This window comes from Dryas octopetala, chromosome 2, assembly GCF_963921425.1.
Source record: "Dryas octopetala chromosome 2, drDryOcto1.1, whole genome shotgun sequence".
In the NCBI taxonomy this organism is placed as follows: Eukaryota; Viridiplantae; Streptophyta; class Magnoliopsida; order Rosales; family Rosaceae; genus Dryas; species Dryas octopetala.
The window spans coordinates 18953219-19060071 of record NC_141367.1 but is presented as its reverse complement, the minus strand read 5'-3'; the positions used below and the strand labels follow the sequence as shown (position 1 = coordinate 19060071).

The 106853-nt window shown below is 35.8% G+C and overlaps 14 protein-coding genes across 19 annotated transcripts; 8 read left to right on the top strand and 6 right to left on the bottom strand.

The window, feature by feature from the left end:
• The first annotated feature begins 773 nt into the window (after positions 1–773).
• LOC147293759 (MADS-box transcription factor 14-like) lies at positions 774–2670 on the top strand. The gene is made up of 4 exons (XM_086231124.1): positions 774–835; positions 1471–1970; positions 2347–2441; positions 2552–2670. The coding sequence occupies exons 2-4, from the start codon at positions 1495–1497 to the stop codon at positions 2668–2670; spliced, it is 690 nt and encodes a 229-aa protein (XP_086087250.1). The 5' UTR covers positions 774–835; positions 1471–1494.
• Positions 2671–3856: 1186 nt separating this feature from the next.
• Positions 3857–6168, bottom strand: LOC147293758 (uncharacterized). The gene has a single exon (XM_086231712.1). The coding sequence runs from the start codon at positions 6166–6168 to the stop codon at positions 4105–4107; it is 2064 nt and encodes a 687-aa protein (XP_086087838.1). The 3' UTR covers positions 3857–4104.
• Positions 6169–7546: 1378 nt separating this feature from the next.
• LOC147293757 (uncharacterized) lies at positions 7547–8480 on the bottom strand. Its single transcript, XM_086231123.1, has 2 exons — positions 8331–8480; positions 7547–8198 (listed from the first exon to the last, which is right to left on the bottom strand). Exons 1-2 carry the CDS (start codon positions 8478–8480, stop codon positions 7683–7685), a joined length of 666 nt encoding a protein of 221 aa, XP_086087249.1. The 3' UTR covers positions 7547–7682.
• Positions 8481–11677: 3197 nt separating this feature from the next.
• Positions 11678–15350, top strand: LOC147293756 (RNA-binding (RRM/RBD/RNP motifs) family protein). Its single transcript, XM_086233696.1, has 4 exons — positions 11678–12316; positions 14285–14386; positions 14666–14938; positions 15187–15350. Exons 1-4 carry the CDS (start codon positions 11816–11818, stop codon positions 15238–15240), a joined length of 930 nt encoding a protein of 309 aa, XP_086089822.1. The 5' UTR covers positions 11678–11815; the 3' UTR covers positions 15241–15350.
• A 1740-nt stretch (positions 15351–17090) lies between these two features.
• LOC147293755 (nuclear transport factor 2-like) lies at positions 17091–22603 on the top strand. The gene is made up of 10 exons (XM_086232435.1): positions 17091–17208; positions 17348–17457; positions 17554–17688; positions 19268–19574; positions 20039–20301; positions 20415–20604; positions 20827–20951; positions 21064–21129; positions 21304–21385; positions 22095–22603. The coding sequence occupies exons 2-10, from the start codon at positions 17419–17421 to the stop codon at positions 22310–22312; spliced, it is 1425 nt and encodes a 474-aa protein (XP_086088561.1). The 5' UTR covers positions 17091–17208; positions 17348–17418; the 3' UTR covers positions 22313–22603.
• A 133-nt stretch (positions 22604–22736) lies between these two features.
• On the bottom strand, positions 22737–26564 carry TPR4 (Tetratricopeptide repeat (TPR)-like superfamily protein). The gene is given in 8 exon segments (XM_086232434.1): positions 22737–23271; positions 23274–23323; positions 23707–23879; positions 24525–24755; positions 24858–24942; positions 25180–25352; positions 25980–26149; positions 26225–26564. Coding segments are annotated over 8 exon segments (1155 nt in total). The 5' UTR covers positions 26436–26564; the 3' UTR covers positions 22737–23209.
• A 2062-nt stretch (positions 26565–28626) lies between these two features.
• On the bottom strand, positions 28627–29475 carry LOC147293753 (non-specific lipid-transfer protein-like). Its single transcript, XM_086232177.1, has 2 exons — positions 29057–29475; positions 28627–28822 (listed from the first exon to the last, which is right to left on the bottom strand). The coding sequence occupies exons 1-2, from the start codon at positions 29407–29409 to the stop codon at positions 28813–28815; spliced, it is 363 nt and encodes a 120-aa protein (XP_086088303.1). The 5' UTR covers positions 29410–29475; the 3' UTR covers positions 28627–28812.
• A 10534-nt stretch (positions 29476–40009) lies between these two features.
• LOC147293752 (uncharacterized) lies at positions 40010–41877 on the top strand. The gene has a single exon (XM_086234044.1). The coding sequence runs from the start codon at positions 40010–40012 to the stop codon at positions 41645–41647; it is 1638 nt and encodes a 545-aa protein (XP_086090170.1). The 3' UTR covers positions 41648–41877.
• Positions 41878–51924: 10047 nt separating this feature from the next.
• On the top strand, positions 51925–54686 carry LOC147293751 (auxin-responsive protein IAA13-like). Of its 2 annotated transcripts, none has more exons than XM_086231734.1 (5): positions 51925–52445; positions 53142–53449; positions 53729–53846; positions 54062–54123; positions 54248–54686. In XM_086231734.1, exons 1-5 carry the CDS (start codon positions 52024–52026, stop codon positions 54295–54297), a joined length of 960 nt encoding a protein of 319 aa, XP_086087860.1. In that variant the 5' UTR covers positions 51925–52023; the 3' UTR covers positions 54298–54686. The 2 variants fall into 2 exon arrangements, with proteins under 2 accessions (XP_086087860.1, XP_086087861.1); XM_086231735.1 differs by having other exon boundaries at positions 54062–54147.
• Positions 54687–58992: 4306 nt separating this feature from the next.
• On the bottom strand, positions 58993–63457 carry LOC147293750 (3-isopropylmalate dehydratase large subunit, chloroplastic-like). The gene is made up of 15 exons (XM_086233202.1): positions 63327–63457; positions 63071–63205; positions 62796–62966; positions 62167–62319; positions 62002–62070; positions 61779–61895; positions 61547–61621; positions 61344–61421; positions 61128–61223; positions 60952–61001; positions 60177–60231; positions 59921–60052; positions 59779–59826; positions 59470–59628; positions 58993–59325 (listed from the first exon to the last, which is right to left on the bottom strand). The coding sequence occupies exons 1-15, from the start codon at positions 63375–63377 to the stop codon at positions 59185–59187; spliced, it is 1530 nt and encodes a 509-aa protein (XP_086089328.1). The 5' UTR covers positions 63378–63457; the 3' UTR covers positions 58993–59184.
• A 2101-nt stretch (positions 63458–65558) lies between these two features.
• On the bottom strand, positions 65559–72341 carry IIL1 (isopropyl malate isomerase large subunit 1). Its single transcript, XM_086230635.1, has 15 exons — positions 72156–72341; positions 71923–72057; positions 71618–71788; positions 69965–70117; positions 69778–69846; positions 69581–69697; positions 69096–69170; positions 68852–68929; positions 68653–68748; positions 68115–68164; positions 67352–67406; positions 67145–67276; positions 66632–66679; positions 66346–66504; positions 65559–65950 (listed from the first exon to the last, which is right to left on the bottom strand). The coding sequence occupies exons 1-15, from the start codon at positions 72204–72206 to the stop codon at positions 65810–65812; spliced, it is 1530 nt and encodes a 509-aa protein (XP_086086761.1). The 5' UTR covers positions 72207–72341; the 3' UTR covers positions 65559–65809.
• A 39-nt stretch (positions 72342–72380) lies between these two features.
• Positions 72381–79358, top strand: MED8 (mediator subunit 8). 4 transcript variants are annotated; one of them, XR_015120185.1, is made up of 12 exons: positions 72381–72535; positions 73350–73826; positions 73908–74091; positions 74411–74518; positions 74618–74682; positions 75622–75903; positions 76088–76144; positions 76433–76639; positions 77872–77925; positions 78188–78258; positions 78585–78645; positions 78792–78842. XR_015120185.1 is itself a non-coding variant. In XM_086230632.1 (11 exons), the coding sequence occupies exons 2-11, from the start codon at positions 73362–73364 to the stop codon at positions 79004–79006; spliced, it is 1698 nt and encodes a 565-aa protein (XP_086086758.1). In that variant the 5' UTR covers positions 72386–72535; positions 73350–73361; the 3' UTR covers positions 79007–79358. The 4 variants fall into 4 exon arrangements, 3 of the variants coding, with proteins under 3 accessions (XP_086086758.1, XP_086086760.1, XP_086086759.1); XM_086230632.1 differs by lacking the exon at positions 78188–78258 and having other exon boundaries at positions 72386–72535; positions 78792–79358; XM_086230634.1 differs by lacking the exon at positions 78188–78258 and having other exon boundaries at positions 72389–72535; positions 75625–75903; positions 78792–79358.
• A 9546-nt stretch (positions 79359–88904) lies between these two features.
• LOC147293747 (uncharacterized) lies at positions 88905–91587 on the top strand. 2 transcript variants are annotated; one of them, XM_086233605.1, is made up of 4 exons: positions 88905–88920; positions 89121–89719; positions 90483–90566; positions 91308–91587. In XM_086233605.1, exons 2-4 carry the CDS (start codon positions 89225–89227, stop codon positions 91404–91406), a joined length of 678 nt encoding a protein of 225 aa, XP_086089731.1. In that variant the 5' UTR covers positions 88905–88920; positions 89121–89224; the 3' UTR covers positions 91407–91587. The 2 variants fall into 2 exon arrangements, with proteins under 2 accessions (XP_086089731.1, XP_086089730.1); XM_086233604.1 differs by lacking the exon at positions 88905–88920 and adding an exon at positions 88948–89021.
• Positions 91588–99023: 7436 nt separating this feature from the next.
• On the top strand, positions 99024–100953 carry LOC147293746 (uncharacterized). The gene is made up of 3 exons (XM_086233972.1): positions 99024–99552; positions 100288–100371; positions 100602–100953. Exons 1-3 carry the CDS (start codon positions 99058–99060, stop codon positions 100698–100700), a joined length of 678 nt encoding a protein of 225 aa, XP_086090098.1. The 5' UTR covers positions 99024–99057; the 3' UTR covers positions 100701–100953.
• The last annotated feature ends 5900 nt before the right edge of the window (positions 100954–106853 follow it).

Sequence of the window (106853 nt, the reverse complement as noted above, 5' to 3'; positions counted from 1 at the left end):
ATTCATTTTGGTACCTATTAGATACAAAATAAAAATTACTCAATTGGGACAAATAAAGTTTAAGTATTACATTAAGACAATGGTTAAAATTTAGGTACTAAATATGAAAAAAAAATCCTTAATAAATTTGGTACTAGTATCTATAAAAGAAATATGTATATATACAAGAATACTCTAAAACTAACTAATTAGTAAGTTAATATAAAACTAACCACCCTGTTGAGCCCACTGCACAATGTAATTTCAAAATCCAAACCGTTTATTTTTTAGGTTATGCTTCAAAGATCATTCATATAAAAAATCTTCAAAATCAGAAGTCATTTAGCCATTTGATTATAATAACAACTATTTCTATGCTTTTATCGAAAATACTGATCGTCTATTTATTTGATCTCAATTAGATAACTACATGATTTTCGATTTAGTTGATTTTTTGCAATGATGATCTTTGAAGTATGACCTAAATAATTGATGGTTCGGATTATGAGATTAGTGATGTGGTGGGCCCAAAAGCATAATTAGTTTCGTATTAACTTTCTAACTGGTTAGTTTTAGAGCACTCCTCTGTATATATATATATATATATATATATATATATATATATATATATGAAAAAGAAAACAAACGGTATAATTGTACTTTAAAAAAAAATTGGCGGTAAAATCAGCAAGTTAGGAGTTGAAAATGGGGGTCGTGTTGTTTTAAAAACTGAATAAAAGCCCAATTCTTGTCTCCCACGGCACCTCAGTAACTAACGGCCATAATCTCCATCTCTCCTGCAAGTGCAAGCTCTGTGCTTAGAAAGAGGTTCCAAGACTCCAAGGCTGTTCTTCAGGTCAGGTTCCCACTTCCCAACAAGCTCTAAGCCGTTTTGATTTTCTGGTTTTGAAATTGTATTCTGGGTACGATCATATCTTTGAATTCTTGGTTAAAGAATTGAATTCTTTGTTCATTGATTCTGGGTATGATCATATCATATTCTGTTGAAGAAGTGAGTTTTTTTTTTTAATTTCCATCTATAATTGAGTTCTTGATGAATACCCTAGTTCTCCTTTGCGATGCCATTGGCCTATTTTGATCTTTTCCTTAAGCTATGCGACCTTTGTCATGCTTCTGTCAAATGGGTTTTCTTGAGCCTATGGAACTGTTTGATTGCCCCAATTGATTTGGGCTTGGTTACAAGTTCATATTTTTCATGTCAGTGGTCTACAAATTTGGTAAATGAATCATCATGGTTTTAAAGTTCAATTTTCATGTTCAGAATTAGATACTTTTTCTTTTGGCAATAATTTCATGTCAGTGTTTTACAAATTTGGCAAACAAATAAGCAAGCTTTGATGGTTCAGCAAATTCATTTTCATGTTTCTATGTCCGGAATTCCGGATAACACTTAGATTTTCCTATTCTTGTCGTAATTGGTTTTCCCTGTATATAAATTCAAATACCATAAATGTTGCTCAATTTGTGCAGGAGTAACATCATTTAGTATAGATTATGAACAAAGAAAGTCACGGTCGTTCAGTGGCACCACCACCACCCCACATTGCACTCAGCAGAATGGGAAAGAGGAAGATTCCAATAGAGAAGATCCAGAACAAGCAGAATCGCATGGTGACCTTCTCAAAGAGAAGAAAGGACCTCTTCAAGAAATCTCAGGATCTAACAAACCTCTCTGGCTCATCCATTGCCATTCTCGTGCTCTCTCAGACCGGTCGACCTTACATCCATGGCTCTCCTTCCTTTGACTCTGTGGTTGGCCAGTTCCTCTCCACCACCACTGCTGGCTCTTCCACCATCACTGCTGGCTCTTCTACCATCACTGCTGGCTCTTCCCAAGACGCATTGAAGGCTTTGTTGGACTTTGACATTGAAGCTTGTGACAATGTGGAAGAGCTCATGGCTTTGATAAGGGACATGGAACAAGTCAGAAAGAGGGTGACTGATAGAAGAATGGCCATGATGGACTTGAAGTTAGTGCACCTCTCTTTTTTCTTGTTTTTTTTTTTTTTTTTTGTTAATTTCCAATTAACTTGTTTTATATAGTTGATGGGATTTTTAGGCTTTTTGTTTGAATCTGTTGGCATTGGTATATATGTTACAATAATATAGAATGCATCTTCCTTTTTTTATGAAACAGCATGTGCTTTGTTGTAGCCAAAGCTTTGTCAGAAGTTGAGTGCTTATTTTGTACTAACCTTTAGATCAGTGCTTGTACTTGAGTGAACTATATTGATATAGATAGGATGCTTTTTAATTCTTTGATAAAATATTTATGAATCTCAATATTTTTATTTTCTTGAGGATTAATTGGTCATCAGGTGATCTGACAATTCTATTCATCTACAGTGAAGGAACGCCGAGTTGTTGCTCCACCCTCTGTTGCAAGAAATCCAAAATCTCAGTACCGAATGTTGTTATGCCATCAATTTCTGTTGCTGAAGGTTTAGTTTTTAAAAAAGTCGTTTCCGTCTATCATACTTATTAAAAAGAAAAAAAATCTCTCAGTATGGTAAATTTAGCAATTTTGACATTTGAATCGTTTTACTGACAGGAGAAGAGAAGGACTATAAAATTGATGAGGAGAAGAAACAAAAGATTAGTGCCAGCTCAATCCCTAGGCCTCATGCTCTCTTATCCAGTCCTGTTAATTTATTTTCCTTCTTTGTATAGATCTAGCTATTTCATGCATTCAGGCTTCATGGTTTGCACTTATCTAGTAATTGAAGTCCTGATATAGATTCTCAGGAACTTAATATGGACCCTTTAAGAATTAGAGCATACTGACATTCCAACTGCAATGATATTCTCTAATACCAAGAATTTGTCAACCATTGAACAACCAAGATTCATTGGCTAACACAAAGGCTTGTCTTATTTTCAATGAACCCCTTAAAGTGATGGAGATGTATTATATTTGACTAAATCCCAAAATAATTAACATATTTCTTCTTGATAGATTGAAGAAATTACCATAAACGATTTGAGTTCGATTTTTGATACTTGAAACAGCAACATTGCCTAAGGTTGTATGCAAGTTTCAGTAAAGTAGCATTAGTCTATTTATATATATTACATATGATCCAACTTTTTGTACAAGCTATTTGCTTACCTTGAAGTCCTCTTAACTTCACATTTGCTCATTTTGTTTCCAGGAAAAGTTACCATGATGGGAAATAAAAACAGGATCAAAGCAGAACGGCCATCACCTCTGAAGAATCATAACTTGGTTCAGAAATAGACATACAATCTTTTACATGCCATAACTAAAATTCTATAGGAACAAAAAAGTCCAAGGGGGATCCGGATGAGAATTGTCTTAGGGAAGTCGAGCTCTGTTTGAAATTCAGTGTTTACTTTATAGTTGCCATTCGATTGGTGCTCATTGAGTGAACTACACTGATACAGAATGTATCTTCCTTTTTTGATGGAGCAGCATGTGCTTTTTTGTTACCAAGCTCTGTGAGAATTTGTGTTTATTTGTAATAACCATTAGACCAGTGATATGCTTGAGTGAAATATACCTATATAGATTGGATCTTCCATTTATGTTGCAACAGTATGTGCTTTGTTTGTAATTGTCTTTCACATAATAGAATTCACATAACGTTGAAAATTTTGTACAATTCATATAATTGTCCTTTTTCTATATTGTTACTTTAATTTTCTTTTATTCTGATATTAGCAACACATTAAACTCTCATTCTATTGTTATAAGTGCAGTTAGAGTGACCAAATTAGTATGGCAACAAGTAGTCACTCCTCTTTGGACTTCAGAAAGAATGTTGCATTATATATGCCAGTTTACAAAACCTTTTTTCTCTTTCCAGGAATAATACAGTATGGGTTTGATCATTTACATGCTGGCTGTCCATTTAAGACCACCTTCTTTGTTGCGCTTGTGAAAGGACCACTAAAGCTATATTACTGAACAGGGAACACCCAGTATGTAGATGGCTTTTGGTTATATTAACATATAGTCATATCAGACAATCCAGAAATCACCACCCAAATTTACCAGGTCCTCATTATCCTATGAAAAAAATACATTGACATCTTCCTTGGTTTTTGGTCAATCCACAGAGCATAAGCATGAGGAACAAAACCTCAGCCAGAATATATATCTTGTGGAACTTGCAAATTTTTTTTAAAAATTTTAGTCTCAATCTCTATATGCAGCAACTCTAATACATAATAGATCCTACTAAATTTGGGGTGAGATTTGTCCCCAGAAAGAAATACATACCCAATGTTGTTTACCTCAATCCAACTGCACCCCGGTTGCTTCTTGACTCCTTTCTCTTTCATTCTTGCCAAAATCCTTCCAGCATCTTCTCTTCTTCCCCTACTCAAATACATTTCTGCCAAAATCAAATATACACCAGAGTTATCAGGCTCTATCTCCAAAACCCTCTCGCCGGCTATCTCACCCACCTCAAAATTCTTGTGGATTCTACTGGCTCCAAGTAACGCCCCCCAAACACTTGTAGGAATTTCAAATCCATCCGCTCTCATTTGATCTAAAAAACTTGTCGCCTCATTTATAAGTCCAAATCTCCCCAACAAATCAACTATACATGTATAATGCTCAGTTGTAGGTTGAAGAAAATACTTGAATTTCATCATATCAAAGTAGCATCTACCTTGGTCCACCAACCCTGCATGACTACAAGCCGATAGAACACCGACAAAGGTTATATGATTGGGTTGAACATCTGTTGATCTCATCTGTTCAAACATTTCCAAAGCTACTACGCCATTCCCATGGTGAGCAAATCCACAGATTATAGAATTCCAAGAAATGACATTACGGCTTGGCATGGACAAGAATTCCAACAAAGCAGAATCCATGTTCCCACATCTTGCATACATGGTAACCATAGCATTGGAAACTGCAACGAAGTGATCAAATCCTGCTTTTACTATGTGTGCATGAGTTTGTCTACCAAGGTTTAAGGTTGGTAAGTCTGAACAGATTGTCAAAACACTTGTAAATGTAGATTTGTCTGGGGATGGTCCTGATTCTTTCATTCTAATAAAAAGCTTCAAACCTTCTTCACCATGATCATTTTCACTTAATCCAAATATTGTGGCATTCCATGCAGCTGTATCTCGTGTTGGCATTAACTCAAAAATTTCATTTGCACTGCCAACCTCTCCAATTCCAAAATATCCAACAATCATGTTTGTCCACGATATGACATCTTTGTAAGGGTATTTCTCAAGAAAAGCATGAGCTTCTCTAATGAGCCCATTTCTTATTAATTTCAAAATGATCGAGTTCCACGTTTTTGGACATTTCTCTGGCATCTCCATGAAAAGCTTCATGGCATCATTAACTCTATGAACCCTGACCAACCCATTTACCATTTCAGTCCAAGATTCAAAATCCCGCTCAGGCATCTTTTGAAACAATCCCTCTGCATTTTCAACATATCCGTTTTCTTTATACCCAACCATCATTGCATTCCAAGCCTGAACATCCCTCACAGGCATGTCATCAAAGAGCTCACGGGCTTCAACAACCCGTCCTGCACTAGCATACCCCGAAATCATTATAGTCCAAGAGGCCAAATCTCGAACACTCATTCGCTTAAAATACTTTTCAGCCAAATCAAACTCTCCACATTTCACAAGTCCCCCAACCACCAAGTTCCAAGAAACCACATCCTTCAAAGGCATCCCATCAAACACTTGTACCGCTTCAACCATCATCCCATTAAGAATATACCCGGAAACCATCGAATTCCAAGTAACAACATCTCTAAAACTCATCCCATCAAAAACTTGCCTTGCACCATCCACATCCCCACATTGCATCAACCCGGAAATCACCATGTTATACGAGAAAACATCACGCTCAGTCATTCGATTAAACAAATCCACTGCACTTTGGAACTGCCCATTTAGAAAGTAGCCACGAATCATGGCATTCCACGTGACGGTGTTTCTGTGAGGCATTTTGTCGAACAGCGTCTGGGCTTCTTCGAGAAAGCCATCCCGCATGTAGGATGAGATTTTGGAGTTGAGGGGCTTTAGGTTGGTGTAAGTTGTTGTGGTTTGGTGTTGTGTAAAGGAATTTGCGGTCGCGGTAGAGAGTGATCTGGTGAGATGTAGAGAGAGGATTCGACTGAGCTTCAGCTGAGGAGTGAGGCACCAGAAGTAGAGCATACTCCATATCAGTTTAACGGAATACGCGGGAACGGGAATAAGCAAATGCAATTGTAGCTTGGGCCGTTATCGGATGTGCTCCACTTAGGCCTGCTATATTGGCCGGGCCGGGCTGGACGAGCCCAGCCCTACAAAGATAGGCCCAGGCCTTATGCGGTCTTAGGCTTTTTCAGCTATAAGGGTTGGACAAGCCGGGTCGAGCCATTGGGACGGGCCCAATAGCGCTATCAAATGTATCGCTGGTTGTGCCATTTTGACCATTTAGGACTCGTTTGTTTCACAGGACTGTCTTGGCTTGGACTAGCTATAGGGACTGGCATGAACTGGCTTGACATGGATTAAGCTAGCTAAGAACTGCCTTTATGTTTGGTGCAGTGCAGGACTAACAACCTGGATAATGAAAATAGTCATGTCCTATGTTTGGTGCAGTGCAGGACTAACAAGTTGGAAAATTAATTTTTGAAACAAAATCATAAATCCCCATATTTATTTATTTAGAATAAAAATGACATTTTTGTAAGAATAGATAAGAGGCAATTATTATTCTTATTCAAATTTTGTATGATCATCAGCTTGCCCCGGCCAATTAATTTGAAATATCCAAGTCAATCACTTTGGTCTTTAGAAGTTAATAGAAGTTAGAAAATTAGGTCGATCTAGAAACTCAAAGAAAGTGAAAATTAATTATGCATGCCCCACTGCACTAACAGAGGGTGGCTAGCTAGCAAATGGGCAACACATTGTGTCACATTTTAGCCACATGTTTGATATATCGAAGTGGTAGGAACGTGATGTTTTCTATATAGCTGTTTTATCTTCATGTCTCCATATATATCAAAGCATATATTGCCATGTCCCCTTGTAAAATGGAGGTCATGACTCCCACATGATTTTATGGGCAAGATTGATCTAGATGGTTTTAGAACCCTCTGATCTGCAAGATTAATCTAATAAGTTTTTGATGAGCTAGATTAATCATATCAACCTAACTAATTAATCAAAGATAATACATAGCATAAAAGAACAAAACTTTCAAATTTTGTGTGGTCTACTGGCTACTCAGAAGCATCATAGAGTAGGTTCACTTGCTTTCTTCAAAGTATTTCTCACAAATAATTAACAATCAATCACAGAGGAAAAAGAAGCCTAACCCAATATTTTATGCAAAGCCTATATATGAATTAGTTGGCCATTTTTCATCCCTAAACCTCTTTTTCCCACATTATTAGTAGACAAATCTAATCAAAAAAAATTAAACAAGCAACAACAACAATTCCCAAAAGATACATATTTCATTCCTCATCAAAGTTTTCAACATATAACTTTCATAGAGGCACAATTCCTATATCATAGAGGCTATCCAATCCAAAAACAAAATCATAAATCCCCATATCATAGTGTCTATCCAATACAAAAACCAAATCAGAATTCTCATATCATCGAGTCTATCCAACACAAAAATAAAATTAGTTCTTAGTCCACAACACAATGGAAACCATATAAGCACATCATCCTCAAGCATTGTTGCCTAGCAAATCTTGGACAAACACTTCTTTGACACTATCATCTAATGACTTGAACACTGAGATAGTTTGAGGTTTTTCCAAAATGAGAGTTAATGCCTTTATTTGATCCCTAGGTGACAGCCCCATATTCTTGAGTTCTAAGGCAATGTCAGAACGATCTTCATTACCTCGAAGTATGACCTCAGTGACCCTTTCCATTCTTTTTCCAGATTCTTCAAATAATTTTTGCAATGCAACAACTAAGGTTTCTGATCCATCACCTGAGGTTCCAGCAGCTCTTTTTCTCTTTCTTTGACTAATTTCAGATTGGCTGCCATCTTTGGTCATAGGAGATGCAACATTCTCAGCTCCAATGTCATCAATCTCATTTTGGTCTTCCTCCTCCATCATGTCAATAGGAACTTCGGCTCCTTTTCCAGTAGCACGGTCTTTTCCAAATATATTAGCAAGTCTATCATACAATGGATAAGACTTGTTTCTCCATGGTTTCGCATCATCATGGTACTATAATAAAATAAGAAAAACATTTGTTTAATTTCAAGGTCAATAATAATAAACAAAATAAAATAGATATGGAAAACATATACCTGCACATAATAAACCAAATGTCCTTCTATCCATTCTAAGTTCGTTCACACATTCTATGTCACTATTCCCTATTATGCTATCTAGATAACGCAAACGAGTCTCATGTCGCACAAATGCACGATTATTCAATGATCGTCTTTCAATATGTCTCCGTTTTGAGTTTAGCATCATCAACACAAGAAGCGTGCAAGCACACATTATCTCTAAGTGCCAAAACTCCAACAATAAGATCAACAAAATCGATCTTCGATCCATATCTAAAAATTTACATACAAACAAAGATGATTTAGTTAAGATAAAAAAGAAAGAATTTTGTTAAGCGTAATGAAAGAACTATTGTGCATGATGATAATGGTAATGATAACTTAATATTAGATATAATTCATGAAAGAACTAAAAACTCACTGCCATAACATGCAACTCGCTCTAAACTAAAGCCACATGACTACTAAAAAAAAAGAAGCTATCTCACACTAAGCAATCTTGTCATATATAGGTAACCTTCAGCATTCCATTAATAACATTAACACCAGTAGCAGGAAAACTAGAAAATGAATGCATTAACAAGAAGGCACACTACAATAACCAGCAAATATTCCCAAACAGAACAGAGCATATCTAGCCTGAACAAGAAACCAATTCTATCATAATGTCCCAAGCCAAAATAGTCAGAAAACAGAGTCATTCAACCATGGTTAGAATAATGACTTCAACTTCAGAAAACAGAGTCATTCAACCATGGTTAGAATAATGACTTCAACTTCAGAAAACAGAGTCCCTCTGCCACCATTTCAGCCTCTATTACTTACCCAAACAAATTTATCTTTGAGTGCTCAATTTTCAGTCATTTCAGTGAAGTCCCATGTTCCAGAAAGAGAAGAAAAGGCCCTTGGTAGTGATACAAACAAGGAGGGATTTAAGCCTCAATACAATTCAGAAGCTGCCTGTTTCAAGTACACAATTTTTCACTATGGAAACTCTTTTATATTTTTTTTACCCAGCACAACCCTTCCATTGACAAATAAACACAGTTAGGAAGCCACTACATGCTTATCCAATCTCTGAAATGACCTAACCTCACATCATCAAATGCTTGGCCCAAGTGGTTTTCCACCTATCCCCCAATCGCCAAACCCAAAAATAAATAGATAATTAAAATGCTATAGCTTTCTCATAATGTTATAAATTTGATAGGCTAATCAGATTACCACCACATTTCAAAAATGAATTATATATTTTGTAAGCATCAAACTATTATCAGTAATGCAGTGTGCCAATAGATTGGGAAAAAGACATCAGCAGCAAACCAATTAAAGCTCAGCAAAGCAACAGTCCATACATACCAAAGTAACACTTGCTTATGAACATTTGTCAGCTGTAAAACTAGTAACGGATAAAGACAAAGCCCCTCATATGCGATCTCCCCTTACTCTAAGATGATTTCAACACAACTATTACATAACCATCTTTCCTTACCAAAATAAGAGGATTCAAATCTAAATAGAATTTCATTAGCTATAATCATGATTATACAGAATCTTAGTTCATTTCAATATTCATATTCATATTCTCACCCATATCCACAACTTCATTAGAGCTTTGTTTTAGACTTTAATCACTGATCCAGCATAGCAAAAGAATAAAAAAATAATAGGAAAAGAAAAGTTCAAACCAAAGTACCGGACCTTTCAGTGCTTTCACCATCAGGCATCAAGCAAACAAGAATCACTATTGACCATTCAATTCAATTCAACCAGTCAGCTAAGGTGAGCTTTCAATATGATAAAGAAAACAAAAACTTATAAAACTTAAATCATAAGTCTAGCAGAAACTTAAGTCCCTTTGTTTTCCACCTTATCTCAACAACCAAACACAGCAAAAACAAATCTTCAAAAACAAAAACATGAACATATAACATATTATTTCCTAAACTTTCTCATCACCAACCATAAGAATTAAGATCATGGGCTTACATAATTCAATATTTCAACAGGTTCCCATGAAAACCCAACTCCAGAATTCCACTAAAACCACCAAAAACAAAAAGAACAACAACAACAACCAAAATTAGAAAGGGAAGGGCCAGAGTGAGAGAGCCGACCTTGGAACCAAAAGCTCTAATGAAGTTTAAACCCAGACCACACCCATATTCAAATTCTCGGAAAAACAATCAGTCAAAAGAGAAATCAAGGTAGATAAGTAGATTTGACGAAAAAAAAAAAAAAAAAACCCTAGATCTAGAGAGGAATTTTGAAGAGAACTCACTCTCTGTTGTTGCTGCAGGTAGAAGAAATGGGTTGGGTTGCTGTAGAAGATGAAAGAGCCAAATTACCAGTCGCTTCTGCCCAGTTATTCTCGCTGGTCGCCGCTGCCCAGTTCTTCTCCTCGGTCGCCGCTGCCCAGTTCTTCTCGCCGGTCGCCGCTGCCTAGTTCTTCTCGTCGGTCGCCGCTGCCCACAGTGATGAAGTCGCCGCTGCCCACTTTCTCCTTCAATTTGTTCTCGATATGAAATTGATGAAGTGTGTTTTGGTCTTAGGTAGACCCAGCTAAGGAGGTTCTTAGCTAAGAAGGCTGATTTTCACGGGTTTCATTAAGCCCACCTAAGAAGGCTGATTTAAGTTGGGGAGGATTCACTAAGCCTCATTTTTTCTAATCCTAAGCTCACTAAACATGGGTTTAAAGTTTTAACTAAGCCAGTCCCTGTTTGGAAGGTGAAACAAACATGGCCTTAGAGCTCTTAGGTTCCCGTACCATACTTATGCCACTTTTTTTTTTTTTTTTTTTTTTTTTAGAGGAAGGGAGATTGAACTTACGTACATTATGAGTAATTTTACAATTCTTTCAACTGAGCTACTAAATAATTGCATACTTATGTCACTTAAAACAAAGACTTTTTTGGTTATAAAACAAACGAATTACCTAAAAATAAGGTAACTAGCACTTGATTTCAATAATGCGGGCCGAGCTTAAGCTAACTCATGGTCAAAATAATAAGATCCATGCTCATAACTTTGGGTCAAGTTGTCCATGACCCTAAAAATAGGTGAAGATTAGGAAAAAAATTTAGGTGGGACAACTCTACTCCGTTATTATGTTGACGTTGATTTCTAATATCTTATGTATATTAAAAATTAAAAATTATTAATTCGAGTGATTGATTTCATGAGCTCAGTATAATAAGATGGTATGACTGTCCCACCTAAGTTATTCAGAAATGTAAAAAGTAGATGAAGAGTCCTTCCACGCGCACACAATGCCACCCAGGGCCGAGAAAAGAGTAAACTAGAACTCTGGAAAAGTCTGATCCACATTGAACCTTATCCCCCCCAAATATCTATTCCACTCTCACTGGACACAATCTGCCCACATCAGATTAGATTACATTACACAATCTGCCCACATCAGCTTTTACTCACTCACATCACATCTACCTCATCGATCACACCCTCTTTCAACAACTGTAGAAACCACCACAATCAACCACCATCTCCTCTGCCTCACTCACAGCCAGAGCTAGCATTGCTCTGCCCACCATGGCTGCCACTGCAGCTGCAGCCATTAGCTCCTCTTTCTCACCCTCCATCTACACCCTGAAATGCATGAGCTCCACCCATTTGACCCCTGACCTCCACCTCAAAATGTCACCAACAAGCCGCATGCTATCATCACCCACATCACTATCACACTCTCATGGCATAGAACCAGTCCTCCCTCCCATCAATGCTGGCTCAAACAAGTGGAGGGTGGTGAGGATAGGCACCTCTGTTGCTCAAGAAGAGGTGGTGGCGGTGACTGAAGAGGTTGAGGAGGCGGCGGTGTTGGCGGAGGAGGAAGAGAAGGAAGAAGAAGAAGTAGTGTCCACTGGTGATGAATTAGGAGAGCCACAACAAGTAATTTCTCAAGTGATTTCAGGTGAAGGAGATGAGGCTGTTGCTGTGAACACAAAGCTTTACTTTGGGAACCTTCCTTACAGTGTGGACAGTGCACAGCTTGCTGGGATCATTCAGGACTATGGAAGTCCTGAGCTGATTGAGGTTAGTAGAAAGCTCTGTTTTCCTTGTAATTAATAAGTTTAATTAGGAGGGGCTATGGTGGGTGCTGCTAGTAATATTTATACTGAAACAACATTTTGCCACAGTCTATGAAACTAATATTTTGATCTAATTCGAACTTGGGACATCTCCCAATATTAGAGAGAAAAATCCCTCTAAATTAACAACTAATTAGTTTACTCACAATTAATATTAATTATTTAACTTATTTTCATATAGCATTCTACTCACCAAGTCCCAAGTCCAAAATCCTCAATGTTTCCTTTATTGTCATATATAAAAGACATTAACACATGATAGATCTCTATGCATAATCTTGAATACGGATATTTACTATAGACCATCCACAATTAATTTGATAGAAAATTCCAAGCATTTGTTCTATTCAAGTTTACCATCAATTTTTCTTCTAGAGAACTCTATATTCCACCAAAATCCACATGCGAATTCTTTGGAAAGTATGCTATAAAAAATTAGTTTATTCAACACTAACAATCATTTACAAATACATTAATCGAACTATTATGAAATAAAAATTTCTCTCTTTACACCTCTTATGGATCATCCAATTTCAGGCTTGGATTGAACCAACCCTGCTGGCATGAGTAAGATAAGCCAACTCCTCGTGCATTTAGCTTATCTCACTTATGTCAACAGGAGTTGGCTCAACCCTAACCTAAAATTTGCCACACATTAGATGCACAAATCAGTAATAACAATCAAAACAAATATGCATATAGCCAATTATTTTCAATTTAACTACTTAGAAAATATGAGAGCTAAATGAAACTATCGCAACAGTTAGAGCGCAATTTATATGTACAACAAACAAAATATTAATGAATATCCTCATACAAAATATTCACGTGCCCCTATCATACATTGACCAACACCAACACCAACTTCACAAACCATACATTTCTTAGGTTCCAACAAATTTAAATTTGAGGTATTTACTAATAGGTCTCGACCAAAATTTCCTTTATCTAAAAGCCTCTGATCATGTTTTGTTTTTACAATAGGTCCTGTTAATATTGTAACTTAGTGATATTTACACCAATGTAAACTCTTTGATAAGTAACGATTACACAAATGTGAATTGTTGTTGAAATATATAGTTAAGATTCATAGTCTGACAATAACGATTTAACAATATAACAATAGGCATCTCTATAGTTTAAGCTTTTAGAATTATCATTCGCATGTTGTATGAAAATGAGGAAATTCCTCTTCCCAAATCCTACTCCTAGCTCCATCTTGCCTTCATCCTCTTAGTACATTTGATGTTACAAGTATGAATTGGAATTGTGGAACATACTCCATATTTTCCAATTGATTTATAGTTAGTACACTAGGTAAAGATGAGGCTGATTTTAGTGCATTTGCATGGCAATGGGGTGTTATATATATACATTAAATTTGCTTCAATGAGTTGGAAGAACCCACTAGCTATTGGTTATATCTTGAACTAATTAGCTTTCTATATATCAAATCCTGCAATTCCATGCACTCACTAGTTTAATCAGGACCAAGCTCCAGTCTTGAACTTACTTTGGTCTCAAGCTTGTTTAATCCTGTTCATTAGCCTCATCAGGACCAAACTAAGTATGGAAAGGAATCTTGATTGCTTAACAAACAGCCATTTGAGCAAGCTATAATCACAAATAGAACAAGAGTATTCATGAGAATGTGAATTTCTTTCCAAGCCAGCGTTTATATTATATTTGAGTAGTTCAAAAAGTTGTTAGTGTAACCAGATGTCAAAATCTATTGGCGGTCCAAATTTTATTGTTGTTACTTATGTTTGTTTCTCAACATGTACTGTTTTTACCTTCTTTTGGTGAAAATTTCAATTCTGCTAGTGCTAGTTATCTGTTACTGATGCCTTTCATCATATTGACTGCACCTTTTTCTCTGTTTCTTATCAACACAATTGATGATCCTACATAGGTTCTGTATCATAAGGACACTGGAAGAAGCAGAGGATTTGCATTTGTGACAATGAGTAGTGTTGAAGATTGCAATGCTGTCATTGAAAACCTTGATGGACGTGTAAGACTCTCTCTTTGGAATTTCAAGAATCTATCTTTAGACAAAGAAAACTTCTTTCTTTTTTCCATGGAACATTCATGCTGACATAATGTCTTTTAATTGAAACTATTTGTATCCTATTTACGTACCACATTACTAATAACATCTCTCACAATAATACGTTTCATTTATATAAATGAGTCTCACTTGGATCCATCCATATGAGAAATATGATCCGAAATGTGGTATGTACAGCATTTCGCAAACCTTATTGCTAATAGCATTCCAATAATGTTTCAGGAGTTCATGGGTCGAACCTTGAGGGTGAACTTTTCGGACAAACCCAAACCGAAAGAGCCTCTATATCCTGAGACTGAGTACAAGCTTTTTGTTGGGAATCTATCATGGTCAGTCACATCTGAAAGCTTGACAAAAGCTTTTCAAGAATATGGAAGTGTGGTTGGTGCCAGGGTTCTATACGATGGGGAGACAGGAAGGTCCCGTGGCTATGGATTTGTGTGCTACTCAACAAAAGCAGAGATGGAAACTGCCTTACAATCTCTCAATGGAGCGGTACTCTTTAGTCCAATATATCTCCTCACATTCTTAGACCTATCAAATACTTTTTTCGCCAACAATTTGGCAGCGCAATAATGTTATGTTATCATATTGTGAATCTGGACCGCACATTTGGTCAGAAATCAACCGAATCAATAATTCAAATTCACAGTTTAGCGAGAGAACATTTCTGTCTATGTATGCATCCAAGTTTTGGGCAAGTACCTGACCATTGCTTGCTTTTGTTTTCTTGGCTTTCTCAGGAACTAGAAGGAAGAGCACTGCGTGTAAGCTTGGCTGAAGGAAAACGCTCATAAGTTTTAGTTTTGTAAATTTGGAAAAGGGTTAATTGGAACATGTTAGCTGAGATTATATGATCACATGCATGCAATCACATAAAAGTTACTTAATTGGGACTCCCCTTTCATTTGTTGTTGCAGTCTGTAACTCATTTTTCATTCAGCAGCTTCAGAGTGGGAATTAATACCTGGCGAAAATGATCGTCTTTCCCAGTGGTGATGGTGGTTTAATTTACTCCTCTCCCTAGTTGATTTGCTAATTAATACTAACAAGTTTTTTGTAGTCATCAAGTCAATGTCATGCTTTGCCTTTTATAAAAGAGTAAAGTATCCTATAAAAAAAAAAGAAAAGTAGAGTTATTTGTAGCATATTTAGTAATTGTATTACTCACCAAAATCACCAACTAGCTAATGATATTTATCTTCTCAATCTTGGGAGAGGTCAAGTTTGAATCTCTACTCACCACATCTTCATTATAGTGTTATAGATAAAATTGTCTTCATCTATTACATTTAGATAATTATATTCAATTTATTGATTTCTTTTTGCTGAGATTATTTTTAAAAGGGACCTAAAAATGCATAGTTTATATCAAGAGATCACTTGTAGGGCACACACATGCCTTTAATTTAAATTGATCCTTCAACTTAGGTCATTATTAGATTGTCACTAAATTTATATATATACAAGGTAACGTTCTCTAGTCAGATTATGAATATGAATGACACATCTAGTTAAGAATCAATCTAATCAATTATATAGATTTGTTCTAATGAGATTATAACATTATTAAGTCGGGTGTATTGTATATGGATTTTAAAAGACTTTTGTAGAGTTTAAAAGTAATATGATATTCAATTAAGACTTTTAAAGACTTTAAAAAAGTATGTAAAAGTTTATGTGTATTCAAGTAAGAAATTTAAGGAGTTTATAAAAGTCATGTGGTATTTAATTAAGACTTTTAAAGACTTTTAAAGACTTTTATGTGTATTTCAAAGTTATTATAAATTTGACTTCTTTCCTACAAATTTTTAAGAATTTCTATAAACTCTGTAGAACTTATTAGAACTCTGTGAAAATTTGTAAATTATGTAAAAATCAATCACTTAAAAAAAAGTCTACAAAAGTCTTTATAAATCTATATACATTACACCCCTCCTAAATTGTCATTCTATAAATCTTATAAGAGAAAATTTGGCGCGCACACTCACACTCACACACATTTCAAGTGTGCACAATTATGAGAAATTCAATTAATGGATCTTCCCAAAAATATTCATATAAACCATAAATGTCAAAATAATTTATCCTTTAAATTGTTAAATGATTCTTTCCTAGAGTTCCAAATTAATAAGCATTATATTATTGATCAAATTAATGTCATAGCTTCCTAATATTATTAGGGATATCAAATGTCTCATATCAATCATGTTCAACTTCACCATGTCTTTCGGGGGACGATATTATTATGCTATTCAAGGAATGAATACATGTATATCTAATCTCTTAGTTCGCAATAGTTTGTATGTTTGAGGTGTCAATTTTAATATTTTTATGAAAAAAATAAAAAAAGAATTTTTATTACAGACTCATTAAAGCATCATTTTTTAAAATTAAATCAACAATTCTAATTTACAACTTGCTAACAATTTAACCTAAACCCATACAATAAAAATCAACCTGTTCATTTTTGTAGCACTTTCCAAAGAATTTTCCTTTTTTAAAAAAAGGAAAATAATTTGTTTTTTCTTTTTCCTATTAAAAGGGCAAAGCAATACCATAAGCGCAAATTAGCAAGGAGCAGTGCAGGGGAAAAAAGGTCCTTTTGAATTTTGATGCAATTCCATATTAAAGTGCGCCGCGTGGAGTGAGTGTTACCCATTTCTGTGGTGACTGCTACGAACAAAAAGCCGCAAACAGCAGCAGCATAAACCAAAACAAAACCAAAACCAGTGGTCGATCCTCTCCCCCAAATCTATCTCAAGGTCTTCGTCTCTCTCTCTCTCTCTCTCTAACACTACAGCCTTCACCTTTTCTCAGATCCCTCTCTCTCTCTTTGTATGTATATATCTGTGTTTTAGTATACCATTTCTGTATAATCTTATCTTTTGGGTTTTGGAGCAGATTTGAGGGGGCGTTTGCAGATCTAGGGTTTTTGATTTAGTGTCATTTTTAGGGTTTTAGAGGTTTCGAATATGGCCTCGCCCTTTCCCATTCCCGTCACTGCTACTCAGGTTCTTACTCTCTCTCTCTCTCTCTCTCTCTCATTTTTCCCTCCCTTCTTTCTCTGTCGTTGTGACTGAAATCGCCGTTGTGTTTGTGTAATTTAGGTTGGCACTTACTTTGTGGGGCAGTACTACCAAGTGCTTCAGTCACGGCCAGACTATGTGCACCAGTTCTACTCCGACGCCAGCACTATGCTTCGTATTGACGGCAACACCAGAGAGACCGCGACTGCAATGCTGGTATTCTTTGTCTTCTCTTTCTTTCTTATAATTATGTTTGAGTTCTTGTTGAAGTGACCGGACCAAAAAAATGATTATTGTTAAAGTTTGAACTTTTTTTTTTTTTTTTTGTAGAAATGAAAATGAAAATATTTGATTTTATATGTGTTTTGAAGTTGATTTGGGTGAATGAAGCTTTATGCATGTGTATTTGAAGTAGGCTGTTAAATGGGTTCATGGGTTTTTTATTCTTTGTATGTTTGATTATTGTTATTTGTTTTCCTAAGATTCTTATATGTACTGGGTCGGTAGAATAATTTCCTGAATTTCTTTGAGTATATACAATTGTGTTCAGTGTATTTTAGCTGATTTTACTAGTTGCAGAGAGTGACCCTGTGTACCTAACTGTGCGAACTGTTCCGTTTTTCTTATATGGTTGGAATCTTTACCTCATTGTATTGCATCTTTTAGTTAGATCGTTGGAGTTCTCATTTTCTTTTCTTCTTTCTCCCCCTTTTTGGTTCATGACATTTAGTGAGGCAAAGGGTATCTGTAAGTGTGACTGGATTCCAGTCTCACCCTAAGCTGCACTGCAATTCTTATTGTTTCTCTTACCTTATAAACAATTTTCATATTACATGGTAAGATCATTTGTCAAGTCCATTTTTGCATAGCCTAATAAATCAGAATTGTCGGACTATATATGTGTTAATGTGTATATTTTCTGCCTTTTTCCCTTTTGGCTGCTAATATAGTAAGATGTAATCTATTTTAATAATTGCTTTTTCACATAACATATATGGTGTATTGGTGTTTGTTCCCAGTTTGTCTGTTTTCCTATAATACTACATTTTTACATGTATTTTGCAGTAAGATATTCTATGAGAGTTCCCTATTAAGTTTAATTTTTATTCATTTGTCAGTTTCTAATTGTATAAAAATTGTATTCGTTGGTTTTTGAGGATTTATCCCATCAAATATGATGGATATTTTAACGATACGTTCTACTACTCTCAAGTAATAAAAGTCATTTATAGAAGTTTAACTACTACGGCAGAATGGACGCAAACTCTTAAAACATTCTGACCAGTCAAAATATTGTTATCACTTTCTTTTCTTTTCTTCCATTCTTTTTTTGGGGTTGACCTAGGAGGCTGTAGGTCTTCATTGAACCACAAGCATAATAAAATTAAAATTTGTGTGGTTGTGTGGTGTCAAAGCACTTCGACCTTTGAGCCATCATATTATCTTCTTAGATTTTTTTACAGTATGAATTGTTTTAGATGATAAATGACCTTCCTTTTTAATCACGTTGATAAGTGGTCTGGGTTTTTATGTTTAAATTAAGGCATTGTTGTTCTATTAGGCTTAGTCACGTTCTCTTTCCACTAACACTCCCATTGACACGATTATTGTTTGAAAAATTCATTCATGGTTTCCTAGTTACAAGTAATTAATCTGATCCCACTTGTCAGCATAGTTTGTATATCCATTCTAGCTTATTTTTTTTCTGCATAAGGTATGTACTAGTGGCATTCATAGCTATTAGTTTGTTGTCTTCTTGGCACTCAATTTTATCCTTTCTGTGTGTATGCAACAGCAAATCCATGCACTTGTTATGTCACTCAATTATACTGGAGTTGAAATCAAGACAGCACATTCCTTGGAGTCTTGGAATGCAGGTGTTCTTGTGATGGTTTCAGGCTCTGTGCAAATGCAAAATTTCGCTATCAGGAGGAAATTTGTGCAAACTTTTTTCCTTGCACCACAAGAGAAAGGTTATTTTGTACTTAATGATATATTTCACTTCATTGATGAGGAACCATTTCATCACCATCCAACAGTCATATTAGCCCAGAGCAATCTTGACTCCAAACTAAGTGCTCCTACTACAATCCCTGAGCCAGGTATTGTAATTCATCATGATTTACGTTGATTTAGGAATTTCATTGTCAGTATTCTAAAGTCTTATTGTAGTGAGAGGTGGAGAAAGGATATGATTATTTGCTAACAAAGTTCCATGAATTTGTTTGATTATATATTCCTTTTCCATTTATTTACAAGAATTTGATCATTGAAAAGAAAGAATTTATGTATGATAACAAAAATCAATTCTGTAATCAGCAATGGCAGTCTTCTGTTTATTGATTTCTACTCTGTGTGTAGTAAAGTAATGATGGTAGGTTGGTAACTTTACTTGAAACCATGTTCATGCATGATTACGATCTGGTTTCTACTTTGGGGTAAAAATGTCTTTTGAAATTCTTAGTAACTTTTTTTGTTTTGATAATTAGATAAGTTATCATTTCAACATATGCCAAAAATAGTGTTTTTATTTAGTAATTTAAAAAATGAAACTGATGTTTTGCAGTGGCTAATTATTTGTTGGGTGGAGAAGTTCAGACAAGAGACTTCGTGGCTCCTGATGTCAAAGAAAACGGTCCAGTTGACCATTATGGTTTTTCAGAGCAACAGTTGCAGCAAGTTGTTGAGTCTGAGAATATCATGGAGGATAGTGCTGCAGAACATTCAAATGGCTCACTTCAAAGTACAGTGAACACTGTACAAGATCACCTGCCTGCATCTGTGGAGGAACCTATTGGAGAGCCACAAAAGCAGACCTATGCTTCCATAGTATGCACTGAACCTGTAACTAGCTAATTGTGTTCACGCTCACACATATGTATGTGTGAAATGTTATATCCATTATATGTGACTGATTTTGTCTGCTTGATTCTTTTTGGAAGTTACGCGTTGCTAAAGGACAACCTGCACCTTCTGTAGCTCCTCAGCATTCAGTTAACAAGAGTGCACCACAGACTTCAGATTGGAATCACTTTTCACATCCCTCTGCTCAGCAGCCCTTTGCATCGTCAAATATTATTGAAAGGCCTGTAGCAGAGACAGCAGATGAGGTTTCCGCCCTGGAAGACGATGGTGAGCTTTTTGGCTTCCTTCATTTGTTATCATTAAGCTCTAGGGGATGAGTTCTTTGAGATAGTATTATTCTTTTTTTAATTGTGTCAAAACATACATTTTGTTGTTTCTTTGTTTTGATTTCTCTTTTTTTATTTTCTAAGTAATCATCTCATTGGTTTAATGGCCTTCAACAGTTTTATTTAATGATCTTTTATTTGTTTTTTGTATGAATGATTTTAGGCGAAATCAAGTCTGTTTATGTAAGAAACTTGCCACCTACTGTGTCTCCCTCTGAAGTTGAGGAGGAATTCATGAATTTTGGAAAACTTAAGCAGCCTGAAGGAGTGGTCATTAGGAGTCGCAAGGTTCATGTTTTTAGCTTTTTTTTGTTCTTTTATTCCCTCAGATCCCTCTCGAAATGTTTCGCTGTATATCAGTCTGAATTTTGTAAGCTAAAATTATTCATGTTTTGTGCAGGATGTTGGTGTGTGCTATGCGTTTGTTGAATTTGAAGATATCACTGGTGTTCAGAATGCCGTCAAGGTCCAAATATGCTCTTGAAAACATTAATACAACGAGACCTGTTTGCAAAATTTGTATTTTGATATAAGATTCTACCATGACTTCCCTTACGATACCAATCTAATTGTAATACAAGACGATGTCTCCACTGAATCTTTTATTGTTTTGTTCTTGTTTTTCTGTTCTATTATGTAGGCTGGTAGTGTTCAGATTGCTGGACGACAAGTTTACATTGAAGAGCGGAGACCAAACAGCAACATCCCATCTCGAGTGGGAAGTATGTTTTCTTTGTTAATATTCTCTCTCATCATAAGATGTCTTCATTTAACTATTACCGTCTGAATGAGTACATTGAAAAATTTCAACATTTAACAATTTCCCTTCGTAAAAATTGCAACATTTAACGTTGCCGGGCTGTCTATTTTGTGTTAACCATGGTGGCCTCCCAGGTGAGCTCACTGTGATTGGTTGGACATCAAGCCTTCCCTAGTTATGTTTGGTTTGAGGGTTGGATCTGGTGATGTAATCAAGGATATTCTTATGTAGTACTGAACTACTGATATCATAAGAATTGGCCAAGCTATCTTCCGGCCAAGCTATCATAATAATTGTCCTTGGCCAAGCTATCTTCCAAAATATCATCATAAATGTCTAATTCTGTATTTTGATGGCCCTTGCATGAGATATTGTGCTGTTATTTTGAGTAGCAATTTTATGATTAGTTCATAGTGGTCTCATCCTACAATCTATGGCCTTTGTATTTAATATGCGAGTACTAGAATTCATCTGCTACCTTATTCTAGACATGTAGCGAAAGAAAATCTGGTGATTTCTCGTCGAACCCTGTCAGTATGACTCCTTAGTGTGATAGATATTTTATGATAAAATTGTTATGGTATAACCAGCTCATGCTATGTTAATCTCTGCCATTCTGGCTTTACATAAAGATATGTTGTAATTTATCTTGATTGGATTGTTGTGAACAGGAAGGGGTAGAGGAAGGGGCAGCTACCAATCGGAGGCACCAAGGGGTCGCTTTGGCTCTCGGGGTTTTGGGAGGGGAGGTGGTCATGATGGAGGGGACCAGGACTATAACAGACCAAGGGGAAATGGATTCTATCGTCCAAGTCCCCGGCAAGACAGAGTGAACCCAAGCTATCAAGCATCAAGAAGTGGACATAATTCATCAGAGTTCCCTAATTAAAATTATTTTACGAAGAGAGTAAGGAAATTTTTGGGTCAGCAGATATCCTTTATTGGTTTCAAGAACTATATATTGGCATTTCCTAGAGTCGATTTAGCTTAGATGTGTTGGGCATGCGAATCATATTTTTTTTAAGAGGTTGCTTCATTATGGACTTCATAATTTAATAGGTGATGTGTTTGCAATTTTGACCTCATTTGTTCTCAGCGAAAAATCTTGCATGGTCTCTCTTACTGATGAAGTTTATTGATAAAATTCATTTGTTTATTTAATTATATATAGTCTAAGAAATTCAAACTCGTGTAATCCCTTGGACTTCACACTCATCATCTTCATCTCTAGAAGATAATGTGGTCAGGCCTCTGACTATTTTCATACTTTTGGGTTGGTAAAATTTCTGCAATGTAGTCCAATGATCTTGCAATGTAGTTAGGGTTCTGGTATGCCCTTAGAGCCCAATCATGCAGAACATCTAGCTCATTTCTTGTGGTTAAATTGGTATAGCAGCTCTGCTCTGATACCATTTATCAGTCAAGAAGATTGTTATGAAGATTATACAAGTCCATTCTGAAGAAAATGAGCAAAAAACAAAAGTTCTTTTATTATAACGTAAAGCAAACTATCGGCCCAAGGTTCTCGTACAAGTCCTCTATACCCCATCAAACAAAAACCTGGTGGCATCTGTGTATGACAAATTAAAGGACAATAAACCTGGTGGCATCTATGTATGACAAATTAAAGGACAATAATTTTTCACTAGAAAAATGCTCATATGACTAACTTCTATGGCCACCAAATGTCCCAGTTTGAAACTTTTAGTATTATGTATCTACAACTTCTGGCCCTATGAAGCATTATGACCTGGTTTGGTATTTCAGCAATCTGTGTCAGGAGAGTTCAGGCAATTGCAATGGTCATGGCTCCTTGTACAAGAGGCACCTGAATGAGGTCTTGAGTTACTCCTCTTCTTCAGTTTCCCAGAGGAAACGAGCATATGCCCCAAGAACATGGCTGAACACAATGGAACAAAAAGTTCAACGGTCATTTTAATCATTAAAGCTATATTTATCTAGTTTATAATTAGAGCTTTACTACTAGTCAAACATTTTGAAACAACTCTCATCATGCAGACCAATAAATGGTGATCTGGAGACAGGAGTTACTCAAGGTAAGAAAGTTCAATCCCTACTTTCTGCATTTTCTACTTCCTTTGGTGATTAAGATGGCTTTATTTATCAAAATAATATTTACATGTACATTTATACATGTAGCTAGCATTCCTCATACACTATATATATACATGTGAAGGGCATCTTTCCAGATTAAAGAGAATATGGAAAAGCACTCATGAATATGTACAAGTAGGAATTCAGAGATCATGCAAAAATATGTACCTATCTTCAGGAGTAGTTTGAACAGCCCGCTCAAAGTAAGACAATGCCTTCTCACTGTCATGATGAAGTTCCCACACCAGTTTAGCATATTGTGCCATGATCTCACCATCCCTTGGATCAGCTAGTATGGCCCGCAAATAGTATTCCTCTGCTTGTTGAAGGTCTCCCTTGGACTGTAGGCAATCTCACAACAAGTGTGACAAGAAATTAATTCTTGTGGGAGTTCTTTTTTATTTCAAGTTTTACCAAACAGAAATTAATTCTGATCTCTCATATATGTAAAGAATAATGCAACTACAGGAGGTAAGTTCATTGTAAAGAATAAGAGATGTTCTTTACAGAACCAATTTTTTACAACAATCGCAGAAGTGCCAATAAGTTTCTACATTCAAGAAGCCAATGTGCATTCACACACAATTTTTTTATGGAAAGTACTTGAAAATACTACAGTGAAATTTAAAGTACATTAAACTAACTCTGAACACTGCTTTTCATGACAAGTATATTGGATTGTTGGGTCCAACTAAGAGGAAAATCTGGAAAATCACTCACAAAACTTATCGACTCTGGTCCACTGCAAAAGAATATCTTTAGTGTACCGTTAGATGTGTGGGATCAGATTGACTCTTCCTTAATGTTTTGTTATTAGTCCCATAAATAAAACAATGGCCAATTCATCAAGGAAAGGATGGATGACTGCCAGTAACAGTGATGCCATTTAATACAAATCTATTAATAGCTTCATTTTTTTTCATAAGTAGATGTTCAATAGGAAAAAGAAAAGCCGGATGTGAAGAGAAAAGGAGAGGATGTCTCACCTGACACAAGAACTGACCATAATTTTTTAGAAACAAAGCGTTGTTGGGATTTTCTTCAATCATCATCTTGTAATTCTCCTCAACATTTTCACCCCTTCCGAAGGCAGCTGCAGTAGTATCAGGAATGTCAATCCCATTCCCTGCTGCAATGTGCAAGGATGGGCTAACCCTTTTAGTCTCTTCTTGGGAGTCTGTGTTTTCAAGTTCATTCATACTTTCTCCCCTGTCTCCCTGCATTTATTATACAAGGCATTAGATCATTTACAATAACGTAAGCATTCTCATATGCCATCATATATCTTCAACAAGATAAGAAAACGAACAAGAAAGCACCTGAATCTGATCTTGACATGCTTCATCTTCTTCTTGGTCGTCCTCGATCTCCCAGAGGAAATTAGCATATGCTGCATGAACATGACTTAAACAAGAAAACAAATGATTGACTTTCAGATGTGTTTTGACCAAAAAAAGAAAAAAAAACTTTCAGATGTGTTAAATGCAATCTGATACATTGACTTTGCAGGCCTGTACTGGATCTTGTAAACAACTCAACTGGAACTTAACCCAACTCAACAAATATGAAAATCAAGATTTTCTGGTGTGAAATAAAATTATACTTTTCTTTAGAGATTGATTAAAACAAGAAAATAATCACCTATCTTGATCAGTAGCTTGAGCTGCACGTTCAAAGTAACTCGAGGCCTTGTCTCTGTCATGATGAAGCTGCCAAACCAATTTAGCATACTGCATTAAAATCTCACCATCTTCAGGATCCGCTAGTGTTGCACGAAAATAGTATTCTTCAGCTCCATGGAGATCTCCCTTGGACTGCCATTAAAAGATTGAAGAACATTGCACAAGAATTAGAAATTAAATTCTGTTCTGTATAGAAGTGAATAATGGATTTAAAAACTTCCCAATGAGTCCAACTCAAACATAGGTAATGTAAACAGGCAACATTTTTGTGCTCCCTGATAAAGAGGAGAAGGGTTTGTTCAATGCAAATAACCTTTATCATAATTAAGTCTAATAGTAGGACCTGAATTACCAGGCAGCAATAGCTACTAGTCTATAACAATGAAAAGAACAAAAGCAACAACTGCTCCAAGCACACTCATAGGCGGGTTATGTCTAGCCCAGTCAATGGTCAATAGAAAGATTGGGTTGCAAAAACAAAACAAAGGCTTAAACCTTGCCTGCCCCAACCACTATTGCAATGCGGATTTGAACTCACATATTTACCTATCGAACTACTTAAATTGGTAATCAGACCCAAAAATTGACTGTTGGGATTTGTATATTCAAGAAACAAGAATCGAAAATTGGATATTTGTATCAGTTCCAAAGCTCTCAGTTTGATGTGATGAGGACAAATTTAAGCTCACAACCAGAAGGGGAAAAATAATAATAATAATAATAATAAGAAAAACACTTCTTTCAAGAAAAAAAAATTACCAGTAAAACTTCAGCATAATTCCTAAGGAACCAAGGGTGGAAGGGGTATGCATCAATCATACTCTTATAGTACACTTCCAGGTTGCCTCTTGCATCAATAATGGCCATAGATAAATCATCACCACAAACATGATAACCAAAACCAGCAGCATCAGCCCCAAGCCCAAGCCCTGTTGCAAGATACAAGGGAGGATTAGCAGGTTACTTTTCTTCTTCAGGACACAAGGGCTTGATCACAAACAAACCTTCTTCTTCCTGTTCACCCTCTTCAATCAATTCCATACTCTTCTTTCCCGAACTGAAGTCACCATCTCCTCCTTCAGCTTCTATACAGTCTTCTATTGTAATAGTCCTCTTCAATACTCCTTGATCTGAATCTTGCTGCCTATTCTTATCATCCTCAAACTCATCACTGGCTGAGTTATATATTGAAAAAGATGGAGCTGTTTGCAACATTGTATTGCTTTGTTTATATGAAGACTTTGTTGGTGTAACTGAATTTCGAAACTCTTCTATGTCACAAAACTAACTAGTCCTTCTAAGTCTCCATCAGACTGGACACCGAAAGGCCTTAGAGGCCTAAACTCTGGGATTTTTGATTGAGTTCTACGAACCCAGGAGCAGAATGAGAGATTGGAGAAGAGTTGTATGGAAAAGATGTCAAGTTGAGATGGTGAACACCATGAGAAAAAGGATAGTTTGGTGCAATTATGGTAGTGCTCTACAGGTTCAAATTCTCTATTGGGACTGTCTGAGAAGGGCGAGAGGAGAGTTCCAAGAACTGGGGATGATGAACTTCTGAGGACTATCTGATAAAGCTCTATTAGTAGTCTTTTGCTTGCTTGAGATTGCAAAGCTCTGTGTCCCTGACCTGTGAATGGAAATAAAAACTGTGTGAAGTTCTTAAATTAAATTGAATCGAAGGTAAACATCCAACTTACCAAAGGAACATGTAGTCTAAGTATCACATAGTCTGTCCACTGGAATTTAGCTACAATCAATGCACATGGCTTTAGGTAGTAACCGATAACATGTCGGTTTGGATGCAATATCAAAAACCAAGCAACAAGGATGCACATGATTCCATAAATAAAGTATGAAGGTCTTCAAACAGTTTTGAGTGCAATATGGGTAGTTCCACATTCATAGAAAGCAGAGTAGGAAACACTACATTAAAATCACCAGAGAAATATGGGGAAGCTTGTCACCCAATTAAGCTGCTCTATTATTTTCTGGTAAATAATATGTGGGTCACAATCCTTAGATCTAATTAAGCCACAAAGGTATAGGTTGAGTTTTATGTAATTAGCAAGAACCAAGAAATAAATAATAGTTTTCAAGGACATACCTCTCTCTAGCTCCCTTCACTTTTACTTTCTTTCCTGTGTGAAAGGAAAGAAGGTTGTGTGCTAAGGGCCTTCAAGAAATGAGAAACAGAGAAAGAGACAGAGTGAAATGACTTACTTGATTTGGTTTAAGCATATCCATGGCAGAGTGGTATACAAGTTGAATTTTTCATTGGAAGATGTGACATGTGGCAGATATGTAAGCTTCCTTAAAGTACTATTTTATTTTGAACTTGTTTATTGGGTGGCTCGGAGACACAGCAAGGAGTGGCACGAGTACCTTCTACGGTTCTACCACGGAAAGGGGTCATGAATCATGATGCATGATTGAGTGCATCTTGAATTCTTTTATATTATTTTTTTGGTCAGGTGCAACTTGACTTCTTGAGCAACAACGGCTCCAAAATTGATTCAGAGTTCAAAGCAAGTGGCCATGGGCTTACACCAACTTTGCCCATTTCATACAACCTTCTCATGAGTGATGACTTAATGGGCTTGTAGGCCTGCACTGGGGATCAAATTTGGGCCAACTCTTCCCTTTTTATTGCTCTTTTTTGTTTGGCAAAATTAGGGTGTCAAGTATCATCATTTGGCAATTCATGGCTCTTATATATGCTTATGCATCTTATGGTCATAAGAGAAATTCTCAATTGAGGTTTTTTTAGAAGAAAAATATATAATCTATTGAATTTTATAGATTAGTAATTAAGTGTGTTGGTTTTTAGAGAAAGACTTTATTGTCAAGAGCAATCATAACAAAGAAAACATTAGCAATTTAGCACTAGACGGTGATCTCCTATACAAGAAAAACTTCAGTGGGATGCTGATACCACATCATTATATATGATGAGGTAGTGAGTCCAATTATTTATGGAAGCAGTGTATTAAGTTGCTGTTAAACATATATGCTTGTCACATATGTGCACATGTGTTTAACAGTTTTTAATTCAATACTAAACCCTATATGCTAAGGGGGCCAACCATTTATGGGAAGCATTTAAAAGCTTTTAATTTCATATGTACACATCGGATTTTTCTTTCATTTTCCACACGTGTGGTTGGAGGTTCTCCTTTGACAAAGACTAATTCTTTCTTTTCGATCTTTTGTATATGGGTGGGCCAAATTTCAAAACAAGACTTGTTCAACTAATGCCCCTTATATTTACACCGAAAAATTACTCCTTGCATAGGAAGGAAAACGTGATGATAATTGATAACTTCAAGTCTTCAATTTGTTCCCCTTTTTTTTTTCCTTTAATTTTAGGAGAGGAATGAGAATTCAAATAAAATAATCTAAGTAATTAAAAGAGAACACCGTTAATTATAAAGAGATGAATATTACATTGATGGCATAAAGCTACAATTATTTAACGTACTACTAGACTCCCTCATGGGGAATCCTTTGTGGACATAAACACCCACACTTTATTTTTCAAGCTCAGTACGTAGATCAAACTGCGGCCGATATAAATGATTTCCCATCAACCTCACTTCACGCTGCAAACACAGCAAAAACACACATGTCACAGTAATAAATTAGTTCATATATAGAAGTTCATCGCGATTATTAGCTTGCTAATTACTTAATTCCACTGGAAATTATGTTTTCTTTCCAGAAAATTTGACATGCATGCATGTTAGATTTCAAGACTTTCCAATAACATGACATCTCAGGCTGTCTGATAACAAAATATTAATATTCATGAGGGTTTGTGAGTTTTCGATACGTACGTGGCACAGTTGGTAGAGGCGGAGATCTTGTAAGAAATTTTGAGACCACACTTGCTAGGAATCCCTTCTGCAAGAGCTGGGTTAACTCCCTTGACGGCAGTAGCAAACTGCTTAAGGCAGTTGCAAGCGGCCCGGCGGTCGGCTGTGGTTTTGGTCAAGCCGTAGAGGGTCTTAATTCCATTGCAGCAAGCTGGAGGCACAGCTTTACCACCACTCTTCGCGTAGTTTAGGCATGATCCCAGGTTGGAGGACACTTGCCCACATGTTAAGGCATGGGCTATATGGGGTACACCCACCACCACCATGCACAACACCACCACCAAACTAAGCTTAGTCACGGCAGAGCTAGCCATGATGATCTCTATATATGAATAATATCTGTTCTGTAATCTAGTAACTTGATGATTTTTGAGTAGTGAAGGCATGGTGGGGGGGTGATTTATATAGAAAGGAAGTGAGAGTGTGAAAAGAAGAATAGAGGAACCCACAAAGTATGGGTGTAGCCGTGTAGGATTTGGGAGGTACGTAGTCAGTTGTAGTTGGGTTGATCAATTAATTAACTGCTAGGAATCCCAACTTTCTCTTTCTGAATGATATTGTACACTACAAAATAAAAAATAAAACCTAAAAATGACACTAGTAATGCTATACTTACTACATTTTTATACCACAATTTCATACCATGTTATATGGTATTCATATATTGGACACTACAAATTAAAAAATAAAACTTAAAAAAAAAAAATACTATTCCAGTAAAGTAATAACACATTAAGTGGGATATAAATGTAAAAAAAAAAAAGTGGGACAACTAGCATTATTGAAATGACACATATAGGTGGGAAAACAAATTGGGACTCTTAGCATTTTCCATTAAATTAATGCATATTTAATGCTTTAGTACCATAAAATTCTAGCTATTAAGCTATTAATCTAGCTATTGAGTTCCTTAAATGCTAGCTATTAAGCACAAATTAATTCAAACCTTTTAGGCCTAATATCCGCCAGCTTTCCACCTACATGATAAAGAAAATTCTAAGCTGGAGTTTCATGAACCTCCCTCCATAACAACTTATATAAACAAAATAATTAGAATTATAAATAATATAAAAATTAGCTTAGAATTTTAATAAATATAGTAACTTGCGTTATTAATTGTTATACTATCATCAAGAAAAAACACTGTATCAACCATTGTTTAGGAAATCTAAAGAATATCCTTAATAATTGTTGAAAGGCTCAATTACATAGCGAAAGAGATGCCTGGTGATCTCTATGTTGCAACACGTCCGGTCGTAAAGGATACAAAGATAGGTTTTTCTTTTTTGCTAAAAAAAAGGTTGAGAAGATGATCGTTCAAAAAATTTCTTTCGTCGAATTCTAAAAAATAAAAATATCATTCATACATAAGCGAACCCACCCTGATTTTTCAGTTGTTAATTAACCGAACTAAACCATTTCCACCGGAGTAGCCAGGAAAAGTCATTCTCCAGCCCCTCGAAAGATGCATAAATCTTGAGATTTTCTAAAACTAAGGCTGTTGTGGTAATTTTATGTAATACATTTTTTACAGGGCCGGCCTTGAGGGGAGGCCGAGTAGGCAGTTGCCTCGGCCCCCAATCTCAAGGGCCCTGAAATTTTAAACTCTTTATATAATATATATTATATGTTAGGCTAAAAAAATTTAATATGTGCCTCCAAGTAATATATATATTAAGTTCCAATTCAAAAGGAAAAATAGCCCAATTGAAATATGCCCATCAATTTGTTAAACCCACCAACTAAACAGATATCTATTTAATTTAACTAAGTAAATTAGTTATGGTGGAAAAACTTGATTATGTAAGCTTAATTAGTACTTTTAATTGCAGCTCAAAATGTGAGTAAGGTTTACATGATGCTTTGATGTAATTATAAAACTTTTGTTTGAGATATATGTAGTTTGCTATATATTTTGTTATGTTATAATTTTTATTTTGAATTATTATAATGAGGACTTATAAAAACAATAAATTACGTGAGTGTGTATGAAGGTCGAGACGACGAGGGCCTCATTTATATTGTTTGCCTCGGGCCCCCGAAATCTCATGGCCGACCCTACATTTTTATTTAGTTTACCCCACTTTCTCTCTAACTTCTACTCCACTTTCTAACTTTCATATATATAGTATGTGCAATAATTCTTCCGGCATAACCAATTAGTTATTGTCTAATGATTTTTCCTTTCTAATATCGAAGAGGATGTCTAAGTTTGAATCTCCCTTTCTAGATATAAAAAATCCAAAACTATTAGGGTGAGACCTGCTCATAGCCAAAAAAACTAGTACGTAGTTAGGCATCAAGTCCTTTCAATTGTAAATGAGAATATTAATTTTGACGGTAGAGGATGGGCTCAATGTTAACCCAAAACTATGAGGAAAGCTAAATGCAACTAGTTTTAATACCAAAGGATAGGGTGACAATCACAATAATGAGTCAAAATGGACACAAAATTAGGTAAAGAGTATGGAACATAATCAAAATTGTGTTACCTTTTTTCTTAGTCAGAAAATTGTGTTACCTCCATGGAAATAAATTGACACGTTTAAGATTTGTATTTAGCAATTTGAAAATGATACAAAGAAAGACCATTTTTAAGGAAGATATATGTCTCTATCCCAAAAAAAAAGTAATAAAAATAATTAGGCTTAGGTCTTATTTTTGTTTTTTTTTGGTAATCGAAAATGTTCTGGGCTAGCTTTTTTAACTACACAGGGTTTAAATTTCGATTTTTAGGGGTTTCGAAATTTTAACACCCATTCGACCAAATTTCGAAAAATTTCGGCGAAATATTTGAAATTTTGCCAAAAATTTCGAGCGAAATTTAGAATACCCTAAAAGCAAATTTTTTTGAATTTGAGAGAAATTTCATCGAAATTTTGCTCAAATACCCAGCTAACCGGAGGGAGGAAAAGGCTCGGGGAAACGAAGGCCAGAGGGAGAGAGGGGAGGAAGAGGCGAGCTGGCCTCGTCGCCGGCCGTCGCTGAAGGCAGCAGATCGAAGAGAGAGAAGAGATCGGGTAGGGAGATGAGGAAGAGAGAGAGACCAAGGAAGGAGGAAAAGAAGGAGAAAGGAGGAAGAGAATGAGGGAGGAGAAAGAGGGAGGAGAGAGAAGGTCTCTGGGCATGGGTCTGGTGGCTGGGCAGTGGGAAAAAAGAAAGAGAAGGGGAAAAGATGAAGTCAAGGGAAGAAAGAAGAAAAGAAGGAAAGGAAGGAAGGAAATTAAGAAAAGAAAAAGAAAAGAAAAGAAAAGAAAAGAAAGAAAAAAGAAAAGAAAAAGAAAAAGAAAAGAAAAGAAAGAAAAAAAAAAGAAAGAAAAAAAAAGAAAAAAAAAAAAAGAGGAAAAAAAAAGTTTAGGATTGGTTAAGGACCTTTTGAGTTATCAAACAGTTGTAAAAATCCAAGAGAAACTATTGTACGTTCATGCATGTTGTACATCATGTTTCATTCATTGTTCTTATGCACATGTATATAATTGCTGACGCAAATTAATGGCTGAAGTTAATTAGTTGTAGAGAATTTTCAAAATAAATTATATATTTCGTTTAGGGTCTTTGTGCAATTAGAAAAAAAAAAAAAAAAGTTTTGGGTTTCGTTTAGTTGTTTTTAAATCCTAAATTCTAATACATTTCTATATAAAAATAATTAAAAATATCTTAAAGAGCCTAAACCCTAATATCTTATACCATATCCTAAAAAATATAGAATACACATTATAAAGTATACAAAATTTAGTGTATATATTATAGAGTATATAGGATTTAGTATATAGAGTATATAGGATTTAGTGTATAAATTATAGAGTATAAAAAATATACTAATTTTATTTAATAGTATTTGCCTCTAGCGTGCATTATATTCATATTATATCACATGAAATTCACTATATAATTTAGTTTCTTCCATGTTTTTTATCAATGTAGTAGATAATATGTTAAATAAATATATAGTAAAGTTTTATTCAAAATTTCCGTATTTTGATAATAATTTCCGTCGTTTTCGTCTAATTTCTATCGAAATTTAAAAATCTTCGAATTTCCTCGAAACCCAAAATTTTATTCCTTGGACTACACTTTACAATATTAAAACTTTATATTTGTTTGGATCTTAACTGAACTCCTTTTTTTTAAGATTAAGGTCTAAAACTCATAACATGTCAGTAGAAAAAATTTTTTTTAATAAAAATCATAATTATGCAATACCTATATTGTTTTTTTTTTTTTAATATTAGTTGAAATATGATCTCTTAAGTTTAAGGAATTTAATTTGAGTTAATTGAAAATACTGTTAAAGGTAATTTTGGGAGATAATATTTCAGTTTGTACGTTTTCTTCTATTTCTTTACCACATCCAATCATCTACAACTTCCTCATCAAGGCTCTCTGTCCCTTTTCTACAAATCTGCAACTTCATCCTCAAAATAATTTGGTACGAAATTTGTTCTTTTCTCTCCATTTTCTCCAAATCTATTAATGGTTGCTCATTGATCGTTCCACTCGTTATTTTTGGTACGTAATTTGTTATTTTTTAATTAGTGTACCACTTTAGGATGTTGGGAAAGGGATTTGGGCTTATCTTTACCAATTTGGAATTGAGTTTTTGGATTCTCAGTTTGTTTGTATCAATTTCAGATTTGTAGTTGTTCTTTTTGTGAAATCGTTTTAAATTAATACCTCACTATTTGTCAGTTATAGTACCAATTTTTGTTTGGTTGTAATATAGTTGTTCTAAGGTTCGAATTTACTCAGAATTTTTTGTTGAAATTTGGGGGTTTCGAATTTGTTTGGAATTAATTTAGAATTTTTCTTTGTTGTGTCGTCAAATATATTAACCCACGTATTTGTACAATTGAAATGTATCAACCCATACTTTTAAGCAATAAACCTAACTTGTATATGTAAAGTTAAGGATATAAGTTTAGGGTTAGGGTATATGTACATTGAAATGTACCAACCCGGCCATACTTTTTTTTTTTTTCTAGTTCTCTGATTTTTTTTTTTTCTCATTTTGTGAATTGATGTATTGTTTTTATTTAAATTTTTGCAGGTGAATCAATGAGATTTTCAAAAGTTAAATCTCGTAAATTGTGGAGTGGTTCTTTTATTAAATTACTAAATAGGACAAAAAAAAAAGGATACATTTCAATAAATAAACTCAAGGTTTCCATAATAGGATTTTCTATGATAATTCATTTGTAGGGCACTGTACCCCATTAGGATATCCACCTTATCATAAAACAGATCTTGGACAAATTCATGGATTAAATAGATCTGGGTAATTATCTATATTAACATTGTTATGTATACTCGAATTAATCAACCTTATAATCGATTATTAGGCCCATGCTCGACGTACGCGTATATAGCTAGGCCAACTGTAAAGGAGGTGTTGTAATTGCAGCTAGCGTTAGGTGCTAGCCATGAAATTTATTTCTTCTTCCTATTTTAAGATTAGGATTAGGGTGGGGGAGAAGGGACCGGAATAGATAGGGGCAATTTATGAATAATGGGGATGGGGTTTAATTAGCTGATTAATATTTTTAAAAAAAATTTGGAAGGAGGTGGGAAATATTGTGGGTGAGGAAGTAAGAATATATTAAAGGTGGGAATAGTGCCACTTTAAATTGTGTGATCTAAATTTCACAATTTGTGGGATTTAAATCATATTAATAGTAGGAAATATTAAGAACAATTTTAGAACCAAAAATGTCAAAGCATTTAGGCAATATTTTTAGACTTGAATCAATTCTTATTAGTAAATATTAATCTATAGAGCTTGAAGGAAAATGTCTCAAAGAAAAATACAATCTGATAACTGCTTATAACACCTTAATTTGCAATTTATTTAATCAGATTTTCAATGTTAATATAATTTTAGTGGAAACAAGTATACAGGCATTGTGTTAAGTTGTTAACAAGTGTCTAAGATGAAATTTTCTAGGGGTGGGCACGAGATGGGGGGGGGGGGGGGGGGACGAGACTTACCTCATCTCGTTCCCATCTCATGATTTGAGTTTGGGATCGGTATGGGACGGAATGGGGGTTTTGGGATTATGATACCATCTCGTCCTGTACCAAACTGGTTCGGTACCATCCCGATCCCAGACTAAAAAATAATAAAAATTCAATTATTCAATTTTTATTCGAAATTCATACTTAAATAATAACATGTAAACATAACAAATGACCTTGTAAACTTAGTCCATGAAACTTACAAAACAAATACAAACTTACAAAGCAAACCAAGTAAAGTTTAAGATAATAAACAAAACATTACATGCTTCAACACTTTCATAAAATTTAAGTTCTTCAAGATAAAGTTCATCTTCTAAATCCAAGTTAAAAAATGAATTGGGCTTAGTGATATTTGGGCCTATTAAATTAAATAAATAAATTTTTAATTAAATTTTAATTAATCGGTACGGGATGAGACCATCTCGGTATTAAACCTTCAGGATCGATCTCATCTCGTTTAAGATCGGTACGGTACGGGATTGGAAAAAAAAAAAAAAAACGGGATGGGACCAAACGATACGGAATGGCACGGAACGGTATGGTTTCGGTATTTTCGGTCTTAATGCCCACCCCTAAAATTTTCATTAAGTGGGTCAATATTGGGTTACAAACTTCTTGCAAAGTTGATCGATGTAGTTAAGATGCGTATGACTTATATATTCTGAAGGCTTTCAACCAGACTAGAGTTATGGTGATTCCCAAAGTGCCTGCACCTGAAAATTTTACACAGTTTAGACCTATAAGCTGTTGCAATTTTTCTTACAAGATTTTGTCTAAACTCTTGGGCAATAGGTTGATCAGACTAATTCTCCCAAATATAATATCCCCATTTCAGAGTGCTTTTGTGTCTCAAAGGCAAATTCAAGACAATGTCTTCCTCTGAAGCATGGATACGCCATTTTGGTGCCGTATCCCGTATCGGATACGGATACGCTTCAGATATGGACAGATACGCATTGAATACGTATCCAGTCAACGGATACGTATTTGACTCATTGGATACGCGTATCATTTGCTCTCGACACGGGTATCCTTCAGTGTTCTTCAGCCACTTCATCTTCTTCATCTTGGAAACTCAAATCGGATGCGCAGAAATTCAGAAACCCACTTCACCCAAATTGAAAACCCAAATCGGATGCGCAGAAACCCACTCCAAAAGATCGACTTGCGCTGCACCGCCGACGAGTTCTGTTCCAGATCAGTTCGTAATCATCCATTTCTTGTGGGCTTGCTGCTTTTCTTGATATTTCTGTATTACAACATTCTGCTTTTCAGCTAGCTGTTTTCTCCAATTCGGTGGCATAATATTATATTATATTATTTCTTGACTCTCCAATTCGGTGGAAAACCCAATACCATCTATAATATTAGTTAATAATATAATATAATGATATATGTTAATAATATATATGTTACCCAGTAGCATGTGTAATATTAGTTAATATATATGTTACCAATACCATGTGTAATATTAATTAATAATATATGTGTTTCACTTGTAATATGTTTTCAGAAGAGCTATGCAATATATGTGTAAAATTTGGATGATCTTTTTAAGTCTTTAAAGTTTGAGTTAAATGAATTTGAATTTGAATGATGAATTTGAATTTGAATTTGAATTTTTATGATATTTAAAGTATGTTTTAAATAATTCATATTTTTATTATTATATATTAATATATATTTTTAATTACTGTATCCATGACGTATCGTATCTTAATTTTTAAAAATTTGTTGTATTGCCGTGTCGTATCGTATCGTATCGCCGTATCCGTATCCGTGCTTCATTGATGTCTTCATTACTGATCATGAAGCATTTCATCATATCAGGTTGAAAAGGCAAGGAGTTGATGGTAAATTGGGCCTCAAGGTTGATATGAATAAGGCCTATGACAGGGTAGAATGAGCTTAGAGGCTGTCATGTTGAAAATGGGATTTCATCCGAAATGGGTTCAGTCGGTGATGGAATGTGTATGCTCTGTCACTCTCTCAGATCATATTAATGGTAAGCCAGGTCCTTCTTTCACCCCTTCAAGAGGATTAAGGCCGCGGCAAGGCGATCCTCTTTCTCCTTAATTACTTGTTTCTCTTTGTGGGGGAGGTTCTTTCTCACATGATTGTGGATGCTTGTAAATGCAGATGGTCATCTTATGGGAATTAAGCTGAGTAGGTCAGGCCCCATGCAGACGACTCACGGTTCTTTTTGAAATTAAGCAACTAGAGCCACTGTCAAGTCATGAAGGAAATTCTTGATAACTATTGTTCCACTTCAGGCCAAAGGGAGCCTCTGATAATTTCAAGAAGGGTGTACGTATGATCTAATTGTTGCAGATTCTGTGTCTTGGGACCTAAGTAAAGTTCAATTTTATATTCCTGAACTTGTCCAGCAGCAGATCAGAGAAATTCCTATCATTTCTGGTTTGCAGATGGATAAATTGGTATGGCCTTTTGTGAAAAATGGCATCTATTCAGTAAAGTGTCTGGCTATATATCACTGGTGGCATTCTCAGAAAGCAATTCCTAACCTGGTACCTAATCACTCCTCTCATCAGATTAATCCCAAAGCCTGGAAGCTTATTTGGAATGCAAAGACTCTACGTACGTAAGGTTAATTTCTTTTTGTGGAAAGTGATCTCTGGTACGTGCAGCTTCCACCAATTATAATCTTTACAAGAAGCAGGTACTTGATCAACCTTAATTAAGGTTGGAAGTCACTCAACCTTTCTTGCAGACTCTTGTAAAACAGTCGCTCATACTAGCTAGCTATTCTGTTATTTGTTCTATTATAAATTCCTCCAAGAAGAAGAATAACAACTCATAAAAGGTTTTATCAACAAGACCTAACACATTAATTAAAACTAAAACTAAAACCCCGTCCAATTTAGTTTCTTATATATATTTCACCTTTGAGTGCAAGAAACTTATAAGATATTCAAATTTTATTGAATGGACTTCAACCAAACAGAAACATCGTCTTGGAGATAAGAATTGAGTCAAAGTGACCCTTTCTTCATATAATAATAGTTCAATGAGTTTATCATGTTACAATTGTGCTACACATGTTTGATATTGTAATAAATATTTATATCAATGCAGTAGTTTACATTCTGTAATGTAACAGTTGACATCTCATATGGCAATTACTTAAGCAATCGAATGTCAATTGGAAATCAAATGCCAATTGGAAATCAAACTCCAGTTCAGATTACTTACTGTGCGGAAGTGTCTTGAATTAGTGTAACCACCTCGATGTTACGGCCTCGACGTGCAGTAATCTACCCAGCTGCTGTGGAAACGCAAATCACAACTTCTGTGCACGTTCTTGTGTCTCCAAGGTAAGGGATTTGCTATGAAAGTCAGATCCCAAGATTTCCACGATCCCAAAGCTCCCAGACTCTTTTGGTGAATTGTCTAAGGTTGAGTTACTGAAGAGTATATGCACGAGAGTTTTTATATAAGTCTACCATCAGACTTTCTCTTTTTCTTGTGGTTTCGTAGAGAGAGTTATCAGAAGTGTGGTGAGATTGGGTCTCTGTTTGAATTCAAATTCAAAGACCACAATCCTCATCTGCCATCCTTATCTCTTAACTGAGATATGGGTTTTATCCAATCAGCTGAGATAGGATAGTATCCACCCCAAGTGGGCGGATAATTATTGAAATTACATGTCAATAATTTCAGATAATTGTAACAGATATTAATTTGATTTATTTATTATTCATGTTTAGCGGGTCGTGTTATTTTCTTGTTTATATCAAACAATAATAATCTAAACTCCTCTAACTTGGTAGCGAGTTCAAATTGTGAATTATCTTCCGTATCTTACGGACGACCCGCGTTGCAATCGCTGTGGTGAGAATGCAGAAACTGTCCTACATGCACTCTGGGGTTGTGTAAAAGCTCAAGAGGTTTGGAATCTCTCCGTGTTAAGTGAGCTGGTGGATCTCTCTTTCGAAGGAAAATTCTTTGTTTTTTATTTTCATGCCCAAACGATACTGATTATGTTGGGGGCTATGGAATTCACGGAATGAGTATGTTATACTTATTTATCAACCATCTTGAAGAAGAAGCTTCAGTTTTATAAAATACTGGTTAGATGCGGAGTCCGGGCCTCATGGGCTTGCTCTTTCTTTGTATCAGGATATTGCAATTGAATAAAATTTCCTCTTATATATTCCTCTCAAACAAAAAACAAAAAAAAACCAAATCCCTATTATCTAAACCGACATTTTTAAGTCCGTTACAAACTTGATGGAAAGTTGATTTCATGGCTTGAAACATCAGCTTTTGGCAATACAAATTTGGTCCGTATATACTGTTTGTATTACTTAAAATATTTCAGACATGAAATCAATTTATCGATTAATTAAATTGAAAACATAGTCTAACTAAACCCCTCTCTGGCTCACCAAAATCAAAATTAAAAATAAAAAACTGAATTAGCTAGCTGCCTATTTTAAGCCAGATTTAAGGACTGTACTTGTAAATAACCACGTCATTCTCTTCACATTCCAAAATTAAACCAAGCCTAACAAAAACCGTGGGTCAAACCTCAACCTCAATTGGCACTTGTCTTCTCAAATAACCAACTCCCATTGTTTCACGCTGTTTTAACACAAAATTCCACCTTGCAGATGCCCTCATTCTCTCTCCTCCCCCTTACATTTTCCAAGCTACCCTCCTTTAGTTTGATGCCAGCCCTTACCTCTCGTCGTCCGAAGTTCCCTTTCGGACGACGAGCGGAACCATCTTCACCACCACCTTCTTAATTCAATCATCGCTTACATTGTCATATTTTTTGAAATACAAAGCTCTAGCTAGATTCAGTTTGTATAAAAGAAAAAAAAAAGAATTAAGAAGGATTCCTCTTTAGAGGCTTTTCATTTCTCGTAATCAACGATGTCGCAAACTATCTTAGCTCCCTTTCAACTCCTAGAGCTCAATGTGATTTCTGCGCAAGACTTAGCACCCATGTCACGAGCTATGCGGACCTACGCTATTGCGTGGGTCCACCCAGATCGAAAGCTCTCGACCCGCGTGGACACCCAAGGCCACAACAACCCCACATGGAATGACAAATTCGTGTTCCGAGTCGACGAGGACTTCCTCCACGAGGACACGTCAGCCGTCATGATTGAGATCTACGCCCTCCATTGGTTCAAGGATGTCCACGTAGGCACTGTGCGTGTCCTCGTGGGTAACCTTATCCCAACCCCAACCCGGCCCCACCACCACCACCCCCAGCAGGGGATGCGGTTTGTGGCACTCCAGGTGCGCCGACCCTCCGGTCGACCGCAGGGGATTTTGAACATCGGGGTGGCACTACTTCATAGCTCCATGCGGAGCATGCCTCTATATTCCCAACTCAGCACCTCAGCCGTTGGATACAAAACGCTGATGGGCGAGGACGACCCACCCCGTAGTGCCCAACATCATGGCAGTCAAACGACGACATCGTATTCGAGGCCCGAGCTCCGACGTTCCAAGAGTGACTGCAGCTCCATGTTCGGGTCGGAGCTCCGGACCAAAGAATTCAAAAACAAGGGCAAAAAAGGAAAATCAAGCTCCTTGGTCAATGGCAACGAAGTCAGCACGAGAAAGCAAAAAAAGGGTCGATCCAAAGGCAGCTCCTTGATCAACTCAGAAATAATTGTAAAGAACAGAAAAGGAAAATCAAGCTCCGTGCTCAGCGCCTCAGATGTGAGCTGGTCCGACCCGATACCAAATAAGGGAAAGCCCAGCTCCATACTTAGCGCCTCAGATGTGAGCTCCATGGTCCAACTGAAGAAGGAAAAGGGCAAAAAAGGAAAACCAAGCTCTATACTCAGCGCCTCAGAAATGAGCGTCAGCGACCCATCAAAGAAGGGAAAACCAAGCTCTATAATCAGCGCCTCCGAACCCGAAGAACAACCCAAAAAGGTGGTCCATGAGAAACCCAGTTACAGACCCGGAATCGTGGCTGGGTCGCCCGCATCCAGACCCTCTCCGAAATTCAACTTGGTGGAAAATTACGGAAATACCCCTGCCCGGAGGTCGGCGCTTCGCGGAAAATCGCCCTTCAACAGGATGCCGGCGTACGAGCAGTACATGACCCCGCGCAAGTCGAACCACATGGCGGCGCCGTTCCTGACGGAGTCGGAGCTCGGCCCGTCGCCGTCGGAGGTGGCGGCAGCGATCGCGAAGGAGCGCGTGGACGACAATGAGAGCTCGGTAGTGGTGGGCGCGTGGAACGAGGACGACAGCGTGGAGGGGCTGCAGTCGAAGCTCGAGCGATGGCGGACGGAGCTCCCGCCGGTGTACGACCGCGGCGAGTATTCGAGCTTTGCTTCGAGTGAGACGCGTCACGCGCGGCGGCACACAGACGGCGGCGGCAGAGACAACGACAACAACAACGGACTTTTCTCGTGCTTTAGTAACATTTGTGGTATCGAGTGCTCCATTGTTTGCGGGTCGGATCAGCCCAGTAAGGAACGGAAGAAGAAAGGTAGTAGTCGGGTCCACCGGAGCCCCTCGGCAGAAAATCTAAGCTATTTGTGAACGACCCGGATGGACAACAGTGTACGGGTCGGGTTTTCTTATTTTTCATTATGTGGGCGGGCCACGGTGGTGAAGATGGTAGTTGAAATGAGAAAACTAACCGCTTTTGCTTATGCAGTTATGCTAATGTGCGCTAGGGTGCATTGTGTACGTGCTTGGTGTATGATTATTTCATATAATACTTTGACACATAAAAGTGAAATATAGCACTTAAAAAATCAAAAAGAAAGGAAAATTAAATAAAAGGGGATGGGCGCAGGATATGGACGTGCACACCAGGTTGATGTGGGTTAGGCCATTCTTCCCTCATTTCTAGTTTTGTCTTCCTCCATCAGAATTCAGAACGAAAAAACAAAACAAAAACCAAAAATATAGAAGAACAAGGGACGGATCAAATTCAAAATTATGTTTATTATATTGTTCATGTAGAGTATTAATAATCGTATACGAACATTTCATAAATCAAAATATCAATAATGTTGTATTGGTTATTTTGGATTTTGCTTTTATTTTTATTTTTATTTTTATTTAACCTGTTTTGTAAATTGCAGCTGATCTCTCTTTTTTCTTTATGAGTTTGTAATTAATCCCATATCAAATTGCGACCTTAATTGTATTAGGGAACTGCCATTTAATATATTTGTTCCTTGCTAGCTTTTTTTATGATCACCTTCAATGGTGCATTTTTCAACTGCAGATAATTACTAGCGAGAGAATTGATCCAAGATGAAGATCAAAATGGTATTTAATTTGAATATTCCAGCAAAAAAGAAAATATTAGTATCAATTATATATGTTGATCTTTTCGACCAAAAAAAATTATGTTGTTCTTGGTGACCTCAACTCTCGTACAAGTTAACTACATTGTACGCACGTACATGTATGCAGCCATGCATCTAGCTATAACTTAGGGTGCCTAGCTTACTAATTAGTGGTCGCTAATTTGCTGAGAAAAAGTTGGAGATCGATGGGGGTCTTATATAATTAATTAAACTGGTTTAATTTCTAGCAAGAACTACGCAATTTGTACTTAACTAAGTCAAATACTTCCCCAAAATGATCCCGATCATATTGGGATTTGAATGGCTTGTGTATGATTTCATATTTTTTGCCTTTTACCCGTATATTTTATTTTTGTTACAAGTTTACATTTTAGTAAAAAACACACTAGTCTTGAATGTGGGAATAAATATTAATGCTTCATAAACATGCATAAACGAAGTAAGTAATTGAACTCGAGAGAGATTTAGAAAAATGATTTGAATTAATACTAACTAAAATTATGGGAGTCAACTAAATCCCTTAAAATAAGGTACTATTTTATAAGGCATTTTTATTTAGGAGACTAATATGTATATATCAAAAATGCTCTAAAACTAACTAGTTAGTAAGTTAATACAAAGCTAACCATCCTGTTGGGCCAACTGCACAATGTAATCTGAAAATCGAACCATTTATTTTTTAGGCCCTACTTCAAAGATCATTCCTGTAAAAAATCTTCAAAATCAAAAGTCATTTAGCCATTTAATTATAATAACAATTATTTCTATGCTTTTATCGAAAATACTGATCATCTATTTATTTGATCTCAATTAGATGACTACATGATTTTCAATTTAGTTAATGTTTTGCAATGATGATCTTTGAAGTAGGGTCTAAATAATTGATGGTTCAGATTATGAAATTAGTGATCTAATTGTATATATATATATATACACACACAGATGAGTACTCTAAAACTAACCAGATAGCAAGATAATACGAAGGTAACCATGCTTTTGGGCCCACCACATACTAATTTCATAATCCGAACCGTCCATTGTTTAGGTCATATTTCAAAGATTATCATTGTAAAAAATCAACTACATTAGAAATTATTTAGTCATCTAATTGTGATCAAATAAATAGACGATCACTGTTTTCGATAAAAGTATATGAATAATTGTTATCATAATCAAATAACTAAATGACTTTCTATTTTGGAGCTTTTTTATAGAAATGATCTTGGAGATTTTATATATATATATCTACAAAATTGCTCTAAAACTAACTGGTTAGTAAGTTAATACAAAGCTAACCACCATGTTGGGCCCACTGCACAATGTAATCTCAAAATTCGAACCATCCATTTTTTAGTCTCTACTTCAAAGATCATTCATGTAAAAAATCTCTAAAATCAGAAGTCATTTAGCCATTTGATTATAATAACAACTATTTATATGCTTTTATCAAAAATACTGATCGTCTATTTATTTGATCTTAATTACATGACTACATGATTTTCGATTTAGTTGATTTTTTGCAATGATGATCTTTGAAATATGGCCTAAATAATTGATGGTTCGGATTATGAGATTAGTGATGTGGTGAACCCAAAAGTATGGTTAGTTTCATATTAACTTGCTAACTGGTTAGCTTTAGAGCACTCCTATATATATAGGGTTTAGGGTTTAGGGCATTCCTATATATATATAAAAGTGGTGTTATTTCTACCCACTTGTCTTATTTTCCCACCCCTATTTTTTTAAAAAAATTAATTATAATTTTCCTCTTTTATAAATTACTAAAAAGGGCATGCTAACAAAAAAAAATAAAAAAACTAAGACTGCCTGGTAGAACACAAATATAACACAATTGCTAAGAGTACTACTTGTTTCATCCAAGTGCTAATAGTACACGAATAGAATACAAGTGCTAAGAGTACACAAGTGCATGGTAGAACACAAATATATCACAAGTGCTAAGAGTTAGAAGTTCAATTGAAATCGAGTATTACTTGTTTCATCCAATTTGATTGGACAATTATTTTGAAGAAAAGATATTTTCTATTCTTCATAACAAGTGAATCATAGTATATAAAGGATAGGGAAAATGGAAGGAGAAGGTGAAGGTGAAGAAGGAGGAGGAAGGGATAAGGGCAGTTTAGGAATAATGTGGGGTGTGATGAATAGATTTGTTTTTTGTACAAAAATTTGTGGGGGTGTGAAAATAAGGTGGGTGGGCAAATAGGAATTGGCTGGGAGTGTCAATAGTGCCTCTCTATATATATATTACAATAGAATGACTTTTAGGTGTATTTTAATCTTAGATGGCTAATCATTTTAAATCTAGATATACTCTACAAATAATTATTATATGTGACCATAACACCATGTGACACAGTGATATGATATACCAAACTACTCAAATTATTATACATATCCAATTTTTAAGGGTATTGTTTATGTTTCGAGTTTTGAATATTAATCGTGTTATAATTTAATTATATTGGTAATATCATGTCAGCATGTCATATAATGTTACACTCACACACTATTATTTCTCTTAATCTACCAACTAATAGTCAATGGGTCAAAAGTTATAAAACAAAGCTGTGGGGGGTAAAATTTGATTTAACCCTAAAAAAAAAACATAAATGTCTACCACAGTCAAATATTGTACAGCATATATTTATTTTAACCCTTAAACATTGACCAATATACTTTCTATTACATAGATTTTTTTACCATTAAATACAGTTGCATACTTGTATGCCATACAATCACTATATTAAAGAGGAACTCATAAAAAATTTTAAAAAAATACGAAAATATTTGGCGGCCAAAAGGGTGGAGACACAAAATGATACCATTTGTATTATTATTATTTTTTTTTTTTTTGTAAATCCCACATTTTAGATTTTCAGCTGTCTAAAATCTAAACCTAATTATGGAAGAATATACACCTACCCCTTTTGTGGGCCACATCAAATGCACCTTCATACCATACTTGAGTGGAGAACCAAGAACAAGTTTTGACTCCACGCGCCTCTTAAATTTGAACTCTATTATGTTTTTTTTTTTTTCTAGAATTTTATGTTTTGTTTTGTTTATTTTTGTTTGTTTTAATTTTAACTATGTACTCTAATTTTTTTTATTAATCAACTATTGTTCATGAGATATGAACTCAGAATATGCTCCGAAAGAAAGAAATGAAGTGTCATCCACTAAATTGAATGATAGTTGACGTGTGATATAAATTCAATGATTGTGAATACATAGATGTAGAAGTGTTGTGAATCCATTTAATGTTTTGTTCCCTTCTCTTGGATAATAAATATACAATTAAAATTAAAAGTTAAGCAAAATCAAGCATAGAAAAAAAAAAGTAAGAAATTCGATTAATTCCTTGAGTTATTGAATTATGAATTGTGAGTAGTAAAGACAATTAAAGCATCAAACCCGAAATTAATTGACAATAAAAAAAGAGACTCACACCTTGTAAACCATTATACAAGGTTTTATTCCACATGTGACAACTATATATCAAGCTAAACATATGAACATTTCATATTAAGTGACGTTGGAGCTGGTGTGACAATTGAGCTTCATAAATATACGTCCTACTATAATATCATAAAAGAAATGAAAGCATCTAACTTAAAATTAATTAAAAATAAATAAAAGGGAAACTTCATTTAAATGTACATTTTAAATACAACTCCTACTTTTTTAACCCTTCCTTCTTCCCATCTCTTACTTTTTTGACTCTTTATCCCTAAATCAGACAAAATACTTCTCTCTCTTCCTCTCCCACCCTCACGACTCTCTACAACTCTCTCCTCTTTTTTTTTTTCTATTACTTTTTCATTTCATGATTAGTTTCATGCACAACTCGGATTTGGATTTGTTGGCGCTGATCCAATTTTAGTTATTAAAAATGAATAAGTTATGTTAGAAGTTTTTTGTCAATTTTTTCATTTTTAGATCTGACTTGAGTTTTTTGTTTCAGATCTGAAATTTAATGGTCAACAAATAATAGTCGACATGAATATAATAAACTGACTACAACACCGTCTAAAGTGACTATAACACCATTTGTCGATTATGTGCAGGGGCGGATCTACAATGGGGTCAATGGGGTCAATTGACCCCATGAACCCAGAATTGCTGGGCTTGAGAGAAATTTTTGACCCCATGAACTTACTGGCAGCAGTGGCAGGCAGAGGGGCAAGAGCAGCAAGTGTTTGTGAAAATGGCTAAGAGAGAAATGAAGAACAGACTGGTGAGGAAGATGAAGGTGTAAACTGTCACGTGAGATGCGTATGTTGTTTTTTTGAATTCTAAACTTGCCAAAACGACGTCGTTTTGGCAAGTTAAATAAACCAACTCTGAGTACCAGCCAGCCACACACATGATAGAACGACAAAAAATTCAGAAATTGAAAGTCTGAATTCTGAAACCAAAGTAGTGTCGCACTGTCGCCCCTGCTCCTCTACCCGCGCCGCGCCGACGCCTGCTGGCCTTGCTCTGCTCAGCTGCTCGGCTACTTCTCCCTCGCGACGCGACGCCCCTGCTCCTCTACCCGCGCCGACGCCTGCTGGCCCTGCTCTGCGCCTCTGCTTGGCTGCTCAGCAGCCTCGGCTGCGCAACAGCCTCGGCTACTTCTCCCTCGCGACGCGACGCGACGCCCCTGCTCCTCTACCCGCACCGACGCCTGCTGGCCCTGCTCTGCTTGGCTACTTCTCCCTCGTGACGCGACGCCCCTTGCTGGCCTGCTCGCTGCCTCACTTCGTCGTTCAACGGCCTGCTCACTTGCTCAACCTGCTCCCTCGCCGAGTCGCGACGCCCCTGGGTTCAGTAGATTTGCCCTTGCCTGGGTTAGATTGGTTAGTTATTTTACTTAGTTTTATGTTAATTGTTAATCGGGTATTTTAGTATTTGGGTTAGTTTTGTTATTGGGTATTTGGGTTAATTTGGGTTAATTTGTTTAATTGTTTAGTTTGTTAATTGTTAATTGGGTATTTGGATTAATTGGGTTAATTGAGTTAATTGGTTAATTTCTAATTATTAATTGTTAATTGGGTATTTGAGTTAATTGAGTTAATTGGTTAATTGTTAATTGTTAATTGGGTATTTGGGTTAATTAGATTAATTGGTTAATTGTTAATTGTTAATTGTTAATTGTTAATTGTTAATTGTTAATTGAGTATTTGGATTAATTGGGTTAATTAGTGTACTTGCTTTTGACATTGGCTTTGATTTTACCAGTTGCGACTGCTTCAGTGGAGAGAGCATTCTCAGCTATGAAGATTGTGAAGAATCCACTTCGTAACAGAATGGGAGATCATTGGATGAATGATAGTTTGATTGTGTACATTGAAAAAGATGTATTTGATAGTATTGATAATGAGGCTATAATGTTGTGTTTTCAAAGTATGAAAACGCGTCATGGATAATTATGATTTGTAATATTGTGCTATTTTCTATGAATGAAGTTTTTGTTCATTAATATTGAAGAATTTTTTCCTACCGAAGATAAATATTCTTGAGCTTCTTAATCTTGCCCCCATAGTAGAATGTTTATGGATCCGCCACTGATTATGTGTCGATTATTTGTCGACCATTAAATTTCAAATCTGAAAGAACAAACCAATCAAATGAAAGATTAAACCCAGCAAATCAAACCAGAAAATGAAAGATTAAATGAAATTCTCTTTTTCTCATACTGTGTTAGAGACTTAAAGAGGCCAGTTTGGTCTTGTGTTAGAGTTTTGAGTGAGAAAGGTGTAGATTAAATTAGAACTACTTATTAAGAAGTGGTGGGGTGTGGCAGCAGATCTAAGAAGCAGCCGGTTGCTTAGTTAACCAAGTCAAATAGAAATGAAAACCATCATCTCCTTAAAATATGTTTGGCCGACATTAGCTAGAAATGAGAGAAACAGAGATCGAGAGAGATGAAGAAATAGAGGACAGATGGGTGGGAAGATGTTGCCGTAGGGAAGAAACATAGATGATGATGATGATGGGTGGGTGGGAGATCATCAGAAGATGTTGCTGGAGTTTGAAGGAGGGCATTTTTGTCTAAAAAGTGGCTTTTACATTAAAAAAAGTAAAAATTGGAAGAGAATGGTTAAAAAAGTAAGAGTGTTATTAAAAGAAGTTATTTAATGAAGTTTCCTAAATCGAAAGACCAAAAACTTTATAAACGGCTTCACTCATCCTATAAGGAAACTCTCAAGTCTCAACATGTAGCCATGTAGGAAGGGATTTTATTTAATTTACTTTCATGGAAAGTGTGGAGCTGTCTCGGACTAAATTGCAAATTTTTTATTTTTTTTTGGCCACTCAAAATTGCAAACTTAATTAACAGGAAGAGTGGGGTTATTGTTCGGTGGTCCCCAACCCCAAGGCTCCCCCGGTCAGCCGCGTACTCTGTCGGCTTACGTGGCGTGGAGGGAATGCTTAGAGGCACGTGACTTGGCTCCCGTGTCGACTTGTCCCTTGAAGCCACAACCTTTTACCTTCCCGTCCGACTTCGTCAAAACTCAACTTATCATTATCTCTTCCCGCGATATATCGCGTACAATCCAACACTACTACATTTGTTTACTCCAAGTTTTTTTCGTTTTTTTTTTTTTCTACTGCTATGTATAATGTATGTCTTTGTGTACGTTTTTAAAGAAAAACAATTTGTAAGAGATATAATGATACACTACAGCTTTCGGCATGGGAATGAAAAAAGGTGAACATTAAAGCTTTTGGATTAGGCTTAGAACATAACTCTATAAACGAACTAAATCGAATTGGAACCTTATTTGATTGAATTAGCTAGTCATATTAGTTTTTGAATTTAAAAATCTAAGTCAACATATTAATATCATTGAAAGCTATCATTTTCGATATCCGTTCTACTGGTAGCTTAATCAATATTCATGGTCATTATAACCTTAATAGAATTAGTGATTATGTATTTATGTGATGTTTTGGAATAAGTCGTCTACATGACAATTTTTCTCATGCATAAAAAACCTTGAGCATGATCTGTATGCTTTGGAATAAATAATGCCTCTTTTTCTTTTTATGGAGAGCTTCAACTTTTATTGATTGGGTTAGCAATACATCTTCCAAGAGGATATACACAGTCTGAAAGCTACAATGGTCCTTCCTCTATCTAAATTTCCAAGATCAGAAGATCAGAAGCTAGTGAGTGAGGTTTTGGAGTGAGCAACCTTATTGATTTCATACATCAGTGTTGGAGTTTTAAAACCCAGCCCAGGAAGGTTGGCTGATGGTAAAAAGACTTGGTTTTTAACTTTTTACATAAGAAATAACAAGAAAACCCCAGCAAACAATTAACAGAAGGGGAAAAAAAATTACATAGGGGTAAACTATAATATTGTGTAACATTGACTTATTTCACTGCACCATTCTTTCCCAAACAATCAATTGATTAGACTATCTCTGCCTGCCCCAACAAATTGTTGAGATGTGGTCCCTAATTCCACAATATTTAATGATAAAACATGTTGTTGTTGTTGTTGTATTATAATCAATCTTTATTAATTTTCTCACCTTTAACTAGAAGGCCCACCATCCACTGTCAGTGCATCTCTCTCTTTAGGTCTCAACTTTCTAAAACAAGGTTTTGTGCCCTTTGTCTTCCAAATAGTAGACAGCACATAAGGAGAAAATAAAGGGTGCATAGAGAGACAACAACAGAATAATGCTTTTGCTTGTAAAAAGACTCAACCTTTAGACTTTAACCCTATGCTTTAATACTTTAACCCAAGCTTTAAGAGACACCTAAGCTCAAATTAATAGTGATGGTACTCCTTGGTTGAGTAGTATAGTAGTATAATTGTTGTCATTTAGGCCTAGGATTATGTAGCAACTTCTATTAAATCTAAACTGCTCTCTAGCCCCTATGCTTTAATATATAAAGTATATAATTATGGGGTGCAATGGTAACCACTTTGAATCTCTATCCATTGCATAAACAGAGACACTCTGAAGGTGTTTTGGGTTGTGCTGATTCTTTTAGCTAAAGAATATTTTCTCTCACCACTCACTATAACTATGGTTGGATTTCATCAATCTACTCAAAGTTCTTTTTAAGAATTTCCTCTGGATTTGTAAGAAATGTGTCAATTAACAGTTTATTTTATTTTATTTTCTCAGGAGGCCAAAGAGGAGAGGAGAGGAAAGTGGAGAACTTTGGATATAATCTCTACCACTAGAGTTATAAATTTTCAAAATTTCTTTTTATTTCTTCAATTATGCAATCCAAAATGAATTTTTTCATTGAACAATAAAAAAATTAGTTCCAATTTGTGTGCCCTATGTTGCTGATAATAATTTAGATAAGCTATTTACCAAAAACCAATATGACATCCCAAGAAGTAGTACTATTAAATGCATGATCTTGCAGTGTATACAACTATAATGTCATTTTCCTCATTGTCCAAATTAAAAGGTCCGACAAGCCAAAGTTTAATATTATCACTAACCATCATAACAAGACCAAAAAGTTAAAAATATCATCATAGTAGCTAGGAACTTGTATCATTTCAGACCTTTCATCATACCATTACCACCACACTTATTTTAATGGTTTTCATTCATTAAATTTTCTTCTAAACCTTATCATGCCACACAAATGACCACAAAAGCAAAAGATAATCTTTGTAATTAGAGAGAATGAAACACAAGATCAACCCAACAGCATTTGTGTATGCTCTTCAATATACAATTTTATATGGTTCTTTATTATCTCTATTGTTGAGTGATAAAGCTATTTAAACGAGGGACAAAGCAATCGTGAGAGACATTATATAATTAGTTGAATTAAATTTGTAACTACTAAACTTAGTAACTCATTGATTTATTATTTTAAATCTAACAATTAAATGCAAAAAATATTTGATGATCACCAAAATTTGTTCTTTAAGTGAATAGTTATAGTTGTCTTAAAGCATCTCTAAGAGACTCTTCAAATTTTATTTTTTAAATTCTACTTTGCTGACTTATGTGGTAATTTGAAGAGTGAAAATTATTCACTTTAATTGACTCTTCAAATTTAAACAACATTTGATTTATATTATGATTATATTAAATTTTAAGTGTTAAATAACTTTTAAATTAAAAATAAATTTGATTTGAAAAAGCTTAATTTACTTTTCAAATTTGAGTAGTTGATGTAGTAGTCCCAAGTCCCAACAGTGTATAATTTATTTCTTTCTAAAATTAGTAAAATAAATCAATTTGTTTTCTTTTTCTATTACTACACCAACAGAGAGAGAGATTCTTGAAAGATATGAATCATATATGTCAAGAAAAATTGAGGGTGGGTACCGTGGGTGTGGTGAGAGTGGCAGAGTGCTGGGCGCACTAGCAGACATATGGGCCCCATCATCATCACTCTCTCCACCACCTCTTCAACCTACCTCTACTTCCTTCTCTTGTGGTCTATTCCTTAGTGTACTCAAACTCTCAAAACCCCTTCAATTCCATTCTCTCTCGCTCTCTCTCAACTACAACTCCTTACAAGTTACAACCTCTCTTTGACCCCTTCAAACTCTCTGTCTCTCTCTGTCTCTCTGTCTCTCTCTAGAATTCATGGAAGGCACTCTGGGTTTACTTGGTGGTGGTGGTGGTGGGTCTTCTGGGGGCTCATCAACAATTGAGTCCACAATGTCAAAGGTGGAGGTGGTGGAGCAAGACCACTATGTGGGCATGTCCTCTGAGGCAACCTCATACCCAGCTGAGGCTGAGCTCGAGCTGGGCCTGGGCCTGGGCCTCAGCCTAGGTGGTGGTGGTGCAGGGAAGCCCAACAAACCATGTGCATGGGGTGAGCGTGGCCGAATCTTGACTGCCAAAGACTTCCCTTCTGTGGTCTCTCATGGCTCCTCCACAGCTCCTCCTTCTCGGTTCTCACACAGACCCAATGCTTCTTCTTCTGTTGCTGCTGCTGCTGTTTCTGGGATTAAGAGAGCTGCAGACTCTGTTTCCCAAGAGGGTGGATCTCCCACTAGTGTAAGGTGAGGTTCTTCATACCAAGTAAGCTCCTTTTTTATTTTTCTTAATATATTTCTTTTACTCTATCTCGTTCTGTTTGGTTCCTGAGAAAACTGAGAGAAAATGGCAAATTGAATTCTTGCATGCTCTCGTGTTGTTTTGTTTCAGTGGACTGCTCTTTCCTTTTTTGTCCTAATCTGAACAAAAAAGATAAAAAAATTGTTTAAAAATTTTGTTGTTGTTCCTTTTCATTTACCAGTTGATAGTTGATAGGTTCTGCCGATCTTTGCATTTGCTGTCTAGTGTATTTTATATTTAGTTTTTTCTTGTTTAATCGTCTATTATTTATCAATATTATGTTATGCTATAGAGCTATACCTCTTATTTGTTTTGAGTCTTAATATTTCCTGTATAAGCTCTGTGTTTTTTTTTAATTTCATATGGTTTTAAATCTGTTTACGACTATTCAATTATAGGCTTTCACTTTTTATCCATTCCTAAATATTTTGTTTAAAATTTACTATTTTTTTATATATGCCATTAAATTGTAGTATTATAATCTGTTGAATGTATTTATCAAAAAAGTTCCAAAAAGGAAAAAAGAAAGATAAATTATTCTGAGGATTAAGGCTGTGAATACTCTGTTTTTGGAAGTACCCTATGATGTACTGGATCATTAATTCATTGTTGACTTGTTGTGTATTGTATTATGAAAGCAGTCAGGTTGTGGGATGGCCACCTATAAGTGCTTCAAGGCTGAACAGCTTGGTTAACCAAGCAAAGACTGCAAGGGCTGAAGATGATAAGGCAGTTGGGGACAAATCCAAGGACACTTCTAAGAAGAAAATTAACATGGGTAATAAGACAACTACTAAAGAGAAAGGGCATCTTGGATTTGTGAAGGTGAATATGGATGGAATTCCTATAGGGAGGAAAGTGGATTTGAATGCTCACTCTTGCTATGAGACTTTAGCTCACTCACTGGAGGACATGTTTTTCAGTATCACTACAACTGTCAACTCAATTGGTTAGTTCTCTTTCTTTGCCTTTGGCACAATAAGGATGTGAATGGATAGAGGACCTTATTTGTGGCTCCGTTAATTACTTTATAAGCTTATGAGTTCCAATTGGGATGAGTAATCTACCTTAATTGGTACTTAATGGTGGCCATCTTGACTTGGCTGATACCTTAATGTTTTTTGGTCACGTTTGAATAGTATATGATCACTACTGGGTCAGTTACGGATGCATTTTTCATGTCATGTTACTCTTCTTGTTGATATTGATGACTTTGTGCTCTTGTCAGGTGGAGACAAGGAACAAGCAACAAAACCGTCTAAGCTTCTGGATGGATCCTCTGAATTTGTGCTTACTTATGAAGATAAAGAGGAAGATTGGATGCTTGTAGGAGATGTTCCTTGGAGGTATGCTGCATGCTACCACTAATTATTAGTTTTGTTGTAAAAAAGAAGTAATGCAAACCCGAAAAAGAAGTTGTTATACTCATAAAGAACCTCCATCACCCTTTGCTTTCTACAAGAGAATAAAAACATATTTCCCAAGTATTTTTTTCTTTTTCTTTCTCTTTTTTAATAATAAATGATGCTAACAGTATGTTTTCTATTTTTATGGCATTTAGGATGTTCCTCTGTTCAGTGAAAAGGCTTCGTATCATGAGGACCTCCGAGGCTAATGGACTTGGTATGTACATTTAAAATCATCAAGGTTGCATTTTGCTCTCTTGAGTTTCATTTTGTCAGTTTTTTCGCGTTCCTATAAGATTGTGAAGATTTCTCTCTAATGTTGATTAATCATTTACTTGCAGCTCCAAGATTTCAAGAAAGGAATGAGAGACAAAGAAACAAGCCTATCTAGAAAAGGTGCTGCCCCAATTTCTTTTTTCAAGTCTGGTAAGATGAAGGAAAACCTACAGTTTGACAACAGAAGGAAGTAGAAGACAGGGTGCTAAGATTGGCTTCCACTTGGCTTTGCTTGCTTTTCTTTCAAAACCATTCTCTGGTTCTTGATGGTTTCTCTTTTATTATTTTTGGGCAGGCCATATTGTTTTTAGTTTTTACAACCTCTTACATAGTGCTAGCATACAGGCCTGCATACTCGGCTAAATGCTGCTTTCTCATACTGTAAATATGGGAGCACTTCATATCTAGAGTGTTGAGTTTGCTGCAATCTAGTGGACTCGTTTTTCTTGATGATAGAAGAAAAGCTTGTGTGTTTTTCTATTTATTAATTAATTTGGTTGTTTTGGTCAGCGTTGTCGCTGTTTGTTATACTTCAGCCTGTAGCTTTAACTTTTAACTTGATTTTGAATCATGGTACCACATATATACTAATTGGTAGGCAGAACAAAAAGTGGTAACCACTAAATTCTGAAAATGACTGGTTTTGTATTCACAACAATCACATGCCCTACAACTGCCAACTGTTTGAACTGACAAACAACTAAGGGGACCCCAATCTTCTGATTGTCATAATTCTAAGAGCTCAAGTAATTGTACTAACTTGATCATGAGGAACTCCAATCCATGATACAGACACTTCATGATAGATTTAATGGCCAAAAAAAAAAAAAACGATAAAAAGTTTATCTTAATAGTAGAAAAGTGACTCAAGTGACATGTTGGTATGGTAGAAATTTACTCAATTGGTTTGGCCTTGTGATACCTAGTGTGGATGTCACAACCATCATATATGTGCCACTTGCCACATTGTGCAAGAATAGTGGTTAAGGGTTTCATGTTGGATTGAAACCAGAGTTACTAAAAGGGGTGTAGTATATATAGATTTATATAGACTTTTGTAGATTTTTTTTAAGTGATAGACTTTTGCAGAATTTACAGATTTTCATAGAGTTCTACGGAGTTCTACAGAGTCTATAGAAATCCGTAGGGATCCGTAGGGGAAAGGTTGGATTTTTAATGACTTTGAAATACACATAAAAGTCTTCAAAGTCTATTAAAATCCATCATCAAATGAATTCCATAAAAGTCAATGACTTTTAAATACATCTAGACTTTTACACATTTTTTAAAAGTCTTTAAAAGTTTTAATTGAATATCACATGACTTTAAACTCCACAAAAGTCTTTTAAAATCCATATAAAATACACCCACTAAGCTTTCTATGACCCTTATCTGATTCAAACATTTCCCTAGCTACCTTAATTTTCACTTATTTCAAGGGCATTGTCTATTGCTTTACGTTTGGCACATTAAGGTTAGTAGCTTATCATCCAAGAAAGGTACATAATTCTCTAGGTATCTCTTTGTGCCTAATTGGAAACAAAAGGGATGTTTGATTTAGTATTTAGATCATCTTTGAATATGAACCATTAATCAAAATGAAAAAGAAAAAAAAATATTCTAATATTGTGGGAGTTGTGAATTGGAGATATTAAGATAATGTAAGTTTGTAACCTTACTAAAATTTTACTTCAACATTAGGACCTGGGATTTGCCATTAGATCATGAATTGAGGGTTAGATAAGGATATCATTATCTTTAATCACTATCTGTGGCATCAACTTGGTCAGATAAGGATATCATTTTCTTTAATCACTTTGAATATAGATACATGAACTATCTTTAATTCAATAACAAACTCATATGCAAAACTAGGATTTTCTCTCAAATAACAAAAGTAGGGTTATTTTATATATAATACCGGCTGACATGTAAGGATTTTAATCCACTCACATAGTCACATTTTCTCAACATACATAAACGGTATTTTGAATCCACCACTATTTTGTTCCCACATCTAAAACAGTAAACTTTCAGTACATTAGAATCACATTTGCACTCATAGTCATTTTCATTTTAGTATATGAGAGTTTGTGTATAATAGGAAGTCACAAGTTCGTGAGAAAAAGAGTTGATGCGAGTAGAATAAATTTATGTATTATACATATATACTCTGTATTGTAAAGTAACCCTTCACTTATGGTTTTGATTTATTAAATCCAATCAGTCAATCATGTTGTTCCTTGGTTGCAGTTAATGCTCAATGAAAATTGGACAGACTTGAGGATTAATATTATGCAATCATTTTGTTTTTGACTGCAGATTACTACCCAATTGATGGTTACTGGACAGTGGAGGTCCTGGTGGGTGCCTTTAGCATAAGTACCTTCTTTTAATTAATTGTGGGACAACTGTATTTTTTTATTGCACAGACTCATGCTAGTCTCTGTTCAACTTTCTTACCTGACTTGACTTGCATGCTTTTTCTTGCTGGTTTCCATTTCATATCTTGCTGAAGACCTCCTTGGTAAAAAGTTATACCTAAAAATAACTTCTTTTCTCTGCCTATTTTAACTTTTTTCTTTTTCTAAAATTGGCCTCTTAATTGAATGACTGAGCCATCATTTAAAGCTCTTCTTCACTGGCTCACTGCTATCAGAACTTATTGAACATGCAGCCTCATGAAGAACACTTATAATTGCATTGAAACCCAACAGCTGGAAAGCTTTAAGTAATTGCCATTTCCTTTATATGGGTTCCACTGTAATCTCAGTGGGTGGAAGAAAAAGACAGTCACAATTGTGAGCACTTGAAAGCTGACACTTATAGATTTAGTGCAAAAGAAAATGTTTTTTGTTAGATAGTCTATTATGTCTATATGTAATTACTAGAGTCAACCTAAATTATTATTCAAGTAGAATTTTATTATCATGTGTGTTATTAAATTAATGGGTTTTTTTTAAATTCGGTACCTAAATTTTAACCTTTGTCCTAACTTGATACGTGAATTTTTGTTTGACCCAATTAGGTACTTAAATTTTTATTTTGTGTCTAGTAGGTATCAAATCCAATTTCCATCTAATCTGTTAACAGAAACTCAAGGGTAAGAATGTCCAAAAAAATTTCTTTCTCCTCTACATTCCCTTTGCCCACACCGGCCATCTCTTCCCCGATGCCGACACCGGCCAGGCCTCCCTTCCTCTCCTTCCCTCCCTCTCCTCGATTTCCTCTCTCTCTCTCTCTCTCTCTCTCTTTATCTCTTCTCTTTCTCCTCTCTTTTTCCCTCTCTCTTTCCCTTGAGGCTCTTTCAATTTTCTAATACTTCTTTTCTTTTAGTTGGGTTTTGCAGTACTCATATGTTTTCTGATCTTTTAAATGCTGAAAAATACTGTTTAATAGAGCAAGGTTTAGTCAAATCAACATTTCTGATAGATATTACTACTAGAAACAAACATTGCAGCTTTGAGCTTATTTTGTTCCCTTTGAATTCTTTTGTAATTAAGTTTATTGTTTTTTTTATTTTTTATTCTATTAGTTGTAATTAATATGCTAAATTCGTTGATTTCGTTTAGTTTCTTTAGAACTTTCAAATTGTTGTTAAAAACCCAATTCAACATTTTGATAAGATTTTAAAAAAAATATAAGACATAAGCTAATAGTTTCCACTTTCATATGCAGGTAAAGCTTTGTTACAAACAATTAACTTTATTTGTATTGATAAACGATGACCATAAAGACAGTTGGTCTTATTAAAGGTTGTCTTCCAGAGTTTGGGAGCGAGCGAGGCTGGGTGGGAGTTCTCCGATCAGGAGCTGAGGAGAGAGAGATGAGGGATAGGGAAAGAGAGAGAAAGGGAGAAAGGAGAGGAGAGAGAGGGAAGGAGAGAAAGGGAGGCATGGCCGGTGTGGGCTTGGGTGGGTGGGGTAGAGGGAATGCAGAGGAGAAATAAATTTTTTTTTGGGACATGCTTATCCCTAGCTTCTGTTAACAGATAGAATGAAATTTGAATTTGGTGCCTATTAGACACAAAATAAAAATTTAGATACTTAATTGAGTCAAATAATAGTTTAGGTATCACTTTGGGATACAAGTTAAAGTTTAGGTACCAAATTTGAAAAAAAATCCTAAATTAATAGTTTGACGATATAATATATTAGATATTTGGTACTAATTCAATTAATCATGACTTTTAATGCCACAGAGTGGCCAATTTTAGATCAAGGCTGCTACCCCAAGAATTTGTGGTAGGGTTTGGCATGTTAATTAATGTTAGGACCTTGTGATGCTTGGTGCTTTGATTGTGATATTTTGTCTAATTGGTCTCTACACTTTGTGCAGACAATTTGGCCTGCGATTTTGTAATTGAGTCGATATCAACATTTTGATGATGATCTTATACTTATATCTAAAATTAGGTTGTTTTAGACTTCCATTTAATTATCTTTTTAATTTGATCTTTAATACTAAACCCAATACGCATAATCCTCAAACCCCCAAAAACACATCGCTGTAAATATAAATAAGATCAACACCCAAAAAAAAAAAAAATTCAGCAAAAGATCCTATTTCCTACTAATTCAGCATTATGTTGTGGTTTTATGCAATGAAAATTATATTGTATAATCTCATTTGAATCATTTTCCGCTTTGGTTGTATTGCACAAAAGTTAAAGAAAATAAGCATAAGCAATCATGTGTTTGGTGTAATTTACAGTAGAAGTGCTGTGGAAATACAAAAATTGCCAAAATAAGAGAAAGGTTAATGAGAGAACAAATGATTTGTTGTGGTATATTACAAACAAGTTGCTGATACACGTGTATGATAAAAAGCAAAAGAACAAGCAGTTTTCAAAAGCATCTCTGCATTAATGCTTTTCAAAATCACCTAAAGAAGCAACAAAGATAAGCACCTTGGCAAAAATTTAGAAACACAAACAGGTTATAACTTTGAGAAAAGAAAAGCATATGCAACCAGTGTTGAGATTTATGGTTGCATTAACACTCTAGTTCAAGAACTCTCTTGGATCAGTGACATAACCAGTCACTGCACAGGCAGCTGCTGTGTATGGGGAAGCAAGATATATCTGGCCTTCTAAGTGTCCCATTCGACCTGGGAAGTTCCTGTTTGTTGTTGACACACAGACCTGCAATTGAAATGACAATCCCTCTCTTAGAGTTAAATAAGAAAATAGGTACAAACAAAATTTGGTCTAAGCTTCAATCTATATTATTTGGGATGTTTGACAAAAAAAAAAATAATAATGTGCCAATAGGAAAGAGTAACTTGCCTGAGGTTCATTCAAGCGCCCATAAGTGTCTTTTGGACCACCCAAACAAGCACCGCAACTAGGACTTGCAGGTGTGTCACAACCAGCTTCTTCAAATATTTGAGAGCAAGTCTTGCCCCCAGATCCTGGTACTGGGAGGGTATATAGGTCCATCCACACCTGAAGATTTTGTATAAATATAAAATATTTAATTTACAAAATATTTTTCATGATAAAGATGTTATATGAATAAAAGGGTCATAAAACTTGGCAAAGCAAATGTACTGAGATTTCACTATTTCAGCATATAATTAGCATGGCATTACAAACCTTTTGAGTAGCAGGGACAAGAAATGTGGGGACTTTGACCTTTTTGCCCTGCAGATATGTAAATGTAATATGGTCATTCAATTAACCACCATTAAACAAAAGTTTGCAAAAAAAACACCTAGAGAATTAGTTCGTTACTTACTGCAGCATGAAAAACTTTGGCTGCAGCTAGAAAGTCTTCAGTTTTTCCACCTGTGCAAGATCCAATGTATACTCTGTCAATTTTGACATCTTTGCACTCTCTCACTAGACCACGATTATCCGGAGAATGAGGCTGAAATAATACAGGGATATATTACTCACTGTAAATGAAAAGGCTCATAAATTATCAATGGTTATATCAGTAATTGAAACAGATTTTATATCAGAATTCTCTTAGCAACATTAAACTAACCCACCTTTGCCACCACTGGTTCCAGTTTTGAGACGTCAAATCTGTACTCTTTAAGAAATCTAATAATAGCAACAAAGTCAGATCAGAAGTATAAACAAAGCCCAGAAAGAGAACATAGGAAGAGCAACACAAGAGAAGTCATCAAAAGATAAAACATAAAAATACAACTCTCATTCTCTTTTCCAAATTCCAATATGTATCATTTATTATTTAAGTAGTCATACATAGTGAAACAAGGATAATGTAGCTTATATAAGTTGGTACCTTTTTTTTTTTTTTTTAATAGATATTGTAAGTACAAGTTAGAAGTTAATGTTACTTATCTGTTGTAAGTGTGTGTGCACACTAAAGTCTCTCATTATTTATTTTGAGTACATATCACTGGACATTCACATTTATACATGCAGGGCAAAAAGGTCAAAGTCCCCACATTTATTGTCACTGTTATTCAAAACATTCACAACTTAAGATGTTGGGAGCCAAGGGACTCTGCTTGGTACTTGTGTGCTTGAGAATTTTAGCAGCTACAACAAGCTGTGAAAGCCCCAAACATCCTAGTAAATCCAACTAATTCTGTTCAATGAGGTCTGTTTAACACAATTTTTTTTTTTTTTGTAACAGGATTAACAAGATACCATAAAAAATTTCTGTTCATGTAAATTCACAAACACAGTCTGGACTAGAACTAGGAAGAACAACCCAATCTTGAGACTAGATTTCAATTCTGAAAAAAAGAAAAGAAAAAACAGAAGAGGAATTATTTGCAGCCTTTAAAGTACCTTGCTTGCTCATCACTATAAACAGGTTCATACACCAGAGGTGTCTTGTCCTGCTCAAAACAGAAGAGGACATCATAAGACCTAGCAAGAGGAAGAAGTTGTGTAATATCCCCAAAGAGAGGGAGAGAGAGAGAGAGCCATGAGCTTAAGTCTGCATAATCAAACAGTTGCACTACCTCAAGGTACTTATATGTGGTACTATCAACAGGAACAACACCATTTTTTCCTCCAGCTTCAACAACCATGTTGCATAATGTCATCCTTTCTTCCATCTACAGTACAAATTAAGCATCAGGACATACACAACTGCGAACAGTCTAAAGTGATATTAACACCTTCAAAAAGAAAATCAAAAGGACCTTGCAGTGTAGAAGTTTTTGAGGTTTACTTACAGTTAGGCTTTCAATAGTTGTGCCAACAAACTCCATAGTCTTGTATGTTGCACCGGACAAAGATATTTCGCCAATAATCTGCAAGGCAAAAGACAATTTTAAGGGGAAAAACAAAAGTAAGCCATACTAATCAAATAAGATACCACTAAAATGGTGGTGGTGGTGCAAAGAGAAAAACTGCCTCATTGAGTGATCAAACTTACATGCAAAATCAGATCCTTCGCAAGCAAGTAATTGGGCATTTCACCATCCAATACAAACCTCAGGGTAGGGGGAACCTGCATTTTAACTGTTTGATCCATTATTCAAATAAATATTCGCCAAAACCTTATGGGGTTCCTCAAATAATCGGACATTTGAACATGTTATACATTTATAAATCAGACACCCTTTTCTTTCTATTTTTTTCAAATAACAAAAGGCATCTACACAGACCTTGACTAAGAGCTTCCCAGTACCCAATATAAAGGAGGCATCAGTATTGCCAATTCCAGTAGCAAATTCACCAAATGCTCCAGCAGAAGTGGTGTGAGAGTCTGTACCAAACATGACCTGGAGGCAAGAAATCATAGATAAAGGTGTAAGCATTGGATAGATGTTTATGAATCAACAATTTATTTATTGATATTTATTTTTTGAAAAATAAAAAAAAAAGCACCTCCCCTGGCCTGCAATGACCTTCTTGTGCAAGAGCAACATGACACACACCTTTGTAGTCCGGATTAGCCTGATAAATTATGAAGCAAAGTTCACATTCAATGTCACTTTTTACAGACTATAATGTCAATTGGAAATTAAATTAATGATGTAAAATACTCCATACCCTAAAATCACTTCGATCTGTAATATCATAGAAATACTTGATATTTTGCTCCAAGCAGAAATCCCTTGCGATATCCACATTTCGATGTGCACGTTCATCATTTGTGAATATATAGTGGTCAGGTATAATGACGGCCTTTTCGCGGTCCCAGACCTTTTATTTCAAGTACAATGAAGTTACAAAATCTCACCAAATGCAATCACAGAATTGGGACCATACACATGAAGTTCAATTTTCAACTGTACATGCTTCTAAAATTATGACTTGACAAGGACAATGTCCATAAGTTGACTGAAAAAATAATTGTCAGAATATAGATCTAGCAAAGAAATGTATATACACTGGGCTTTACATGTACACCCCACAAAATCCCCTCGACAAAATCAGTGACAATTGACTTGAAACAATGGTACTTTTTTTTTTTTTTTAATCAGGAAGGGGAATTTGAATTTGTGGAGAGAAATACCATTAGACTAATAGCTAGTTGGTGAAACAAACGGTACTTGAAAGTTAAAATCAGTTCAGAATAGTATATGATGTTGTAAATTTGAACATTGTGTACAAAACAATTGCACAGTTAATCTCTCGAGTAGTCAATATTCAAATATGGCAAAATAACAGTAGAATACCTTTGCATTCTCCCCAAACTCTTTCTTGAAGGTTGCAAATACACCAGGGCAAGAAATATCATTAACCATTAGAACATCAACATTAGCCCAAACATTGTCACCTGGGTTCAGATGGGTTTTCTCAGAGGCCCTAGCCATTATCTTCTCAGTCATTGTCATAGGGATCTTGACCTGGAATTGATCAAAACCCACCATTAAAAACTCAAAACAAGGACACATAGTGGAAAAAAAAAAACATAGAGAATCAAACAATATATAAGGGAAAGAAACCCAACTGAGCCAGTGGTTGAAGGCTTGCGTTCCAATTGTTCTGGTGCCATAACAGAGACAATTTTCTTGGACGCTCTTCCATTGCATTTCTGAGTGAAAATTGGTGATGAGGAAGAGAAGGCAGAGAGACCCAAATCTTGCTGAGGAAAAAAGAAAGATTTCAAGCCATGAGTTAGTGAAAAAAACAAAGAGAAGATGTGTAAAACAAGAGGTTCACTGAGATATATTGAAAAACAAAGAATCTTGGAAGCAAGTGAAGACCTTGTTCTTAATGAAAGTTGTATGGATAGTGGCAAAAGCAGAGGAGGCCATGGTTTACTGCAAGGATTACTTTATTTTCTGGGAAATGAAGTACAAGAGTTTTCTGAGAAAATGAAGGCAGAAACTCAAATTCTAACTAGCAATTCCCAATAGTCAAAGCCAAGGTCCAAGCTAGGAAGCTGCTATATAACATGCATGTATCAGTGTTTTGATCCTTGACAGGGTCAGATATTCAATTATAAACTTAAAAAAAGAATATAATAATGAGATAATCAGGGTCAGAATATAATAATGCTTCGGGTATTTGTCATTGTCATAAAAAAATGGTAGTTGCTGTCTACCATTGTAGTAATAATTTTGCCAGATGTTCCACGTCTTTCCAGCACACATTGACATATATTGTTGAGCTCCACTTGGATCATCTGCTCCTGCATTTGAGTGAAACATTTATTAAAATAACATGAATTTTGGAGATATGAATTTTGATTTGGGTTAAATTTTCACCTTGTGTTAACTTTACTCATTTCATGATCTCTGTTACATATTTCGTCCAAAACAGAACTTTTGTGACTCTTGATCACTTTTTAAGTGATATGAATTGATAATTTAACGATTTTGATCCTTAAAAATATTCACATGTCACTTGTTTTGAACGGAATATACAACAAACATGACAATATGGGCTACTTTAACACAATATAAAAAATTTAGAGTATAAATTGACAAAAAACAAAAATCATATCTTCCAAAGTTCATATCCTTTTTGTAAATTTTCCCGTACTCTTTTTTTCCTTTATTTGAGGTCTCCATCCAAATTTAATCTAATTATTTACAAATTACATATTGAATATTATTTTTGGTGAACAATAATAACAAGATGGTCCATGAACTCCACAAGTAGCTGGAACAAGTATGAGATGGAAACCATTGGTTGCATATGGATCAGTGATGAGATTTGTTGATAATACTTTAGTCAATAAATAAATCCTTCAAAGTCCAAATCTTGATAATTCTTTTTTTTATTCTTTTTTAAGTGAACCAACTACAGCAAGAGAATTTTATTTGAACTTGACTTCAGATTTGTTGATTAGACTTTAATCAATATACAAATCATAGTTCAACTTGGAAATATTGAAAAAAACGACGCTATCAATAATGGAGGCTCCGAAAATAAAAGCATTACTGTTTGTGTCTGATAGGAATAGAAAAATATTTTCCTTAGGCTCCAAGGAACATGAGTTTTGCTTAGGACGTTGGTTCAAACATGGTTCATCGTTAATATATATAATTTTATTAAGACATCTACGGCTGACAATCACTCACACATTCATAGACGATTGTTACTAGCATATACCCAAAAAAGCCTTGAAAAAGCTAGGAAGATCACCGACACAGCCATATGATGTATGTCCAGACAGCACAAAATTGAATTCTTATTATATTTCCCAATTGAATGAGTCCAGTCTAACTACACTGAGAAATACAATTCTATTTAATGCATTCGAGTTTCGAGGGGAAGTTAGATATATCTGTATGATATGCTTTCAAGTTTCGAGGGGTTATTTTCATTTATGCTTTTGGGTCCTACACAATATCCTATCTCAATTCCTTGGGTCCTACACAACATCCTATCTCAATTCCCATGAGAAAAACTACAATGGGAAAATCCTATATACACCCAATGTGTCCTTATATAGAACCGTCCCATAAATGTTTTTCTCCAATCCCCATGCAAATCAACTATATCTATGTGAATACCAATAGGGGCTAAAATAATCATGTGAATCTTGCAAAACAAGTAACAATTTGTTTCCAGAATCTATAATCATAAAGTCAACGTGCGCTGGCTTATGCAACGCTGGGGCGTTGACTATAGGTTTGTGCAGTACTATAAGTCAATAACATCGAGCAAAAATGCAAAGCCAACAACATTTTGGAAAGGCAAATAGTTGCAGGAATAATTGCTTGGTTCAATTTTTGCTGCCTCAGAACCCATCGAACACATATTTTTCAACTCGCTTGTGCTTAGTAGGGTCATGGGCGCAACCACAGGTTTTAGGGTAGCAATGTCAGCATCCAAGAAACGAGAGATGGTTTAGAGCCTAAACCAACTTCAAATCTCAGCACATCAAGCATAACCACTGCTTAATGGAGAAAAACCAACTCGGTCACATACTCAGCACGGAACAAAATGGCTATGAGAAGATGAGAAGAGTTTTTAATGCAAGTAAAAGTCATAAAAAGTAGTCTAGTTATGTTCACTGAGATACCCTCCTTATTTTCTGTTCATATATCATCGTTGGATTGGGAACTAACAATTCACATTAAAACCAGAATACATACGGCACAGACCTGATAATCACAAGCATACAAAACTTTTGGGAAGGGTGTGAAAACCCCATTATTCTTTTGATCTCCTAACTTACAGCGGCAGAGTACAAAGCAAAACATACACTGATCAGATATGTGAAGATATCAGTAGCCTACTGCAGAAACTCTCTTGGGTCTGTGACATAACCAGTCAAAGCAGATGCTGCAGCAGTGTATGGGGAAGCAAGATATATCTGGCCTTCCTTGTGGCCCATTCGGCCGGGGAAGTTCCTGTTTGTTGTTGAGACACATACCTGCAAAGACAGAAGTGTGGTATAACAGACCAGAAATAAGAAATTGCAACGAAAACCATTATGTTTTCCTTAGTCATATAAAATGGCACCCAGAAACAGTAGCACTGAGAAATGGATGTTACAAGATTCAAAGGATATCTTTTCAGATTTTTTAAATCCAGATAATTAATTTTTCTTTAAAACAAAAATTTTTGTTTCTCTTAAAAAATAAAAATTCTTTAGAACAAGATTATGCAAATGGGATTATGAGACCCCCAAGGATTGAATGGTTAGTCCTAATCCTATCAAAGACAATGGCATAGTGAGGTGCAATGATCTATGAGGTCTGCCTGCCCCAGGACATGAGAGCATGGTTAGATCATTTGGAATGTGTGCAGATAAGGAAATAAACTTACCTGAGGTTCATTCAAGCGAGCATACGTGTCTCTAGGACCACCCAAGCAAGCACCACAACTAGGACTTGCAGGTGTGTCACAACCAGCTTCCTCGAATATCTGTGAGCAAGTCTTGCCACCAGATCCTGGCACTGGAAGACTATACACATCCATCCAAACCTATTAATTTTAGCATAAACAACAATACACAAGATTTCAGTTATGACTTCATATATTTCTAAAAAAATTTATAACTAGGAACGTTGATGCCTAACGCCTAAGAACTTAATTCTGTGGCATGACAAACCTTTTGAGTAGCAGGCACAAGAAATGTGGGTACTTTGACCTTTTTGCCCTGCAGAAAAGCAATTAGATCTTTAAGCATAAACCAAGAAAAAGAAAATCTCCAAGAAAATTAAATATACACCTGGATTGAAAACAACAATAGAAGGAGCTAGTACCAATATACAAACACTTCCCAAAACAATTGCCAATTGAAAAAACAAGAAAACAAACAAACAAACAAACAAACAAACAAAAGAAAAAAAAATCCAAAGTGTACCAGCAAAGCACATAATGCTGAAATGTAACAAAATAAAGAATATGCAGAGTATTGCAGAGTGCTATTTAAATATATTAAGTTTGATTTTGATTAGAAGATCTACAATTTGCATCCATGCAATTCATACCATTGGTGATCATTCATTCATACATACTTACATACATACATGCATTTGTTAACAAAGAAGCACTCAGATGCTTATTCAAGTCAGCATGCATTGACAATCAATACTCATGTTATAGAGATTTGACTCCTTACTGAAGCTAGAAAAACTTTAGCTGCAGCCATGAAATCCTCTGTTTTTCCACCAGTACAAGATCCAATATATACTCTGTCAATTTTCACATCTTTGCATTCTCTTGCTAAAGCACGATTATCTGGAGAATGAGGCTGCAAAATAGTTGAGAAAATTATTCGCAGAAGGGAGAGAAACAATTATATGAGATTAATCTATGTGCTGCTCACCTTTGCCACCAGTGGCTCCAGTTTTGAAACATCAAATCTGTACTCAGACAGAAATCTAAATGGAAACAAAACAAACTCATTAATACAAATGAATTCCAAAATCTATCGACAATTAGAACCAATACGTGTAAAGGTCATATCTAGACCAGCATGAATTACTCATTTTAACATTCAGTTCTCTTGCATCTAACATACACTTACAAATGACAAGGTTACAAGTTAGTGACAACACGTGAACTACGCTACATCGGAAGATGACAATATAGTACTTAAATGTGGCAATTAACTGTGTATACGTTAAAAAAGAATAGGACTGCAGAACAATATATGCTTCTTTTAGCTTAGGATTCTAACCAATTTAGAATGTAATACATAATAGGAACTGAATGAGAGATATCTGCTGAAAACTGCACAAACTTTTGTTTCTTATTGTACATATTCCATCTTTCGATGGTATTCCCGGTGACAAGTGACAACTACTTGGAGAACACCCATAGGCATTATACGAGAGTGATAGAGGAAACAAAAAAAAGAAAACAAAAGAAGCAAGGCTTGTCTTTACTTGAAGGTGAACAGGTACATATGGTATGAAAATGATCTATAATGTGGTCTAGTTTCTCCTCTACTAACATGCCAAAGACTCTATCAGTGCACAAGAAATTTGTAATGATTTACAAGGGCTATTAAAATCCCAGTGTATAATGTTGTAAACCAGAGCACAGAATGGACTAATAAAGTGTGGATATCTAATAGCATAAATTACCTTGCTTGACCATCACTATACACAGGTTGATAGGGTACAGATGTCTTATCCTGCGATACAAAATATAACATTACATAGCTAGTGCTAGACAGCACAAATGTATATAGCATGCAAAGAGAACAGCATATGTTGCAAAACCACCCGTAAAAAAGGTAATAAGTTTATGACAAGGCAAAAGTAAAACAGCATACGTGGCCCTAAGGCAAGGATTGTTCCCAACCCCATTCTACTGAACTGGGTGGTTCTAATTTCTCAACTCAGCCCTAAGATTAAGGAACGTTCTATGTGATGACAAATGGACACAAATGGACATCAAAGAAAACAAGCACACATATGTTGGTACACAGATCCAACCATCCATCCATTCACGCACTTGCACACACATGCATGTACCTGGTTATATACATGCACATACATATAGACATACCATTGTGTGTGTGTGTGTGTGTGTGTGTGTGTGTGTGTGTGTGGGAGGGGAGAGAGAGAGAGAGAGAGAGAGAGAAATTTATCATAGTATTTGATGATTAGTAGCACTAACCTCAAGGTACTTGAATGTAGTGCTATCAGCAGGGACAATACCATTTTTACCCCCAGCTTCAACAACCATATTGCATAATGTCATCCTTTCTTCCATCTATCCAGTAGAGATTATAGAAATTGTATTCAAAGTCCATTCAAGAGTAGCTAACAACTGCAACCAGGTGAACTGAATACATACTTGCAGTAAAGACACTTACAGTTAAACTTTCAACAGTGGTTCCAACAAACTCCATAGCTTTATATGTTGCACCAGAAACAGATATTTCACCAATAATCTGCCACATGAAAATCATTTATCAAGGTAACAACACAGACTGGATGTGATCATCAAGTTTTATTTCAGCATAACAACGGAAAATCATGGGCTCTATCAATTTTAACGTTGTGGTATGTTATGTACATTAAAAGGAAACAAATGCTTTGAGACCTGGTAAAACTTACTTGCAAAATCAAATCTTTGGCAAGCAAATAGTCAGGCATTTCACCATCCATTACAAATCTCAGAGTTGGAGGTACCTGCAATTTTAAAAAAGGCAAGAAAATCACAGATTTTTAAATCAGAAAGTATGGTAAATACAACACAGGTCCACTGAAATAATCACAGATATCCATAGCACATAAGTTTGAAATATATAAACTACAAAAGACATTATGAATTTAAATATATAACTAACTAGCTATAGCACACAATAGAGCTCATACAAGAATGAGAAAAACATCTAAAATATGAACGGGACCCATATTCACCAGGAAGAATGCTAAACTATGAAAGCTAAAACAGGAAGAAGGGGACCAATATTCCCCAGAATATTAATGGAAGCTAAAATATCTGTGGAATTGCACCATTTGCATGAGATCTGTTGGACAGTGATGAGTACATGTGATTAGAAAAGCAGAATGAAAACAAAACTAGAACATCTACAAACCTTGAGCAAGAGCTTCCCAGCGCCCAATACAAAACCTGCATCAGTGTTTCCAATTCCAGTAGCAAACTGTCCAAAAGCTCCAGCAGTACAGGTGTGCGAATCTGTACCAAGCAGGACCTGACAACAAAATGAAGTGTTTGATTGCTATTTGGATTTTAAAGCCATAAAATAATAGTGAACTCTTCAAAGACAAGTACCTCTCCAGGCCTGCAATGACCTTCTTGAGCAAGAGCAACATGGCATACACCCTTATAATCTGGGTTAGCCTGCCAATTGTGAGCAACATTTAATATCTGATGCTAAAACTGAATCAAAATAACGAACGAAAATATAGATTAGAAAGTGACATAAAAAATAAAATACGACCTAACTCAAAAGCCACACCTTAAAATTACTTAGATCCTTGATATCATAGAAGTACTTGATGTTTTGCTCCGTGCAGAAATCCCTCAAAATATCCACATTACGATTTGCACGTTCATCACTAGTAAATATATAATGGTCAGGTATGATTACAATCTTTTCACGGTCCCAAACCTACAATGTCAAAACAATGAAGTAAGATTTATCCCCCACAAAAAATTAATTCAGCGCTTACAAATTTCACATATGAATATAGAAAATAGTCCTGTTTAATAGCAAAAAACAAACAGAGAGACAAAGATGATGAAGAGTATGAGCTAAAAGGGAAAACCAGATTTACGTTCTTAAGTTATGAGTTCCATACTAACTAAATCCATCAACCAAGTATTGGACTTTGGGATAGAACCAGTCCCTAACATTCAAACCGCATAATTCTACTGAGCACAAAGAAAGTCGTAATTCCTCAAGCTCAAATTTTAACAAATGAACTCCTTAACATTTGTTGACCAAATTCTCTATAAAACTCTATACACATTAGCAAGTCTATACTCTAACTCTCAGAAACCACCCACTAAAGAAATGGACCAATAATGTAAAAGAAACAGGGAGAACATGTCCCCTTAGAAGCCCTAAATCTTCCTCTCAACCTCCCATTAATAATCACTAAAAAGTAAACTGAGCTCATGCAACCAATGATCCACGACATTCACCTCCTGCCAAAACCATTTGTATCCGCCACATGATCTAGGAAGGAGCACCTGTTCTATTTCTGATAAGCCTATCCTTTTTGCAACCTCCCTATTTCTGATAAGCCTATCCTTTTTGTAAATCTGAGCCTGAGACTGTTGTTCACCTGTTCGTTAAGGCCTTCCCAGACATTTGTTTTCAGGTTTCTAATTAGGGGGATTGGCTTCAAATCAGTCTTTCTAAAGGGGCTGCTTTGAATCTAACAGGAGAGAGAGAAGCAAATGAATTCATGGTATTTGCTGCAGTTTTTTGTGATTGGTTATGGTTATTTAGAAACAAGGCAGTAAGGGAAGACTTGCAATTTGATATGTAGGATTTGCCCACAGATAAACAAATCTTTCACCAGCACAAGTGGGCGTGGACAATGACAAAGAAAAAAACAAAAAAAACAAAGGGCCACCTTCTCATTGGCTCCCCCTTCCCAGAGTTCAGCCAAGCTAAACTTGGCTAAACTTCGATGGTTTAATGCTATTGTCCATCCACTCTTGTTGTGGTTTACAGAACCCATTTGGGTCACATTCATGGATGGTGTTTTTTCTTTTTTAATGATCGTGATGATTCACTTTGGAAAGAAGAAATAGAAGCTGAAGCTAGTGTAACTATAGAACACATCATCTTAGAGGGTGATTCTCTGGATGTGATCATAACCCTTGCTAGATAAAGAGAGCCAACCTGACTGGATCATTGAATCTATTGTGTCTGACTAAAAACTTATGCAAAACCCTTTTCCATTTTGGTTTGTAAAGCATGTTTAGAGAAGCGAACCAAGCTCTTCACAACCTAAGGTAAATGGCTTATAATTGTACTACTTCAGGGTCCATCCCCATTTCCACTCTCCATAGTTCAGTTGTAAAAGTTGATGAGGGCTGTTCCTGTTATCTTTTATATGTTTAATACATGCATTTTCTTAGCAAAAAAGGGAAGTACCTTGGCGTTCTGGCCGAACTCTTTCTTGAAGATTCCAAAGGAACCAGGGCCACAAACATCATGGGTCATCAAAACATCCACGTTAACCCAAACATTCTCACCTGGGCTCAACTGGGGTTTCTCAGAAGCCCTAGCAAATATCTTCTCGGTCATCGTCATTCCCGTCTTGACCTGAAAATCGACCAAAACCCAATATCAAAAACCACAAAACTAAGATTCCCAATTTTCATCAACGCCAAAAGCACAAAACTATGATTTCTATTAACGCCAAAGCACAAAAAAAATAGACAAATAAAGATCCAAACCGAGCCAGTAGTGGCGGGCTTGCGCTCCGATTGCTGTGGCGCCACGACCGAACAGATGGTCTTGGGGGCTGGTGTTCTCTTGCATCTCTGAGTGGAAAACGGTGATGTGGAAGAGAAAGCAGAGAGACCCAAATCCTTGTATATCAAATTCCAGACACGGTTCAGTAAAACAAAAAAACAATGGAAATTTGAGAGTTAAAAGTGAGAACTTTCTTTTAAAAAATGGACCTCACCTTGTTTTTGATGAAAGAGGTGGATGGTGAGGCAAGAGTGGAGGAAGCCATTGGTGTGAAAATCAGAAAATGAGTGATTTATTTCAATAAATTACTGGGCAAAACACCACTAATTACTTTGTGCTTGTGCTATTGTCTCTGACAACTGGGAGGCGGCGGCTGAAGAAGTGATTTGCAGGGAGATTGAGGTGCAGTGGAGTGGAAGCGTGTGGTTGGTGTTGCCTCTAAAGAAAATTGGCGTGTGGCTGTGTATGCGAGGGTATTTTCGTAATTTCGTGTCCCTTTAATTGGTTAACTATTCTCCCGCGAGATTGGGGGTGTGAAAAATTAGGGATTGTTGCTCTCTCTCAAGAAGTTTGGGGGTTTTGCTCAGAATCAAGGTAAGCGTCTCTCTCTCTGGTTCTGCTAAATTTTACAATGTATATATACTCAGTGTTCAATTCCTTTATTGGGTCCCTTCCTGTTCTCAGATAGTTTCCATTCCTTGTAGCCAATACCCAGTTACCCACCCCATGATAGTTTGTATCTGGATTCTCTCTCTCTCTCTCTCTCTCTCTCTCTCTCTCTCTCTCTCTCTCTCACATTGCAACTTTGCTTCATTAACTTCAATTTCAGTACATAATTGCTTTTAGATATGAAAACTGAAACATAGAAAGGCAACAATAAGTCTAAAAAGTAAAAAGGCACAATGGGTGCAAATGGAAAGAGAAAGTGAGAAGAAAAAGAGAAGAGAAAGAAAGATAGGTTCTGGAAAGAGTTTCAAGTAGCCAGATAAGAAACTGCAAGTGAAGTTTGTGCCTTGAAATGGTAACTGACAGACACAGCATGGTCGCATGGGTTTGCTTTGATACCTCAATGTCATATACAGTAAGAGATAGTATATGGGTTGATAATTAGGAAACCACAATACTATTCAACCTTTTCTATTTGGTAGCTTCCATTGAAGTGACTTATGTTTTTGCATTGAATGACCATATTATAGTTTTCATATCAACCTTTCTAGTTTCTAGTATGATATTCTATATTTGTCAGGAAAAAATCAATGTTTCTATAATAAGCTCTGTATTTGACATTGGGCCTAATAGGCCCAATCATTGTACACATGGCACACCGAAATGAAAAATGCTACATTGGCCAAAAAGGCTTTGATTTTTACTCTCTCTCTCTCTCTCTCTCTCTCTCTCCCTCTCCAAGTCTTCGGCAGGAATGGCAGCCATGGAAGGTGTGCTTCAGAACCAACCTCCCCAGCCCCAACAGCAGCAGCAACCACAACCAATGGCGGTGGAGAGGCTGAACGACGCTGTACAACAGCAGCTGAACCTAGAGTCTGTCAAGACCCGAGCTATCAGTCTCTTCAAAGCAATCTCTCGCATTATGGAAGATTTGAACGCCTATGCTCACGCCAACAGCACTCCCAAATGGCAAGACATCTTGGGCCAGTATTCGATGGTGAATCTTGAGCTCTTCAACATCGTTGATGAAATTAAGAAGGTCTCCAAGGCTTTTGTGGTGCATCCCAAGAATGTTAACGCTGAAAATGCTACAGTATTACCCGTGATGCTGTCCTCAAAGCTGTTGCCTGAGATGGAGGTCGACGACAATGTCAAGAGAGAGCAATTGCTTCAGGGGTTGCAGAACCTGCCCATGTCCTCCCAAATTGACAAGCTAAAGGTGATTTAGGGTTCCTTCAGCATCTGGGTTTCCCTTTCTTTATATGATCTTCAGTTCAAAATTTCATATGTATGCATGCAGGCAAGGATCGATATGATTGGAGCAGCATGTGAAAGCGCTGAGAAAGTATTGGCTGACACCCGAAAGGCCTACTGTTTTGGAACCCGTCAAGGCCTACCTATTGTTCCTACTCTGGACAAGGCTCAGGCTGCCAAAATTCAAGGGCAGGAGAATCTACTCCGAGCTGCTGTTAATTTTGGCGAAGGTATTACAGTCAACTGCCACTTTTCATTATATATATATATATATATATATTTATTCTTATTACCTTCTTCTTTTCAGTGGTGCAATTGTGGTAAATGACATGCTTGGAATATTTTGGTACCTGGGTTTCATTCATTTGCTCTACTTTAGGTCTTTGCTCAGCTTAGGGTTCTCTGTTCTTCATATTACATTTTCCTTTCACTCTCAAATAGTGTCCTCTTTTATTTACGATTTAGACATCCCTCTGTTTCTCTTTAATATTCTCCATTCAAACGGAGTATGCTTATCATTTTTTTAGATGGATTTGTATATGCATGCAGGATTACGGTTACCTGGAGACCAAAGGCAGAGCACACCTGCGCTTCCAATGCATCTGGTAGATGTGATCACTGTGGGTGATGGAACACAAGCTTTTTCTGAAACATCTGGTAATAATCAGTTACTTGTGCAAGTATGATTTAACCTCGAGTTTATATACTAGGTTATCCCATTCCTTTTCAGGTGACATTAACTAAAAGTTTTTTCAGGCATGTTCTTAAAGAATACCCCTGTATCATCAAGTAACTTGACTGGTCAGAGCACTTTGATGCAGGTTAGACCATAGACTTCTTAAAGGGCCACTTCATAAGTTTGAATTCGTAATTAATTCTTGCAAATTTGTGAGGCAAGATGCTGATCAAATTATGCTAAAGGTTATTTATTATGTTTTAGCTAAAAGAGTTTTACTTTGATCATCATTATTGCCCTGCATCACAAGTTGCAGAAAAGGGGTTGGTCAGGACACAGATCTCTGTAATTAGTTAGTTTTGGGTATGTTCTGTTTAGTCAAGGGTGTGGTGCGAGAGCTCTTTTTCTGATTTTGTTTTATACCTTAGTTGATGGACTCCTTGTCCATTGCTTGTAAAGTTTTGTGCTCTGTTTAATAAAGCTTCTTTCTTCTAAAAAAAAAAAAAGGACACGGATCTCTTTTTCTCTTCATGTATTCATTCTGGCTCTAGTTTGTGAATCTGTCCGCCCTCTTCTTTGTTCACATCACCATGAGTTGCAGGACCTACCTCCTCGAAGTTTACAGAGCTTAATAACTCTATCCATAAAAGGACCATTTCCTTTTCCATCTTGTCCGTACTCCCTGCTTCGTTGTCTGCAATTGTGGGTCAGTTGCATAATCTTGCCTGCTTTGTTGTCTACCTCCTCGAACTTTCATTTTCCCAATACATAATTTTGTTTTGTAACCAGGTTGATATGGGTCCACCTCAAACTCAATTGGTGGACTGATTTGGCCTGTAAGTCAGATTTGACTTTGTTTGCCTGAAAGAGAATTTGCAAATTACTTAATAGTTTTGTTTTTGGTTAGGGTCTAATATAACTTCGCTCAACCTTAGCCAACCTAATGTTTCATCAAATCTCATTAGAGTGGACTTGAGCTTCATAAATGAGAATAGGGTCTCTTGTTTTGTGACAGTTTAAATCATATATCTTTTTATATGATGTAATATTGTCTTCTGGCCCTCTCACCCAACTATGTCAAAAGCAGGTTTCTGGATCACAACTTATGGGAAGATCAGCTGCATCTCCTGGTGGTACCAGTGTTACAAACTTTGATAACACAACAACATCTCCATTGCCATATGCCAACTCACCAAGGTCTAGCACAAACATGATGAATACGCCATCTCCTCAACAACAAAGCCAGCAACAGAAGCAGCAACAACAGCAACAACAGCAGCAGAAATTGATGCAAGTACCTCAGCATCAGCAGCAACTCCTGGCTCATCAACAATTTAGGCAATCTGCAATGCAAGGACTTGGACAAGTAAGGTTTAATGCCAAAATTCCTGTATACTATTTTGCAGCTTAGGAAGCTTTGCAAAACCACCCATTTCACTAATATTTTGCATGAGTGACTCAAAATGATTTTTCTGGGATTCGCTTGCTAGATTAATTTCATGACCATTCATCTAGGGAATGTAACTTTGACTCTCACATTGAATCTGCAGAACCAGCTGCAACAGCTGCATGATTTGCAGGGCCAGGCTCAGCCAAAGTTTCAGTCGGTAACTTTGTTGCTAGCTCCCTTTTTTCCTAATTTTTTTCTTCTCTTTTCTTCTGCTGCCTGGTTGCATACAGTTGTTTTATATACCGTCTTCTCTCTCTCTCTCTCTCTCTCTCTCTCTCTCTCTCATGTTATTAGCAAAAATTGTCTTTGGATGGACTCCTCCACTGTTTCAGGAATTTAACCAACAGGATAAGCATTTGCATCAATAATGGAAAAGAACATTTATTTGTCTTACTGCATTTACATTTTTTTGGGTTGCTTAACTAATCATATTTTTTACCTCTAGTTACATGGACAGCATCAAATGCAATTTTCTCAGTCATTGGGTCACCAGCAATTTCAGGGTAGGCAGTTGCCTTCTGGACATGTTCAACATGGCATTGGTCAAAACCAACTTAACCCAGGAAATCAAATGAATCGTCATCTTACTCAGTTTTCTGGAACTGCTAATAGTGCATTGTTTAATGCTGCTCAGACGACACCAAATCAAATGGTCAGATTATGTGTCTATTCATTGTTTCACTTTCTAAATTTTATTTCATTAACTGTTATGCTCTTATTGCATCATGGTGGAAAAATTTCTACCCAGTGAAAAAAGAGAAAAAAACAGGTGGAAATATTCGTGTCAATTGATGATTGTTAATTTGTTATCCTATATTTCTTCTCCATTGAATTGACTCATAATATTCCAAACCTATACAGTTTAATCTCTACAGCTTTTACTTTTCATTTTATTCTTTGACATGTGGTATTAGGTAGCATCTTCTATGTGTGCTTATTGTGTTGCGGTGATTGTCTCCTCAATTTATTTGTATTACTATAGTATTTAAATTGAATGCATCTTTTGTCTTATTTAATTATTTCTGTTGATGCTCTAACAATTCTTTGATCTGATACACATTCTGGAGTTCATTAGAGTAGTAAACCGTTATGTGTTGATATGATGTATGCATGAAAGCTTAGGCCAGAGTTACATTTATTTTCTTGAAGGTGAGAGCCTTCCCTCATTTGTGAAAAGGCTGGTTTTCTTTGAGCATTTTTCCCCAATGGCAATGATGTTTAGCATAATGGATCTTCCTGAAGCTATAGCCTATACTGAAGATGCCTTCATGACAAGGAGAGCTTGTAATGGGATTTTTCTCTTGAAAATGCTTACCAGCTGACCTGTATGAATTTTAAAAAACAATTTAGGGGCTGATATACCACCATACTTGAGTATTAAATACTACCATACATGTGATAAGTCTGAAGCAACCCATTGGAGATCAAGTGTCTCCAAATATTGGAAATGGTTCTCCCATAATGTCAGACTTCATTTTCCTTTTATGTTATATATGTTGTTGTTTTTTTAGTCAGAGATATATGTTGTTTATTATACAGACAATTTTTATTTGTTCCTGAATTTCTATATGTTGAGTTGAAGTAATTTATTTTTGTGATTTTTCAGGTTAGTGAAGCATGTCATGAAATGGTGCATTAGTAAAAATTTAGTCTTTTCCTGGTTATTTTTCTGGCCATTTATATGATGTTGCCTACTTCACTGCATAATTCTGAACATCAACTTGTATTCCTTGTCCACGGATACCATGTTTGAATTTGTATGTCGTGTAATTTTAGCATAACTTAACTCATATGTCTTCTGTTTCCCTTAATTAGAAGCTGCTGCCCCTTATCCTTTTTTATGGCATCTATGTCATTTTATCTTCACTTTTTTTACTGTTTCAGATTCCAAACATTTCGGCCACAATGTCCTCACAATCACTTCTGCCGCGAATGCAGGTACGTTTCCGATGTGATTTGTTTTGTTGTTTTTCCTAGGTGAATTAAAAAGGTGGGTGAATTGAAAGGGCTAATGGTTTGGAGCTTGGGTTGAGATAATGTAGAATTATGGCTTTAGTAGTGTCACCTACTTGGTGAGGCCCTTTAGGATCTCAAACCAAAGTCTCCAATAAAAGTAAAAATGTGCTGATTATTTCAATTCGGAATAATGTTATAGTTGTGGACTAAATGATAACATTTGGTTTGGAATATGATCATATAGCGGTTCCAGTTACATTGCAGTAGATAATGTGGTAAAACTTGGTGGGTTTCACCGCTTAAGATGACCAAGCTGTAAGTATTGCACTTTACGGAGTTATATAAAACTTATCTTGGGTTGAGGTTGTTGGAATCATATTCCTAGTGGAAGCAAGTTTTAAACTTTTCATGGATCTGATCCTTATATGATCTATATAAATACGGGAATAAAGAACTTGGCAATTTCTTCTATGTTCGGATCAGTTTTTTGTTTATTTGTGCTCTTGCCTTTTTTCTTGGCAAGTTCTTTATTCTCATAGGCTTGCATAAAAATTATCAACGTTGGCTATTGTATTTTGATGATATGTATTGTCTAATCACATAATGATGACTTAATCCCTTTTGCTCTTTTTACTGCACAGTTTGAAATGCCTGGTAACAATCCCCAGCGGAGTCATTCTTCTCAAATTTTGAGTGATCAAAGTATGACATATGTCCTTTCTTTGTCTTTAATTTTAACCTCGTATATGAATTATGCAATCAGGTGTTGCTTGCTCCTATCTTGATTATGTTAATATTATCTATTTGGAATTAATTGGCTCAAATGTGGTTGGGGTCTTTACTTGCAGTGTTTAATATGGGAGCAGCAAATACTGGTGGTATGATGCCTCTACAGCAGCAGCAGCAGCAGCAGCAGCAACAGCAGCATGGTTCACAAGGTGCATTTGGAAACATGCCACAAAATGCTCAGAATCTACAATCTAATATGGTAGCACTTCAGGGCGCACCCCAGAATCATCCCAATTTTGCCCAACACCAACAGAGACAGCAAAATCAGCAATAACACTAATGTTCCTTGTTTGTCAACAAAAACTTCAAAACTAATGTTTCTTTTTCTTTTCTTTTTTTTACCTGGAAGAACTTAAAAATGCTGCCTACTCATTTTTGTGGCCTGAAAAAAAAAAAAAAAAAAAAAAAAAAATTCCGTCTACTCTAGGAATTGCCTTCTTGTGTAAAAACAGAGTTGTAACTGTACTGTTTGGGTTGAGATAGCTAGACCCTGGCAATTTCATAGCCTGTTGTTGACCTATAAAGATGTAAACTTGTACATGCTGTTTGGCATCTAGTTTGTAAAAACACTGAATCGGATAGTGGATTAAGCTTTTGTTAAATTCCAAGCATTATCTTCTTCCCTCCATCTTTTTTTTCTTCTAATACTTCGGCTCCCCTGGTGGTATGCTTTCTGATGCATCTGACCAAAGTCATCAAACCATTTTGGCCTTATCTGTTCTGTTTGTAATTTCAAAAAAGTATACTGCATTTTCATTGTCTTGTTATCTTTAGCCTGTCACAATTCACAGAGTCCAAGCTCAATTTCCCCTTGGTGAAGTAGCTAAACCCTTCCTACTTGTGAGTTGTGTCATCTGAATAATCTTTTCCCTTGCTAATAAGAGGGAACCACTTTCTCTTGGCTGATAATAGAACCTTATATTCTTCGTGGACTTCACCTCCATGAAAGCATCTCACTCACTGAGAGGTTATACAAATCCATCTGGAGATGTTGGTGTTGTTAAAGAAAGAGTAATCCTAGATGTATTACATTTTTTATGTAACATTAATACCACAACTCTAGTAGATTATTGTGGGTCTCGGCGATAAAATTATAGAAGTAAGGCTTATTTACTTCACCCAGTGTACCATCATGTGAAGACTAAGGTCAATCATATATACTTCACCTGCCGAAGCTGAACAAGGCTTCTTTTATAAGTCAAATAATGGAGAGAGAGAGAGTACCAATCATGTATGCATACAACTCGATCCAATGGAATCTAGCAATTTATTATAAATAAAATTTGTGTGATTATATTATTTTCATTTTGTATTCCTTGAATACAAATAGTAATTCTATGTATGATTATCGATGTGGTTATGTTTAGACTATACATTAGGTGCATGTGCTTTAAATTAAATTAACGACTTAATGTACTTTAAATTAAATTAACTAGTTAGTAAGTTAATACGAAACTAACCACTTTTTTTGACTCGCTACATGAGTAATTTTAGAATATGAACTGTTCATTTTGTAGGCTCAACTTCAAAGATTATCAATACAAAAAATCAACCAAATCAGAAATCATTTAATCATCTAACTGTAATCAAATAAATAGACGAACACTATGTTTCGATAAAAGCATATAAATGATTTTTATTATAACCAAATTACTAAAAGACTTCCGATTTAAGAGATTTTTTACAAAAATGATCTTTGAAGTGGGGCCTAAAAAATGAACCATTCGGATTATGAGATTACATCATGTGTTGAGTTCAAAAGGTACGTAATTAGCTTCGTATTAAATTGATAATCAGTTAGTTTTATAACATTTCTAAACTATACATACCTATTAGTTAAATTTGCTTTTATAAGCCTATAATTAGTTGCATTTGTTAGAGCATGTATTATTTGTTATTGGACCTGTAGGGCAATATCGATCTATATATGGCCAAATTAGATTATAAATTTAAGAATGTACAAGGAAAAGTGGTGAGCATTTGAAACCCATGCATCATACAGCCCAATTAAGCAAGGCATACGCTTTAATACACAGGCCCCAGATCGAGCTATGCTTCAATAATTGTCCCCAAACCCCAGATTAAGAACACATTGATCCTCTAAGCGACACGGACCTCCAGAACCAGTTCTACCAAGGCCATTATGCCTGGCAACGTCCATGGCGACTGTCATGACTGCTAGCTAGCTGAAGATATATATATATATATATATAATATTTGGCAATAAAAAATTAGGGTGAAAGGTTAGAGCTATTGGACTAAAAGATATAATCGTTTTACAATATTATTGATCAACATAAGAAGCTTAGGCTCAACACAATATAGCTAGCCAAACATTTCTTGATCAATCTTGATTGCATTAACATCAAGAGAAAGATTATGTATATGGTACATTTCTCTTGATATTATATGACAAGTCAGCTAGCTTATACATGTATAAGCTGATTTGTCATATATTATAAATTTAAAGTGTGTGAGTATGTGGATTCATAATATTTCTTAGTGAGTGAAATCAAATATAACGGTTAATTTATTTGTAATATGACGATTAAGAATGAAATAATTACAGAATAGACACAATAGAGATTAGAGAATCTGTTTCTCTCACACAAAGCCAAACAAATTAGGTATTAGCTTGATATATATTGTTGGTAATCATTTCTTGATATATTAAGTTTTTTGAGTATAGTAGTTGTTTAACATGGTATCAGATACTTATTTGCATAAGGTTTTGAGTTTGAATCCTCCATCTCCCAATTATGTCTTTTTATGTCTTCGGTATTGGTATAGTGGTTGTTTAACACTAGGTAATTGCTTGTATTGCAGATCTTTTCAGGTTGACTCGATTTGTTGCTTTGATTTGTTGTCGTTTTTTCTATGTTTTCTTTGTTGTTTTATTTTGTCAGAATGTGTTGTCAATTTTTGTGCTGGGCTGTTTGGATTGGGTCTTGTAATATGTATTGTAAGTGTCGCTGGGCTTTAATTTCCATGGTGAAATTGTTCTAAATCAAAAACCAGAAAGAAGAGCCATCTGTTTGAATAGCATCTGAAGCTACTTTCCATGCACGTACGTACATGGGTGATAGGAAACTGGCATTAGATAGATGTATGGATGGAGATGGAAGACAATCTTCACATGCTTCTTGAGGACAAATTAATAAAGAAAAATCCAGGTAGCTAGGACTTACATCTACAAAAGCACCTACCCATGTTTATAATTTATAGCTCAAGTAACATTAGGTACCACTGGGTCGAGGGCAGAGCCAGATTTTAAGTTTAGTGGCTTGAAAGTTAAGGGAAAATTGAAAACAAATGTGGGCTGCAAATGGGAATGGAGTAAGCTGCATTTGGGCCTGAAGAATATTGGGTTGGTGGTTGGACTGCAGCCCGCCTCTAACATTGGGTTGGTGGTTGATCCCATTTTTGTTCGCACATCTTCTAACATTAAAAACAGAAATTTTACTAAACCAACATAACTAATTGGTATATGTTAATAAAATAAGAATAATGATATACTTACCACATTCTTATACTACATTTTTATACTATCTCACGTGTCATTACTTTATTGGACAGAGTTTTTATTTTCCTTTTTGCATTTTTATTTTTATTTTTTAGTATCCAATGTATGAATGTCATGTAAGTTGACACATAAGATAGTATAAAATTGTAGTATAAAAATGTGAGATATTTAGCACTACTGATAAAATAACGGTGGTATGCGTAACTGCAGCAGCATCGACAACAATATGGTTCATAAGGTGTATTGGGAAGCATGCCACAAAATGCTCAGAATATACAATCTAATATGGAAGCACTTCAGGGCACGCCACAGCACTACAAGAAAATTGGTCTTATACCACTCCCCATTATCAGTGGTGTATTTGCACAAAAACCACTGACGCTCTGTGGTATTTTGAGTATATACCACAGACATGCCACAGAAAGAACATCAGTGGTCCTTGCGGGTGTATCGAAAAGTCAAATACCATCGGAAATTGACTGTGGTATTTGTTATGCACACATCCCCACTGTTTCTCGCCTGACACAACTTCCTTGCGAATTTGCAGGCCGGCATTTGTGCATTAAATGCACAACAGTAGTCATGTTAGCTTTATATACTACAGCCCATACCCAGTGATATATTGCTCCTTATTGCTTTTTAGTTTTTTATCCCATAGATCTATATATTTCCATATAGATTTTACATTTTAAAATTATTTGGAAATTTGGAACTCGATCAGATAAGTCAGGTTCTTAAATCATCTTCCTCAGATCAAATTTCTTCCCAACAACACCATGCCCAACAACCCCTTCACCAACACCACTTAAAACTCCATGATCTCTATCTATGGTCAAAAGCATCATTACAATCATATAATACACACATAATAAAACACATAACCAAACTAGTTTCACTATTCAAGCTTCAATATGTTTCAATCAACAACCCTTTCACCAAAACATAAAAGAGATTTCTCACAATGTTCAAGCTTCAATATGTTTCAATCAACAACCCATTCACCAACACACAAAAGAGATTTCTCACAAAAAAAAAAAAAAACACAAAATATTTGAATAAAACAATCAAATTAAGGGGGGAAACTGGAAGATTTACAACGACCCAAAGATAAGTAGGCAGTGGACACAAGTAAATCTAGGAGGTAATACATAAATGAAAAAAAAAACTATGAGAAAACTTGTACCCCACAATACTATACATAAACAAAACCAACAACAAGTAATGGTTCAAGGCGCGCAGAGAGGGGCGATAGGTCACTTGCCGTAAGTGACAGAGTAGCGCCAGAAAGTCTTTTAGAGGGAGGCGCGTGACACGCGTTCTCCGGGTTCCCAGCGTCAGGTGGTGGCGATTCCACTGGGGTTTTGGAGATCGAAGCATTCTGGTCCCATGGGGACCAGCGCTGTCTCCATGGAATATATCCAGCAGAGCGGTGGCAATGCACTGCCTCTGGGTTTCTCATTTCCTCAACCCCTTGTCTTTCTTCAAGATGTATGCTCTTTCTTTCTTGAAGCTCTCTGGCGCGTGTTGGGTTTTGGAAAGGGTAAAGCCCATATATTTTTCTTTGGTTCTGCTAAGTTGCGTGAGAGAAGTGGGAGACTCAGAAAAAGATGGGAGTGACAATTTGTACAGAAAGAATAGGATTTGAGGAGAAAGAGAGATCAAAATGAGTCTACAAGGAGATCTACGGTTGGATATGGAGATGGTTGAATTTTTATGGGGGGGAAAACTTGAATATTTAGTGTCTTTGGTTAATATTATTTTTAACTTGAATTTTTTATCGAAAGTAATTATTTGAGGTCCCATCGGGATAGTGAGTTAAGCGTTGGGTATTTTCTATGCAAAATTTTTTGTCAGAACATTGGATATTATTTGACAAAATGATTGATTTGGAACTCATTTGCAACTAGGTCTGTGACAAAAGGCGTGGGAACTTCTCTATGCAACAGTGTTTCGGTCATAAAGCTGAACTTATAACTGACACAATGGATTAAATACCACTGGCACAGTAGTCAATATTGTAAAAACCACACGCGACAGTGGCTTTATAGCTATTTGCTCTAGTCAGTCTGTAGTTTTTTACTTAATCACCATAGCTAACTATTTACCTGTGGGTTATGACATATTATTTGCCATTGGATTTAGGCAGTGGCAAATACAACTGTGGTATAAGCCCCTTTTTGTTGTAGTGAGAATCATCCCAATTGTGCCCAACACCAACAGAGACAGCAAAATCAGAAATAGCACTAATGTTCCTTCTTTTTAAACAAAAACTTCAAAACTACTATATTCTTGTATATACCAAAACAACTTAATTTTCTTCCATAACCAAAAAAATGAAATTCTTTTTTTTTTTTTTTTCTGAAAGAATTTTAAAATGCTGTCCACTTAAGGAATTGCCTTCATTGGGTAAAAACAGAGTTGTAACTGTAACTGTTTGGGTTAAGATAGCTAGACTCTGGCGATTGTCAATTTGTCACAGCCTCATGTTGGCCTATAAATGTGTAAATTTGTACATGCTGTTTGGCATCTAGTTTGTAAAAAACACTGAATTAGATAGTGGATAAAGCTTCTGTTAAATTTCAATTAAGCAGTATCTTTTACCCTTTTACCCTCTACCTCTCTGCACCAATCCTCCATGTTTTTTTAAATATTCGGCCCCCTAGTGACATACTTTCTGTTGCATCAGAGCAAAGTCACCAACCATTTTGGCCTTATCTATTTTATTCTGTTTGTAGTTTTACAAAATTGCACTGCATATTCTTTGTCATGTTAGCCTCTCCCAATTCAGAGTCCAAGCTCAGTTTCCCCCCTCATGTAGTACAAGCATGGATTTCGTAAGTTGTCAATTCGCATTTCGATCTCTTGCTAGCTAGAGAAATACTCTCTCTAAATAAAATAAATTGAATACTCATTTTGGCAAATTTTATCTTAATCTGACATATGTCCTATATTATATTGTTAGATTATTAGTTTTGAGCATATATATTCATGTGAAATTTTATTTAAATATTTAGTTTAAATTTATAGTCTAACAATGTTATTTTACTCACTTTTGAGTTGGAACATTTATATAGATACATATATATATATATATTCTCCCTTAATAATAAGAGGGAACTTTCTGTTGCTGTTGTATTTAGTGCTTGGAAGTTTCCAAAACATACCATCTTTGTGCAACAAGTCATATGTAGCTGCTTGACAGAATGAGCAAGAAAGCACCAAGTGGGTGGTCAAAGGTGAAAGTGGTTAATTTATTCCATGTATATCTTTTTCATTGTCAGTTTCTGTATTTTTCCATGGAAAGCTCGGATTTTTGAGGGACCTTTGGATTTTGATGTCCTGGGGAGTTGTGCTCCCCTTGTCTTTTCAGGTGTTTCAGGCTGATGTTGTTCATCATTTTGAGACGCCCCTGAAGAAGAACTGGTGTCCCGAAAGATGGTAGTCATGATGACTTGCGTGAAGGAAGAGCTTAGCACTTGCGGTGATGAACACAACGGCTGAAGTCAGCTTCCCACAGACGGCGCCAATCTGTTGATGCAAATTCTCGTAAGGTAGATGCAACAACTTAGAAAAGCTGATCTGGCTGATCAGATGCTTTGCTGGATGATGAAGTGGATGTTGGTTGAGATCTTCCTGTAAAAGAAACAAGATCAAAGGAGATGGACCGGTGTGGTACCAGCCAAACACACTCCGATGATGAAATCAGTGATGGTGTTTGATGGTGGATGAGGAAGAACAGAGGATGAACTTGGGAGAATAGGAAGAACAAGGCAAATGTTCTGGGTTATTCTCAGCAAGTTGGGTAAACTCTTTGGTGAGTGGAAATTTTGTGTAAGTGTTTGTGGGTAGATGCATAGATGCCTCATTTTGTGCATATATGGTGCTTTATATAGGCAAAGGAAGACTTAATGATTAAGTTACCTGCATGTGAATGAATGGTTGCCAGAGACCCACGCATCTGGCCAGACCTAGTTGCATGTTCAGCTGCTTGCTTCCTCAGCATTCAATGCTGCATTGAATGCCCCATTAAATGTAAGGTTGGAAGGTTCAGACAGACTACCCCAGTGGTCATGGATGCAGGCCTGACATTCTATCTGTCAGAAGGTTTGTGTCAGGTGCATTTAAGTGTGGCGGTTCGTCCCAGCGTGATCTTCCTGGGAATGGCGGCGGAGAGCCGAGCCGATACGAACATATGTCCTTATGTGAAGACACGAAGTCCATGTGTGGTCGGATCGGACATGGGATTCCAGACCGAGCTGGTCCAGTAGATTGGGGTCTTTCCGAGCCCTAACTGGTCGACGTCAGAACTCGAAAGAAGACCATCTCCTGTGCCGAGCCGAGCCGAACTGGGATGATCGTGGGAAGATGGACACTCGATCCCTTGGAAGATCATCGGTTCGGCTCGGACCGAACATGGAGGGCCCGGTGTGGAGACCCGGTCTGAGCTGGTAGAGGAAATGCTGAGCAGTGATGATGTGGAGGTCAAAGTTTGACCACTGAGAGTCAACTCCGAGGTGGATGTTGACCAGCCACGTGTCGAGCCGTGATTGGCTGTTCGGATTGATGTGGATTTTCCCACAAACATTAACTATTGTTAATTTCTAACTTGCCCAATTGTTAACAGATAAAAAAATATAAAAAAATTGCCCAGTGACTAAATTAATTAAGGCTTGTATCACGAAATAAACAACTAGGGACTAATTATATAATTGTAACAAAACCTAGGGACTCCCAGTGTATAAGATCAGATACAACGATAGGAACATCATAAACACATTTGATAGTAATTCGATCATAAATTTTACCCTGTAAATTCACTAAAATTTACACAATATTGCAATAATTAAATGAATTATATATTTATAATTTAAAAAGAGAGGACTTTTTGCCCAAAAAATTAAACAAGAGAAAGGACTACCTTTCCAGTGAACGACTTGGCACAAAAACGCAGTGGTTGACACGCAAGTCGCCATGAAAGAGCTTCTTTGTCAGCGGGTTATGTTGTAGGTCCTAGATCCATGTGCATGTCTTGGTCTTTCTTTCTTGGTCTGTGTCTTAATGTCTTGGTCATTTTGTCTATTTTTGTTGAGAGGGGGGCAATAATAACCTTTCAAGAAACAACAAGTAATACAACTAATTAATAGCTTCTTATACAGTATAGCCTAATATTCCAACATGTGGCTTTCTTTGACCGAGTTCCTCTCCAACGTAGAGGTCATATTTTTGGCCAACCATCCATTAATAATGAGAACCATTCATTTTTTTTGGTCATTTTAATATCATCATCGTTAATTTTATTTTTATTAGATAGACATTTGTGTTTGCATATAGAGTTTTTTTATCTTTTAATTTTGATATAAGGAAGCAAGGTTTGAACTTGAAGCTCTTAATTGAAAAAAAGACATATATATTACTTGAACAGTAGACTAGCTAAATATATCTAGGTTGTTTGCAGTGGCGGATCCAGAAACATTCTGCTATGGGGGCAAGATTAAGTAGCAGGTTCGCAGCAGCCAAGCAGAGCAGGGCCAGCAGCAGCAGCCGCCGTGTCGCGTCGCGTCGCGAGGGAGAAGTAGCAGGTTCGCAGCAGCCAAGCAAAGCAGGGCCAGCAGGTGTCGGCGCTGGTAGAGGAGCAGGGGCGTCGCGTCGCGAGGGAGAAGTAGCCAAGCAGAGCAGCCGAGTAGGGCCAGCAGGCGTCGGCGCGGGTAGAGGAGCAGGGGCGAGTGGGCGACAGTGGTTTCAGAAATTCAGAATTCAGACCAAGTTTCAATTTTTGTCATTCTGTGATGTGTGTGTGGCTGCCTGGCTGGTACTCAGAGGTTTAATTAACTTGCCAAAACGACGTCGTTTTGGCAAGTTTAGAATTCAAAAAACAGCATACGCATCTCACGTGACCGTTTACAGCTTCATCTTCCTCATCATTCTGTTCTTCATTTCTGTCAGCCATTTTCACAAACACTTGCGCCCTTCTCTTGCCCCTCTGCCTGCCACTGCTGTCAGTAAGTTCATGGGGTCAAAAATTTCTCTCAACCCAGCAATTCTGGGTTCATGGGGTCAATTGACCCCATTGACCCCATTGTAGATCCGCCCGTGGTTGTTTGTGTGATCTAGGTTGTTTGTGTGCATAGTTTGAATGATCATAGTTTGTTTGATTTTCTACAAAAAAAAAAAAAAAATATCATTAGCAAGGAACCTATGGGATGTTTGCACAATTTTGTCAAATAGATCGTTATTATTGTCTGTGTTTAAATAACTAAACATTTTTCAACTTAACTGATTTTTACAAAGACGACCATACCCTTAAATAAACCTAGCTAGCTATATACATACACGATGGCAAGTTCCAACTATTGAACTATATTGCGGAGTGACTATGGTGAGAATATTTATAGACTTAAAACTCATCTATCTACTTTTCCTAGATATATGGCTTAGCTTTTAGTGTTCAGTTAATCCAAAGTTCAAAACTAGCTATGTTTGGTTCTTTCGCAGTGGTTGACACGCAAGTCGCAATGAAAGAGCTTCTTTGTCAGCGAGTTATGTTGTAGGTCCTAGATCCATGTGCATGTCTTGGTCTTTCTTTCTTGGACTGTGTCTTAATGTCTTGGTCATATTGTCTTTTTTTGTTGAGAGGGGAGCAATAATAACCTTTCAAGAAACAACAAGTAATACAACTAATTAATAGCTTCTTATATTAAGGATTATATATAGGTGTATATATATGAACTATTCGACAAAAAAATTAAAAAATAAAGAAGAAAGAAAGGTGTATTTTCACATTGCATATGTGCTTAATTTTCTACCGATATATATATATATATATATATATATTATGTGATGTTTTCCTTTGTTTGCATATTTTCAGAATAGATGGTCATCATTGTTCGAAGCATTCAAGCTATTTGAGTTAGCTATTGCTACTGCAAGTGTCGCTACTGCTCGAGTACGTACCTGGTTTCTAAATTGGAAATGGAAGAAATACATGCAGCAGCTGAAGCATACTATAACCATGGCACTTTAGACCAAAAGGAACGAGCTATGGATTTCTTTCGGGCCATGGACACAAACGGTGACGGGCGAATCAACTGCTCTGAGTTCACCGAGTTCCTCCGGCAGCGCGGCTACGCCATCGGGGACCCCAACCTCTTCGCAAGTCTGGACAGAAACGGAGATGGAGGCCTGGATTTCAAAGAAGTGCTCACTTTCTACTACATCGTTCGAACCAGGAGCATGTGGTGCCAAGGGTGTTTATGTGGAGTGTACCTCTGCGGCTTGTATTTCACGTGCGTTACGTGCTTTGATGGAGTTATTTACGATCCTAGGCTTCCTAGCTACGATCTATGTCCTGCCTGCTATGCCTCAAGCAATTTCCGTCACCGCCATTCAAATTTCTTGGATAACCACATGTTGCTACGCTCCAAAAGAGGGCTGCTTCTTCCAAATGTTCCACCAAATCTCCACTTGGTAAAGATCGATTTTGATATATTTTTTTTGTACCACTATTAATTTGCTATATGTTAGAGGAATTAATCTTAGATGACTTCCCTTTTGGATTTGGATCCTTTACTAATCCTTCTTTGCTAATTTCATACTAATTAATAAAAACTACGTCGTTTTACAGTGTTAATTGACTCATAATTGAAACCATTTATTTTTTAGATCAGCAGAGAATCTAAACTAAAATTAAAATTCATATTTAAAATTCACTTATGTTTTTGTGTCTTTTTTTTTTTTTCCCTAATTTTGTAGTTACCTTTTCTCTACTTTTCCTAGATATATGGCTTTTAGTGTTCAGTTAATCCAAACTAGCTAGAGTTTCGATCATATGTTTGGTTCTTTCACTCTATTTTAAAGTTTTGAACTATATATGTATATGAATTATTGTGTGCTTAATACTTCAATTTCCATTCAAATGAACCAAAAAGATGTATGCGCGCATGCATGATATTAATTGATCGATATACTTCTACAAATTGAAAATAATAGAGTAATGCTACGAGATTACATTTTAATATCACATTGTGTATCATCTCTTTAATAGAGATAAGACGCATAAATACAAATAGTTCTTATCTCTATTAGAGAAATGGTAATACGGTACTAAAATGTGGTCCCAACATTATTGGAAAAATTAACTTATCATGTTTGGTAATTAATGATGAAGTTAATATGTACGTTAGCATATATGATTTGTGTTGCTCTAATGCTCTGTCATTAATTGATCTAGGCAATCACTGATCCAGTTCCGCAAAGTACTCCTCCAGTGTATATTCATAATTACAATGTTGGGTATCCACATCCACCTGAATGGGTGAGTACTATGTTTTTCTTAGGCTCAATTACAAATACACCCACAAAATATAAGAGATATTTTAAATTAGTCTATGTACAAAAAAATATTTCAGATTAGTACATTAACTAATATAAATTTACAAAATAACACATATGTTACAATTCCATTAATAAGGACGTTAAATGCCAATGTAGACAGTGCTGACGTGAAGTTTTGAATGATATGGACACCAAATTTAAATCACATGGATTAATGATGTTATATTTAATTTTATTTTTACAGGGTTTAAAAGTTTTGTTAGTTTTTTTTATTATTTTTTAATCAATATGACATTATTAATTCATGTGGAGCAAATTTAGTATCCACATGATTCAAAAAATTCACGTCATTGTTGTCCAAAATGGTATTTAACTATCTTTTTTGACCAAATTTATAATGGATGTGCTATTTTATGGCTTTCTATTAGTTAGTAGACCAATTTGAAATATTTTTTCGTTCATGGACTAATATGAAATACTCCCTATAGTTGGTGGGTGCATTTTGTAATTGAGTCTTTTTTTTTTTTTTTTCGTTGTCATGTCCATTTCAGTGTTAATATTAAGGATTATATATAGGTGTATATTTATGAACTATTTGACAAAAAAATTAAAAAATAAAGAAGAAAGAAAGGTGTATTTTCATTTTTCACATTGCATATATGCTTAATTTTCTACTGATATATATATTATGTGATGTTTTCCTTTGTTTGTATATTTTCAGAATAGATGGTCATCATTGTTCGAAGCATTCAAGCTATTTGAGTTAGCTATTGCTACTGCAAGTGTCGCTACTGCTCTTTCTAATTGTGCAATTATGTGATGTTATATACAACAAAGGTTTGCTTGGAGCGAGTACTCTAGTTATTAATTAGCTAAATTCTATGCTAGAACTAAATAATAATGCTCCAGAGGCTTTTTATTGAACTTCAACATTTAGTTAAATGTACGTGTTTGTTTTTTTTATTTTAATAAAAGTTTCTTGTATTTGTGTGTGTTTTGTCACTTTAATAAAAGTTTGTTGAATATTACACTACAAGAAAAAAGGGTTTGGGAGAGGAACGGAATTCGTCGCCCAAAGTAGAGTTTCGTCGAGCATTTGGACGCCCAAAATGTGACGCCCAAGAGTTTGGGCGACGAACCCATAAATTTCGTCGCCCAAAGACACCTGGGGCGACGAATTTTTTTTGTCTCCTAAAACATAAAATTCGTCGCCCAAAGCATGTTTAGGCGACGAAATTAGTCCGTCGCCCAAACGTATTTTATTTTTAAAAAAAAAATTTATTTAAATTATATATATGAATTTAATATTTAAAAAAAAATCTTTATTCAAAAATTATTAAATTTATATATCCAAAATATCCATACAAAGTAGAAACAATTTAATTAATACATACATACAAATAACTAATGGCCCCCTAGGTCAGGAGCATCATCGACATCGGTGGAGGAGTCTGGCATGCACTGGTCAATGTTGGGCGGCAGCACAAACCACTAGAACACAAAAGGGCTATTATAGCACTCAAAAAACGCTATAAAAGCCCTTTTATAGCGTTATTGAAAACGCTATGACAGCCGACGTTATAATAGACCTAAGGTTTATTATAGCGTTTTTGGAACGCTATAAAAAAAATTCTTTCTATAGCGTTTTAAAACGCTATAAAAGATCTATATAATAGCGTTTTGAAATGCTATAGAAATATGTACAATAGCTTTTTTAAAATGCTATTGAAGACTAAACGCTATTATAAGTATTTTCTATAGCATTTATGTAGTGACAACAGCATGTCTCAACTCATAGTGATTTTGGTAGCATTTTCAAAGTAAATGATAAATTGGATATTGGATATTGATTACAAATATATATATATAACTAAGCAAATGAACATGCAATTAGAACTCACATATTCATTAGTAATACTGCACTAATGTCACAACTACATAAATGTAAAATACTTAGGTTCTAATAATAAGGTTGCATGACTAATCCATATGTTGGTTCTCCTCATCCCATCCTCGCATCTTCCATGAACTGCAAAAAAAAGAAAATATGCCAAGAATTTTAAAGTTTATCAAAAAGATTTCATAGAATAAGTAGTATTAAATTTCATGAGAGGCAGCTCCCAAACCCAAAAAACAAAAGAAAAACACTCGAGCATAAATGGTTTGTTAGTAAAATCCATAATTGGAATTCTTGCCAAGCCCTACAAATAGATCAAACGGAACAAAGTCAATTACAACTCTAGAACCTTCATAAAACATTTTTCTAGTTTGATTGCACATGAAACCATGCAGGACTATAAGTTTGGAGAGACTTAAATTGTTGTAATGGCAGAGTGGAATGACAAAATTAGCAAAGAAAAAAATCTTAAATTTACATAACATAGATTGCAGTTACCTTGATTGGGTTGGCATTAGTAGTTTCAGCATCCTCAAAAGACTTCACTGGGATTTCTGAACTGACTTGAGTTTCTTCTTCCACTATAGCAAAGGCTCACCTACTTCACTTGTTTCTCTGTGATTAACAACAAGAAGTTCATCAGCTACTTGGTTACTTATGTTTGTTTCATTGTTTGTTTCAATATTCTAAAGGGAAGTAAAAGTTCCAATAATGTGGTCGGTATCTTCCCAATTTCAATTGGTACAATAAACCCACAAATGAGTGTAACAATTATTAATTTATCACTACTATCATGTGACAAAAACTAACAGCTACAGAAATAAGGGGTGATCAGTGTGGATAGAGATATAGTGTGTTAAGCAGAATATATAGGGCAGGGCACATTATATGTCTTCCAGTCAAGTCATTCTAGAGCAGTTGAAATACAAGCCATTCAAGTTATATGTGCTCTAACCTAAAACTGACTTGTATCCAGATTGAATAGTATTCAAATATAAGATGTGAAATACCTATCTTCTAATTACAGGCACAAACAATCTAAACTCAATTGCAGTCTTGCCTTGTTGGGGTAAGAAAATATAAAAGCAATATAACTATATAAGCATATGTTGTTAAAGCCCCATGGGCCTAACTCATCCTTAAAAACCTACTTGTAAGGAGGATTGCCCAAGACTTATACACTGTACATCCCAACTATATCCAGGTGATATGGCTTACACATTGTACATCCCCCCTCAATGCCAGGGTGGACCCCCTGCCACTCGCATGTCCCCCTCCAAACGGGTTATCGGGCACAAATGGCCAAAAATACACCAGACTCTGATACCATGTTAAAGCCCCATAGGCCAAACTCATCCTTAAAAACCAGCTTGTAAGGGGAGGATTGTACTGGCGATGTTGGATATCTAACAAGTAACAAATGTATCCTAATGCACGTGTTAGGCCATAAAAAATACGTGAATCCATCACACAGATAGCTGACAAAAATACAAGTCATCTTCTTTTTCTGTTGTAGGAGGACCATAGCATTTTGATGGCGATGATGTGAAGCTACTAATACCACAGTAAGGCATTTTATCCTAACAAGTGTGTAAAGAGATTTATTTTCTGTGCAATAAGAAAGTAGATTGGCTTGTAAAGGTAGTAATAAGATGAGACTTCATAACAGATCCACTGTGTCATATGACCAGATAATTCATTCTGGAGGCGTTAGCATAGAGTTTAGACTGGATGATTTCAAAAGATTGCTTAACAAACCATTATTTCAGGTAACTTGTATTCTTGAAATATTAACAAGTCTATATGAAGTTACATTTGTAGATTTAAGCCTTTCTAATGAAAACTTAGGTTGAATTGAACAAAAATTTAGGCTTGCAGACAACTGAGTATCATATTGCTATAGCATAAAAGGGAAAAAAAAAAAAAAAAAAAAAAGGACATGCATACAGAAAATAAATCCCAACCAATAGGTCCAATATGATGCCAACCTGATTTTCTTCAGGGACACCATTCCTCAACCATGACCGGCACAGCACATATAGAGAAGCTCCATCTGTTATCCTGACCTGCATACATAATTGAAAGTAATTAACACCAACAGAATTGGTAAAATAAGTATTATGTTTGACGGGGATTGGGTTGGATCAAATTGTGTAGAGTCTCCACAGGAGGCCAAAAGACCTGGAGTCAGCTCAACAGTTCCTAATTAAATCCAAACCTAACTAAAAAAGTTCTGTCCAAGCTTGCACGATGTTGATTTGGGGTCAAGTCAACCAACAAAGTTGTGACCCCACATTCTCCCTCCCTTCCCTTCCCCCTCACACCGCTCTCTTTCATGTAAAGAGAGGTCATTCAAGACATATCCGTGGATGACTATGCCCAATAACTAGAATGCATTACTACATATTTGCAAGTGGAATATTTATGTGTATCATATACACCACACTATTCTTCCTACACATACAATATGTACAGACGCACACACACACACATTAAGGTTCTCTAGAGCAGCTCTCTCAGTCCAAAAGTAATTCTCAAAACAATGCCTGCACATTGTTGAGCTCACTCTACACTGCCATCATAGGATGTAGATAGTAGATACATGTTATAATGTAAAGAAAGAACAAAAACATATCTGATTTTTTCTCTCTTACTAATCATTCAAGGAAATTTAAAGGAAAGAGAAACATCTAATGACAGTTTTCTTCCCTCAAATATAAGTAAAAAGAACAACAAATTAAAATATTAATATAATGCTGATTCTAATCCAGCCAATTTCAACAACATTAGACAGAATTTAAACCACATATTTCTTAGTGAGCTACTCCATATCTTAAAACTTTCATTAAACATTTAAGTCAGTATAAAAACAAAGATTCTGAAGTGGTTATGGGTTAGAAAGGAAAAGGAAAAAACTAAGATAATGTCTCTCAATCAAGAATGTGTCCACCCATAAAACATGGGCCAATCTGGGGAAGAGTGGGAAAATTAGCAGCTAACGTAGCACCATCAGAATCTACAACAGGTGTCGATCACTACACATCACCTGTAAATCACATCACCAGCACACACAACCACACAAATTCTCATTTAAATCGGTTCAGCCTAAGATATAATCCACCCAAAAATTCATCAAATTATCAAAGCAAACATAAAACTATTTCGGCTTCACAACAAACAACTAAATAAGATGAGGAATTTCAAGCTCATTCATTTCAAAAACAGAAAAAGAAGAAAAACAAAAAGAAATTAAACCTAACACCACACGGTCCACACTTCAATTTTGGAGCTGAATCATGTGGAAAATTACAAAATGCTCACTTTCACCTTCCCCCTCAGATTCTATGCAAGAAAATTAACAACCTGAAATTCGTGCAGAAACAATAGAAAATGTAAGAATTTAAGAAGCAAAGTACCTGACTAGAGCAACCAAGTGTGATGGTGACCCTGGGATTCGAAACCCTAAATCCTAAATCCCTAAATAGAAACCCTAAATAAAAATTACCTTCTTAAATTAGCGATGGGTGACTAAGTGAGAGTGATGGGTGAGAAAGAGAGAGGCGACGGTGGAAAGTGGGTGGCGAGAGGACGCAACGGTGGCGAGAGGGTAGCGAGAGGACGTGATGGCGGCGAGAGGACGCGATGGTGGTGAGAGGGCGGCGAGAGAGAGTGGATCTGGCAAGGGAGAGAGGGCTGCAGGGAGAGAGACAGTGACAACTGGGTGAGAAAGTAAGAAAGTGAAGAGATCGACTTTCTTTGCTCTTCTACGGAGTTTAGAAAAGAAAAAAAAATAAAACAAAACAGCCCCATAGCATTTTTAAAAAGTAATGCTATAATTATACTAAATATAATAGCACTTTTGAAAAAATGCTATAATCAAATGCTATTATAGGCCTCTTTTGTTGTAGTGAACCCAGGTACAATCCTGGCTAACTGGACAAACATCTGCTGCATCTGCTGCACCTTACTCGTCTGCTCCGCATATGCCGCTCTCGATTCTTCTAGCTGACCCTTCAACAACTGCACTTCAGTGGTCAGGTTGACTAATTCTGCAGATGGCTGAGATGAAGACCCGGCGCTGAGATCACGAACCCGACCCGCTCCCATTCCGCGTATCTCCCTACCACGCCTAACACCCAGTGTCTCCGTCATAATACGAAGACCGGCATCGGGATCGGGGACTGAGATCGACTCCAACGGAGTGTCCGGAGGGTACTGGCTGGCCACCTCCTCCAAATAACTCGCCTTCTTGGCGAGCATCTCAGCCTTCAAAATGTTATACACAAGTTAGGAATTAAGAAATCAAATACAAAAATTTAAATTTGTGAAATAAAACTAAAATATAAAAAACTAACGTGCTTCGCCTTGCCCTTGTCGTTGCCGGGTCGGGCATAAACATCCCCGTAGTTGTCGACCTCCGGAAATTGCGAACCAGCCTGAAAAAGAATGTAATGTTGACAAAAACTCAAACAATACTAAGGAATATATATATATATATATTAAATTAAATAATAGCGCACCTGACGATACGATTCCACCCGGTATGAGAAGGGCATGGAACCACCATGATGATCAATCCTTGCGGGTGCTTTCCGGTTCTGAAGATTGGCATTCGACTTCCTCTGTTAAATATTAAGCAAATTGGAAATGCACATATTAGTGTATACACAATAAAGGAATAACATAAGAAAAAATAATTTTGAAGTCCTAAAATGATATAACATACCAAAAATTCCGGACTCTGAAAATGAGTGCACAACCACTGCCACTGATCAAGCCGAGCTGCCATCTCCGGAGGAGGGCTGGCCAATGCCTCATTTGCCGATCCAAACATGTTATATTCTCTGTGCAACTCGTGCTTCCATTGTGCGTACACTTTTCTCAATAACTTCTCCATATACCTAGCTACATCCGGATCCTCCATCCGAATGTCATAGTTTACCTGAAAAAAATGCAATTATCAAATTGTTAGAAATGATCAAATTAATCATTTTATATTAATCGAAATATACTCACAGAAATGGAGCCCATAATGCTTCTCTTGATGGCGTCATCAATCTTTTCCCAACTGGGGAAAAGCATGGGGCATTCACCACGGATAATCGATCCGACAAAGGAAGCGAAAGTACTATGGACCTCCTTGCTCGGTCGTAGGTGACCTTGCTCAAGAACGATTCGAATCCTCTCGTTCGTCGTGCGAGTGATTCGTTATCCCCCTCGTGGTTTTCGTACCTAGAAAAGCAAATATAACATATTAATTTCACAGTAATCTTATAACATCTAAATAAAATTAAACATAAACACAAGTGATGTGAAAACATTTTTCTTACTCTCTGATGATGAGACAGTACGAGTGGATGATGCAACATTATCATATGCACCATAACGGTGACCCCGTCGGGCCCTCCGTGCCGACTGAATCGCAGACCCAGTACTAGATGAGAGATCTGAGGATATCGCCGGGGTCGAGTCGCCCTGGGCTATGAGGTCGGGCTGTACTGCAGGGGCAGGCTGGGCTGCAGGGGCGGACATAGATGCTGAAGTGGACCTCCGAGATCCACCCCTGTTCGAGATCAACTCATTTTTATATAATTGTTAATTAGTGAGCCATTTTTATTTAATAGTATGTGCCTCCAAGGCTCCAACATGCGTTATATTCATCTTATTGAATAGTTATTTAATTCATAATTTAATATTGTAATATAAATAAATTTGAGGTGTTATTTATATAATTATAAACTAGCTAGTGACCTATTTTTTTAACAGTATTTGTCTTCAGCGCGCTTTATATTCATCTTATATAACATGAAACCTACTATATAATTTAGTTTCTTCAATATTTTTTATCAATGTAGTAGATAATATGTTAAATAAATATATGGTCAAGTTTCATTCAAAATTTCCGTCGTTTTTGTCTAATTTTGACGAAATTGAAATTTTAATCTCAATTTTCACAAAAATTTCTGTCGAAATTTCCATCGAAAATTTTCTCGAAACCAAAATTTTACTTCTTGGTAATAAATACATAATTTTATATTTTAAAAGGTTTATAGTTTTAAATCTCTAAACCTTTGAAAATAGAAAATTTGAATTAATCCGATCTATATTAGTTCTAGAAGCTTAATTAAATTGCTATATTAGAATGTAAACCAAAAAATACATTAATTTTATATTTCCAACATATATAAGACTCAGTCAGCAGCGTTGGTCTTCTTTTATTTTGAAACCATTCAGTTAAGAATACAAGCTGAGAGAGTTTGGAGACCTGGACTTTATATATGTATAGAACAATTAATTAATACATACTATAAAAAGACAAAAGGACATAATTTTGTGAGAGTAGATTGAAAGAGCTCCGGCCTCCAACAAGAGTTGAAAGGAAATCCAAGTATATATTATTCATAAATATATATATAAGAAAAACTGTACTTAATTATATATTTATTTTATTAATTTAAACTCCGATCCCTCTTTATATATAGAGGCATATAGCTACTGGAATTGAACATATATTCCAGAGCAGATCAGTTATTTAGTCCAATTAGAAACCAGCTGGTACGTTTCTAAATTGGAAATGGAAGAAATACATGCAGCAGCTGAAGCATACTATAACCATGGCACTTTAGACCAAAAGGAACGAGCTATGGATTTCTTTCGGGCCATGGACACAAACCGTGACGGGCGAATCAACTGCTCTGAGTTCACCGAGTTCCTCCGGCAGCGCGGCTACACCATCGGGGACCCCAACCTCTTCGCAAGTCTGGACAGAAACGGAGATGGAGGCCTGGATTTCAAAGAAGTGCTCACTTTCTTCTACATCGTTCGAACCAGGAGCATGTGGTGCCAAGGGTGTGAATGTGGAGTGTACCTCTGCGGCTTGTATTTCACGTGCGTTACGTGCTTTGATGGAGTTGTTTACGATCCTAGGCTTCCTAGCTACGATCTATGTGCTGCCTGCTATGCCTCAAGCAATTTCCATCACCGCCATTCAAATTTCTTGGATAACCACATGTTGCTACGCTCCAAAAGAGGGCTGCTTCTTCCAAATGTTCCACCAAATCTCCACTTGGTAAAGATCGACTTTGATATATTTTTTTTGTACTACTATTAATTTGCTATATGTTAGAGGAATTAATCTTAGATGACTTCCCTTTTGGATTTGGATCCTTTACTAATCCTTCTTTGCTAATCTCATACTAATTAATAAAAATTACGTCGTTTTACGGTGTTAATTGATTCATAATAAAAACCGTTCATTTTTTAAATTAGCAGAAAATCTAAATTCACTTATGTTTTTGTGTCTTTTCTTTATCTTAATTTTGTAGTGCATGTATCTTTTCTCTACTTTTCCTAGATATATGGCTTTTAGTGTTCAGTTAATCCAAACTAGCGCTAGAGTTTCATATGTTTAATTTGGTTCTTTCACTCTGTACATTTTGAAGTTTTGAACTATGTATATGAATTATTGTGTGCTTAATACTTCAATTTCCATTCAAATGTGCCAAAAAGATGTATGTGCACATGCATGAAATTAATTGGTATACTTCTACAAATTGAAAAAATAGAGTAATGCTATCGGATCACATTTTGATATCACATTATGTACGTACCACCTCTCTGAGACTCATCAATACAAGTAGCTCCTACCTCTATTAGAGAAATGGTAATTTGGTACTAAAATGTGGTCCCAACATTATTGGAAAAATTAACTTATCATGTTTGATAATTAATGATGAAGTTAATATATAAGCGCTATATGATTAATTTGTGTTGCTCTAATGTTCTGTAATTTTAATTGATGTAGGCAATCACTAATCCAGTTCCGCAAAGTACTCCTCCAGTGTATATTCATAATTACAATGTTTGGCATCCACATCCACCTGAAAGGGTGAGTACTACGTTTTTTTGATTTCGTTGTCATGTCCATTTCGATCAGTGTTAATATTAAGGATTATAGGTGTATATATATATGAACTATTCGACAAAAAAAAAATTAAAAAATAAAGAAGAAAGAAAGGTGTATTTTCACATTGCATAGATGCTTAATTTTCTACTGATATATATATATATATATATATATATATTATGTGATGTTATCCTTTGTTTGTATATTTTCAGAATAGATGGTCATCATTGTTCGAAGCATTCAACCTATTTGAGATAGCTCTTGCTACTGCAAGTGTCGCTACTGCTTTTTCTAATTGTGCAATTATGTGATGTTATATACAACAAAGGTTTGCTTGGAGCGAGTACTCTAGTTATTAATTAGTTTCTATGCTAGAACTAAATAATAATTCTAGAGCTACTAAATTTGAGCTCCAGAGGCTTTTTATTGAACTTCAACATTTAGGTTTATTAGTTAAATGTGTTTTTTTTTTTTTTTTTTTAATAAAAGTTTCTTGTATTTGTGTGTGTTACGTTTTTTCACTTTAATAAAAGTTTGTTGGATATTAGTATCAATGATATTGAAGGAAATTGGACGCATATCAACTCATATTGAGTGGCATGGGTGAACGTACTATGATTTTATAAAAGAAAATAAAATACTTAATTAAAAACCGATTGACAATAGAAGGATAAGTCAAAACTCTTATATGCAATTATAAGGCTATAATTTTCTAACGTGAAACGACACATTCCACATTCCACATTCCACATTCCACATTGTCACATATAATATATATATATATATAATTCTAAAATTCTACACATATAGACATAGATTTAATCACTAATTTTTTTATGCTTTGGAAACCGAAGCCCAAAACCAAAGCAACTACGTACACTACAACATCTCTAGCAATAGAGACATCAACAAAATCAGAAATATATATTGCATATAGCAAAGGGAAGTCAAAAGATCGGCTGCAAATTTAATTACTAAACAAATATTGCATGCAATACTTAAATGAAATATATATTGTTAACTATTGTTAATTTCTAATTAACTTGCCCAATTGTTAACGTACAGATAAAAAAATATAAAAAAGTTGCCCAGTGACTAATTAATTAAGGTTTGTATCACAGAAATCAAACGACTGGGGACTAGTTATATAATTGTAACAAAACCCAAAAGTCTAAGAAATAATTTACATATAGTAAGAATTTATAATTTACTTAAAAAAGGACAATCTTTCTAGAGAACGACTGAGCATACACGCGCGCAAGGAGTTGACTTAATGCAAGGAGTGGACTTGACGCAAGTTGTCGCTATGAAAGAGCTTATTTGTCGGGTTGTCTATCTTGTCCTGCTTTCTGCTTTCATTTTCTTTGTTAATGAATAATTAGATCGATCGATCGTGAACACGGTTTGTCAACTTGCACTTGCAGGCTGCAAGTCAAGTGTTCTTGGTCTTCCTGTCTTGGACTGTGTCTTGGTCTTGTCTTCCAAGCCTTCATTTCAAGTATATGTGTGTATACAGAGAGCCAGGTAGTGTCGACATCTACATTAATTTATAAAAATATTTAAAAAGGCATGAAAAAAAAAGGAATATGTGTGTATGTCTAATGTTTTGTGTCTATAGTTCGAGATTATTCTGTATAACTGATATATTGACAAGTGTATAATTAGTTTATGTGTTATAATATGAGTGGATGTTATTAATATTATACTCTACTAATATAAACACATCGTCCAATAATATTCTTATACGTTGAATTGGTTATATCATATAACGGTATATCGATTATATCTTATAATTTTTCCTACAGTTCAATGATAAGAAGGATTTATTTTTCTACACAGACTTAAAAAATAAATAAGTTTAAACAAAAATTCATTTAATTATATATTTAACTATGTTATTATCAGATAATTCGAATATATTTTTTTTGTTCTAAAGAAGAGGGAATCGAACTCTGAGTGTTGGGAAAAAAATTATGATCATGTCTATAACTTTATTCCCATTTTCCCATAAGGAATTAGCATTGGGCTTGAGGCCTAAGATTTGAATTTGAAGTCAATATCGAAAATCAAGATTTGAGGCCCAAACCAACAAGATGGCCCAATGTTAAGGCCCGTGTAAGTGTAAACTTCTTAAACATGGGCGAAGAGGAATTGAGGCTCTCAGCAATACTTGGCCGAAAGAATCTTCAAGGACGAAGGCACACAAACATTTGTATGATGAGACATGTCCAGAAAGCTGGCAAAAAGGCTGGTTCTAGCTGTCCTAATGCCAGAAATTTAGATCACTTCCAGAGTGTACACTTGTTAGCAATGCCAAAAGGAAGGATTAGGGTTTTGGGTTGCTGGACTATAAATATTGCATTAAAAGGACGCTAGAGGTCCAGTAATATAGATCGAATCCTAGTCTTGCACGTGGCAGAATCATTTTCGACTATAACAAATTAGAATGTATTTTAAATGAACATTCATATTATATATATATCCTAAAAAAAGAATCTATATTTAGACCTGGCAAAACTTGCCACGACCCGTTAACACGATCCGGAACAACCTGCAAATTTGCGGGTTTGGGTTGGAGCTTAATGGGTCGTGTCAAAATCGTGTTGACCCGATAACAACCCGTTAAGATAACGGGTCGTGTCAGTGCCAACCCACAAAACCCGTTAGACCCGTTAAGAAATAAGGGCATTTAAGTAATTTCATATACTTGACAAAAACAACCATAACCTAATTTCACTTCAACACTCACTCAGCCGCCTCCCCCCAACTCTCTCTCTCTCTCTCTCTCTCTCTCTCTCTCTCTCTCTCTCTCTCTTTCTCTCTCTCACATGCACACACACACATAGAGTCACAGACTCAATCTCTTAACAAACCCAAAAGTCCACAACTCAGAGAAGGCTTGAAGCCTTAAACCAGAGCGTGAGATAGCAGAAGAAGGCTTCGGACGATGTGATCGACGCTCAATCTCTCACTGGAGCATGGATCGATGGCTTCGGGGAGTGTCGACTCGAAGAAGAAGAGCACGGGGTGAGCTTGAACCAAAGCATCTGCAAGCTGAGTTCGTCGCCATCGCTGTCGTACGCGTCGAGTTCTTCATCGTCGATGTCGTACGCGTCGAACGAAGCCATTTCTCTCAGCTTTGTTTCTCTCTCTCTCTGTAGAAACAACCCCATGGATTTCCAGAAGAGGAGAATCCAATTACTGCTATTCATAGTTGGCATCATCACCCTCTGTATCGTAGGTACACATATATATTTTTAGATATATATATATCAATGTTTGCTTAAAATTCTGAAGGAAAACGGTAATTAGAATTCAAATTAGAATTTTTGCATTTACTTTCCACTGGAAAATGAAATTCTTAGCTAATTGAATTTGTAAAAAACTGTCATTTTTTTAGAATATTTGATATTTTGATCTTAAATCATACTCTTCATGTTGGGTTGCAGCGAAAATTCGAGAAGAAGGGCGACAGAAGTAAAGATAGAAATAGAAAGAAATGGTTTTACCAAGGATTGGGTATTCTTTGAAAATTAGTCTCCTATGTATATTTGTCCGATGGATCGGTGTGGAGTCTGTAATTTATGTAATTTTTGGAGTATTGTAATTTGTAAAACATATATTAATTATAATTTTATTTAAAAATATTTATTTTCTTAACGGGTAGAACGGGTCGTGTCGTGTTCACCCGTTAAGAAAACGAGTCGTGTTCGTGTTGGGGTTTTTGTCACTCGTAGTTTAACGGGTCGTGTCATGCTTGACCCGAACCCGCAAAACACGACCCGTTTGCCAGGTCTATCTATATTGAATGTCAACATAGTTTTCTCGAATCGATCACTATATTACAAATCTTAAGTAATTTATCATTATTTTTTTTTTTTAGAAATGATTTTTGAAAAAATAACCTACCACATATAAAAGGTTCAAAATGATTCTTTAATTGGGTAGTCGTGCCACGTGTCTTGTACAAGGACTATAATCCTCTACCCATTTCCCTACCATGCTTTTAATCTTGGCCATCAACCCTTCCACCTCTTCCCCTTTTTATCTCTCTATACTCTCTCTTTGATGGCCAAGATTAAAGCATGGGAAGGAAATAATTAGGGAATCTTGGTCCCTTGTACAACCTCTAATTATGAGTACATGTATGCTTATTTCAGTTAAAGCTTACATTTTCTTAAAATAAACAATATATATGATGTCGTAGCATAGAATGGTAGTACCATACACATGGGTAGGCAACCCTATTCAATAATTTCTCCATGAAAACGTCCACACTCTTGAAGCTCCTGCGCATATATACTATATGCATTACAAAACAGAAAATATGGATAATTAGGTAGTCATTATTTCTAAAAGTCGATTAAACCATTAATTAGAATAATTTTTTGAGAGGAAAAAAAAAAACACTCAATCCAATTATTTTGTTTAGGATTTAAGTTTTAGTTTTAGGGAGAAAAGCAATTTATGAGAGAAGATAACCCAAATGCAAAATCCGTTGGATTCTTTGAGAGAGAAAATAGCAACAATTAATCCATGGGAGAAGATCAAATTGTTGTTCAAAATTTTTTTTGTGATAAGAAGATTTCAAATTTTGAATATGGAGAGGATAACAAACTAAGTATAAATACAAACCATTAGATTTGGGTTAAATAAGATGATCTTTCAATAAATATGATATTAATTTCATATTAAAAATAGATGGTGATGTGTATAATCACCAAAAAAATAAAAGAATGATGTGTATTATTTAATTTTGTCACATAGGATTAGGGCACATATATTTCGTGCCCTAATAGGAAACAAAATCTTTTCCCAAAAGGAAACTATAGAGAAAGAACATTTGTTTTTGTGGAAAGTGACCGTACGTGGCCGACTTCCTACAGATTCTGAATATGCTGTCGTTTGCCATTTTTTCTTGTCGTATGGGGTCCCTGGATGTTGATATTGGAAGGTCCCTGGAAACCATACGCCTCTATATATACATCATGTATACACACACCCTCTTGCAATTTATAACTTCCCTTGCTAGCTAGCTATATAGCTAGGCCGCAAGGTCCTCTATCAAGACCAGAAATCAATGGAGTTGAGCCAAACGGCATTCGTTTATTACAAAGATGCCCCAGACGACATCAAGCTGCTGGTGGAGGAGTTTTTCTTAGAGATGGACCGCGACGCCAACGACCTAGGAAATATCTTTGCTTCCACTCAGTGTACAATTATGTGAAGAGTTTATTATATATGACAGCAAGTTGTATATACAGACTGCTCTCTTTCAAGTCAACACGGGAGTAGATCTACAGTTTTGTTTGGGGTTGACTATTGGATAATGGTGCTTCTGGATGTCTGGGACCCTAGGTTGTTTTGAATTTATTAGTTGTGGTTTTGATAGAAATAAGATTGTTATTATCCGCATTTGTTTTGCTGAGTTATAGGAGATGATTGTTTTCCAGTCTCCTATAAATAAGTCTTGTAACTCTTTAGTTGAATTAAGCAATTACATTCTTTTTTATGGTATCAGAATTTTCGATCTAGAGCCTTTTGTACACTAGTTATCTTCTCATTCTAAATTCGTTATCAATTGGCAATGGTTGCCACAGCTACATATCCTTTTCATGCTACTCTCAATTAATGTAGCTAACTTTGTCTCTATCAAGTTAACCCAAACATCCAGAAGCACCATTATCCAATATTGACCCGATTTCTGTTGCCTTGGTTTTTTGTTGTTTTTTTCTTCTATTTTCTTTGTGTGGTGGGGTTAATTTTTTTTTGTTGGGTCATTTAAACCAGTCCCACTTTGTAAGGCCTTCCACTATGGTAAAGCCATTTTTTGTGACCCAAAACCCATTTTGGGTCACAAATAGTGCTGTGACCCAATTCTCCCATTTATGGTGCTGTGACCCATTTTGGGTCACAGTGTTTTATACATATTTAAAATATGCCTAATATTGATTAAGTGATATTTAATTGATAATTTTAAATTTAAAGTATAATAAAAATGATTCTAGTGATCTTATTTTAATGAGATCTTCAAAATAAGGTCAATATTGAATATATTTAAAATAAGAAAATTTCATAAATTAGACAACATAAGCCTTACAACATCGGGACTTCAACAACCACAAACAAGAAAAACAACACGATGATTTAAAGGAAAAACAAGTACAACATGATCACTAAAAGGAAAAAAAAACAAGAACAATACGATGATTTAAAGAAAAAACAACAACAACAATCATAATGAGAACAATATTGACGAACCATGATCCAGGTCGTCAATATGTTGGGGCAAGTGGTGGGTTCCCCTCTCGGATCCAGATGTGCTCAATCAAATTAGTTTTTAGGGATTCGTTGACATTTCGGTCCCTAAGCAAATTCCGACGAACATTCATCTCAGGTAATGATGATGGAGCGGCACCGGTCGGACATGGTTCTACACCTTCGTATTCAGCTTCTGCCCTTCT

Coding starts and splice junctions, on each gene's coding strand:
- LOC147293759 (XM_086231124.1), top strand. CDS start 1,495: ATGAACAAAGAAAGTCACGGTCGTTCAGTGGCACCACCACCACCCCAC. Junction 1,971..2,346: donor ATGGCCATGATGGACTTGAA/GTTAGTGCACCT, acceptor ATTCATCTACAG/TGAAGGAACGCCGAGTTGTT. Junction 2,442..2,551: donor ATCAATTTCTGTTGCTGAAG/GTTTAGTTTTTA, acceptor TTTTACTGACAG/GAGAAGAGAAGGACTATAAA.
- LOC147293758 (XM_086231712.1), bottom strand. CDS start 6,168: ATGCTCTACTTCTGGTGCCTCACTCCTCAGCTGAAGCTCAGTCGAATC.
- LOC147293757 (XM_086231123.1), bottom strand. CDS start 8,480: ATGTGTGCTTGCACGCTTCTTGTGTTGATGATGCTAAACTCAAAACGG. Junction 8,199..8,330: donor GGAATAGTGACATAGAATGT/GTGAACGAACTT, acceptor ATTTTATTATAG/TACCATGATGATGCGAAACC.
- LOC147293756 (XM_086233696.1), top strand. CDS start 11,816: ATGGCTGCCACTGCAGCTGCAGCCATTAGCTCCTCTTTCTCACCCTCC. Junction 12,317..14,284: donor GAAGTCCTGAGCTGATTGAG/GTTAGTAGAAAG, acceptor GATCCTACATAG/GTTCTGTATCATAAGGACAC. Junction 14,387..14,665: donor TTGAAAACCTTGATGGACGT/GTAAGACTCTCT, acceptor ATAATGTTTCAG/GAGTTCATGGGTCGAACCTT.
- LOC147293755 (XM_086232435.1), top strand. CDS start 17,419: ATGGCCTCGCCCTTTCCCATTCCCGTCACTGCTACTCAG. Junction 19,575..20,038: donor TACTACAATCCCTGAGCCAG/GTATTGTAATTC, acceptor GATGTTTTGCAG/TGGCTAATTATTTGTTGGGT. Junction 20,605..20,826: donor TTCCGCCCTGGAAGACGATG/GTGAGCTTTTTG, acceptor GAATGATTTTAG/GCGAAATCAAGTCTGTTTAT.
- LOC147293753 (XM_086232177.1), bottom strand. CDS start 29,409: ATGGCTAGCTCTGCCGTGACTAAGCTTAGTTTGGTGGTGGTGTTGTGC.
- LOC147293752 (XM_086234044.1), top strand. CDS start 40,010: ATGTCGCAAACTATCTTAGCTCCCTTTCAACTCCTAGAGCTCAATGTG.
- LOC147293751 (XM_086231734.1), top strand. CDS start 52,024: ATGGAAGGCACTCTGGGTTTACTTGGTGGTGGTGGTGGTGGGTCTTCT. Junction 53,450..53,728: donor TACAACTGTCAACTCAATTG/GTTAGTTCTCTT, acceptor TGCTCTTGTCAG/GTGGAGACAAGGAACAAGCA. Junction 53,847..54,061: donor GTAGGAGATGTTCCTTGGAG/GTATGCTGCATG, acceptor TATGGCATTTAG/GATGTTCCTCTGTTCAGTGA.
- LOC147293750 (XM_086233202.1), bottom strand. CDS start 63,377: ATGGCCTCCTCTGCTTTTGCCACTATCCATACAACTTTCATTAAGAAC. Junction 61,896..62,001: donor GTCATTGCAGGCCAGGGGAG/GTGCTTTTTTTT, acceptor TCTTGCCTCCAG/GTCATGTTTGGTACAGACTC. Junction 59,827..59,920: donor CCAAAGTTTTTCATGCTGCA/GTAAGTAACGAA, acceptor ACATATCTGCAG/GGCAAAAAGGTCAAAGTCCC.
- IIL1 (XM_086230635.1), bottom strand. CDS start 72,206: ATGGCTTCCTCCACTCTTGCCTCACCATCCACCTCTTTCATCAAAAAC. Junction 69,171..69,580: donor CTGGGAAGCTCTTGCTCAAG/GTTTGTAGATGT, acceptor TTAAAATTGCAG/GTACCTCCAACTCTGAGATT. Junction 67,407..68,114: donor TATAGTGATGGTCAAGCAAG/GTAATTTATGCT, acceptor GTTTCCATTTAG/ATTTCTGTCTGAGTACAGAT.
- MED8 (XM_086230632.1), top strand. CDS start 73,362: ATGGCAGCCATGGAAGGTGTGCTTCAGAACCAACCTCCCCAGCCCCAA. Junction 74,683..75,621: donor GTCAGAGCACTTTGATGCAG/GTTAGACCATAG, acceptor CTATGTCAAAAG/CAGGTTTCTGGATCACAACT. Junction 77,926..78,584: donor CACTTCTGCCGCGAATGCAG/GTACGTTTCCGA, acceptor TTTACTGCACAG/TTTGAAATGCCTGGTAACAA.
- LOC147293747 (XM_086233605.1), top strand. CDS start 89,225: ATGGAAGAAATACATGCAGCAGCTGAAGCATACTATAACCATGGCACT. Junction 89,720..90,482: donor TTCCACCAAATCTCCACTTG/GTAAAGATCGAT, acceptor TAATTGATCTAG/GCAATCACTGATCCAGTTCC. Junction 90,567..91,307: donor ATCCACATCCACCTGAATGG/GTGAGTACTATG, acceptor GTATATTTTCAG/AATAGATGGTCATCATTGTT.
- LOC147293746 (XM_086233972.1), top strand. CDS start 99,058: ATGGAAGAAATACATGCAGCAGCTGAAGCATACTATAACCATGGCACT. Junction 99,553..100,287: donor TTCCACCAAATCTCCACTTG/GTAAAGATCGAC, acceptor TAATTGATGTAG/GCAATCACTAATCCAGTTCC. Junction 100,372..100,601: donor ATCCACATCCACCTGAAAGG/GTGAGTACTACG, acceptor GTATATTTTCAG/AATAGATGGTCATCATTGTT.